Consider the following 144179-nt stretch of genomic DNA (forward strand, 5'->3'; position numbering starts at 1 on the left):
ACTGTAGATGAAGTGAATGGGTTTTAAGTAGAAAGTTCCAGTGCACTGCGCTGCTCCAGAGCGTTGAGAGGACGGTGACAAAACACTGTAACATGAGTATCAGGCTGTTTCCTGGAGAAGGGAACACCAAGGGAGGCAAGAACACCAAGGCTTTCTCCCTGTTTCTCACCCTTGAAGGCCATCCCAAAGCTGGGTGGTTCACCACCGGAAACTGCTCTATCTCAAAAGTCTCAAAATATGACATTCACTTTTCAAAAACGGCCCCACTGGTCGTCCCACCTCTCACACTTGTTAAAATCCACTACACCTCCCCTGGGGCCCAGGCTTTCGGCTCCCTCCTGTGCCTCTTGCCTCTGTACCGGGTCTATTTCAGTTTGCTTGCTCACAGCTCCCCAATCCCGGTTCCAGGACCCTGGGGCGCGGCCGCCCCACTGGCTCCGGGCGCCTCTCCACCGGTGCGCCGGCTCTTTAACCATCTCTGGCGAACCCCACTGTCCCAATTCAAGCCCGTCTGCCACATATCTCTGCAAATCACAAACTTGACCCTGGCCCCAGCCTACTCGAGAAAGCCCTTTGGGTCCCGCCCAACTTCCTCCGTCTCAGATGGCCCCGTCTCTTCTTCCCTCCTGGGCCCCGCACGGCCCGGGCCCTCATCCCGCCCTGGCTCGGCTCTACCGCCCCGGCGCGGGAACTCGCCGCGCCACGTCGCACCTGAGCAGACGCGCTGCACCTTAAGCCGCGCGTTGTAGACCCGGGCCACCTGCACCGTGAGCTCCTCCAGCTCTGTGCTCCCCGGCGCCTGCAGGAGGAACTGGCTCTCGTCGCCCCGCTTCACGTGCAGCAGAACCATGGCCCCGCCGAGGCGGCGAGAAGGCCCGGGATGCGCGGCCCCCGGTCACTCGCCGGGCGAACAGCGAAGGCCGGACTAACCGCTGCAGGGAGGCCGGAACCCGGGGCTCGGACGCCGGCGGGGCTGGGGGAACTGCACCCGCTCCCGGAAGTGGCTGTCGCCAGGAGCAACAAAGAAACGCAGTCTGAGGGGCCACCGCTAAAAGTCAGAACCCGAGGCTGGGGAAGCTACGGTGCGCGGAGACCCGGCCCTCCACTCCCAGAAACGGTCCACACAGCCCGAGAGAGCCGCCGGGCCGGCCTGCGGGGCCAGATTAGCCGAGTCCTGTCCCGGAAGTGGCTGTTGTCCGGGCAACCATCAAACAGACCAAGTCGTCGGAGGGGATCGCAGGCCCCCAGTCGTCTAGCTCGTGGCCTGAGATTCCACCCAGGGAGATGGGTGGGTGGGTGGGTGGGAGGGAGGTTGCTAGGTCGGGAAAGAGTGGGGTGGTGGGCACCCACAGGTGCCGAACCGTGCGGCAGCCTCCCCACGGCCGCTCCTAGTCTTAGCAGTACTTCCGCCTGCCGCAGTTTCACTTCCGGAAACGAATCTTGCTGTTTCCGGTGTGGAGAGTCTTGGAGAGGTTCTCTCGGTTCGCTGAGCACTGGTATCTGTCACCTCTGCTTTGGTTTTTAGCACTCAGGGGTCAAGGAAAGTGCCCGTACTCCTTCGTGCGAGCCGATTCGGATTCGCATATCTAGAGTGGCTCAAGCAGTTGCGTTCAGAGCGACCCTCCCTTAACTAGCCAGCCAGTCACAGCCCAGCAAATGCTAATGGAAGGGCTTCGGCGGCGCTGTTTTTTCCAGGCGCCGGTGACACGGAGGCAGATCCAGAGTCACTGCTTTCATGGAGCTTATATTTAGTGAAAATGACAAAGAGAAAACAGAAACAGACTGGCAAATTCAAATAGAAGTATAAAGGAAACAAAACAGTAATTGGCTTTTTAGATTGGATACTCAAGGAACGTCTTGAGGGATGGATAACATTTGCACTGAGCCTTTGATAATAAGGCGCTGGCAAAGCTGAGATAGTGCCAGGCTCCTACCCCTGGTTATTTCCTTCTACGGGCCATTGCTGAATGCGAGGTTCGAATATTAAAAGCACCTGCTACTTTGTATACCCGAAATTTTGGCTCCCTGCATTAAAACTGTATACCTGGAGTTCTGGGGCAGGGTAGAGAAAGTGTGTGACTGTAGGCCTGGAAATGCCCAATCTACGGCTTCATAGGAGGACTGTTAGACTGATACTGGATGGAAGAGGGGATGGCGCCCAAGGAGAGGAGATGTGTTTTCATCTCTAGTACTGTTAGGGCAGGAATCACCCAGACCCTGGAACATGCAGTACTGGTCAGACTGGCAAATGTCTCTCTTCCCCAGAGGGAGAAAGGGGCATACTGTGTTCTCTTAGCTCCTGACTTTTGGGGTTAATAATAAGATCATCCCCCTATTTCTCCTGAATCCAATTCCACATCCATCAGGCCAACTCCTGCTTAAAACTTGTTTTACAGTTTACAGTATAGCCTTCTAGGTATTGAAAACCATTTATCCACAAACTCATGTATTACAAGGTTTCTGGGTGTAATTTTTAATAATAAAATGAATGAAAAGTATTAGGAAACCCATGTTTGTACTGAGCATCCAGTTTTGTTTAAATATGTAGTTTATTAACTACATATCTGATGGAAAGTCTGCCAGATTGTCACAAATTAAGCCCTTGCACCAACTTTAATCTGTGCCAGCACTGACACTTGCCTTTGTAGTCCTCTTAACTTTATTCTTTTTTTGCATTCCCTTCAGTGTTCTCTTAAGGACTTTTTCTTCTCATATAGGCCTTGTCTTACAGACTTGTGTGTAGGTTTTTCTCAGTGTGGTTTAAGTGATCATAAATCATGCCAAAGCCCGTTGTCTTGCCACCACCCAAGTGGGTTCTGAATCCAAAAACAAAGATGACATCTGTGTGATCTTATGTACTTTGGCTTATTGTCTCTAAATATTTTAGGTACTGTTGCCTTTCTAGGGGGAAAGGCATCTTATGATCATTTGCATCTGTTGAAGCAATCCATTAATGACAAACACTCTGGTCCAGATAATTAATGGTCCACTCATGATGGCTGTCAGAAACCAGGCAGCCAGGGAGGAAAAGAGCACATTTTTTCTCTATTGAAAAATTTGTCTTTTTAATCTCATTAACACATGTATGTATCCCTAAAGAGTAGAGCCTATTGTTTTGAATGTTTTAAATTTTATACAACTGGTGTCATACTGTATTATTTTGTAACTTGCTTTATGGCTTCATAATGAAATTTACTAACATTTCACTTACTTTCACTGCTGAATTGTATTCCACTGTATGAATATGTCACACCATCCCCTTCTTGATGGTTAGTTTATTTCTAGTTTTCACCATTACAGACAATGCATGTCCCGTTCCACGTGTCCTAGAGTTTCTCTACAAGTCAGATCTCTTGTGATAGAATATATGCACTTTACTGGACATTGTTAAATTGCTGTCTAGAACTGATGTGCCAGGCTGCCCTCTCACCAACAGCAGATGAATTCCCATTTTTTTGCACGTTCGCTAAATCCTGATGTGGTCAGACTTATTTTTCTAATATCAATAAATTGGCATTTTGATTTGTATATCCATTTTTTATGAGTTTGGTTTTCCTGTGTCAGTCACTTATGCTGCAGTTGTGGACCTGCAGGGCTCACGATCTGGCCAGTGGAGCATGTGAAGAGGCTTAAGAGATAAGCTAAGACAGGGAGAAATATCTGCAAAAAACACCATAGTAAAAAAAAATATCTATTTAGAAAATGGACAAAAGACATAAATAGATACTTCCCTAAAGAAAATATCAGATGGCAAACAAGCACATGAAAATATGTTCACTATCATTAGTTACTAGGGAAACACAAATTTAAAGCCACAATGAAATATTCACTACTAAAATGGCTAAAATAAAAAATACCAACAATAGCAAATGCAGGCAAGGATGCAGAAAAACTGGCTCTCTCAAAAACTGCTGATGGGAATGTAAAATGGTAGTCATTCTAGAACACAATTTGGCAGTTTTCAAAAAATCCAAGCATGCAACTACCTTGTGACTCAGCAGTTGTACTCCTGGGGATTTATCCCAGAGAAATGAAAATTTATGTTCACATAAAAACCTGAGATGTATGTTCATAGCCGCTTCATTCATACTAACCTCAAACTGGGAACAACCCAGATGTCCTTCAATGGGTGGGTGAATGGTTATACCAACTGCGGTACATCCATACCGTGGAATGATTCATAGCAGTAAGTAGGATCAAACTACTGATACACGCAATCTAGATGAATCTCCGAAGAATTATGCTGAGTCAAAAAAGACAATCCCGAAAGGTTACATATGATTCCATTTATATAACATCCTTGAAGAGGCACAATTACAGAAATGGAGAACAGATTAGTGGCGGCCAGATGTTAAGGACACAGGAGAGGGGCACAGGATGGGAGGGAAGTGGGAGAAGGGTAACATGTGGGATCTTTGTGGCAATGGAACGTTTTCTATTGATGTTAGTGTCTGGGTGTGGAACTGTGCTAGTTTTGCAAGTCGTTACCACTGAAGGAAACCAAGTAACAGGTACATGGGATCTCTCTGTATTATTTCTTAAACAACCATGTACAAATCTACAATTATCTTTGAAAAGTTTTTACAAAGCCTATTATTCTGTATCTGTAACTTCTTCATCAGAGGTTAATGAATACAATTGAACTATTTGAGAATCAAGGTTTTTGTCTTGAAAGCAATCTGAAAAAAGGCAATGCTGATGGAACTACCAAACTGGACCTCTTACTTTGGGTCTTTTAAGGTGGTCTCTTCTTGTGTCTGGCTGTTCGTGTGCCTGTTTCCCCTCCGGCCCCCAGGTGTTTCTTTTGCAGTGGGTTAGAAAGTCGTCATTCATGCTTCATGTGTTATTTTCAAGCCAACAGGATTTTGAATGGGGGCCTCTTACAGACTAAGTGCATGGCTTCTAAATGATGATCAGTATCGCAGAATAGCTTTCTTCTTACTTTTAGCCGAAGTATTATATAGAGAAGTGAAAGGGATGAAAATAAGATCTTGAATGTAAAATACCTGATTTGACAATAAGAGTTAGTCCTCAAATGTCACTAAACTTGTTAAAGGAAAATGGCCGAGAAAAATTCTTCTCTTCTGAGCAAAGTAGTCAATATGGTAAAGACAGGTATATTTATTTCATATGAGAGCACATTTCACAGGATATATATATATATACACATAATGTTTATATACCACTGACTGTAATACTGTACTTCTATAAAGTACATAGTTATAAATATTGTATGCCACATAAGCAATAAAATTCTTACATATAAACAGCAATCTACTATAGAGAACAAAGAATTCACAAAGAGATCCTTAGTGTCTAATTTCTGCTCTGCTTTTAACAGAGCTCATAAATATTTTAAGGATACACAGAATGATGGCTAGTTATTTGCAGCATACCTTTAACTTTCGTAACTGAGCACTTTTTCAGCAACTTGCCAAATAGAATTTCCTGATAAAGGCTGAGCTGCGGTATGATATGTATACTTTAGACAGTAGTTTATATTCAATAGGAACCATTGCTCACAGAACTGCAGTCTGCACTAGTGAAGTTCATAATGAATAATTTTGCTAATAAAGAGCAAATACCATATATACTAATCACATAGATGTTAAAGCCACAGTTTCAACAAGTTAATTCACATTTTGAAGCACACTGCTTATAGTAATACTGCTGTTTAAAATACACTACTGCTGAAATGATCAAGACCTCCAAAAAAAGCACAATATAAAACTCACAAGAGTTATTTCTAACAGCAAATCCTGGCTGTTAATAGAGAGAGGATTAGTTTTATAAATATAGTATTCTGATAACATTGGAGCATTTAGAAAAGTGCTTTTTCCTAACAGATTTGCTTTACGTGTTAAGTGCAATGCAGTTTGCTGTGCTTTTACATTTTACCTATCCTTAGCCATGAACTCTATTTTCTGATGTTGCCCCAATGCACATCTTTGAAGGTGAAATGTAGACAATGGGATTTAGGTGGACATATACAACTCTTTGTATAAAAGGAACGTTAATGTAAGTCTTAACGGGTAGAGGTGATTTTAACTTAAACTGACAACAAACTATTGCTCAAGGAGATTTCTGATTGGGATTACTTAATGATATCAAAATACTACATTCTGTACAAACTCCGTGTACTTCTTCATAAAATTAATCAAAGCAGGATCAGTTGCTTATTGGCAGTGCAGGAGACAAAATCCACAGCTGATTTGAGGTGGAGCCTCTAAAAACGTAAAGCGGCATCACAGATGGGTCGTGTAGCCTCGTGAGGGGAGAGAGCACACACGCAGCACACCCCGGTTCAGCACACCTGCCCGGGGGACGGGTGCCCTGCTCACCGACTTCCAGAGCGGGAGCAGCGGACAGAAGTGTGGGAGGGACGCGGGCAGCGTACGTTTAGCTCTAACAGTTCTCACTGAACTTGGTGGCAGGTGCCTTCCTGACATCTAAGGCCAGCGTGCATTTTTGAAAAGGCTGTAGAGTGTCTGTCCACACGACAGTGACCACAGTATGCTGTTCCCGGCTGCAGAGCCTCCTCCCACAGAACAGCAGGCGGAGGTGCTGGAGTGGAAAGTAATGAGAGTGTGTGATGTGTGGCACAGGGGCGGGTGTGGAATGGTAGCAGATTCTGGTTCTGTTGTGAGATGATTCTCGTTTTGGAAAGAAAATTAATGAAATGTCCAAATTTCATTTTCACCCATCCTTTTGATATTGAAATACTGAAAAAAGAACTCTGTTAGAGCTTTCAGGTAAAAATTTGGTCTGACATGTTTTAGAATTTAAATGAGTTTTACAAATATATGTGTATATATTAGTGTGTGTGTGTGTGTGTGTGTGTGTATACACACTTTTTTTTTTAAAGCAATGTCTTTCTAAATTGTTTCAGTATGACTTTGACAGCTCTTTGGTAAAATACTTGTAAATACCAATTGTCAGCAAGTCCGACGGGCTGGCAGTACTGTCAGCTAGAATTTGGTTGGGCTTTTGGAGATTCTTTAAAGGGGACTGACAAAGAATTTCTGAATAAAGACCATTTTCTAAAGTAGCTTTGAGCACTTTTTATGGCTTCTACTCTCTCTTATTTATCCCAACAGAAACACACCAAAATTCCAGTTAATAACGAGAAAGATTTTTCCTTATTCCCAATATACACATATTCCAACTCTGTACACATTAAATAGTGGTATTTCATGACAACCATCAGTGCACTTAACAATTACTTATTGCACATAATGAAAAACTAATGCCCGACTCTTTTGGCTCTACCCTGCCGAAACTAAAAAACAGCTGCTTTCTACCGCAGAACATCATCTTTCTGTAAAGTCTAGTGTGGGTGATGCCTTAGATGCCAAGGTGGTGAGAGGACCTCCTGGAGGGGTGGTGCCAGGTGGGAGGAGAGGGACAGGAGGTGGAGGTGGTCTTCTTGCCGGCAACACACAGAAAGAGACACTGGTACCTTGGTTCCAGTCATCATCGAAGGTCGCCTTGGAGCCGGAAGACAAATTCAGCTGACTGCCCAGTAAGTCTGGACAACAAGTGGACCTCGGCTTCCCTGTCACCCCAAAGTCCTCTTCTTCCTCGAAGGTTACCCAGCCTTTGGGGTTGCTGATTTTTATTGTAGGTGGGCCCTGAGGATCAAAACTGTCCTTAAAGCCATCCAGCAAAGATGAAGGCTTGCTGCTGTCATGACCGAGCGGCTTCAGAGAAGGGAAAGGACTGGGAGCAACAGGCTCTTCTTTGGAGAACCATGGAGTTGCCTCTGATTCTTGAGCTTCGGCTCTAAATGGGTTTCTGGGAGCGGCAGTCCTGTCGGTGAAAGGATTTGTGCTGCTGGAGCTTGTGACGAATGGGTTTGGAGAACAGCGCATGTTTTCCTGGGATTTGCTCCGGGTTGGGATTGGAGGCATTGTCGGCATGCAGCTTACAGAACTCAAAGGATTCGTGTTACTTAGGGTTGCAGAAGGCAACGAAATCAACCCCTTTGGGTCTGGGGTTTGAACAGATAACTGAGCCTTTGATACAGTAAGCAGATTCAATGACAGATCTTCAAAAAGGTCATTCTTTAGTGGTGATTCCAGTCTGATGGCCAAGACGCCATTTGTTTTTACCTGGAAGACAGGAAGCACTGAATAATCAAAACAAACAAAAAGTAATACATTTACTTTTACTACCCACTATGCTTCCTGTCTTAATTATTCTTCATTTTAGGGGGCAAGTATACAAATCTAGGGGAAAAAAAAGGCAGCTTTGTACAGTCTGTTACTCTAGTGGTTTAACTAAGAGAAAACAGCTAAAATCTTATTTTTTAAAAACTCCTTACTAAATAAATCCTTTTATTAGAAAGAGCTTATTTTGTCCATGCAAGTATTGATATGGTAAAGTGGAGAACTGTACAGAATTAGCAGATGAGCTCTATTCATGCCCTTTATCAGATTTTAGCACGAACTTAAGAAACCATATTCTAAATCTCTATAAATAAACTTCCAACACCCATCCCCGATGATGATGTGGTTTCATTGTTATTTTAAATATAATTTCATTTAAAGTTAATGTTACTATGGAAATATAACTTTGTGGATGAAAATTAATTTTATTAGTGTATGTATATTCATAAGCTGAAGACAATGCATCTTTTCCTTTTCAGCTTGAAAAAGAAATTTGCAAAGCATTTTTGCCTCTTAAGTTCTTTGCAGAATAAACTCTGTGAATAATGGCACAATATTCCTTAACTGACCTTCTTCATCTTGTAAAAAATGTTCCAAAACAGATATGTTTATTAATAACCAAAGGCAATGATTGTTTAAAACTGGGTTGGGGGGAGATCCCATTTTCTATTTGGTATATTAATTCTGAAGCCAAGATGAAGCTGAAGCTGTGCCCAGAGGGTGCACAGTCCTCTCTACGTGACAGAGCTGGCTGTGAACTGCTGTTGGTAGGAGGAGGGTTCTGAATTACTTCACAGTCATCAGAAATCTGCCCTCTGCGCCTGTTTCACAAAGAAGCCGGCTGGAGTGGAGTATGGCTGTGGGCTGAGCAAAGCCAGCTTTTCTTATGGGAAGTGAAACATGATTCTGGCCTTATAAGATATTCAGCTCATCAGGAACTTCACTTCATTAAAAAAAAAAACAAACTATATAATTATTAAAATTAGGTGGATGACTTGGATATTTATGCCAAATTAAAGGTAAGAAAACAAACCTTTGGGTTAAAAAGGACAGGAACTTTTAGCTTAAGGCTTGCAATGTAACAAAATGGAACATTATGTAAAATGATTTTCTTTTTTTTTCCTTTTTTTTGGGGGGGGAATTAGGTTATTTTTTATTTTTTTTTTTTTTAATGGGAGTACTGGGGATTGAACCCTGGACCTTGTGCATGCTAAGCATGTGCTCTAACCACCGAGCTATACCTACCCCCCCACACACAATGAATTCAGATAGCTGTTAAAGGAAATAACTAAACATTCATAAAACTGTTGGAAAAAAAGAGCAGCAGTACCAATAACACGTAATTGCATCTTATGAAACAATAATCTGGTGCTTAAGAACAGGGAAGGCTGTTCGTCTATGAAAGGAAACGGTGAGGATAACTTCATAAGTGAATTGCCCTCAAGTATCTGTTTTCTTTGACTGATCTAGAACATACTTTATAATTGAGTCAAAAAGTATGTTTTTCTTCAAACTTAATGTGACAATAAATTTGTACAAAGTTAAAGAGCAAACATGTCACAGATTGTCAACTGTATTCTAAGTGTATTAAAGTACTTGAGAGACAAATTTATTATAGACATAAAATTACAATTAACATCTACACTATCACTAATGTCTGGATTATTTATGGTTCATATAACAAAACAGAAATACTTGATTGGGTCTGTGACCCAATTCTCCCATGACAGAAGAGTCCACAGCATAGATATGATAGGTAAGAAGTTTCTGCTTTGTACAGCTTAGAATAGCAGGCCCTTGCCAAATAAATGCTATACATTTAAATGTTTATTTTCATATATTAAAACTTTTTCTTTCCAAATGAAGGTAATTTGATAGCAGATGATTTTGCCCAACTATACTTGAAATTACAGTGAGAGCCACACCACCATTCATTACATTAGAATTCATTTATACATATCTAAGCAGGATTTGTGATGACTCAACATTAATATTAATGACAATGATGTTTTTACAGAGAAGGGTGTTGGAAGGCCCCTTAAATAAACCTGCTATAATGTTAACTTTCATCTTTGTAAATCATCAGTTTTTCCTTACCAAAAAGAATCTTGATACTAAAATTATTGAAAAAAATTTCCCAAGTGAAACAAAACCTGAATTTTGTATTTATGTAAAACTATGCCATTGTTAAAACCAAGAACCAATTTGCTTTTGCCAAATAGACATTCATATTCCTAAAGCTTATCTTCTAGAAGTACCCTTTTTAGTTTTGTTAATTTTTGTAAAAAAACAAAGCAAAAAATGGTAAAGCATTATAGCAAGAACAAATAAAATGGTTCCTAAAAATTCAAAATACTAAAAAGAAGGAAAGTTTTATAGTATGATAATAGAATTTATTAATGTGGACAGGTGGTTTTAAAAATGGGTGAAAATTTAGATGTATGAAGCAAAAGATTCATACATCTAATGTGCTGATAAGACAGATGAAAAGCACATATAAGATTGAGAAATAATCCGATACCTGTTACCCTGATGGCTGCTCCTGCTTTGAGAAAGGGAACACAGACATCAAAGGAGAGAGTTAGGAGGACAATCTGAGACCAACCAGCAACCCTAATTATTCGGTCTTCAAAATACTTTCAGTTCTACATCATACAAGGAATCCAAGAGCAGTGATATCTGCAGGTCACGGCATAAATTCAGGAGACAATTCCGATTTCATTTGTCATTTTGAATGAGAAAAATGTATTGTTGAATTAGGGCTTCAAATTTTGACTTTCTCTGAGGTTGATTACTAATTGGTTCAAAATCAAATAGGTTTTTGGAGCTCTTAAGCAGCCTGTTATGGATAAAATGTTTGTGTCCTCCCCCAAATCCATATGCTGAAGCCCTAACACCCAGTGTGATGGGATTTGGAGGTGGGGCCTTTGGGAGGTAACTGGGGCTGGATGAGGTCATGACGGTGGGGCCCTCTGCAGGGCATTAGCACCTTTAGGAGGAGGCACACCAGAGGGCTGGCTGTCTTTTTCTCCCCCTGCAAGCACCAAGGAAAGGCCATGTGAGGTCACAGTGAGAAGGCAGCTGTCTGCGAGCCAGGAAAAGAGATCTCACCAGAACTCCACCATGCTGGCATCCTGATCTCAGACTTCCCAGCCTCCGGAACTATGAGAAAACAAATGTCTGCTGTCTGAGTCACCCAGTTTATGGCTTGTTATGGCAGCCCAAGAGTAGGACATAGCCTTAAGATAGCCATTAGAGAAAATGTACAAAATGGCATCACTGTGCAAAAAAAGTGAAAATTGATATTTATTTTAACAAATGGTCAGGATTCATGCTTGTTCTGTATTACTCAAATTTTCTGAAGGATGATACTATCATTAATTCACTTCATAATTTATTGGTTGAAAAGTACAAGTTAAGAAACTAGATTCTCTTTTTGTTGTTTAAAAGTGAAATCACAACCTTTCTATAACACAGCAGTACTTTTAAAAACTGCAGTATTCTCAAGAAACAGTTTGAGCAAATCCTCCCCAATATTTAAAGCTTACCTTATTTTAAAATACCAAAACTCACTTTGATAATTTAGAGAGACACCATTCTGAAATACATTATGTATTATTTGTTTCCTGCCTACAAAACATGAGACTCCTGAATTTAAGTTATGGATATATAACATGTTACATAATCATTTGAATTAAAAGGATCTTTTCTATGTAGAATTATAGAGTCAAAGAACATTTCAATAGTAATAAAAAGTAAAGCAGGGTCATGTGTGTTTTTATGTTTTAAATACCTTGCAGATTTTTGGCAGAATTAATAAAGACTTGTAAAAATTACTAAGTGTTCAATTCTAAGACTACTTCATATTATTACCAAAATATCAAATGTCATATTTTGATATCTTATTCTTTAAGTTATAGACACTAGAGAAGGTTTTAAAATTTTTTAATGTTTATAATTTTTTGAATAGGCATTATTCTTATGGTTCAAAATTTGAAGGATACAAAAGGTAAAATTCTTCCCCTTCCGTCTTGCCCCTCAGTGCCGTAGCTCCTAGGAGGAAACTAACCACTTTGTGATTGTTCACAAAGACAGTCCAACATGAACAAGACCCCCACCCCCAACCCATGAGGAAGAAGAGTGTGTCTGTATATAATGTTCACAGGAATTTGACATCAATGACTGAGGCAAAAGAAATGTTTAAAAAAAATCTTTCATAGCTTTGATGAATAGAATACAGGATTTGAGAATACAATCCACTAAGCCACACACAAAGCATGTACTTGCTGTGTGTCACCAAATCACCCATTCCAGTGAAAATCAGAGACCAAAACAAGGGAAATGACCTAAGAAAACGACACACTGCAGTTATTGGAATATTCATCCTGCAGTATTTTTATGTCATAAGATGACTTTCTATTGAAAATTGCAATCTTACTTGACAGTTTATTCTTTCTGAAGTTTTTCAGAGTACTGTATTTACCTACAATACTTAAAACATTTATAGAGTTTTACGAATTGGCATTCACTTTTACCAGGAATAGGAATGATCACTTTCTGTCCTAAAACAGTAGTACAAAGCTCTAAGGTGGCTACTTTGAAAGTTTTTTGCCCTCCAATTATATTAAAGAGAAAACACTATAGTGCATCTTAGAAGAAAACTAGAAGAAAATTCACGATGCACTGAAAGTGGGTTGGCAGAGAAAATTCATTGCCTGAAAGATTTCTACAAGTATTATATATCTTCAGCATGCTCAATTTTCTGAATTAAAATACAAAGAACACTTTTTTGTATTAATTAGCAAAGAGAACATTTTGTCTTTCTTGATTATATAATCCTCAGATTTTACAAATGTGACCAGCTAATGAGTCTAATGAGTAAGTGCTAATTGCTAACAATATTCGTTTTAAGATTCATATTTATTTTAATGTCTAGGTTTCACTATGGAGAAGCATAAGAAACTGTTAACTTCTGCCAACTAACTGGACATGCTCAGATATCTATAAAAATAAATGCAAACTATTATTTATTAATGTGCTTAAGGGACATTCCCAATGTATAACATTTCTGTATTTCAGATCTTTCCAAAGTTTAAAAGCAGACTACAATGTCACACATTTCTTTAGCCTTGGTGGCATTTTCAAGTTAAAACTTTAGGATGAAATAAAATGTAAGGCTGGACAACAAAAATGCACTTATACTAAAGATAAATTTTAACAATTTTACTGAAATGTATATAATACAAACAAAGTAAAATAGCATCCAAATAAAATAACTTGCATGATTATTCCTGTGTTAAAATAACTTTGTACACACACACCAGAAGTCTTTCCAGTGTGAGATCACCCTGGCATAACAAAGTCCCTGTGACCCTAAGACTTCTACCCACTAAGGCAATGGCACTGTTTTCTGTGTGATAATGATGAGATAACTTACTATTTTGATGGTTTTTACTTTGGTGAATAAGCCTACTGCCGCACGCCCCAAACATCTAAACTGACCCAGCAGTGTCTGAAAGTGTTAGAGAGACCGGAGGAACCCAGCGCCAGCTGCACCACAGACAAGAGCTAACTGCTGCCTTAGGTGGAATAAAAGAGTTCTCCTCCATTTACTGGAAATGAACGACATTGCCAATGGTCAAGGATTGATCTATGCCTCTCATTCCAGGAAGTGAAAGGGAAAACGAATTTTTGGCCACAAACAATAAGAAAATAAATTATTATTGTCCATCCTATTCCATTAACTATCCGAAGTAAATTATGCATTAAAAAAACCAAAAAGTCACAAACACGTTAAACATTAACAAGATAAAACAGCCTCAGAGGCACTTGAAAATTCCCTAAAGAGCCTCAATTTAGGGTTCCTCTCTGAGAACCCCTGATCAAAGCAACAGGTTCAAACAAACATAAACCCCAAACCCTCAAACAGCCAAACCATGCATCTGTTGTGTGACTAGTCTGACATGTCAAATGACATTCACTTGTTGAAGTCACATCTCAAGATGCTATTAACTACCAAAAGACAAACATTTAAAAAAAAAAACTGAATCTCATATTTGTTTCTTAAGCTAATAATTAAAATAACTATGCTCAAAAACTATACCAAAGGCATCAAATATATCTCAATAAAAAAATAAAAATTGAAAAAACAAAACAACAAAACAAACACCCTTCTCCCTCACAGAGGTATCACGATGCTCTTTTGTTTGCTGGGAGGACTTACCTGCGGTTGTGATGAGGGCTCTGAAGGCAAGCTGTGGGAAGACCTGCTCCGAGGTGGTGGCTGTGGTGGGGTTTCCAAGTTTGGCTGCGGGGCGGCCTGAGGCATAGGTGCGGCCACTGGGACCAGAGGCTCCTGCATCTTCTGAACAGGTGTGGGCAGAGAGGGCTGCGCAGGAAGGGCAGCCTGGGGCTTCAGTGGTTCAGGAAGAAGAGCTGGCCCTGAAAACATTTCAGAGGTTGGGTGTTTTCTAGAAAACCATGTTTTATCCTTCCTTTAGTGAAATGTTAGGGGATTATGGTATCATCCCTGCCCCCACCCCACCCCCGTCCCCCTTTCTGGCCCCGAGCAGCCTCATTTCTTGCGGCATAAAGAAAGAAAGAAGGGTATTCTTATTCGAGCAAGTTGTGTAAAGTGAGAGACTGCAGAAAGGAAAAGGAAAAGAAGTGAAAGGAAAGAATATAGAAGGAAACTGCCGTTTCTGATACAGTGTCTACCTCTCAGTACTTCTGCTGGTTTGCTTTGGCTTTCGGGGGTCAGTCTCCCCGCAGACGCCCGAGCATGGCTCTGCGGGGCGCTGATCACTCCAGCGCGGGGCGGAATAGTCTAAAAATGGGAAACGTTAACAGTTGAGACATTTACTCATTTTCAACAGTTATGATTCGGTGAAAATACCTGCTTTTGCATCTTGTTTTATTTCCTCAGCCTCTTGTCATTTTAATTGCTATTGACAGCCATACAGTGATAAGTTTTAAAATCTTCCTTTTTATTTTCCACTGTTTACTATGTACCAGGCGCTGTGTTAATTACACACTGTATAGGCATTTCCATTTCATCTTCCAAATAGCCCTCAGAGGTAGGTATTATTTTATCATCTCTATTTTAAATGAAGATGCAGAAGTGTATACAACTTTCCCAGAGCCAGAGAGCTAGAAAATAAAGCCAGGATCCAAACTCAGGTCCGACCAGCAGCAGGGCCCTTGCTCTTCACCCTGTGTGGCGCTGCGTGCGTGGGAGACGGGATGGTATCAAAGGTCACAGGAGACGGTCAGGGATATACGCTTTGCAACCCGGAGGCTTACAAAAAACCACCCTGAGAGTTATTTCTTTAAACATGGAGGTGAAAGCTCTTTAATGATTAAGTCAATATGCTGAAGTAAATAAACTGAAAGACATGCTGGCGAAAAAAACTTTCTACTTTCATACGTTTGCTGAAGGCTTTAAGAAGCCCGATACTTCTTATTTTAAGCAAAAGTTACAAAGGGACTCTCACAAAATCCTGACTTTCCTTCCCTACTCTTAAGAGCATTAAACAGAATAAAGAAGGTACTTTGTGGAAAGTAGTGGAGTCAGTGAACAGCAATTTTCCCTTTCTTGAAAAAAAGGAAGACTGGGTAATGGTTATTTTTAGGTATATTCCACAGACACTTTGCAGTATAGTATTATATACAGTAAAGGACATTTAGGTTGGATGTTATATAGAAAACTGCAAGACAAAAAAACAAAATGTTTCTAACTTAGAAATTTTATGAGAATTTCTTAGAAATTAGAAGCAGAAGTTTCCTAATTTCTGGTTAGAGTCATAGTTCCCAGACCCCCCTTCAGCTAGAGGCCTCCCGCCTGCCCCAGTCCCCACCAGACCAGTCCAGGTCACTGAGCACTGGTTTCCATTTTCTTTCTTTTCTTTTTTCTTTTTCTTTAAATTACTTCTCTATCCCAGAGAAAATTTTCAATTGGGTAAATAACAGAATAATTCTATGTATGAGAGAACACTGGTAAACACCCAGAAAACCAGAGATTCACGGCATAGGGAAAAGCTCTGTAACACCGTCTGCTCTCCTGCTTGTAATTCCTTTAGAACCAGCTTGATTTGACCGACTACCATAAATGGTTTTTCTGAAATCTAATTTTAAAATTCTTCTTATTGAAGAATGATTTTACCTCATTAATTACTCAGACAATATCATAAAAAGTTGCCCCAATACAGTACTTCCTCATATACTTAGAGATTCTAAGATATTTATTTAATGACAGTAATTACTTAACTGCATCACTTTTATTCAAACAATGAAGTATGTTAAGTTATTTATGCAGAGGATGTTAAAATACTGTTATTTGAAAGATGCCTTGGAGATCATCAAGTGCGATTCCCTCATTTTAAGTTGAGGAAACTGGGGCCTTGATGGGCCCCCTGACTTCTCCAAGATAACATATTTGATTAGTAGCAAATTGGGACCTAAAACCTGGACCTCTCGGCTCCCAGGCAGGGGTGCTGCCTACCGGTCTGGTTGCACTGTATCCAGCAGGTCCTGGGCCTGTGAATCCTGCCTGAGGTGAAGGCTGGTTGCGTCCTAGAACAAAGAGATCACACCATGTATTTAAGTTTTTGCGAGAAAGAAAGAAATAAGAAACCGTGTACTTCTATCCCAAGTGTCTAGTCATGATCCAGTTTTAAGGTTAAGTAGCTAAATTCAAGTGTTTTTACCTATATTTTCTTTCCGTGTCGTTCCAGGGCTTTTGGGTGCTTTGAAGCAGGAAGGGAAAAAAATTAGTCATAAGTAGACAATAAAGCAATATTACACAACATTAGTGGGCTGTTCTGTTTCATTATCAGCAGAAATGGGGGTATGAGATGAGAACAAAAGTACTTTGTTTTGGATAATGATGAATGGTATTATCAGCCCTGAAGGGTATATCCCCAAACAGAGAAAAATTACAACACTTATGGTGATATTTCTGGCAGACGGGTTAGCACTCAGTCTGATACCTCATCCATAAGGTCACTTTTAAGGTGACTTTCCCAGTAGAGCTGTCTCCTGTGAACCTAGGACACATATGGTCAGCCTGTGGGAATGGTCACAAGATGTGGTACTACTAATTCCCAGAACTTGGCAGACAAATTACTCCGGAGCAAACAGACAAAAATGCATTTTCCGAGTCACGTAAGAGGCACCTGAAGGTGCCTCAAGCTGAAGATGTCATTATGGATAAAGTAATCTTACGATGAGATCTTCTGGATTTCTACAGAAAAATCCCAGGATTAAGGCAGAAGACAGGCACATCTTGCTATTAACTATCTGCCTTATGCAAGACAATGTTAAAATATGGTTCAGTCTCAGTAGAAAGGTAATAAAAGGATGAAATGAGATTAAACTACTTTGGGGCCAAAAGGAGTAGGGGACACTATTAAGGGCAGCATCTAAGGTTTCTTCTTTTTGAAAGGAAATTCAAGTGTAATTGTTATATGAAATATATCAGTCTTTTAGTAACTATAATCTTAACGGCCTCTAGTCTTAACAATCTTTTAAGCGAACTTAATTCAACATCATTTATATAGAAACATTTATGTTACCTGAAATCATCCAAAAAACACTATATTCTTGGACCTGAATTAATAAGGTTTAATCGGTCAAGTACAGTACATTTCTAAAATCTGACTTATTCCCCCTCAAATTTTGAAGGCATTCTTCTTAAAAAAAAATTGTACAGTAATTTCACATCCTGATTATATATGAAATATATAAAAAACAGAGTGCAAAACAGCATAATAAGAACTGCAGGGAAATTAAGTGGACATCCATTAGAAACTACACACAACATAGAATGAAAAGAGAAAAAATACAAGGTAACAAGGACTACATAAGGAGTGGGAAGAGGAGTTTACAGCTGGACTAAGAAAAGACTTATTATGCCTTTAAACACTGGAGGGGCTGACATTTAGGAACCAAATGAGAGATCCGTTTCCATGATGCAAAAGTCTTGTTACCTTCCATCTCTCGCCTAGCTACCCCAGGACTGGGAGGGGCTCCAATACCTTTTTAGAGAAAAACAAGAAGCTGTATATGTTCAGAGCCCACAGCACAGAATGAAAAGCAGGTACACAAAACAATTTCTGAGTTAAACTTACTTTTGCAAAGAAAGTTCACCACTTTAAATTTCTTCAAAGATTATCAGTACAAACCAAAGTGACTTTAGATGCCTGGCCCAAACCTGAGTTGGGCCCTTTCCTCAGTTATGAGTAGAAAGGGGATGCTAGTTTTCTTTTTATATCTGAAATTACTAGCAGTGGGGAATTTAAAAATCTGTGTAATGAAAGACTTCGCTTCATGATCATATCATTCTTTATATTCACAGTTAAATCATTAATAAAAGCTCCAATATTTGACAGTCAAAAAGGGAAAAAAATCTTAAAGTTCCAATTTCATTTTAAATTTCTATGAGACTATTTTAGTCTCTTAGAAGTTAGTTTTTGATGTATTATTTTAAAAAACTCTAAAAGTTCTATAATTACTTTCTCTGAGCTTACTACCTTCAAACAGTTATTGGTTTACAGGGTTAAAAAAATATGCTGCAAACACTGCCTACAAAAGAACTGTGAAGAGGAGCAATTTTTAAAATTAAATCAGATTTCTAAGTAAGCCACTGAGTTGCTAACAGGTATAACTTTTCACAAATTTATTTAAAAATTTATTTTTATATAGATAGATTTGTTAATTAAAGGAGAAGAAATAGAATCTATCATGAAACTATAAATAGAATATGAGTTTGAAATGGGAAAAAAAATGTCTGTAAGTCAATCGGAAAATTATCACCCAGCAGTATTTTGCAGAAGCTGTAGTGCTGAAATAATTTTGCTGTCCTTATTATACAAAGTCTTTCACATCTACACACAGTGAAGTCAATCTGTAATAACACATGAATCGGTCAGCAGTGTCGTTAGGCAGCCAGAGCAGAAAGAGACCAACTACACGTGAGCCTTAATGATGTTAAAACTGGATTTGTAAAAGCTCTCTGTGGGACTGTGATAACCTGCCTCAGCCCTTCTAGAGAATTAAATTAAATTAGATTAAATAAGCTTGTCAAATGTATACCTCCGACTGAGCTTTGTGCGAGTTTTCATGTGAACCAAATAAACAAAAAGCGACCCATGTGTTAGTAAGAAGTTCTTTATTGAAGTATATCAAAGAAAACTGTTCTTCTATTTTTAAAAATGAGGCATGAATTTTATGACACGGCATGAAAATGCCATGTAAAATGAAAGATGTATTTCAGATAATTATTATAATTGTAAACTGCATTCCTGGAACATGTTGCTAATCCACAGGCTACTAGAAAGGGAATGCACTAGAGCTGATACAATCTAATAGAATCAGATACTTGGGAAATATTCTATATTCACTGTACCTGAATCATTCTTGAAATTAGTGTGATTTGGGGGAATTAAATCTTTGTAGCCAAACTGACTATATTTATTAAGAAAAAGCATATCAGGCCTTGATGAGTAACTCAACTGTGCTTATCTGGGAAACGGACGCTCTCATTAATTCTATTCACTAATAAAACCGAGCTCTGATCTTTCACTCAGCAGGAATATAATGGAAGTTTGCACTTATTTTTAACTTGGAATATAAATGTCATTCATTTTGACTTTTATCAAACAAACCTAAAATGTCTTTCAGTTATAGGGACCAAACACCAAAAAATTAATGAACCAAGATCCATACATTATAACAAATATAAATGGTTACCTCCAAATTCTTTTCTAGCAGGTGCAGGACTCCTAGCCCCTTATAGTTCACAAGAGAATGTGCAGCAGAAAGGAAATGACATTAAATAAAGAATGGAAACAAAGATTTACCATAGTATTCATGATGTCAAACAGCATGTAGAAACTACACATTCATATACTGGCACCATAAAAAAGCTATGATGTAAACACTTCTAATAACTAAAGAAACAACACTATACTTACTTACAAGGAACATAATACTTAAAAAGAACAAATACATAAAACTTTGTAGTAAATAAGTACATGCATGTTCTTCAGTTCTAGTTATGCATTGTACAGAAATTAGTATGACCACATGAAATCAGCAGAAACAAAACAAACGCCTCTCGCACGCTTGTAAGAAGTCAGCTCTGAAAACATGCTGCAGGAGTCTAGCTGGGCGACAGTCTTTCCACCTGTCCTGTCAGGCCTGCCATGTTTTTTAGTAAAGCTGAGGAAGGAGCACCAACCAAAGAAAAGCAATAAAATCTAGAAGCTAGAGGTTCGAAAACATGCAACATGTTTTAAAATAGAGTGGCGGAGGATTTTCAACCTAGCGAAACTGGAAATAAAATGGTTTGTTACCTGAAGGTGGAGGCGGTCTCTGTGGGGGAGCTGGGCGTGCAGGAGGGGCAACGGGGCGGGGGGGAGGAGGCCGCTTGGGTTCTAAGGTCTGGGAAGACTCTTTCTGCTGCGGTTGTGTTGCTGGCAGAGTGTCAACAGGAGAACCTACAAAAGTGCCTCAGGTAAGAGGGTCAGGTTCCAGGTGGGTATGAGCACAAAGCGCAATTTCTACGCGCATCTCATCAATTCTCTCTTGTGCTATTTTCTAACTTTATACTACAGCATAATGACGCACAGTTTTACTATCAACAACTTAAGCAGTTCTGCTATTCAATTATGCTTTGGTACCATGGAAGCATAAGGCTAGCTCTACCGGACCCCTTCCCCAGGCCCCAGGTGCTGAAGGGGATTTACTGAGTGGCCCCATCGAGACCGCACAAAGTACTGTAGACATAAGTCACTGTGGTCTGCTGGCCAGTGGAAAAGAAAAAGAAAAAGGGAGTCTCTTCTCTCTCTACCTTAGCTTATCTCGAATTTATTGAACGAAGCCAGACCTATAAGAGTCGCATGGGGGAACTAGGGAAATGTGTAAGGTGGAAGACATTTTCTGAAGATGCTGGTTAACATGGAACATGCAACTTAACCACGTCATGTAACAACTTCCAGAGACAAGTCTTCCCACTTTGAAGGAGTCATGACCATAAAGTTGAATTTGAAAAATTTGCTTTGTCTCTTTTGTTCCATATTATAATTTAGGTAATGTACAGACATACAGTTAAGCCCAAACAGCTAGGGGTTCTTACAAAACAATAGAAAATCATCAATGATAAGTTACGGACAAACCTGACCACGTAGAAAAAGGATGAAGAAAAATTCTCATCCAGTGACAGTGATGAGTATCCTGTTCATTTACTACTTACAAAGTTTCCTCTTTCATATGCAGAGAAAACATGGTACACATTAGCCTATGGATATGAAAGTTAAACAAACACGGCTCTCCAAAGGAGATCCAAGGGCATCAGAGATGTAACCTTCCAAAATCAAATGTATCAGCCAGGGAAAGTCATACAACACTTTAAATAAAATACACACTTTGTGAAGCTGGGTGCCCAGGCGTTCTCGATGGTGCTCGACTTGGTCTTACGGGAAGGGCAGGTACAGGGCCCTCCGATATTGTGGGTGACTGGCAGGGACTGGTTCGGGGTGAAGAACCCGGGGAAGTGCCAAGGCCAGAACTCGAAGATGGCTGGAGATGCTGAGGAAGAATTTCCTCCACCTCAGCACTGTAGTCATCGACATCGCCTAGGAAAACACAAGGTTCTTAACGTTACCACCGTAACTTTCTCAGAGATTTTTTTCCACCAATCTAGGTTTTAAGGGGTTTATGACACTGTAAATACATAAAGATTAAACATGCAGGCATATATAAAAATGTATATGCATAAAACTAGGAGCACAAATGCTCTGATGGAAAATGTAACTAAAGACCGTCTCTTGTCTCAGAGCAGAGGATGCAGGTGGTGACTCACGCCCAGAGCTGGGCTGATTCAATGGTGTTCAGTGTTCCCGTGCGCAGCTGTCTCCGTGCTGGCTGACTCAGACGCTTACCGCTCTGCCTCCAAACCTCCCATCTTACTCTAGGGCACTGCCTCCTACCCACTGCCCTCAGTTCAGGTCTGGTCCTTACAGCAGACAAGCTCTCACAGAGTCACACACCCTGCCCCAAAAATCTCCTCACTACTCTGTCCCCTGTGCTCCTCCTACCCAATATACAGCCTCTTTGCTTGAACTGAACAGGAGGAAATGGTTCTCCCCTGAGGTCTCCTCATCTCCGCTTTCCTTAGGGTTGGCAAGTGCGGTCAGGGTGCCCCTTGCAACTTAATTCCAATTCCAGAACTATAATCCTCCAACCTGGAACAAAAAGGCCTATTTCTTGGAGCTGTGCCATCAAGAAATGTATATCACACCCTCAACCACCGCTTGCCGCCATAATCTCCAACCTCCCTCCTTCTGGTCACTTGAACCCATTCGTCTAGGACTAAGGACAGAGCAAGATGGCAAGTGGGTCCTATCATCTTTCTGAGTGACACTGAAGTCCATGTGGACAACCCATCAATGGGCTAATGTCTTATCCCTGCTGCCGGTCTCCTCCACTTCAAACACATGTGTGCCCGGAACCGCAGGACCTCCGAAACAACACGCTCAAAACGCTTCACTCTGACCACCAGCTTCCAGCCTTTCAGTCTTGCCCTTGGTTACTCTTTCCTCTTTTGACTTCAGCAGGATCCAGGCCTTCCATCCCTCCTCTTTTGGCCCCTATTCAATTCTGCGTCTCTGCATCTGTCTTCACATCCTCTGGTTCTTCACCTCGGCTGTCCCCCTCCTGCACATTCCTCCATTGCACCTGCATCGATCCCGCTGTCTGATCTCTCTATAACCGCACCAAGGCTGCCGAGGGCTGCAGCCAGAGGAAACAACACAGTCCTGATGACTGCAGTCATGTTAACTCCGTGGGTTTCAGCCTCCTCTGGGCTCCCACAGCTGCCTGGCAATCCCACAAGTTCCTGGCTGGCTCTCTCTCCCCCTTACCCCTTCTCAGGAGTGCTATCTTGAACCTGCTCAACTCTCCGAAAACTGTGGGTTGCCTCACTCCTTAAACTTCACAGAGAAGAAGGGCAGTCTTAAGATGGAAACCCCTCTCTTCAGTAACCTGCCCCCCAGCTGGCATTGAATCACATGGTTGGCACTCATATTTGTAGATGAAAAGAATGGGGTTCTGACCACCCCTGTTTTCTCTGCCACCATGCTCTCCAGCTCATTCTCCCCTGCCCCTCCCCAATGTCGCCAGCCCTTTCCATCAGCACTAAGCCTTCTCAAGCCTCTCGATTTCAAAACTATACTCCCTGGGGCAACTGCCTTCCTATTCCCGCTCCCCCTCAACTCCGCCTTAGCCAAATTTCTTAAAAAGTTGTCTACAGACACTCTCTGCACTTCTTCACCTTCCCTCCTCACCTCGATTTACCACCATCTGGCTTCATCACTCCACTGAAATCACTCCCCTGAACATCACCAACAGCCTCCTCCCCGGTGCTAAACCCAAAGGGCAAGCTGCACTGCTCACTTCTCTCTCTGCAACACAGGACACCTCGGACCACGCTCCCGTTACCCTTTCTTTCCTTGATGTTTAAGCTGCTGTATTCTCCTGGCTCAATGACATTTCTAGTTGTTTCTTCTCATTTTCCTTTCATGCACAGCCTTGTTCTGCCTATCCTTAAAGTCTGAGTTTCTGTTCAATCCCAGGACCAGTCCTCTCCCATCTCTGTATAATCCCCCTGGCCATGCTAATAAACACGCAGGACTCTAACTCTCACTGGGGCTGCCTCGCGGGTCCAGAGCTCTCTGCTGAGCAACAGTCCACACACCCACAGCCTGGGCCCGACAGACCTCACAGACCCCTCAGATCCAACATGCTCAAAACCAGTATCTCCTGCCATCCACCCTGCTCCTCCTCCCGCACTTCACCTCACTTACTCCCACACAAGCGTACCTGCAGTGTCTGCTTAGATCCTTTTTCCCCCTTAGGCCTCTGAACACTCCTCCTTTCTGATTCACCCTGCTCTATTCTCTTTAATCTAATTCTCACCCAGTCCTCAGATTCTCAATTTCAATTTCTCTGGGAACTTTCCCAACTTCCCAACTCTAGGTTAGACAAGTGTCCCATAACTCCTGTACCATCGTCCCCTTGTGCACTGATGTCACATGATTATAACTGCCTGCTTACTTGTATGTAGCACCCACTGAGCTGTGAGTCTGGGGAGTGCAAGGATGACATCTGTTGAATTTCTAGCACCTAGCATGTACCTGGCATATAAAAGGTACTGCATAAATGTGGGGACTAAGCAAACAAATGAACAGAGACTGAAAATGAGACAATCTAAGGTGTTCAACTCTGAAATGCATTATCTAGCTATACAGGGTATCACAATATGATGTATGTCATTTTATAAACTAAGGTATGCATTTTAATGGAAACTATGCTAAAATAAAATAGCAGATAGTATGAGAAAGCAAATGCATTTCTTAATCACATTTAAGCAAATTATTATCTTGAAATAACCTGTCCCAAATTCTAAAGTTGAAATGATTACATTTATATAGGTGTGAAGGGTTCAGTTTCAAATGCATGTGTTCCTAGCCACTTGGAAAATCTTTTAAAGTTAATTTTGAAATATATCCCCTTTTGTAGCAACTATTTTGAACTCATTTCTGCACAATGAACTTCTCCTTTTTTACCTTAAGGACAATTAGTGGGACCAAACCATACACCCAAAATACCAATTTGTGCTCTTATCACATAAGGACATCAACATTTGTAAAGGTCTTAACCTATGAATGGCCCAATGGCAAATACATCTGAAGTCTGGGTACGAGTAAAATACACACAATACAATGCAAAACAAAACCTAATTAATATTGCTCTGTGTGTTACAAGAAGGAAGAAAAGGATAAACTCGGAGGCTGAGACTTCACTGATGGGAAGGAAACTTATCTAGAAGCACAGAAGTAAATGCGCCCAGTAAGCAGACCTTCCATGTCGAAGTCGGCCGTGACCTCCGCGTCCTCCCCCAGCAGTGTGGAGCTTGTTGACGATGGCAGCGGGACACTGATTTTCTCTAAACTCATTTCTTCTTCCAAATTTTTGATCCAGTCTGGACTTTTTAAAGTAATAGTTATAGTCCGACCCAATAACTAGGTAAGTAACAGAGATATAAAATAAAAATTCATTGGCATGAAAATTAACTCTCTGGGAATAAAGTGACTGCCTTAGTTATACTACGCAACAGTATAGGCTCAATTCGGCTACACTCAATTCAAAATAAACTGTTTTACATATACTGCATTTTTAACTAGTTAAAAATGTTCCCAATTCTCCCTTCAAAAGCCTATGTTGCTAAATCTAAGGTCTTCTTTTCCAGAATGCACACAGATTTAAGTTTCCTTTGCTGACAGTATCTTCCGAAGGTGAGATATAAATTCACTGACAATTCTGCTTCATCATTTTATACTTCCTAGGGTTTTGAGATACAGATTAAATCACTGTTCTTATGTGAAACAACTTCAGAAAGGACGGTGGACAATCCTTAAAATACTTTCCCTGTTCATTCGGTATAAGGGTAACTTTCTAACTTGGTATAATGGTCTTGAAAGTTACTTATACTGCCAAAGTAGTTTCAGCATTTCAAATGTCAGAAGAATAATGAGAGAATTTAAGACCATTTTTAATCTTCAACAAAAGTTAATCATTCTAAAAACAGAAAGGCTGGTATCTATGACACTGGCACCCTGCCTTTCCCATAAATATGAGCAGCTTTTAGATAAAAGTATAATCTAAACCAACCAGTACATTATAATCAAGGTATACTGTCCTGTCGATGTATTAAAAAAATACTCTCCTTGGCTCAAAGTGCTATTGACAGTAGAATTCTTTGAAGGCATAGGATGGAGAGATTGAAAGCTGCTGGCATGAATAGCACAGCTATGTATGAGAGTAATTAGTGTCTACATTGAGCTTTGAAGTCAAAGTCCTAAGGACTAATTCTTTACTCACTTATTAGACCACATCAGTTAAACTTCAGAACTTGGCAACAGGCTTCATAGGTCATTTGTTACTTTTTAAAGTCAACCACATTCTTTATGTATTTGCCAAAGAATACCAACAAGTATTCTTAAGCCCCAGTCACTATCATGGCCATTTAAGATGAACTTCCTTAAGAATATCCACTTGGCAGAAATTGGAGCCCAGAGAAAAGAAAAAAAAATTACGTGACAGAAAAGGAAATGCTCAAGAAGGTCATCCTTTAGGTTTGCCCTGCTGAAGCTGTATACTTTTTCCAGATTCTCCCCTGAAATGGAAGAGTTCCTATTGATCTATTTGCAGCTAGAAGATTTTGGGCTGAAATAACAGTACTAACAAAGATAGACCAGAGGCGTAGAAATGTCTAACTTTCAAAAGGATAAATCAAACATTATGTATTTTCCAAAAACATTATTTTCTCAGAATTTTGAAAATCTTTTAAGGGAGCTAAGGCGGCTACTTTCTAAGAGCATAACATAGATGACCAGACTTGAGGGTGAGGAACAGAGCTGAAAAGAAGGAAGGAAAAACAAAACTAGGAAAATTATCAGGGAAAGGTAAAAGAAATATTCAGGAAGGGAATAAGGCTGACAAAGTACCAAAATGAGAGTTGCTCTTAAATGTGTCTTCATGGGATGAGGAAGGGCTTTTAAGAGGTCAAAGGTAGAATTAAATTTTAAAATCAATACTTTCCATATGGTGAAGACACAGCAAAGTCACAAGACAAGCTGGGAAGAGTATCTTCAGCACATTATAAAAAGGGATTAACATCAAGGGAGCTTCAAAAGATGAATACCCCAATGGGGAATGGGCTAGGTCATAAACAGCTTGTCAGAGAAGTACAAATGACCAATAAATTAAAAAAACTAGTAATCAAAGTATTAACACAGAAATGACATAGTACTTCTAGTTCTACAGATTGTCGAAGTTAAAAAATACCCCATTTTGATTAGGATGTTGGATATTAGGTAATCCGAGTCACAATGCAACTAGATACATTCTTTCTAAAGAGCAATTAGCCAATAAACATCAAATTTTCATATGCCTATATTCTTTGACATTCCAAATGTACATTTAAGAATTTATCTTAAGGAATAACAGGATAAGCATGCACAATTATAGTGTATACAGGGGTTCCCTGGAATGTTGTTTTTAATTATTAAAAGTTGGGAACAATCCAGATGTCTACTAATAAGAGTCTGGTTAAGTAAATTTATATTTATATTTATATATTTATCTACATAATGAAACTAATTCAGCCATTAAAAATGACATGTTTGTTCATGTAGATGTCCATGATTCATATAGCTCATTTGTGTTAATATATATATGCATATATGAAGCTTAAGAAAAATTATTTTGTAATGGTCAGATTACAAACAGTCTTTATTATTTTTCTTTATACTTTTCTGTATTTCTTGATTTATTTTTGCATGAGTATATTACTAGCGCATTCAGGAAAAACAAATAAAATCTTACAAAATCTATTTCAAAAACAATAAATGGATGAAAATCTTTTTCTCCAAGTGGAAGTTCTGAAACAGAAGAGGAAGCTCAGGAAAATCTTTATGGAATTACCTACCATTGGAGAAATTAGGCCTTGATTTTAGTCCAGTCTATTGATCATATACTTAGATATTTAGGATTTGTCTGAAACCATTCACGAAACACTAGTGGACATAGACAGCATCTTACAGAAGTAAAATTATTCTAGGCCATTGATGTAAATTTCTCCCATCAATGACACTTCAAATCACAGGCTAGGAACATCTCCACTAATTAAAAATTTCTAAAATGCCTCAATGGGATGGACTTGTTACCTATGGGAATTATTCTACCTTTGCTTGAAAAAAGGTACCTGGGTACCATGATCCAAGCCAATAAAACAAGTTCCTTAGACTAATGAGCACCTTCCTCCCTTGTTTTCTTGTAAATAAAGCATTTTCTTCATTTGCTAGAAATCTGTTCTACTATATAGATGAGCCATAGTAACTATTCCAATTAAAAATTTTAGTTTTATATAAAAAAATAATAAAAATAAAATTGGGTAATAATACTTTTTTTTCTTAGTCTATAGCCATGATTAATATCTCTAGGGAGGGACCAAAATAATCTTAAATTAATCTGAAACCTAGTCTAAATAATAAATGTTAAAGTACACCATAAGGTCTTTTATCCTCTTGAACTAGAAATATATTTAGATAATTTGCTGTATGCCTATAAAAATACAATCTTCAGATACTTAGTTGCAGAATGGTTTAGAATCAACAAACTTACCTCTTTACCATTCAGGCTCAGAACACTCAAGGCAGAGCTTCCCTCCAAAAATGTAACCCACATTTTATCTTCTACAAATCTTTAAGGAAGAGAAAAACAAACAATAAACAACTATAATTAATATTCAGTTTATAACTAGCTCAGTGACTAGTCCAATGATTACTGATTCACGAAGGCTTACAGAGGCCAGAAAGTAAAAACACAAGAGCGAGAGCAGTGGGGCCAGTGGTGACCTGCAGAGGGCACTCTTCCCCTAAAAGCGTTCAAATACAAATTTCTTTCAAGTACTATGTTAGTTAATAGAACAGTCTGCCAGAAGAAATGGGCCTGTGGACCTCCAGTTATGATCCCTGCTAATCTAATCTTTCATTTCATTGACAAGAGAAAAAGGGCCAGAGGTTAAGGGGCTTGTTCAAAGTGACCCTACGAGGAGAGTAAGTTACAGGGCTAGGATCCCAGTCTCCCAAGCCTGGAATCCAGTACTCTGTATTGCCACTGTCTCAGTGACTTTCCTGAAGCAAATTTCCTGAAGCAAATTTCTTTTGACCAAGAAAGAAGGCAGGGAGTTGTCACAACAACAACAACAACAACAACAACAAAGTCTGTCAGTCAGTCACTCAATCAGACTGGCCCGAGGGAGTCTTAGGTTATGGTCCTGTCTTTATTTATTCAATGACAGCCAGTTACTCTCTTGAGACTTCAAAGCCTTACTGTGATTCTAAGTTTATAGTTTTGAGATAAGAAACCCACAAAAGGAAAAATAGAAAGGCCATTAGAACAAGTTCTGAAGAAGACGGTCACTGATATGAAATAATGTTATCATGAAAAAAGAATAAAACAAATTATAACATTATGAGTCTTATTTATAGAAACAATTTTAACAGTTGAACTAAATCCAAACTGTATTTATAAATTCAGAAATCCTTGCAGATCTTTCAGATGAGAAATGGCAAAACACACAGACGTGTGCACGCACACACACACACACACACACACACACACACACTCAACTTAGGTAAGAGACTCAATTTCTTGGCATGAAGTTATTACTAAGTTGCAGGATGCTATTGTTTGAACAACATAGGGACACCATTCCTACCTAAAGATTATGAAGGGATCTTAGTCAAATTGTTGACAACGGACAATAACCTTCCTCCAAAGGTTATAATCACTACTATACAGCTGCACTCAGGCTGCACCAGTCTCCCCGACCCCAAGCAGCATTTGTTCTTTGATGGTGGAACCAAAGCATTTGTGATCATAAGGCAGGGCTAATTTCTTGGTCCTATTCTTAACTGCCAGTGTGTCCCTTACACGTTTTTTAACTTTAACAAGTTAACTGTTAACTGGATTCTGATTCTGATAACCCACAGATTTATGTAGGACATTTCAGAAGCTGTGTTTTCTTCCTATTTTCACTCACTAGGATAAAAACTACACTTTTCCCCCAATAAGTATCTAAATTTGCCCAGTCTACATTTCCAGAAAATCTCTTAATTACATGTAAAGGGGTGTACAGACTTGAGCCACTCCTTAATGGTTACCTTATTCTAGACCAAAAGGTGATAATCAGTTTAGCCTTACCTGTGACAGCAGTCCTGTCCTTGTTTACTTTCAGCGTCTGCTTTTTCTAGTCTAACTTGGATATCTTAAGGTGTAACAACTGGAATATTCCGTGTGAGGAGGCACCCCATGGTTTTATAATGTTAGAGTAATGCCTTGTTCTGTTACCAATACTTCTTCCAATGACAACAAGCATTTGGGGGGGAAGCTTTTGGCTCTAATTTAATACCAAGTTCTTTGAGACTAGGATACAGACAAGACAGTCCTCTTCAGAGTCTTTCATCCCTGAAGTGCACTTCAGGTTCTGTCTAGCCCAGTGCAATATTTCACACTTGCTCAAAGGACGTTTATCTGCTACTTGGCCGCCCACTCACACAGTCCACATGATGGTCCCGGTGGTTTGGCATTTCTGTACTTGGCAAAGCTTACTGTCATCTGTAAACTTGCAGATTTCACTATGGACTTGCTAGAGCCTTACAATTTTCAGGTATTTCATGTCTCATTTTAAATCCTTGGGGTAGATCTTTGTCAAACGGTTTGAGGGAAGTCTAAACACAATTTCCTCTCTATTTGCCCATTTACTCTCTAAAAGGACTCTAGGGTTCTCAGTCATGTTCCTCACTCAACAAGAAATCATACCAACTTCATTCTGTGGACAATTGTGTTTAGGAGCTAGGGAGGCCATTATACATATGCTGATCACCCCTAGATTCCAGACAGGAATTGAGTCTTCAGTTTCTCCTCTGCTCTTCCACAGCACCTAGTATAGAGATGTGCCCACCAACTGTCTATAAAACACACCTAAATAAGCAGATGGACAGCACAGAAAGGAACTTAATAGTACCTCTTCTGTATGGAAGTCAGACACATATGTTTTTCAATGTCTCAAAACTGCTGCACATTCAGAAGAGAACTTTTTTTTTAACAACAAAAGAGGCATCTGGTTCTGCAAAAGGCACATGGTTAAGTCGCTGACGGGAACCAAGACAGGAACGGGTGACTCCTGACTGTTCCCCTAGCAGTACTGCTTCTCCATTAGCTGGAAATTAAATGACTTAAAATTATTAAAATATTAAATTTCTTAAACCTAGGGCAAAACAGTCACTCCACTTTACTCTTACCTCTCCTTGAAAAAAAACAGCAATCACATCTTCATTTTGCCACAGGTTTACATGTTATATAGCATATTAATCTTGAGAGAACACATTTAAATGTGCACATATTTTTGTTTATCAATTGTTCATATACAGTTTCACGACTCAAGAATTCAGTTTCAAAACCTATGAGCCCTTTGAATAATACTTCTATAGTGTGATTTTCTTTTAGTTTGAAAATACAAATACTCACACACTAGTCAAACATAAAGTAAGTGATTTCTAATACAGAAAATATTACTTATGAGTCATGAGTTGCTTTTGGACAATACATACTTTACTCACCTTATGAGTATAACTTCACCAAAGTGTGTAAACTGCTGCAGAAGCTCATCAATCAAAGCATCGTCGAAAAAATTACTTTCTGGTAAGGAACTCTTGATTGAGACTAACACCGTACCATCTGGTGGACCCTGAACGGCAATCACTTCTTTATAAATGTTCTGCCTCTCTTCAGCTTCAACTTCAAATATATCGATATCAATCAGGGCAACGACAGGCCTTAGGCATAAAGGAAGAGAGATGTGTTAGAAACATTTAAGAAAGGATGTATTTCAAGTAAACTGCAAGCACGGTTATAGAAATACGGAGACTTTAAACCTATGGTCCGAAGTCTTCAGCTCAGCCCTTCCGTAGTGCAGCAAAGTGCCAGGAGTCCACGTGTAGAGGATTTTGCTTCCATCTTGAAAACTAGCATTTAGAAGATCTAAATCTTCAGCTGCAGTCAGAATAAAACAAAACACAGAAGCCACATGAGCATGACAGGTCACGTGGAGAAAGGAGCTGCCGCCTTTGTTTCACCAGCTTCAGTTTTCTGAGGCTGGGACGCCAGACACACTTGCTAAGAGGCAGGAAGCATACACACCATTAGGTTAGAAAGGTTCTTTGGTGAGGTTATCATGCTATGCTTTACTTAGTTAAAATTAAAATGAGCCTTTACTGAGATTACTTAAAGGCCTGTGACCAAACAGGGTTTCACACATAATTCAACAGACAAGTAGCAGTTCAAAATATTTGCAAACCACTTGACTTATTCAAGTTAAAAACCTTAATTAGCATCCAGCCAACAATTTTATAAAGAGGTTTCCTTGCTTTTCTTTATATGACACTATGTCACTGAAAGAAAATAGACTGAAAAATTAAATAATTATAAGCAGGTCTGAGAATTTTTTTTAAGTTTTACTTTTAAATTGCATTGATTTTATCCTAGATAACCTTTATTGAAAAAAAAAGTAGCCCATCTCTCTCCTTATTTGATATTTATATCATTTCCCTTTTTCTTTGTAAAATTTGCACTAACTCATTTAAATGAACCCCATTTCCCGACCTGATCTGTCGAAAGGCCATTTCCGTCTTCTCCAGAGGACACGGTCTGTCCACGCAGGAGTGCGGCACTTCTCACTGGTGTCATAGTCATCGGAAAACAAATCGTATTTGTATGTTGGAGCAAAGGTTACTTTTCCTTCTAAAAATCCCCTAAAGATCTAAAATGAACATACACAAAGTAAGTTATTCAAAAAGGCAAAAATGTTCTGTTTTCACTCAGGCAGCCATTCATTAAATATCTACTATGTGCTGGAGACGCTCATGTGAAATCTACGTGCCTCTGATGAACACTTCTAACTGAATGGACAGACCTTAAGGAAAATAACTTAAGACTTGGCCTTTTTCATGACACTTGTCTAACATTTGGTTAAACAAAGTACAAAAACATGAACGGTGGAATTCCATGAGACTTTTGCGCTATATGAGGTATTTAGAACTGTATGGAATTTTGGAAATCACAGAGTCTGGTGTCTTACTCTCAAATGAGGAAGTGGGGCCTTAGAAAGTTACACAGTACCCAAAGTGTTAGAATTTAAGGCGGATGACCACAAAGGTACCATATCAAATGGCCTCAATCACTTCTTTTAAAAAAAAAATTTTTTTTAGTAAGTTCTTCCCAAATCTTATGGTCACAAGTTTTAAGAAGTAAGTTTCAAAAAGTCAGATTATATGAGAAACAACAGCAAAAAATAAAGCCAATTACCATAGGTTCTTAAAGGCAAAAAAGCAGTAGCCCTGATGAGTAAGATTCTAAATTTGCTATTACTGAAAAAAAAAAGCATATTCTTCTACTTGAAAGTGAATCTCATAGAGACATAATACCTTTTGCCCCCGGGAATTATTATGAGTTTTTCTTTCCTTTTCTTTTTTTAAAAGAGAAGCTAGTTTTACAGCTGTTAAACTATAAATATATATTTATTAAGTATAGAGAGACTCCAAGAGATTAAAAGAAAAAGCAATAGTTTGATTAAGGAACGTATGTTTTCATAACCGAAGATCCTCTTCTTAATGCAAGTACTTTAAGTATGTATTTACCTGCCCAGCATTTTTCTGATTAATAAGTTGATCTCCTGCTATAAGAGAATCCCAATTTTGCTGTCTTATCAGCTCTTTAACTTCTTCATTAGGGAGATCAATTCGGTAGTTGAAATCACCACACCAAAATACATAGTCATGGGAAAACAGCATCCTTCCCTAGAAGCAGGGAGATAAAATTTTAAATTAAAAACCATCAATTTAAACGATGTTTTACAACTTTTTCTTTGCCTCAGATACGCTTGCCTCCCCCATGCTGTGTCCTGTTTATGTAGCCTGACAGTCATGTCACATGAAGTATCTATTCAGGTGAACACTGCTGACATTTCTAGGAACTGCCTGAAGTTTGCAAAAACTGATATAGAATTTGGGGTAAACTGTAATACATTTCAAAGTTTCCAATTCAAAAACAAGCCGCAAGAGTTTACCATTGGAAAACTCAGCTTCCGTGCTATTTCTACAAAATCTTCATTTCTTTCTTTGACTTGTGACTGTCCTGCAGCAAAGTGGCTGCAGACGAAGCAGAGGCTAGTTGTGTGGAACAGCATGCGTATTGCAACCGCTCCCTTATTTCCAGTGGCGCCTCCCATTCCAGTCTTCACAGTATCAACCGCAACATCCCTTTAAAATGAAGAATTCTAAATCAAAGACCAGAAATTCCAACAGTTCCGTGTGCATGAGCAATTAGGAATGTCTATTACATAATTACAACCCTGCACACCGTGGGGCACTTTGAGGGCAAGTCTGTGAAACAGTACAGTGAAACCACTAGTGACTCTCCAATCAAGAACATATTTAGACACAAGAACCATGAGTAAGTGTTTCTCTGAAGCCACAAATGTGCTTTCCCTGTTACGAGATTCTGGGAAGGAGCCTTGGGGGAGTGATCTGTTTACTGACCTGATGAACGGAGCATGCTGTGGTCTGATAAAAACAAACAGGCAGACGCCCACCAACTGCTCAGAAGCCAGCAGCACATACTTGTTGTCTCTGGAGATGGTCTTCTGAAGTTCCACAGCCCAGAGCTTCTGATTTGTTGTGCTATCAAAATTATTAAAAAGGAAACCTTCAAAAAGATGACTACAGTAATATAGCCTATTTTGTAAGACATTTCACTTTTATATGCCCACATTTATTAAACTACTGACGTCATGAAATCCACACCAGCAGTGGAATGCAGGCCGTTTCTTGGTTTCCTTTAAAAAGGAAAATCCCAAACTTAGCCAAGAACACCACACTTCGAAGTCTAAGTTATTACTCCCTTCCTTACAAAGAAAACTTGAGCTTACTTATTAAACGTGTGTTCGCCATGTGAGTAACCTCAAGCTTGTACACTTTACTTCTTCCTTAGTATTCACTAAGGTAACAGAGAACATGCTTCCAGATAGACTTCTCCCCCTCTTTCATTATTTTTATGGATTGTAATAGCTTAAAAAAAGTTATTATGGAAAATTTTAAACATATACACAAAAAGTGATAATCATAAAATAAACCACCATATGCCCATTACCCAGCTTCAACAATTATTAATATTTTGCAGATTTTTTTCGTCCATACTCCTCCCCCCACCTTTTTATTTTAACTTGGAATATTTTAAACCAAATCTAAGATACAGGCCATTTCACCCAGAAACACCTTAGTATGTACCTTTCACATAAGCACAGTGCCATTATCACAATCAAATGTTAACAATTCCATAATATCATCTGATACTCAGTTCATATTTAAATTTCCCTGATTATCTAAAAAAATGTCTTCTTACAACTGGTTTATTTAAAACAGGGTCCAAATAAGGCCCATACATTGCATTTGCTTGTTGTCTCTTGAATCTCTCTTAATCTTTAATAGTCCCTCAGCCCTCCCTAGCACCTCTATTTTTTTTTTTTTACACTCCACCCCCTTTTTAAGGCATTTACTTTTTTAGAAGCTAGGCTATCCGTCTGTAAAATGTTTAACAGTCTGGATTTGTCTAATGTGTCTTCATGGTACCTTAACTTGATCCTCTAATTGTCAGATTTGTTTTAAACTGGTTAATATAGAAGCTTGATTAATAAATAGTCCATTTTATTTATTTGTTTTGGCAAAAAAATAATCTCATAGGTGGTATAGTCACCCTTGCATCACAGCAGAAGTACATACTCTCTGATATTACACCCGATCAGCTGTTCAGACTGTGACAATCAACTTTTTTTTTTAAATTGACGTACAGTTGATTTACAATGTTTTGTTAGTTTCTGGTGTACAGTGAAGTGACACAGTTACACGTATATATTCTTTTTCATATTCTTTTTCATTATAGGTTATTACAAGATATTGAATATAGTTCCCTTCTATATAGTAGGACTTTGTTGTTTATCTATTTTATATATAATACTTTATATACAATCACCTCTTTATAATAAAAAGTTCCCCTATTGATCCTTCTTCTAGGGTTTTAACACTTACTGGTGATCACTGCCTAGACCCATTATGTCATTAGGGGTTACAAAATGTTGACTTTATAATTTCAGCATTCCATGGGCATTTGTAATAAGCTGGAATTCAACTATAAAGAACTTTTCTCTAATCAATGATTCAGTTATTTTGAAACACAGTTAGCATAAACGCTTGAGCCATTCTATCTAGGCATTTTCAGAGTAATAAGTTTGTGCCCAAGAACCTCCAATGGTGAGCAAGAGTTTTTCTCATAGTTCCAGGTCATACAAAGGATAAATGGTAAGCCAGACTATGATCTCACACCCATCCATCTAATCTACCTCACACTACGCCATGCTACCACCAAAATACAAATTCAGCGCATGGATTCTCTACCCACCATGACTCCACCCACCACGACCTGGATTCTGAAAAGAAAATGACAGCTTTCGCCCTTTCTTCAGCTCACTTCCCAAGTCATCTTCTCCATGAATCCTAATCATCCCACTCAAAACTGCACACATCTCCCCACCTCCACATGCTATGTAATATACTTACTAGAGTTGTTTATTGTCTGTCTCTTCTATCAGAAAAGAAGGTCCATGCAGGTCAGGGTTTTTGTGTTTTATTTAGTGATGTATCTTTAGCACCTAATATAGGTGCTCAATAGATATCGGTTAAATACATGAATGAGTAATTACTACTTTTATTAAAGGATAATTTGATTAATCTCTACTTAAACAAACAACTGAACAATTTGTTTGGTACTGGGAAACCTAAGAGTATGTTCTATTTTAAGATCTGAATATGCATTTTCAGGAAAGATATTCAAACAGCAAAATGAATGAAGATGGATTTCTTTTCTACTTCCCTATATAAATTGTTCACTTTTGCTAAGAAAAAGTTTTCATTCACAAGATTGATGGTTATATACCATATGATTTCTGCCCATAATTTAATTTTGAAAACTTTTTTAAAAAAATCACAAAAATGTCAATGGACATTTAGGCTGTTTCCATGTCTTGGCTATTGTAAATAGTGCTGCTATGAACATTGGGGTGCAGGTGTCTTTTTGAAGGGTTAAAGAAGATGTGGTATATTTATACAATGGAATACTATTTAGCCATAAAAATGACAACATAACGCCATTTGCAGCAACATGGATGCTCCTGGAGAATGTCATTCTAAGTGAAGTAAGCCAGAAAGAGAAAGAGAAAGAAAAATACCATATGAGATTGCTCATATATGTGGAATCTAAAAAAAAGGAACATAAATACAAAACAGAAACAGACTCATAGACATAGAATACAAACTTGTGGTTGCCAGGGGAGCGGGGGGAGGGAAGGGACAGAATGGGAGTTCAAAATTGTAGAATAGATAAACAAGATTAATACTGTATAGGACATGGAAATATATACAAGATCTTGTGGTAGCTCACAGTGAAAAAAAATGTGACAGTGAATATATGTATGTTCATGTATAACTTAAAAATTGTGCTCTACACTGGAATTTGACACAGCATTGTAAAATGACTATAACTCAACAAAAAAATGTTAAAAAAAAAAGATCATACCCCCCGCAAAAAAAATAAAAAAATAAAAGACCCCTGAATATAAAAAAAAATCACAAAAATGGGCAACTACTAAACTTTCAAGGCAAGTATCCTTTCTTAAAATAAAACTTAAGCTTTAAATTTCACTAAAATAATTTGTATTTGTAATAAGGCTTCAGAACAGCAGTTCTCAAAGTGTGGTCTAGGAACTGGTGATCCCCAAAACCTACAAGGACAGAACTCCACTAACACATTGTTTTGCCGCTTTCACTGTGTTGCCTGACATTTGCATGATGGTGCAAAAACGAGTAAAAGTGCTGACGCCTTACCATGAAACCAGGCACCAAACTGTACTAATATTCCTTAACCTTTACTGCCACACACTCGCAGTTTAAAAAAATGCCATTTCATCTCAGAATATCCTGATGAAGCAGTAAACATCATTAATTTTATCAAAGCTCAATCAAAGTCCCATCTTTTTATATTCTGTGTGATGAACGGGAAAAACACACCAAGCACTTCTGCTGCATACTGAATGCACACACGATGGTTGTTTCAGAGGAAAACACTCGACAGTCTGAGTTCAGAGCTAAAATGCCACTTTTTTTTCGTGGAATACAATTTTTACTTGAAGGAATTAATGACAGACAGGCTATAGTTATTCAGATTTAGGTTATTTGGCAAACTTTTTTTTAACCAACACTGTCTTTTCGAGGGAAACAACCAATAGTATTTATTTCCAATGATAAAATTCATGTTTTCAAGCAAAAATGAGAATTTTGAAAAATCTGCTTCTGCTACTATGATCTTGAAAGCTTCCAAATACTTGAAGAATCTGCTGATGAGATCAGTGAGGAAATTAACCAGTATGATGTTTTGATACTATATAATGAAATGTGTCAAAATTTGAAAGACCTACATAATTCAGTGAACTAATATGTTCCAAATGACCAATACACGATGTTTCAAAATCATCCAAGGGTAAAAGATGGACCAGTGTTTTAGTACAATAGTGCAGAAAAAGTTCATTGCTATGGTTTCAGACTCCCCAGTGCAACTAAGCTTTCAGAAACTGCTCTTTGTTAAGCAGTATCAGAGAAAAAATGATCTGAAAAGGCGATTAAAATATTTCGGCTTCCAACTACATATTTATGTGATCTTCTTCATATACTTCAAAGAAAACAACATCTTGTCACACAGCAACGCAAAAGCAGATGTGAGAATCCAGCTGTCTTAAGCCAGATACCAAAGAGATTTTGCAAAACTGAATGAGTGCCATCCTTCTCAGTAAATTTTGTTTTGGAAAATAGTTACTTTTCAGGAAAAAAAAAATGTGTTAGTTATGTTAACATGTTATGAGTTTATTATTGTTATTTTTCAATGAATTAAGTGTCAAAATTTTGACTTTTAATTTCTAATGTGGCTCTTCCAGATTTTCAATATTTTTTAGTGTGTAGAAAGACCTGAAACCAAAAGGTCTGAGAACTGCTATTTTACAGTTTAAATAGCACCATTCTGTAAATTATCTCAATCTATCCTTGTAACAAGTACTTAGTTACCTGCCCTCTGTGTCTCTCAACTAGAAAAATTGCCTGTGTGTTACCCAGCTGGCTTACCTTGCATTCACAATGTTTCCAGCATTCAACTCTACCATCTCTTCAAAACCAATTGCAAATATATCAGTTGGTTTACTTCTTTTATCTACAATTAAGCATCCAAGAAAGACTTTTAAAATATGGCCTTAGTTAAATGGCAACTCCCCTATCCCCAACACAACTAAGATCAACATCAGATCTCATAAAAGTCCATTTTTGTGTTTCAAGTTTAACCAAATTCAAATCAAAGGCAAAAATCCATGAAGGGGACAAAATTACTTTAAATATACTTTCTATTTAGGTGTCCTAAGTTTGCTTCTTTAAGTTTGTTATTCTTAAAGATCCTTAAGTCCTTTCAGAAAGCATTTTGCAAGAACTCTTGCTGAAGTTTCTACCATGGACAGCAGAGAAACAAGCCACTTCTCAAAGGTTAAAGTGAATCAAACTGGCGAGGTAAAGACATTTTTCAGGAAAGGCACAAACAATAAAGTGGTTGGGTAACCATCTCAAACTAGAGAAAACAGTTGAGAGATTTTTTACACTTAAATTTGGAAATTCCTAGGGGGAAGAAATCTAGGAAAATGAGAAGAGTCAGGGGTTTAGGCTGATTGGTCTGTTCTAGCCATTAGCTGTCTCAGAGCTGACAAGACCAAAAAGAACAGAAGCTGCTTTAGATAAGCAAGCCTGGGGGACTTTGGTGGCCCAAGGATTCAGAAATGAGAAAAAATAGCTAGAGAGAGAGCCTATAAGTACTATGAGTGAATTCTGAAAAATACGAAGATAAAAATATTTATTGACTGCTATTATGTGCAAGGCTTATATATGAATCTTCTCATTTACCACACAAACATCCTGTGAGACTGATTTTATCTGCCTTTTATTTACAGACAGGAAACTAAGGCTTTGAAGAAGCCAAGCAACTAGCCAAAGTTCAGACATAAAATGCAGCATGGCACAACTCTGGAACCAAACTGCCTGAGTTCAAATCCTAGCTCTGCCACTAGGATGTGAACCTTGGGCAGGTCACATCTCTTACTGTGCCTCAGTTTCTTCATCTGTGAAACTGGAATAATAACAGTGACTGTAACTGTGTATTAGGTCTGTGATAAGGATTACATAAATAGATGTAAAGTACTTAGAACTGTAGTGTTAGCTGTTATTTTATTATTGCTATTATTACTACTACAACTACAATTTCAAGTTAGGTTCAATGTAAAAGAAAAGGGGCATTTTTTAAAAAGTTTAGGGAAAAGTCCCAGGGTTTAGGGTGTGACTGGTTAAAGATAACTCAAAAGGGAAAATGTGTCTCTCGTGATATTTCCTAGGCACATCACCTTTATAAACAAAACTTGGCAAATATGTACCATTTTAAAAAGGAATTAAAGCTGACTTCAAAAAAGGAAGGCCTCAAATTCATGATTCTAATCAAAATCTTAATAAAAGCATCCTTAGCTTAATCCTTGTTTCTGGCTACTAAGAGCTTGGTGGTGGAGTCCCCAAACTGAATGACAAGCAAGTTTTTACAAGGATAAATCAGCACTGTTAAGTATAAAGGGCCAACAAATGTCAAAACAAGTTCTGTAAAACTGCTTGTGATCCACCCTGACTACTCTTATCTTAGTAAGCACAGGACTGTATTTGAAAAGTGGAACATACTGGATTTGAAAAATTATCAATTACAAAATAAGCTTGCTTTGTATCAATTTAAAAGAATAAAAACAGAACTAGCATTTCTCATCCATGTGGTTATCTTAAAGATACCTATTTATATATGGATCCCAATTCCTGACAATCAAACATCAAAGAGAAAGTTTTTTTTAATTTTCCCATGATGTCTTCTTATGAAGTAGCAGATAAAGGTCTAGGAATACAAAAGAGCTAAGATTTTAAGAGATCTGATCTGTAAAAACACTGGTCTTCAAATGTATAAATCCCAGTTTCTTCTGTAAAGTAATGCATGTTGTGAAGTGCCACATTTGCTTTATAGGTTAATAATTCATAGTCAGAATTGAGTAATTAAATCCGTTTTCTAGAAAGCCAACCTTGAAACTCCTGGATGCCAGCTAACTTGGGTGCATCAAGAAGCCAATCGGTGAGGGTCTGATTCTTAAAAGCTATGCTGCGAAACTGCTTCCCGCCGTTCACGTTCCACGTGCCCACACACACTCGAATTTTCTTGGGCTTTGAATACTTGTAGAAATTTTCACACATGCTCTTTAGTACTTTAGAAGATGCTAATCAAAAACAAAATACAACAGCATTTTGGCTGCATTAAACCACCGATAGCAACTGATTTTCATTAACTCAGAAATGATGGCTGTAAAGTACAATCATCACTGTCAGCACAAACGAGCCTTGGATACATGCACAGGCACACAAAAAAGGATTAACCTTGAACACAGAGCCCAGCACGATGCCATTAACCAACACAATTGAAAAAAAAAAATCAACTCATTAAATACAACAGGCAAAGGAAAAAAACAATTACAAAATTATTGCAGGAACATAAAACGTGCAGAACAAACAGTCCTGTTTCAATGAAACAGTACATTATTTTATGCTATACAGAATTAGACACTGCACATTTTTAGGAATATAGCAACTGACTTTCATACAACTTTCATTCAAGGGCTGGTAAAACAAATTTTATTCCTCCCCAAACAAAAACACTCAAGAACTATTACATTTAGGATTTTAGCTAAGCTAGTGACAGGTGGTTTGATGAATTACAGCTCCCTGACAAAAATACAAATTATGGACAATAATGAGATGACAGAGAATGAAGTCACTACTAAATGCTTCCCATCACAGAGGAGACACCAAGTCCTTGAGGACGTTCTACAAGGTCCTAGAAAACCTGCCCTGCCTTTCTGCCCTCATCTGTCACTCCATCCCTGTTCACTCACTGCTCAGCCTTTGGACCCTCCTTCACACTGCCTGCAACATTCTTCCCTCACCCACTTCAGGTCCTGACTTTCCTGACCACCTGATTCAAATCCGCATTCTGTCTCTTATCTTCCATAGCCCCTCCTTGTGCTATTTTTCTCTACAGCATTTATCGCCTTGTACAAATTATGTATTTTATTTATTTATCCTGTGACTGATCTGTCTTCCCTCCTCACAAGAACAGAACCTACCTAAGGGCAGAAGTGTTGGTCTATTTTATTTGCTGCCATATCCCTAGGGACTAGAAGAGTGCCTGGTACACAGTAAATGCTCAATAAATGATGGTTACATGAAAAAATGCTCAACACATTTTGAATCCTCAATCTCTTCCCTGCCTATTTTTTGACTTCCACCTATCTTTTTTCTTGGCACTTAAAGTAAACAGAACCTTAACAAGACCTCAACCTAAAGACAGAAAATAAGCCTTTAATTGGCAGTTAATTGGTCAGAGGAAAAGGAAGTATAAATGATTCTCATCTTTCACCAAATGATCTTATTTTATTATGATATTATTTTTGGATACCAAGGCACAGCAAGCAGTCTTGAGAGAGAACGAGTCAAAAACGCAAATAACATTGCAGGATTAGAATGAAAATCGTATGACCTGTGAATCCCATGAAAGAACTGCTGATTTAGATGACAAGCACATCCCCCTACTGCTCCCAGGGGCAGACATGCAGATTTCTAGCCCTCTTGCTATTTGATTAGATTACTTGTGTAGAGGTGTCCAGTGGGAATGGAAGTAGATTATTTGTTCCGGTCTATTGAAATCGTTAACTGAAGGCTGGCTGTACCTCAATAAAGAATCATTCCCTATTACTACGACTTATCACTGGTCTTTATAACTGAAGTCATTGCCATTGTTACTGCTACAAAAACAGCTTCTATGATCCTTTCTACATCAAAACATAAGTTCTATGAGTTAACAGCTTAAAATAAGTCAGCAAGACAAATAATGAGTTGTGTGAACAAAAATACATTGCCACACTGTGTGAACTACTAAAGTCAGTTTACAAATGGGATAAAAATTTTTTTAAATTCCTAGTTCATTCTTAATCGGTTGGCACCTAAACGTGCAGAACGAAATGAGTCTGTGTTCAAACAGATGTCCATCCCTAAATACCGAATCATTTTAGAAAATGTATTTTATGTGTAACTTAAAAATATATCCAAGTGCTCTCTTTTACAACCTTCTCAAAAAAAAAAAAATCACCAATAGTTTCTCGAAACATTCAGAACAACAACTAAGTGAAATAAATCTTAAGTGATACCAAATCTTAACTGAAGGGAAGATAAGATGACTTTTTGGTTAAATTTCAGACAAGAGTTTAGCTTTGGCCCCTTTTGCCACAGATTCAAGTTTAAAGACAAGCTCATAAATCTTGTCCAGAGAATGAAGGCGTGAGATCCCTAAGAACAGGAAAGGAAAGAAAAATAATGACCCTTAGGTCTTATACACTTAACTCTTCTAACTTTGTCAGCAATCTTAATGCTTTTTAAAAGAGTTCAGATCTTATTTTCGTGCTGGTCTTATAGTTACAGAAAATATCTCATCCACAATATGAGAAAATGAATCAATACCTTTTAAAATATTACATGTGAAAGAGACTGCTGAGTCATAAATCTCACAAAGAGTACTCGGACATTAATCCAAAAGAGTCACATATGGGTTTTTTCCATTATCCTATTAGGAATAAGATATAACACTACTAATGTTTGTTCAATGAAATATAAAGTGAAATTAAAACTCCATGAGCTATATTTAACTGGAATGAAGCATTTGCTACAGGAAGACAAAGAGCACTGCATATTTCCTTCTAAATGAGCTACTCAGTTTTCTCAAACAAATTTTTTTTCTCAGATTAAAACATGGTATCAATTTATCCTGTTAGGATCTGAAGGCAAAATAAGAGAAAGTTTCCATTTATTTACAGCTTTATTTATATACAACATCAACTTAAAAAAATAAAGTTGCTTTTATTTATAGATTGATTTTTCTATACTGTACCTGACTGTAATGTCTGTTCAGAAACTACGGATGCGTCAGGAAGAAAACAAAGAATCATTAGTAAAACAGCAAGTTACAGTTGAAGTCTAGAGTGTTAATGACAAAACAGTCTCAGACGGTCTCACTTTTTTCCTTTTGATTTAGTTCAATGACTTTCTTTTCTTCTGATGGCAATAGGACATCAAAGATAAAAATAAATGACAATAACTGATGCAAACCCTCTGCATCTAAGAAAAAGCCGACAGTGACTCAGGGATGTCCAGAGTTTCACAATCAGAAGGTGCTAGGCCTGCTGCCCAGGCTTCTCTGTGTGTATGTATGTGTGTGCATGTGCACATACTTGTAAGGGAGAATATGAATCTGAAACCCTAAGAGGCTGGAGGACATTGAAATATGGAGATACTGCCGTAACATATACCTTTCAGTAGTCTTTCTGGGATTCACCAGTTGGTAAGCACAATCAGTTATAACAAAACATATGCATTCCAGCAAAATCACTGTGCTCTGCAAAATGGTGCAAATTCACACAGCCACAGGGCTTATGGCAAAAATAGGGTTTGGGAACAACACTCAAAACACTTCGGCAATGACGTGCCAAAAAAGATAGGCACCGAATATAAAAACTGTAGCAGAATTTTGCATGTTACATGGTTAAGAAATATTGAATATGTAGAAAATATGGTACTTTATCTTAAAAAAGTCATGAAGTTTTCTTATAGAAATGGGCATCAGGAGGCCTGTGCTTGTAATTGTGAATCCTGGAAGAAAAGGTCTCTGAAGTTGGACGGTAAGCTGTAACACCAGATATGGATGAATATGGCTCATCACACATCTGGTGGACTGAGGGAGAGGGGTGTCTGAGGTGTACGTACATGTGTACATGTGTCTTGTATATGTCTACCCAACTCAGTTCTGCTGGGTGCACTTTTCTGCATTTACCTAGCATTATTGCCAGTGAAATCATGCATAAACTGATGCAGAATTGGCATTATGCTCAGAATGTTCCCTGATATGGCATCCATGTGGGAACAAACTCCCATTCTCAGAAAAAGCGTTATAGTAGAACTGTGCTTTTTTTAAAGGTGTATTTTTCATAGAGTAAAATGTGCAGGAAACTAAAAAACTGATGATCAAGTCTGAGAATTACTCAGGGCCCTCACTTCTTTTCTTTCCTTCAACGGCTTACTTTCAGTTGTTGCTGATTAATGCCTCCACATCAAAGTAGCACAGGTGGAAAGAGGTGAGAAGATGCAAATCAGTGAGTGTCTACTGCCGGAAGCCAGGAGGAAGCCTGAAGTTAAAAGCGGTTGCTAAGATCGGATTCTGGTCTTCAGAGCTTTAGCAGGTTTCAGTCCCCCAGCCTACCCACAGATCCCTGAGGAGGTGACTATAATTAACTACCTCCAGCCCCAAGTGGAATTCTGAAAGAATCCATGATAACCTATTTGACCAAGGAATCACCCAAGAGTACATTATTTGATGAGAAACAATTTCTCCTGCTTGAACAGGGGTAATTGAAAAGTTTGGTTTGGGGGATAACAGAAGAAATGAAAATGTTCAGAGTGCTGAAAAGTTAAAATAGAAAAAAACATAAAACCAAGGAAGTCTAATTTATTAAGTTCTACAATGCATAATACTGAGTTTTCCCATGATACCACTTAATATATGCTCACTGATCTGAGCTCAAATTCCTTTGATTTTAATGAAAGACACAGTGAAAAATCAACAGCCATCCTAAAAGCCATATACTTATGTCAAATATTAAAACTAGGAGTGGTAGTGTCCAATAATAAGCAACATTTTAAATTATTAATATGATTTAATGCTTATTTAAACAATAGCATTTAAAAAGTAATACCAAGTTACAGAAGCCTTTGGTGTGGTGATTAGCAAAATAACCAACATAGGGATGTTTTTCTATATAACTGGGTCATTGAAATACTAAAAGTACTAGCTGAATATTTTAGGAGATCCTGTCTTATATTAAGCTAGCAATACCTAAACCATTTACCCCCTCAATCATAATCTATGAAAGATTATGCATAGGCCTTGGTTTATGGCTTAAAAATTCTAATGATACAAGCATCTTAGAAGAGATAAACTTCCTCTGAAGAATACAATTTTAGAAAATTACATTGATAGAAATCCCTTCCAAAACTATTTTAATCAACTCAATCTAAAAAGTATTTATGTAAATAAGTTTACATTTATCTCTTGGACTTTTGGAAGGAATATAAACAAAATAAAGTAAGTAAAATATAAAGCATGCATACCACGCAAACTTCCAGTAGTTAAAAGGGCTCGAGCTTTGTCAGCTAAATCACTATTTAGAGTATTTCCCAGTAGCAAAACATCGATGGCCTCTTGTTTGGAGCTGTCAAAGAAGTTATTCTGAATTGTTCTGGTAACAGAACGAGCACCATCTTTTAACTTTCCAGCCTGTTGGGGAAAAAAAGCACGGACTTTCATTCTAAATACTGATGTTTTTCCTCAATAGGTACTTTGAACCTAGTTTTATATGACTTTATTGTAATAAAAAAAGACCTAATCATTCTATTTTGAATATCAAATCATCACATTAAAATTCCTCAAGATGTCACTGTTTCTTTTCCTCTTTTGGATAACGGCTCTGCACAGAGATGGAAGAAGCTCTGCGCCACACTGCATCCACTAATGATATCTACAGAGCAGTAAAGTTTAAAATTGTTTACTATAAAGGAAATAAACTGATATGTACTTATTTAAAACAAGGAAATGACTTCTTGCACTATCTTTTAGACTTGGGGATGGATGGGTTGGGTGGGGAGAAGAAGGGGACATAAAGGAGGCTACACCACACTTATGTGTTCTTAGAAAAAATTCAAAGTACTCTAATAGAAGAAAAATAAAATTGAAATTGCCCCCAAATAGCTCGTATTAGTTAAAACTAAAACTGAATATGAAAATGAAGGTCTAGCCTATAACATATAAACTACATTTAGTAACTTTAGGTCATTTTGTTGCCTATGTAAATAATAAAAATCATAAACTTATGCCAGTTCCTAAAGTGAGAGAGTTGATTATTACTTTTAATGAACATATATTTTACTCAGGCATGTTAGTTACTATGAAGATATTCTGATCTTATGGATTTTGATAATTATTAAAAAAAAACTTAGTTTGCAATATGTAATTCTTATTCTTTAAAGAAATAATAGTAATTTGAAGTTTAAAATGTTACTTCCTTCCATAAAACATATGCAAATGACATTTGAAAAGACACTCACCATTCACATTATCAGGCAATTAATCAAAAGGAACACAGAGAAAGGAAAAGAAAGAGCAGTTCAGATGTTAGATTTTAGTTCAATTCAGGTTGGTATATTTAATACATAAAATTTCCTATCTTTTGTTAGAGATGAAAGACCATTGAAAATATATGTAACCTCTGTACATACACAGTCTTAGTCAACTGCAGAGACAAAAAGGCAGAGCACAGAAGAGTATTTTAGGCAACTGCAGAGAACCAGGTTTGAAAGCAAGAATTATGTTCTCTATTCAGAAGGAACACTTGAAAGTTTAACTATTTCAGCTTTTCAAACAAAGGGCCCATTTAAGAAGTAAATATTTGTAAATGTCAATAAAAATTTCTATGAGTTGAACAAAAGGAACTTTGCAGGCAAGGCCAATACCTCTGAACAGAGGCATAGCATTTTATGAGACAGAAGAGGAGGAAGATCTGAAAGTTAAAAGAAGACTTGGAGATAATAAATGGTCCTTAAGAATTCCAACTGCTACACTGAAGAGGCTGAATAAGAAACTATAAAAGTGGTAAATGTCCTTGTTTCTATTCCTGGGGTAATTTGAGAAATTGTAAAGATTTAGAATATTAATAAATTCAACTGAGGCCGGGAGCTTTAAAAATTCAATAATTAAGTATAAAAAATAATGAAAAATAACTTAAGTATGTATCCAAAGTCCTTCAATAAGGGCCAAACAGTAGAGTAGAAAGTAGTTTGCAGGTAATACCAGCAATAAAAAAGTAATGATAAGGCACAGAATTATAATTAAGTCCAGATCTCACACTTCGTTTGCAATTTTGACAGCCTCCTTTTCAAAATAAGATTAAAAAAAAAAATAACTTAAGCCCTAATAGCATTGGGTTCATAGTGGACCCACAGTGGATAAATTGCCCATTGGTTTATTGTCCATCCAGCATCTGTCACACATCTATTCAACAGTATGAACTATCTAAAGTGCTGGGGACACAAACACAAGTGAGAAAAAACCTTTTATTAGAAGGACTAATGGATAGGATTTTTTAAAAAATCATATTTTTAATCAAAATAAACATTATGAAAAGTAAAACAGACATGCAAGTGAAAATCATTTTAAAAATGTAAGCAGTACATATGTAGGTCTAGTGGATTATCACTAAACAACCAAAGGTCATACATATACACCCTCCAAACCTAGGGAAATAGCTACCTTCACTCAGTCATTAGTAACCAATATAGAAGGAAGTGTCAGAGGACATAAAAGCATGATAAAACAGAATTCTAAAACAGATACCTAAAAAACAAACAAAAATCCTATCAATTTAAAAAAGAATCCATTTAAAGCTTTATTAAAAAAGGAAAAAGAGGATCTTTTACAACATTACAATAGATCTAGATCTACCTTCGCCTTTCCTTCTAGAGCTCCAGTTCCTGCATAAATTTTACTGATTGAATCACCATTCACAGACCACATAGATCGAAAAACTTCTTGAAAGCGAGTCACCAACTGGGGCTTTTCAGCTAAGCCGAGATCTTCCAACTGTTTGGCTAGCATCTAAAATAACAAAGGAAATCTTATATGTATGTTAATACATTAATTATTATGTGACATTTTAAGAACTGCCAGAATCAAACCAAAAATATACAGTTATAGGACTATGGGGGATTGGATTCTGAAAACACAACAGTTTACTAAGCTGTGTTATTTCCCACCATTTCAGTTTCTAAAGTAAGTGCCACATCAGTGAAATCTACAAGCAACTCAGCACCCCCTTATCGTAATAAGAATTTCTTTCTGGCTAAATGATATTATTTTATTAAAATGTCCCTATAAATCAAACAAGTTTACCTTGTTCACCTAAAAGAACTAATTATGCAACAGCATGCATTGGAGCAAAGAAATATTTACCTAGTTTATTTAAATATATATAACTAAATTTCTTTAGTTTGGATTTGGTTCTGTAAGTTTGGCTAATTAAGGTCAGAAGACTATGAGAAAAGTAGAGCTGCTCTTGAACTGTTACTAAAATTTAAAAAACAAGTCATCTCTCTGAATAAAGTCACATCAGCTTTTATAGAATAAAATTCATACTGATAATGCATAGAAGGGAGAACCAGTGTAAACACAGCATGCAAAGACTGCAAGGATTCCTAGGCCAGCACAGTTCCTTCATCACAGATCACGGTAGAAGTGTTGAGAAAAGTTACTGGTCTTTACTCTGAATGAATTTTAGCCTTGAAGTCTGGCAGAGTCAGTCTGGCAATGTATAATCCTTATCCAGTCTATTTCTCTTATTTGGAATATAGTCGTAACTTGTGCCTTGCATTTTTCTTAACTCCCCACCACTTGTGTTTTCTTTTATTTTGTCTATCAGTGGAGATACTTATAGAGGGATCAAAAACTAAAATAATATAAAAGAAAACCTAAACTGAGTCTATCTGATTGCCAAGGGACTTACACGAAAGCTATTCTTTGCTAGCATGGAGAATTAAAAAAAAAAAAAATTCCAGAGTCTCCTTTATAATTATACCCTTTTTTTTAAGGAACTGGGCAAAATAGTCTTCACCACTAGTAGTCCAGTTTTGCCTACTTTAGCAGTAACTTTTGTAACCAGTTAACCACTTGCTATACCACGGAATATTCTCACACCTAAAAATGAACAGTGGGTACTTAGTCAAGTCAGATTCTGAAAACACCTGTTTAACTTTTAATGAAGATGTTTAAGTATTTCACTAAGTTTACTCTCAGAATCTAACTACATGTATTCAGCCACTTAAGAACAGAACTCAAAACAACCCTGGGCCATGTGACAAACTCCATCCCAATGACCAAATGCCTGCTTTCACTTTTCTTGTCTCTGTCAGATTTTCCAAATAAATTAAAATGATAAAATTCAATGACAGACTTCAAAAAAGGCAGGGTAGTAACAGTTTTTTTAATTGTTAATATTTAATTTTTATTTTGAATACTTTTTTGCTCAGGGTCAATGACTGTATATTGCGAGTAAATGAAGTAGATGTTCATGATAGTAACATTTATTTAGTTGCATGAAAAATATATTTCTGTAGCAGAGAATTCTACACAGCATATTTTCATTTTTGAGATAGAAAGAACCTCAGCTGCAGAGAAATTAACCAATATTCTGGCCAAATCTAAGATGATTTACTAGAGAAAACAAGAACATGTTACTTTCTATTCCTGTTTTTTACAGTATTTGAGAACTATGTTAAGTTCCTATGGAACTAAATGAAGACCCAGGATAGCCCTAGGACCCTAACTATTGCATAATAGGTAAGACTTAGGAATCTCAGCATTGCTTCACAGTTTGTCAAATAGTTGAGACTATGCCTAAATTAGACTGAATCTGATAGATTTAGTAATAAAGAAAAACACTTTGAAAGACTTTGTTGGAGAAGTTGGCTCTCATTTACTTTCATTCTGACAATGACATTTTTCATCTGATCCTGTTTTTTGTAGCAACTGATTTGAAAATGCCATGTAAACTGCTCTGCATAAGACTCTGTCAAGTATATAATACTATTGAGCTGTACGTGTGAAAACAAATCCTCCCCAATTCTGAAAAGACTTTTAAAAGAGAATGAAGGCCAAATATATACATATATATACATATTTTTTCTTTATCCAAAAGACAGGCAAAAGAAGCAATTACTGGAATAGTATAAATAGCACTTTTTTTTTAAGAGAAAGTTAAACGATAGAGGGAAATAGAAGCTATTTAAAGGAAGTAATTAGAACAGATAAAGGAAACATTTAAATGAAAAGGGATGTTGGCAAAAAAAAAAAACTAGAAGGATGCCTTTAGCATAACTTCATTTTATGAAAATTAATGAGAAACATAAAATGTTAAAAAAGCAGTGAAAAAGTCATTTGATACAAATTGCATACACATATTTTAATTTTTTTTTTTACCTCTAAGCCAAGGAACGCCTGTACACTATTTGTTCTATCAAGACAATCCAAGCAGTTTGTTCGAACTGTACCACTCTGGCATCTGTAAAAATGTGGTGAAGTTAAACAGCTAGTTTGAAACAAAAATAGGAAAGCTAAAACAAACTGAGAAAAATTAAGCAGATTAAAATGTAGAATCCACTTTCCACACCCCCAACCTTTTTGGTATAATTCTCAAACATACAAAAAAAGTGAAACAATTTTACATTGAACATCCGTTAACCAACCATCCAGATTCTGTAACTGTTAACACTTTGCCATATATTCTTTACTACACATCTCTCTTTTCAGCCACATCCACTTATTTTTAATTAGGCCAGCAGTTAGGAGCTGAACACACATTCAGATTTATAACCCTACAGTTCTATGCTAAAGCAGACGATAATAGTGTTTTTTTATTTTTATTTGCATTTAATAAGCCTTACTAAGGTCACAAAATATTAAGACATTAATTTTAAGAGAGAAATAGAATAGAGCATTAAGTCTGGAGCCAGATGAATCCTAGCTCTAATGCCTCCCAGTTATGGGACTTGGGGCGGATGATGGCTTTATGCCTCCATGTCCTCAGATGCGAATGGTGACAGTAATAGAACCTATCCCTACAGTTGTTATTAATACTTGTAAAGACTAAGTACACTGCCCAACCCCTAGTATGTGCCCAGTAATGTAATCTGTTATCACCACTTGCTGAATTCTAAAGAAAGAAAAAAAGCTTAAAATCAAATATAATAAAGGAAGATATTTTACTTAATTAAATAAAATTACAGCAAAGTGCCAATTTAAAGAAAAGCGAAACAAAGCAGTCAGACCTTTGAACTTCACTTCCATTGAAATAAAAAAATCCATAATCTAGGAACTTTTGGACTTGAGGTTTAAGGACACTATGTAATTTTTCTGCCTTTCCTCCTTTAACCATTTGATGATAGTCAAAATTCACCATCTGGATATCAGCAGCATGCTCAGAAGCTTTCAAATGACTCTGAAAATAAAAGGCAAATAATCATTTAAATGTTAACCAAATCTGATCTTATCAATACAGTGTTATAAATGGAAACTTACAGTTTAAATTAAAATCTCAGCATGGTCCTTGAAATCTTACTAATCTCACAAAGCTTTCATTACCACTGGCAGTAAAATGGAAAATTACTTGCTGATATCTTATGGCATCTTTTCCCTAAAACCTCATTCACAATCCCAGAGAGATTAGGTATGACGTAATTAATATAAGGGAATTTAAATAACATTCTCATCTGGTTTAGAAAATGAAAAGCGATTTTCAACTACCAGCATTTCATTTACTATGCGAACATAATGACTGTTTATATCTATTACAGAATCTCAAAATAAAGAAAATTATTTTTAAGACAAAGCCTATCAAAGACTGAAAAATTCATTTTTTGTAACTTCATTCAACACATACAGATATTTTAAAAGTTTAGCATAAAAAGGTCATTCGCTAAAGTATAAATTGTTTACTAATAATATTAAAACAAAATAGCCAAATAATAAATTATTATAATAATAAATAATTCTGGACTTCATTAACTTGAACTTTAGAAAATGTTTTCTAACCATGTTGTTTAATTTAAGCTTATAACCTTATGTAACACCATAATTTATATCAATTCTTTTTTTTTAATTTGGGGGGAGGAGGTAATTCAGTTTGTTTGTTTGTTTGCTTGTTTGTTTGTTTGTTTTAATGGAGGAACTGGGGATTGAACCCAGGACCTCATGGATGATAGGCACGCACTCTACCACTGAGCTATACCCTCCCCCTATTAATTCATTATTGAATCAATAAACATCTGTAAAAAATATTTTTTCTTTAGAAGTCATACATTTCTTTAGGTTCTTATTTACTTGAAATTCCCAAATCCAAATTTTCTTTCTCAATACAAGGTATAGTCTTGCATGTACACAAATGCATTATTCACCACTTCATAGGTTTAAAACAATGACTTTGGTTTCCAGGAAATAGACAAGACAATGAACAGATAAAGGAGGAGACTGCCTGGTATCTTTCTACCAGTGACAAATGAATATTTTTTGGGGGAAGGTATTCTTCTGCTTCTCTACAACATAAATAAGGAGATTAGAAAACAGAGTCAGTTGCCTTGAAAGCTTTCCATAATCCCAATTTCAGCAACATTACTCTAAGCTGTTGCTTAACTGCCTCAAAGAGTTAATGGTTCCAAGAAGTACCCAACCTTTCACTTGGAAGTAATTTATTTCCTGGAAGAATTTGATTATTATATTATATTATTTTAAAAGTACCATTTTAGGCATCCATGGGCCAGAACAGAAGAAAAAAAATGATTATATTTACCTGGAAAGCCTTACTTAGCATATGTTCACCTTCCTTAGAGCCAAGCAAATTTACTATTATTTGTTTACCATATAAATTCTTAAGTGTTCTAAAATGCCTATTAAAGAAAGGAAATAAGCATACATCAATGATAAGCCAAAATTTTTTTTCAATTAATAGGAAACCATTATTAAACAGGACCTACATGGCAGTATTTTAAACTCACAGAACTGACACAACTGGATACAAATTCATTTCACACAGTCTCAAAACTCTAAATTTATGAAAACTCAGTTAATGCAGTTTCCTCTCTGACTTATCAATGCTAAAATTCCCACCTATGCTGGAGCTGTTAGAGTCATCCAGCTCCCTCTCCACTCAGGCTGATGCTAGACAGGCATGGAAAACACAGGTCACCCAGCTTGCTGGGAAGGCAGCTGGGGCAGAGGGCGCAGGGCTGCACTTCACACGTGAGGACATCACATACTCCGTCAATCTTCAGAGGCCTCCTTAGAGCTCCAGCCTTAAGGAAAATAGGCCCCAAATATGAGCCCCTTTTCCCTCCAGCTTCTAACCATGCAAGAGGGTGAAGAGCAATGCCATGCAAAGGAAATATAACATAAGCCACAGATACAATTTTTAATTTTCTAGATGGTACATTTAAGAAAGCAAAAATAAACAAATGAATTAATTTACATATATTTTATGTAACCCAATACAGCTAAGCTATCATTTCTACAGGTAATTAACATGTAAAAGAAATATTAATAAGGTATTCTGCTTTTCTTTTTTTGCACTAAGTCTGAAATCCAGTGTGTACTTCACACCTACAGCACATCTCAACTTGGACTAGTCAATTTGAAATGCTCAAGAGCTCCACGTGGCTAGTGGCTACCGAATCCAGGAGCACACCCATCAGAGGTAGTTTTAAGGCCAAGACATCAAGACCCACACACCTAGTGCCATCATCCCTAGAATGTATAATGGTTAAGTGTCACTGTCTTCCAGTGAAATTAGGAGTCAGGAAGAAATATTACTTAGAGCCAAAAGCTGAAATGAATCAATAAATGTAATTACAAGAGTCTTACCACTTAACTATGTCAAAACTTAACGGCGCTATGTAAAAATAATCAGTCTCACCTGTCAAAAGCAGGTGCATTGGCTTCAAATCCCCTTGACATACGGACACGGTGAGATCCCACCTAGGACAAGAAAATTATATTTAATCATACCAAAAGGCAGCATGTGGACAAAAGAAATACCATTGTTTACAACAGGTAATAATTCACTTGCTAAAAATTGTAGTAAGTTGAAGGACTGTCATTCATAGTATTCTTTTAAAAAAACAAGTTCTAGAGGTTTCTTCTTTTTATTTTGTAAAACACAACCTCATGAAAAAGAACAAGTTAGTTCATTATCAAACACTTGTAAAGTAAACTAACAGGAATTTTTATTTATGAAATATATTTAAGACTGCTCTCATATACACTACTTTGTTTTAAGCTCAAACAACATAAGCCAACAGATATTGCCACTTGGGCAATAAAAAAAAAAACAAATACAGCCAAGGGAAGTGTCCTCCTAGGGACACTAATTCCAAAAAAGATTCGAATGACAATTTAGGCCATCTGACTAAAATTCCTCCTCTTCTAGGCTGCCTACAAGTGCAATGTTTACATATTTTTTTCCTCTGTTATGCTGAATACTCTACTTACCATTCCCTTATCCAAAGATGCAACACATTAAAAATATTGTTCCTGGAAAAAGACTTTCCAAGTCAATCTCTCAGTCACACAACTATAGTAACAGCACATCTTGCAAAATAAGAAAATGAGGGTTAAGAAAATTAAACCAGATGGAAAATAACCACCTATTGTGTTTTGTTACAGTTTTTCTTTTCTCATGTAGAAAAGTAGCAGAGAGATGAGACCGAATTGAGAAAGATGTAACAGACGCCAAGAAGAAATACAAAGGTGAGATCAGATTATTTCCCTGAATTTCCCTTTTAAACATCTCCCTCTGAGACTTTGGGATCAAAGTTTCCCAGAAGTCATTCCCGCTAATCTGTAAACAAAGTGACTTTAAAGGGGGCATGGGAGAAGGGTTGCCAAATCAGTCAAGCAGTTGGACAAATAAAGCTAGAAAAAATAAGCTTTCATGTGCTCATGTAATTCAAAAGTTGAATTTACAGTATTATCATTCATTCCGCATTCTCCCTCCTGTTCTGATAAGTGAGACAATTGAATGGCTGTCCTGAGAAATTAGTGGATTCTCTCTTTAGTGTTTTTCTTCTTAATAAGAAATTGATCAGCCAAATGTCACATGTATATTCAATTTCATTTTCTAGTGCTTAATAGTCTGCATAAAATTTTAAAACTTGAAAGGTGTGCTCCAGGACTTGAAGCATTTTTAGACTCCAGAAAACTCAGCGGAAGGCAATACTTCTTTGAAGTAATCTCAGGTAATTGCCTATAACTCTATAAAAGTTTGAGATTCAGCATTCTGTTTACTCATTCATCTTCCACAGTACTCTTAACTGTCAAGATGGTAAAAAATATAAGTTCTCATATTTTTCAGGTATAATGGCTGTGGTTGATCCCTACCACCCTGCTCCCCAACACATACACACAACTAGCTACGTATTGTAACTCTCACAGCAATATACTGGTTAGATTAGACTAGGCTTTGTTACTCAATGTTAAAAAAAAAATTTTATAATAAAAGAGTTATATCAATGGCACTAAAAGTAGCACTCTGGAAACTTTTAAGGCTTTAAAAAACCATAAATTTACCCATTATTTTTAACAAGTCGTATCAAACATATTTTTAGAAAACCATTTAAATGGGTGGTATGGAACATCATTTTCTGACAATGTTATGGCTTCATGTTCACATATTTCTGAAACTTCAATTCAGCCAAAAATTCAGTATGCAACACTATGCCAGGAGCAAAATCTCATGATGTTTACATCTTTTAAGACTAATATAGACTATAATATAATATCAGAGTGATACTACAAACTATAAATGCTAAATAACTTCAGAGAAAGGAAATCGTAAGTAAAATGGGTGAGTTGCCAGCATGTAAAATATCATTCTTAACTGTGCAGCATCTTATGACAACTCTTCTGATGCCTCAGACTAATTGATACTGACATTTGCCTTTTCTGTAAAAGGCCTGACTCCCTGAACAGATTGTGAGTTCTTTCTGGAAGCATAACTAGAACATCGCTTTGAATTTCTCATAGGACACAAGACTACAGACACCTAATGTATATGGAATAATACCTATTGGAAGAATTCAAGGATTTAATAAAGAGAGGAGTGACTGGAGTCCATTCCACGAGATCTGAGTCGGCTGCTGGAAAACAACAAACCTTAATCTGGGGAGCAGAGGAGCCCTGTCAGAGAACAGCCAGGTGTGAACAGGCACAGGGTGATGGAGCCACAAGAAGAAGAAATGCGGGCCTAGTAGATCTGATGAGCATTAACAGATTAAAAGTGGAAAGGACTGCCTGAAAGCCAGGAGACCAGTTAGAACACTGTGACAATCTTCCAGGTGAGAAGAAATTATGAAGACCTTAACTGAGATGACAGGAGAGGGAATGAAAAGAGAGAGAGAGTCCCTGGACCCAGGAGAATGATGGGGCTGGGCGTCAGCGCCGCTTTGCTGACTCAGGAGCCGCGGCCGGCGGGAGCAGACGGGGCTGGATGTGCTGCAAGGTCAGCAGAGGAGGACCCCGCCCAACAGGAGTGCTCAAATTTGAGCGGCAGGGAATCTGTTAAAAATGCAGATTCCTGGCCCCATTCTAAGAGATTCTATTTCAGCTGATATGAGGCTGAGGCTGTGAATCTGCATTTTAAAATCACTCCCAAAGATTCCTTTAAAATATTTTAATTTAAGAACCTGAGAGGAATTAATCATGGAGAAAGAGAGGCAGAACAAGGGGCAATTGCCTAAGGATTGTCGGTCCGTGACTTCGAGGTGGGACATCTCACTAGGCAACATTAACTTCAAGGATCCTCTAAAATAAATTCCAGTCCTGAGAACACACAGGACGACTAACCACCATTTACAACCAGGCTAAGTCAAAAGTCCTTGTTTATCTTCTATGAGGAAATGAATTTGGGGCCTTGGTATTCTGATTTTTTTTAATCAATATCCATTATTTTCATTCCTCTATTACCTACTCTTTTAGAATGGTGGGGGAAATGATAAAAGATACTCATGATCCCTGTTAAAGACAGGCTGGCTTTAAAAACTACTGAGCTAAATAATAGGGAACCACTGACCTAATCCTCAACCCAACCCAAGAAAAGAGGCCAGCTCGGTGACAATCTGGCAGGATTGCTCGACTGTCTTGATGTCTCAAAAATTACTGTATCTATCAAAAAAAGCACAATTAAAAAATCTGTAGTTTTCAGCCCATAATCACATGACATTATCCAGCCAGACTATCTGTGTGGACGAACACAGAAGGAAGGAGAAGGAAGTTCTGCACAAGGAGGATCCCTCAGTATAACTACTCAGGATCTAACCTTACTGAATAATTACACATTGTGATTCTGAACTTAACAAAATAACACAGAAACTAGTAAAACACAGGGCCTATAAATAGGTTATAACAATCTCTTACACTAGCCTATTTCTAAAGCAAAACCATAAACTTGATTCAAAGCTGGGTTTTAGAAATTTCTTAAAGCAAATATTCCAAACACCCTTCTCTGCTTACAAAAGCTTAGGAGAAGTCGGGTAGGGTTGGTATTCTTTCCCAAGGGAGATCTGGGGAGAAATATATCTACTTAAGTTATGTCTATATGCCAAAGATAAAATCCACATGGGTCAAAATGGTCTTGACAAGAACTCAAGAATTTTAGCAAAGCAGTACAAGTGTTAATCCGTGTTAATTCTTAGCCTGTCTTGAGTAAACTGCTTTACTGAAAAGAGTCAAGTGGTCTGCAATTTTTCTCTGCAACAACCATCCTAGAATGTCAGAGAGATCCACCTGTGAACTAAATGGAGGCAGGATTTTTCTCCGTCCATTTTCTCAATACTATAGACTGAGGCACAAAATTTACTAGACAGTATATACCAGAAGCCTAAAATGAATATAATTTATACTTTAAAGACTAATGATACTTGAATAAAAATAAAATGCAAAATCACACTACTATGGGCAATCCAATATTATGATCCTACATGAAAAAAAAACTTACATTTTAAAGATCAGACATTTAATCAACAAAGGAAATTTTTTAAAAAATCAGAAAGCAAGACAGAGAATATATTCAAGATGACAAGTCACTACAAATTACAAAGTAAAATTTCAGTAGCAGATATACTCTTTTTTTAGCAGATATATTCTTAACAGCAATAACACTATCTAACCCTTATATAGCACTGTGTGTGCCAATTACTATTCTAAGCGCTTTCCATTTCATCTTTCTAAGAGCCCGAAGAAGTAGGTACTACTAATGTTATTCTCATGTTACAGATAAGAAAGCTGAGACACAAAGGGGTTAAATCACTTGTCAAAGATCACACAGCTAGTAGTGGTAAAGGATTCAAATTGAGAAGTCTGTTTTCAGAAGCTTTGTTTTGACTACTACATTTTTCTGCCTACAGAGACTAAATTGTTATGTACCAAGATACTGAGATAGTAAATACAGAAATAGAAACACTTTGAAAATCAATGTGCAACGAAAACATCAAAATTGTAATATTAAATACAAGAGCTGAATTTCTATGGATATTTGAAAGAACATTAAAGGAAAAAACAGATCTAAAACAATTTTAGGAACTCTGTACATAGGTCCTCATATATGAATCTAGCTAATATTATTAGATTGATAGAACTGGGGGAGGGTATAGCTCAGTGGTAGAGCAGGTGCTTAGCATGCATGAGGTCCTGGGTTCAATCCCCAGTACCTCCACTGAAAAATATATATATATAAATAGATAAATAAACTTAATTACCTCCTCCCCCCTCAAAAAAGCAAAAAAAAAAAAAAATTGATAGCACTCTTAAATGAACTAATAAATTATCCTGAAAGTTTAGAAAATATGGAAAGTTCACCAAGAGGGAAAAAAACTGAATGTCAAAACACATACCTGCAACCCTGGTTGCTCCCAGAACAACGGGACAGATCCCCGGATTTGTATGAAGGAAGAAACAGAGTCATCTAAATACACAACCTACAGAGAAAAATAATGTATAAAATACTCCCACAGGCAACGCTGTTACCTCTACATTGGAAGACAAATTTACTAACATCTATTGCACACTAATTATATCTTATGGCCAATCTCTCATTTACAAATTGTCCTAACAACATATCCAAAATAGGACACTATATAAGTTGGATAAGTTGAATTTTTTTTTCAACTAGTGATAGTTCTTCTATATACACTCACCAAGAAAATAGTGAAAATATAAGCATAAGAAACACAATTTTTGAAGAAGAATTCCTTTTGAATCTCAATACTTTTATACATGTACCTTTACAGTTCATTTAACTTTTTTCTTCAGTTTTTTATATTTTTCGAAAACTTATTTGAAGATCTTAGTTGCACTAGGTGCACGGCCTAAATTTACAATTACATAGTTTCACAGCTGAAAATATTATATAACTTTTAATTTTAGATGGTACATATATCTATTTTTAAGAGTTGGGTTTGGCTTAATTTCACACACACACACACAGAAAACCCCACTTTTCTTAAGTTGTCTAGCTCTATAATTGAGGATTTTAAATTCAATACTAAAACATATGGCACTGACAATCCCATGCTGATCAGTAAAAAATTTTGTTACTTACTTGAAGAGCCACACCCAAGTAAGTTTGTTTTAGGGAAGCCTTTCTTAAGGCTTAGTAAGGAGCCAAGAACAACCATAAAATGAGATTACTTATGTCAAAATGAGTTCTAACTCAATCAAAAATCTGTTACTCTATTATTTTCGGTGCCTCTCATCTAATACATGAATTAAGTAATATAAACATTATATACCTGTTCTGTTTCTACAAAATTAGCGACGTGACCATCATCATTTGTTCCCCGGACATTAAATCTGGTCCCAGCACGTTCACAGCTTAGTCTGGAAATGAGGCAAGCCTTTGCCTGTTTATGAGCAGCATAAATTGTTCTGATTTCTACTCCCCCACACATGAGGCGTAATAACCAGTCATCACAATTCACACCATAGTGCTTGAGATGTAAGTGTAAAGACTGATTCCTAACAGAAAAAGAAATAACTGCATTAGCGTAATGAGCACTGGGTAACATAGCGTTAAGTTTCAAACGGTGCTCCTCCAACATTAACATTAAAAGGCACCAAAAATAAATCAATTCATTTACATTTACTATGCTAGGGATTGGAAGATAAGCAATAAAATGAGGTCCTTGGACATGTGATCTATGGTCCATATAAAAGCAACATACATTTTATGTTTTTAGAATCTGTAACCCGTTTCTATTATATGTTCATTTATAATGCATTTATAACTCCTTTCAAAAAGGGTTTCATACACACATCCCTATCTCACTTTAGAAGGCTCTACTTTTAAGGCTTAACCTTTATAAGGCTCGATTTTAATTAATTTAAATTTAAATATCCAGATGGGCTAGTGGCTACCATATTAACGCATGCCTAGAGTTTTCCATTGCTGCAAATACTTTTACCTTCTACATAACAGATGGGGTCTGGTTTCCAAACTTTTTCAGGGCAAAGGGTTTTGTTCAGACAAGCATGCGGAAGCCTGATGAGTGGGAAACAGATAAAAGCAGAGTGGCTATGGCTAAAGCAGGAATGGGGGCTATGGCCTGCAGCACTGGCCATCTTCTCACCCTCGTGACTGCCTCAGGGTCTGTGCTGGAACCTGAGTCCTCCAAAGCACAGATGTGAAGCTCCTAACCAACCTAACACCAAGGAAAATACACTGTCGTACAGAAAAACTTTCTGTCCGGTACTTTCAGATAACAAGGTGCTTCACAAAAGTAAAGTTTCTCTAATACTGAAGCGTGGGTCTCTAAGTTTTAAAACTCTACCAATTTAAGTGGAAATCTTTCATAAGACCTTTGCACTATCTTGCTGTCTTAAAGGTATAAAAACAATGCAATAGCATTTTCTTGAAGCCTTAGGGTCATTAATATCAAGCATATACAGAAACACTGCTGGAGCAGTCATCCCCAATGCCACCTCCCGTCCTACCCCCGCTCCCCACCCTCCCTCGCCACTGGCTGCAGGAGCGAGAAAGCAGGCGGGGTAGCCGTGTGCAGTTCTGGTAACCAGCTATAACCCCGTCCCCTCTCATCCACTCAAGAAAGCACAGTGGAATGCAAAGGAGCAGTAGGATTACTACTGGGATAATATTAAATCCGATGAGCATGATTAATTTAGAAATAGGACTTATGCTTCCATACTTGACTATTCTCTACATTGACTTAAGGCAAAGCCCAACTGACTGCGACCCAGTTTGTCCAGACACCACAGCTGAGGCTCTTGTCCTAGCAGAGTTAGTATAAGAGACTTATTGTCCTCCTTTAAAAAGAAGTGAGAGATCCTGTGTATTTGTTCAGGTAGAGTTTCTCCCTCTGCTGTCACTCTTCATTTTGCTTTGCTGACAATACATTACTGTTTTAATTCTATTTAAATTGATATACCACTCAAGACTGGCCTCAAATCTCCGATGGAGTAAAACTACCTGGGTTTCTGCGATAGGTATTTGCTACTCTCTGGCTACAGAACTTATCTGGCTGTATCCTGGGAACTATTTCTATTAAGGTGCTAGGGTATGCATAATGAATTCTATAAGCTTTCATTTTTCTATGCAAAGTAAAGCTCCAGAATCTAAAATCCGATCCTTAGCAAAACTGTAGAAACCGGGGGAGTTTCAGCCTATCTGTTCAGCCTGTCTCCTGCTGCGTAAACCTCCTCAATTTGCCGTCTAAATGTTCCCCACCTCCGCCCATCACTAAATGAAAAGATAAGTGAATTATTCCCTCTGGTTAAACTCAGTGACGTGCTTGACTGCTGACCGTTTAGCCAGTGCATCTGCACCTGCTTGAACTTCTAATTATGGCAGGAAAACTCTTCTCTCTCAAGCTAAGAAATCTGGGGCAAGAATGAGCAGGGGGAGAAAAAGGTAAGGACAGCTGCCCTAAGCCCAACTGCAATAGTGTTACCTTCTTCAGAAACTTCCACATCACTTCCAACGGAAAAGTGAAGGGCTGACATGAGCAGACAGGACTGTCCACTCATCCATCCCACTGACTTCCCTTCCCGCCCCCTCATCACCTCCTCCTCTGCTAGGCTCCAAGTCTCCTACTACAGTCCTCACTCTGTAGAAAGCCCTTTCTCACTCTGAGAAAGCCCTTTCTCACTCTGCTCTCTCTGCACCCCTGTGCCACTCCTCTGGGCCAAGACACTTGGGAGCTACAAGGTAACCCAGATGCTGTTCTAGAGTTAGTTTCCTTTCCTAACATCGTTGACTTGAAGGCCTCTGACACCCAGGGCCTACCCAGGATCACACAGGCAGACAGTGAAACTGGGAGGGAGAGAAGTATACAGAACACCCTGAATCTGAACTATTGAGGGAGGCCGGGAGCAGAGTCCTGGACTTTGGCTTTATAACCTATGTAAACAAATGAAATATAATCTGTCCATTGTGTTAAGGAAAAAAAGTCAACAGTGATGCTGACCGTGAACAAGAGAACCACTATGCTAGAAATCTGGTCTGCTCCAATAAAGCAGTATTAATTACAGTCACATAGGTCCTCTGTTCCATTCGTGTGTACTTAAAATGGAGCACATTTACGCATAATCAAGAAGTATGTCACAGTTATCTACTTAAGTCTTATCTTATTACAGGACTCAACTTCATCGCAGTGTACTACCTCCTCACAGTCTGCTGCTCTTGAATTAAGTTCATCTACTTAACAACCTTAAAATTAAAATAATAAGGGAATGTTGGCTTAGAAAGGCAATACTGCCAGAGACAAGATCTCAAAACTAGGAATAGTAGAACAGAATTCTATTACAATTAATTCACCCCTAAGAGAAATAGTTTAAATAGATGCCTGAAATGGAAAGTCAGTCTAGATCAGGAGGGACAAATAGGCTTCACATCACATGACAACTTTAATAAAGTGATGGTGGATGCCTGCTATGCTTTGCTGAGGATCTGAAGCAGTGAAGAGTGGTGAGCTCAACCAGCAACGCCCACTGCTGTTATCTCTGGAAATAACTGTAAAATCTGCTAAACCCCAAATCACAAAGCTGCTGTATAGCGCATGATTAGGAAGGGAAAAACATAATACAAACTCACCAGAAAAATCTGTTATCGGTTGTTTGTTCTTGCATGCTACGATGGGCATTAAGACTCAGATCCAAACTGACTCCAGATGCAGACCATGCAAAATAAAAGTTTCCTGAATTCAAAACTTTTCGCACTTCTGAAATGCGATCCTCATCTGAAGAATCAATTCGTAGCGATATAAATTCAGTAGAAGTAACTCGGAAAACTTCAGATTCTTGAATTTTCCCAACAGACATGCATCCAGTGACTAGGACCAGATAATGTAACATAGCATCACCTGCAAAAACCGAAGACTTAATTGGATGAAAAGTTCCAATATTTCTCAAGCTAGTCAAAGTTTTTTCCAACTTTATTCTGGTGTCTCCATCTTTTAAAATATGACATCGTGGTTATATTTAAGTTCACAACCAGACTTAGGTAAAAATTGAAAAATATCCTGGTTTAGATTGTTAGGAAGTTCAGATAAGACAATCAATGTGAGAGTTTTTTGTACAGTAAAGTTGAAAAAATGGCAAATAAAAATGACATGCTGCTGATACATGTATGGAAAAAAGTCCCTGATAACAATTTATAAAGCAATTTAGCTTACAAAAACTTTCATAGAGATTTTTTTCATCTAATTTTGACAAAAAACCTAGGAAATGAGTATGCAGGTGGAATTCAGCTGGGGTGTACTGTGAGTGTGGGCTTTGATGTAGGCAGAAGTGCCCCAAATCCTGGCTCCTCCACAACTTACTATCTAGACCAACTTCACTGTTCTGACCTAACCAACCTGAGACATCCTCCCTTATAAAATAAGATTAAGACAGATCTCATGGGACTGTAAGGGATGACCCAAGACGGTATTAGCTAAATGCTAGGCACAGTGCTTTACATGTGATAGATGAATAATAAATGGCAAATCTCCATCGTATAGACCAGCGCTCCTCAGAGTATGGTCATGAACCAGTTCACAATTACCTGTTCACAGTGAGAAAAGGTGCTTGTTCCAGAACAGAAATTAGCTACATCACTAAGTTTACCATGTGGTTTAGCTGACTTCCTTCTTTCTCAGTAAGTAAGACTTTATCAGTGAAGGAAGCCATGTGTTGATCTGCATGATGGTGCAAGCTTTTTACCTCATCCAGACCAATAACAAAACAGTTCACGGACCGGTAGCCAGTCCTTGGGCCACACTCCAGGTCACACCATTACAGAATCAAACTGGTAACCACAAAGGTTACTCTGTAGCCATGGTGACACTATGTGGAAGAGACAGGCTCAAGCTGAGATCTTTTGAATACAAAACATATGTATTTCTTTTCCACTGTAAACCAGGGAAATCAGTGGTGTAGTTCCTAGGAAGGCATCTTTTCCTAAATGCACTGAAGCAAAGAAAAAGGGAAATGTCCCGATCTTCTCTCCTGACAGGTAATACCAATCTCTTCAAGTGTTCAAATAGGCTGCTATTTCTGGAACTTAAACTCACAAGGGCATAAGCACATAGCATACCTTTTTGGGCAACAAACATTATCCCAAGATTAGCTTAATTAAGGTTTAAAAGATGTTATGTACTTACAGCTCAAATATGGTATCTGAAATAGGTAATCTCTCTCAAATCCTTAGAATTACAAAAATAGAAATGAAAATATAAATTAATTATATTGTATACTTACCAAGATTTAATCGTAAAACACCTAAAAGTCCATATGCATCTAGTACTTTGGAGTATGTACCCTTGATTGCCTCTTTTTCTGCTGATGCTACAAAAAAAAAACCAAAAAACAAAAAAACAAAAAGCAGTTTTAGGCTGAGAAAAAGGACCTGAAACATCAGATTCTATTTAGCGATAAAGCCAGAGTTTCAACCCAAAATGCCTAAATCTAAATGAGATATTCTTAACCTAAATGTACTGCATAAAATATTTTTTCAAACTAGTTAACTTAATAGTTTTTCCCAAAGAATTAACAAGTTATTCTAGCACCATCTATTCATTAATCCATCCTACCCCAGTGATCTGAAGTACAAACTTTAATAATATTCATATATTTTGGAGGTTGCTTTTGAATTTTCTTCCCTGTCTCACTGATCTGTTTGCCTACTCTTAATACCAGGAACACACTATGTTATGATATCCCCTGTAAGACAACATCCAACTCCTTAACAAGGAATCTTCTAAAATCTGGCCTCCACATATCTTGTCTGCTTCGCTTTTTTATTACTGCCCTCTCCCTCCCCCCGCCCCATGCATCCTACACACCAATCACATTAAACTCTCACTATAACCCAAACATGCTCTTTTCACATTTCTGTACCTTTGCACAGCAATTTGGCTTTCTGCCTGCAAGACTCTACACAACCTTTGCCTCTCGGCAAAATTCTATTCACCTTATAAAAACCTAGGCATACAGTTACTTCCTGGAAACCTTTCTTTATTCCTCCAGGCATAGTTCTTTCACAGAGCTCCCTCTTCAAAACATTTTAAAGACACTCATCACTTGTCTTTCTCCTTAGCCGGCTTGCTGCTTGTAGGCAGGAACTCTGTCCTATTCATCGTTTCAACCCTGGCACTTAGAACAGTGCTTGACACACAGAAGACTGCAAACGTTTAAATAATGAAAGCTAATGGTAACACCTGACCGCAGAGTCTAGCACAGGAACAGGGAAATCATGAGTCTGACCTTTGTCTGGATTTATTTCTTCTGCTATAAAGTTAATGTTATCTGCTAATGAATAACCCACGGAGTAATTTCCTTAGGACAGGCTGTTGTAGTTGTTAAACAAAAACAAATCCTGAAGCTTTAAAGGTAAATCTTCCGAGTTCTTAGCAAATACACTTATTAAAAATTGGACACAGGACCAAAGAAACATAAATCATAGCTAGTATCTCCATGAACAATTACAAACAGTACATTCTACGGTCTGCAGATCTGGAAAGATATGATCCTCTTCCTCATTCAGTCCTTTCCCTTCCAATTCTTTCCTCTCTACTGCCCTCCCTCATCCACTCCCCACCCCACACCCAACTCACCTCCTGGCGGACTGCTCCACTCCTTATTTACCTCTTATCTCTTGCACTGGCCCCTTTTCCCTTTCCTCATTCCTCTATGATCTGTACATGACATTATCAATTCTAATATTCTAATAAATTAGATTCTGATACAGAACTAGAGTATCTTGTGACAATACTCATGTGTTCCACATTAGAAAAGCATGTAAGCAGATCCTCATGGCTTTCTTCTCAATCTCTATTGTCAAGAAAAGGGCTATCTTCTACTGCTAGTGAAGTCTATTGGCTTTGCCTAATATCCCACAGTGCTCTACATTAGAGCTCTTCCCCTGTGTCTCAGAGCTCTTCTCCAGGGTTCTACAGACCACCTCACGTTCCCTGCCTACTGCACCTCTTTTCAGACCATCTACTTTTACACTTCTTCCTGGTTATCCCACTTCTGCCTCTGAATGAGCTGTGCTCTGCTAGCTGGCAGCACAGGCTAAGACTAAACGATCAATCACGCCATTAACTGAAACTGTCACAATGTTACAGTTCTTTAGTATGTTCATTATTAGGGGTGGGCCTTTATTTTTATCAAACCACCCAGTATGAAATTAGGGAGTAGGATTTCACCAAGTCATTAAAATGATGGGGATTTGAATTTCTTTCTGCATTCCTAAAATGATAATTCCTATTATTTTTATTATACTATATATAATAGAGAACAGATACTCCCAACGTTCCATGACAAGGAACACAAATATAAAACATCATAACATAAATTTTAATTATATTTTATAAAGTAAAACAGAAACCCTTTCCCCCAAATACGGCCTCATTAAGAGGACCATATGTACACAAAAGCAAACCTTAGAGAGACTTAACATCTCTAAGACAGAAAGCATGGCTTCCAGGGTAAATGTTATTCTAGTTTTACACTTTATATGCTACATGCACTTCAAATACCATCACTAATAGAGTAATACAGGAATTACTAGACGTATCTATAGGTTTTAGCAGTAAATAGGGGTTTGAAATAAAATATATTTTTAATTTTAAGTCATCACTTTCCCTTAGAAAACAAAAAGCCATTTTATAACAAATTACCATGCAAAATCTTCTCTCTTCTAATTATGCAATATAATTACCTTTTTGTTAGTTGTGCTCCAAATATATGGGTATATCATGTCTCTCAGGCCCAATGAAGACCCATGTATTAGACTGTCACCCGATTCACACATGCAAACAAACGTCATGCTGCTTAGTTAGTTATGCTTTTGTATTACATTCTGAGACTCAGGAAACAGGACATACACACACAATTTAAACTAAAGTGCTTATTCTTAGATAAAAGTGTGCTTAAGGAAAGAGAAATGATTCGAAGACTAGATTAGATGTCATTTTTCCTGCTAGGAATTTTTTGGTTTCCCCTCAAAACACTACATGAAATTTTAAAATGATTTTTTAGAGTGACAAGTGTTGTTTCAGCTGAGGTACCTGTATACTGTTTCTGTGATAATTTTATATATATATATATATATATATATATATATATATATATATATATATATATTTTTTTTTTTTTTTTTAATGGAGGTACTGGGGATTGAACCCAGGGCCTCATGCATGCTGAGCACATGCTCTACCACTGAGCCGTACCTTACCCACCTGTTTCTGTGATGACTGTGACAGCAGCTAACTACTTCATGGGCTAGGTATTTTCTATGCATTATTCAATTTTCACAACCACCCCATGAGCAGAATTACTACTATTTTCATTTGACATGAGGAAAACAGGCTTAGAGAGGTTATTAATTTGTTACTAACTCGTCTAAGCGTAAACAGCCAGAGACAGAGAGCGCAGCTTCACGAGGGAAGGGGCTCTGCCCAGGTCACTGCCCTACCCCCGGGGCCTAGCTCAGTGCCTGGCATCCAGGAGTTTAGTAATTGTATGTTCAGTGAACTGCTGAACGAGATTTCAGAGCCATATGAACCTTTACCTCTAGTCATTTCCAACTTCATAAAAGAAAACAATCTTTTCTTCTTAAATATTTTTAATCTAAAGGCCTGTGGATGTTTACCTGTTTTTCCACTTATGCTTTAAAGGTTTGGGGCAGAATGGAAGGAGGTGCTTTGCAGGCTATCAGAGCCCAGGCTATCATGGCCCTGTTCATGGAGCTGAAGCCAGAGGTGGGGAAAGAAAGCAACCACTTGGGAGGAGGGGCAGCCTGGCATGAGATATTGACAGTTGAGTGAAATGAGGAGGGTGGTGTCCACCCAAGGATGGTGGGAGCGGCCTGGCATGGTATATTGGAGCTTGAGGGGCGGGGGGAGAGCAGGGGTCACTGGAAGGAGCCCAGGACAGGGTGCTGGAGCCCCAGTGGGGTGAGGAAGGCACCTATGTGGTGGAGGAAGCGGCAGTGACAGCATACATACATACTTACATACTTTCCTTAGCTCTATCCATTGACGGGACCTGTAATAAGCAATACTCTGACAGCAACGAGCATACCTAGCACCCAGACCTTGCCTTCTAATACCATCCGCTACTAACAGGAACAAGGACTCCTTGGAGAAATGGCTGATTCCAGGGCAAGGGCAGGGACAAGATGAGCCTAGAATATATTTTAGTGCCAGAAAATAAGAAAGCGTTCAAATAATAATGGAGACATACCACAAAAACACAGAAGCCAGCTCACAGGGGCTTCTACTGGCGGAATCTTGGACAATTTGAGCATCAAAATAAATTACAAAGTAACAGATTACAATGCACTGAATAAACCCATAAATTGAAAGTTTGAAGAGGAATGGGATCATACGTGGTCTCAAAGTACCTCACCTCCAAACATTTATTAATTATAAAAGAAAAAGGAGTTGTCCAGAGATGCCACCTTAACCCAAGTAATCAAAGTGCAGGCCAACAGTAATGAGACAAGTCAAAACTGTGTCAACTGACAGGATACAATGAAAAGAACACAGCAGCACTTGTGTAATATTCCTGCCAAGGTATATAACCCGAGTCTGAACATGAGGAACCATCACACAAACCCAGAGTGGGGGACGTTCTACAAAACAACTGACCTTCATCTTCAAAAGTTTTAAGGTTACAAATGTCAAAGACTGAGAAACTTTTCCAAATTTAAGGAGACCAAAGAGACATGACAACTAAGTAAAATGTACAAAATCAACTGGATCTTTTTGCTGTGAGAGACATTGTTGGGACAGCTGATGAACTTAAATGGAGTCTGAGATTTAGCAGTAAGGTGTTAATGTTAATTTTTTAATGGTTATATTGTAGTTACGCAGGAGACTAGTTTTCTAGGAAATATGTAATAAAGTATTTGGGGGCAACAGTATCATGTCAGCAACTTGGTAGTTTCAAAGAGTTCAAAAAAAAATTCTTCGTACTGAACTCCAACTTTTCTATGTTAGAAATTGTTTTAAAAAATTTTAATGTAACCAGCAAAGACAACTTTAAAAAATGCAGGTGCATATTCCTAAATTAAGAAGCTTTTATCTCTAAATGACATTAAGATAAACTCTCTCATAATGCCATGTTGTACCCTCTGCATACATATATTTTTTTTTTAATTGGTGGAAAAAGATTCCCTTGTTTTATGAAACTGCATGAGATACAGAGAAATAGATGGACCTAATTAAATTATTCGTTCCATTTCTCTGGTAATTTAATTCTAGAAAGCAATTTGAGAATCTTCCACTATAATGAGATTATTTAAAATAAGGAAGCTATAATACTTTACAACAATGTGTATAACCTTTAGATAAAACAAAGCATTTGTAACGACTCTTCTCAGCCCACCCTTATCATTCTTTTCCCCTGAACACTCTCCCCTTGCATCCCAGGCTTCAGCCAAAATGAATCACGTGTTGCCCCTTCTACAAGCTCCAAGATCTTTCCTCTCCCTTCCCTCTTTTGTTGTTCAGTGTTCTTTTCATCCCAAAGACCCTTTAGCCATCTTTGTGCTTCCAAATATTACCCACCTTTCAATACCTAACAAAACATGCTACTTTCTTCCTGAAGCTTTCTCTGATTACTCTGGCTGGAAGGAACTCTCTTTCTGCTCTTTATTTGCTACTACAGACACCTGTATAATAATAGCAATAGAAACTAGGTCTTATTTCTTTATAGCTCAACACAATACCCACCTAACACAGAGTCTCTGAACACTGCAGCTGTTGATTAAGTATTCATCTAATAGACAAAAAATAAATTGAGAGGTTTGGGCACAAAAGGGAATGTTTTGCTAGTTTTAAAATAGCACGTAAAAGGATAAACATTTTATCTTACCATTCACAGTATCTGAATGCCCCATTATTGACTGAAGTTTAACAATTCCTCCTAGTGATGTCTGGAAATTTTCAAACGTGATGTCCACAGTGGGGCGTGAAGGTGGGGTGGGGAAGACGGGCATTGTTAGGGGACCACTAACCAGGGTCTAAGCTGGTAGAGTGTATAAAATGGCAAGGGGTGTGGAGGGCTCAGGGGCAACAAAGTGGAAGAACAAGTAGAAATGAAAGTTCAGGAAACATGGTCACAGGGCGAGGTCAGGCCACTCACTCTCCTGCTAGTGCAGTCTTTCAAGGCATCTACTGTGCTTTCCACGAGGACAGATTGCTTTTTGTTAAGAGGGCTTTGTTTTTCCTCCTTTTCATGTTGCTGTTATTAAACAAACAAAATGCAATGAAAAACAAACCTTTCTTTTTGCAAGTTACTTATTTCTAATCACAAGTAGGTATGAATGTCCAAGAAGACCATTGTTATAGGAGTAATTCTGAGCCAATCAAGATCTCGAGCAGCCAGTTCAGCGGAGGTAAGGAGAATGCACCTCTTCAGCGCACCTGCGAGGTACAGCAGAGCCAGGCTTCTCAAGTTACTGCTCTGACACCTCAGGCATCAATAGTACCTAACTCCCTCCATAGCTTATTTTAAAAGGAAAAACGTTTCTTCTGGTGTCACAATAACAACACTATTTTTCATTCATGCTTTAAAACTTAAGTCTTCAGTCTAATGCCAATATGCATTTCCTGAGAACACAAAGCTATCTTAAGCGTAAATCAATTTAAGTATAGTTATATTTTTAAATATATCCTCACATCATTAGAACTGATCATCTGAAGGCCTTCTGATTCTACCTAGTGAATATACGAATATGAGTAAGGTCACAGAAAAAAATTTAAAGCAAAATAAAATATGTGCCATAAACATTTATTCTCATAAAAACACTTATGGATGAAATTAAATGATGTTCAGGGTTTACTTCAAAATAAACGGGGAGGGGGAGACAGTAGATAAGGGATACAGATAAACACTAGTGTCCATGCTAATCGCTGAGGCTGACAGACACATGGGAATCAATAATACTGTCCTTTCTTCTTTGATGTATGTTTGATATTCCCCCAAATAAAATTTATTCTGACAGCATTCTTTGGTATCCTGCATAAATTCAGAGAGGAGAGAAAACAAGATAACTTTGGCCAGTCAGTGAGAGAGAAGAGGCTACTGGAATTCTAAGAGATCCGACAGGTTATTTTCCTCCAATTAGTCAAAAGCTCAATGTGCACTAGGACTTTTATCAACTTAAAAAGGAGCAGTAAGGTTCGACAACCTTGAGATCAGCCCGTGGCCAGCCCTTCCCAGTCCTTCCCAAGGCCACCACATTATTCATCAAATAATAAATATGTAATAAATTGGGAAAGGAGAAGACTAGGTAGTTAGAGAATGGAGACCCCAGGAATAGTAACTTCTGCTATACTCTGTCATAGAAGTTTTCCTTACAATTGTCCTAAATAACTTAGCCTTAATACCCTCCTCTGTTGAAGAAGGTATAGTTGGAAAATAATAAACTTGCCTTTACTTATCATCACAGAGGTAGTTAAGAAATAATTTAAACTACATAAAGCCCTGAGCTAGTGATACCCTACAACTTCATACAGATAGCTTAACTCATGCATTATTCTAACTCTATGCATGTTTTCAAAGTTCTTTTAACTGAACAAATTCATGACTGAAGGCAGGTCTAATCTACAGTTCCTATTTAAGTTACAGGAAAAGTAGTGAAAATAGGAGCTATCAAGATGATCTATTTTAACAGACTGCAGAAACCACTCAGAGCATAAATATATCAATTGTTCTCTATCAAAATTTAACATACCGATTGTTCTCTGTCACATTAGTCGACACTTTTTTCTGCTGGAGTGGCTTGCTTTTACAGCACTGTGTCATATGACATAGCTGGCATTACTCAGCACTACAGCCTCTCTTCACAAATCAGAACTGAAGGCAAATTATGAAACATAAGATCAGGCTATAGAAATTCAGATAAAAACATAATCATATATCCATTTCTTGATTTTCATGAGTTGTGATTCTAAAACAGAGGCTTATTAAACATAGAATAACTGTCACATAGTGGTCATACCTGCCCTGCCAATGCCACCGTCTGAACAGAAAGAAACAAAACTAACTCATTACCTAACATCATCAGATAATTTAAAAGTCACTTTTCTTAAACTTAAATGGTGTTCTGAGGATTAAATTTATATGTAAATTTCTCTAAATTCTGATGAATTACAGTATTCTAAACTAAATAATCAAGCTACCGAATGAAGATCCGGCCATCCAATGTCAACATTCTGCTGTGGCTCAAACCTTCTAGGTGGGAACAGACTGTCTTTCCTCAGCTGATACAGAAGACCAGGCTAAAGAAAACCAGGAGGAATGTGAAAGTAAGATTACAAATTAGCATGATCTTCCTAGAATCACAGTTTGCCTATGGTTGCACGCTCCGCAGTTTGTGGCTGGCTTATTTGCATGCGGGCACTATTCTAGAACCAGAGAGCCTCTAGTCAGAGGATCCCACAGATAATGCAGTTCAAGCTACTCATTTTCAAAAGAAAAAGACTAAAGGTTAAGTGATTCATCCAAGATCACATAACTAGCTGGTGGTAACGTCTCTTTCCATTTCATCATACATAAAAAGAAAACGATTTTAAAAGGAAAAGGTTTTCTTCGTATTATTAAGTAATCAGAATTCTAGCTGAAAGATACAAAACTATTCAAATTAGTGTTCATATAAGTTATACGTTCCAATCTTGGCAACATTTTAAATAAAAACAACCTTTCACTCACTCACATAACAAGTATTTACTGAATGCCTACCATGTACCAGGACCCTGACAAGGTACTAGGAATAAAAGAGCCAGTGCCCTAATACCTTCTATTAGGAGGACAGGCTTTCTATATTCATATAAATGCAAAGTTATAAACTATACTAAGTACAATGATGGAGCCCCAACAGACTGCAATTGGAGGACCTAATTTAAAATTATTTGTTGGGGAGGGTGTTGATTAGAACAGGCCTGCCTGCCTGCAGAAGTGACCATAAATTGAAACCTGAAGAATAAACAGGAAGTTAGCCAAATGAAGAGTGGAGGTAAAAATGTTCCAGGCAACATACACATAACCTATGACCAGAAATTCCATTCCTAAGAAAATATCCAACAGAAATGTGCACATATGTGCACCTAAAGACATGTACAAGGATGTTCATACTAGTGTATTCATAATAGGGAAAAATGGAAATAAAGCAAACGTCAACAGAATATTGGACTATTCATACAACGGATTACTACAGAGCAATGAAAATGAATGAACTACTGCTATATGCTACAACACGAACGATCTCTCATACAAAACACTGAATGAAAGAAGCTGGACACAATAAAATACATATTGAATGATTTCATTTATGTTAAGCTGAGAACCAGTTAAAACTAATCTATGATGCAAGAAGTCAGGACAGTGATTATCTTTGCAGATCATGATGGAGATAATAATTGGAAAGGAACTGAGAGAATCTTCTGGAGAGCCAGCAATAATGTTCTACTTCTCAACCTAGTATGGTAACATGAATATGTTCACTCTGTAATAATTCATCAAGTTGTACATTTATGGTTTATGTACTTTTCTACATGTGCGAATAAGTTTATTTTCAAAAATAAAATTTTGAGCAGAAAAAAAAAATTTTTTTTGAGCAGAAGGAAGAGCATATGTGAAGACCCTGAGACCAGAAAGAATTTGGCACATTCAGAACTATAAAGAGGTCAACGTGGCTGGAACACAGAAACCAAAAGACAAGATAGTAGGGAGGGAGGCAGGAACTCAATTTTATCGCAGGTCATTTCAGAGTTTAGATTTTAAGTTGAGTGGTCAACCACTAAAGGGTATTAAACAGGGGAATAATAAGATCTAAACTGTGTTTTTAAAAACACTCGAGAGTGAGTAGGGGGAGTGGAAGCAGGGAGACCAGTTAAGAAGGCTTTTATATTGGTCCATGAAAGAGACTACAGTGGCCTGACTGTAGAACCAGTGTAGAACTAGTGAAAACGGTGAACTGCACAGGTTCTCTATGAAATTAGGAAGCTGAGTGGACTGGACTTGGTACCAGAGTGAATGTGCTAAGAGGAGATGTAGAGGGTGATTCTTAAGTTCTGGTTTAAACAGCTCAGTGGATGGAGAGCCATCCACCGAGAAAAGGAGGACCAAGGGAAGAGCAGGTTTGAAGGAATGCAGTGGTCAGTACGACCACCAACCCAGCATCCATGCCAACCTTCCCTTGCTGTGTAGCCATCATACACCACACAGGCGGGGTATCACAGGAATCCAGACAATCACAGTAATTTCTACCTTCTTTTGCCCACCATCTGCCTGATCTAAGTAGCACCTGACATCACTATAGCCACAGCAGTTCGTTCGGGAATGGACCCAAACCTCAAACTGGTCCATTGTAACAGGGAGTGCATTTTCATTTTGTGGGCTGTAACCCACAATCTCGGTTTGAAAAAGCTGGATCTCAGTTGTGTCATCCAAAATAATTAATTATTCTACCCAGCTCTGTATCAATCCCACACAGCTTTGCAACATCTACAAATCTGACAACTACACTTTCCACCCCATTCTCCAAGAGAATGATGAAACTATTAAACAAGGTAGGCCAGAGACATATCCCCAATGTTGACCAAGACAGACCATTAATAAGCACTAATTTACTTAATAACAAGATTCCAGCTAGAAATTTACTTAATAAGATTCATCCTGCCCATACTTTGCACATGATCCACAGGATATTAAAAGACTTTACCTACATTTTAATAAGGTATTAGACAGACTACAGCAATCTTATGGTCTTCTAGTGGATAAAATGAAACACAACCCATAATAAATATTTACTGCTAAGACTCAGTTTATGTAAGTAAATATACTTCATACTTATTTAAGGAGACTACAAAAAAAATGGTAGAGTATCTTAATGACTCAACATATAGGAATATTTAATGTTTAAGCCAATAATTTAATAAGTAGTATCTTTTTGTTTATTTGTTTTTTGGGGGAAGGTAATTAGGTTTGTTTGTTTGTTTTTGACAGAAATACTGGGGATTGAATCCAGGACCTCATGCTTGCTAAGTACACCCTCTACCACTGAGCTATACCCTCCCCTCTTTTATTTTTTTCTTTTAACTAACTTAGTTATCTCAAAATCATCCCGGAATGTAAAGAGCACATAAATTCTTTCAACTTGAACTGAGGGAGTAATTAAATAGTGTCCAATTGACCAAGAAGAGTTAATGCACATTTCTAAATGCCGTATTTACTCAGTTATTTGAATAGTTCGGTAGCTATGAAATGCACTCCAATTTGAATGCATTGCTTATATTACATAACATCACATAGAAGCACCAATGGCTTATATTCACAAAATCTATTTTAGTGGAAAAAGATAAATTCTTACTAACAACCATTATAAAAACTCTAGCGAATTTAAACCATCACCAGTAACAATGTGTGCAATTTTTAAAGTTGTATCTCCTTTTAGCACTCTTCTCACAAGGATAACGCCAATTGCACTAATCCATTCCACTCTTTCTGATCTTTCAAATTTACAGTTTAAACATAACTAAGTAATAAAATGTCACTGATTCAGACTTGACAATCTCAGAATTTCTGAAAATGTTGGCACTAGATGCAAAGAAAAACAATACTATTTAAATTGCTCTCAACAAAACTGGCTCATTTTTTTTAAGCTTTGGATTGCCTGAAAAAGTCTGTATCATCTTTGTTTGTGATTGGGTACAGAATCCTAGTGGGCAGGTTTGGTTTTGTTTTTTCCATTTCAGTACATTAAAGACCTCGCTCTGTGTTCTCTGGCTTGGATTGTTTCTAAAGAAAAGTGTACCACGATTCATATCTTGATTCTTCTACACATACGTCTTTCTTTTTCTTGGGCTGTTTTTAGGATTTTCCTCTGTGCCATTAGTTTTAAGCAACTTGATCATGTATTTGGGTGTAGTTCTCTTCATGTTTCTTCTGCTTGGGTTCATTTAGCTTCTTGGACCTGTGGATTTATAGTTTTCAACAAATTTGGAAAATTATCTGCCATTATTTCTTCAAATATTTTCCTGCTCCATTCCCTTCCTTCTAGGATTCTAACCACACATATATACTGGGCCATCTGAAGTTGTCCCATAGCCCTCTGATGCTCTGTTTTATCTACTTTAGTCTTTTCCTGTGTTTCATTTTGGGTTGTTTCTATTATTCTGTCTTCAAATTCACCAATCATTTATTCTGCAATGTCTAATCTATTAATCCCTATTACTGCATTTTTTTTCATTCCAGATATTGTTGTTTTCATATCTAGAAGTTTGATTTGGGTCTTCCACATTTTTCATGTCTCTCCTTAACATGCTCATTAACTGCATGTTCCTGAACATATGGAGTATCTTTGTAATAGCTGTTTTAATGTTAATGTCCTTGTTTATTGATTTTAACATCTGTTTCTACAGATTGACTTTTCCCCTCACTACAGGGTATATTCTCCTGCTTCTTTGCAGGCATGATAATTTTTAATTGAAGGCCAGACACTGAAATTTACCAGGTTGAATGCTGGATATATGTATATACATTTTGTCTTCCTATAAACATTCTTAAACTTTGTTGTGGGATAGAGTTAAATTATTTGGAAATTAAGTTATTTGGAAACAGTTTGATCCCTTTGGGTCCTGCTTATAAGCTGTTTGTCGGGCAGGACCAGAACGGCATTTGGCCTAGGGCTATTTAGCCCGGCTACTGAAGCAACAGCCCCTTCTCTGAGCGTTCAACCCAGTTCCCCGAGTATTACCAGATTTCTCCATTTGGGCTGTTTGGAGCATGAACTATTCCCAGGCCTGGGTGAGCCCCAGGAATTTTCCCTCTTGCTCCTTTTTGGTGGTTCTTTCTCTGCCTTGGTAGCTGCCTCACACACTGGTACCAATCAGAACTCCTCTGACGTCTCAAGTGGAACCCACTACACATCTCAGGAGCTCAGTGCCGTTATCCCTTTTCTGGTACTTAGTCCTGAGAATTCTAGCTCTGGTTTCCCCAAAGTCCAACTGTCTCCTCCACTCAGGGAGATGGCCAGGCTCTGTCTGGGTTCACCCTGCCGCAGCTGTAGCCTGGAAGCTCCCAGGGCAGTCGGCTGGAGCTACTGTGAGACTCACCTCATTTGTTCCCCTTCTATGTTTTGTGTTGCCTATTGTTTAATGTCTGAAAATTGTTTCACATATTTTGTTTGTAGTGTTATTGTTGCTGTCTACGGCGGAAGGTAAATCCAGATCCTGTCACAGCATCACGCTCAGAAGTGAATATCCCTAAGTCACTGTCCTGCTATTATACAATTTTGAACCATTTAATCCTGTCTACAATTTAGAACATCTGATAGACCTGAAATCATGCTTTAAGAAGTCACATAACAAAGTTTTACTGTTCAGTGAGAGAGAAATTTTGCCTTCGCCTTTTATCTCCTCACAGCAAAGTTAAAGAAACGAAAACATTTAGAACTATCAGTTTGGCCCTACATTAGTAGGCTAATCATGCTGCCCAGGATGGAGGAGAAAGGTTGATTTTTTTTTTTTTTTAAGCAGTGGTATTTAAGTTGCTATTTACTTTCTGTTCTATTAAAGATGAACATTCCAAAAATTATTTACAAAAAGAAGATGAATTTTTGCAACCCTAACATAAAGTGATACATTAAGAAGTCTAAATTTCATTATTTTTGTGCAGAAAAAGTCAACTATAAAAAGTCATTTCTTCCCTCAACTTGAAATTTTTTCTGAAAAAGAGATAAGATACTGCAACTATCTAAAGGGCAATCATGCTGACTGGCAGCATTTGGCAATTAAAAAAAAACAAAACTATGCACACTGCTTGTCATCGCCACCTACTATGCTTATCATCCAAAATTCAAAAACCTGACATTTAACTTGGCCCAGAGAAAAAACTTTGTTTTTAATGACCTAATGCTAAACCAAACCATGCTTCCCTCTTATGTATTAATAGTTTATAGGCAAAAATACACAGCAAATTTAACACATTAGAAACTCATTAGAAAATGCTGCCCATTTTGTTAGAGCAGGCAGGCAGCTAGATACGAGCAGAGAAATGGGGACACAGGCCAAATGGCAGAAAAATATACATCTTGTGAACAATGAGGGTCCTTGGACAGACCAAGAAAAGCAGGATCCTCCAGGCTGATAAGAAACCATACATTCTGGGTTGACAAGTGTCCTGGAGGCAAAGAAAGGTGGGACAAGACAGGAATCTCCACCATCCCCCACTCATTATGACCTCCATCCAAATGTAACCTTTCACTTATGATACCCCATTCAAATGCAACATTTTGTTCATTATGACCTCATCTGACTTCCCAATCAAGGCTAAGGAGAAAAAAAAAAAAAAAATCCCTCCTCCCCCACTAGGAAGGTGGAGTTGGGATGAAGATCAGAAAAGATGACCCCAGACCCCTTCTTGCCAAAGAATATTCTGTCCATTCATTTTCACACCCATATAAACAACTTGCTAAAGAAACTCGGGGCAACTACCCACCTGCGTCTGCCCACTCTTTTCTTGAGAGCGTACTATCTATCCCTTAATAAATCCTTGCTTTGCTTTCATGACCTCTGTGTCTCATTTCTGAATTCTTTCTGAGATGAGACAAGAACCTCACCAACCATAATTTCACTCAACTGTAAAGTCTTTTTTATCAGCATTTCTTTCTTTTTGCTCTTCGTTCCCCAACCCTAAAAATGATAACCACCACCCTAACAACAGCACAAATAATAATTACAATGAAAAAAAAACAAATAGTAAGACATGTCACTGGAGCAGTTATTTAATCTCTCCAAGCCTCAGTTTCCATATCTGCAAAATGGGGATAAAAGTACAACCCACAGAATTAAATAAAATAAAGCATGTCTAATGCCACCATCTAAACTATATGCTGAGATGCTCCAGGACACTTCAGCAAACTCCCAGGAGAGACAAGGGATATTTTAAAAGGAAGGAAACCTGGAGATGCTCAACATGACCTGGACACTGCCTGAACTATTATTAGCAGAAGGTAGTTCAAAGTTTTAACATTCGATTGCAGTACATTCCTTCATGACATCATATCTTTGTGAAGCTGGATTTCCAGTGGTTGCTGTGATAAAAAGCAAATACCACTCCAAAATCAACCTGCAACAGGAAATGAGGGTGGTGCTGTCCAATCTGATGCCAAGGTTTGAAAAGCTGTTCAGTGCTCAACAGGCATATCATGCCATAAGTTAAGTAACTGGTTATTTATAAAGGAAATTAATTATTTTCAATTTACTTGCATTATTTTTTCCAAACATCTACTGAAGTTGTTAGGACATAAATATTTATTGTTTGTACCTAACTATTTAATGAACAGAACTGTGCCTTAGGGGTGCTGTTAAAAACTTAATGAGACATGAAGGACACCATGAAGCAATAAAGTTTAGGAACCTCTGGCTTAATGTTGTGACTAGCAGAGTAGTGTCCAAAAAATGGCAAGTATTACTCCTTTATGGCATGCAATTTCAAAGAAATGGCAGGACACTTCACATTCTGTGATAGAGTTCCAGAATATCGTCCTACAGTTCTGTGGCTCAAGTTTCCATGCTAAAGGAAAAAAAGTAGGTAGACAAAGAAACTTAGACGATCTGGGGTAAAACCAGGTCCAGAGTTAAAGCCTGAAAATAATCTCACCACTAGGCAGATAAAAGCAATGAACACCTACTACCGCACCAGCAAGTGATACCAGGAAGGACAAAAGCTCAAATTTTTTAAGTTAGGAATTTACATCAACATCTTACATCCCCATCTTTTAATGAGGCAATCCCTAATTCCTGTTTTTAGACTCATCCTCCATTTCCCACGTGCTGATCTTCTCTTTTCTTCATCTTTTAACTAGGATGTAATTATGAAGTAAATTATTTATCTTTACTGAAGTATGACATAGACTATAAAATAATGAGATAGCTTGTGAACTGAGTGCATGTATCTATCTGACTGGCTACTTGTCCCCCCTGCCCCATGATGGTCTTTTCATGTGCGTAACTGTAGAATGAGGAGGAAAACTGAACTCGACACAAAACTGATAGATGTCTTCTAGTATGTCTTGATAAATTAGTTTCCAAGAAAAAATGTGTAGTGTTATGACTTGCTGACCATCACACTTGCTGCTTATGCTGGTTTAGACACAGCATACTAGTCACAGAGAGTCCATGTGCTACACTCTACCACTGCTCCATCAAATTTTCAGGTTAACTGAACATTTTTTTCTGGACCAACATTTTCAAAAATAAGTAATACTAAAAATGGACATACTACTGAAAAAACATATTAACTTATATAAGGAAAAGAATGTTTCAGAAGATTTTTTTAAATAAATATATGCAATGAAAGAAAAATCAATAATGAAAATGTTTTCCATCTAAAGAAAAGTAATTTTAAAACAAATTGTTAATAGTACTTACGGAAGTTATAAATAACATTCATCACACACAGTTTAACTGGTATTTCTAAAAAGCCTTAATAATGTAGCTAATAGCTATTTCCAATAGAATTTTTCTATAACAAATTCTAATAATGTGTAACGTATGTGTTGTATATCAGCAGTTCAGTCAAACAGCAATTCTTTAAAAGACAGAAGATAAATTTCATAGGAAAAGGTACCCTACTTTCAAACAGAAGATCGCACCTTTGCCAACTTTGTAATCTAGTTTAGGTTAGTCTTTCCCCCTATGCCGCATATTTAATAATCATTTATTCTGCAATGTAAGTAAGACACTGAACTAAATACTAGGGATACAAAGATTACTAAGACCTTTTCCTCAAGGAGTGCAGCATCCTGACACAGAGACCCGAACAGTTTCACATTCTGCGAAAGCACTAGACTAAAAGTGCTACGGGAATGGTAGCATGTGGTTCAGGCTGCGGGTTTCAAGCAAACTCATTCCTGATCCCATAAGAGATAATAATAGCATTAAAATTCTGGAAACATGGCTATTTTGGATAAAATTTGCAAGCCAAAATAGTTATGCTATAATCTATCACAGAAAGGCGTATATAAACAATGCTCAGAAATGGTCATCCCAATCTAATTATACCAGAATCTCTGGGGAGCTGGAGCCCAGGCACCAGGATTTGTTTAGAGGAAAAAAAAAAAAAAAAAAAAAAAAAAAAAAAAAACTCCCAAGGTAAATAGAATGTGTGTCTAGGGCTGAAAATCATTGGATCGTTGACTGATTAAGTCATGGCATCATGACTGATTTAACATCTTTATCGACATAAAGACAGATTTCTAAGGCTGGACTGATTAGTGGATCCCCTAAGAGGATCCATGATCTGAGATTACTACTGTTATTTGCGCTCTGTTTTTTAATACAGCTAATAATATGAAAGATGTTCATGTTGGGTATCTCATGGCACATCTGGCCTAAGCCAAGAAAATTAAGTGATTGCCAATCCTCCATGGTATGTATTGCCTAAGATGTCTAACTGTTTAAACTTTAAAGCCAGGCAACTGCAGCCTAGAGCAATCAGAAACTTTGGGTTCCTGCTTGGGTCATCTTCACCATCTACATTCAAGAAAACTACCTGTATACAGGATTGAAGACAACAACAAAATCAGCATATAAAAAGGTGGTCATCTCCAACACAGACTAAGTTCTACAAAAAATGAAGGGAAGGAAGGGAGGAGAGTGAGCTGGGGGTGGAGGGTGGGGGGAGAAGATGGAGGCAGATTCTCAAGAAGGAAGATTTGAGCTGGAACTGACAGGCTTCAACTGGAAAAGTACAGAAAAGCATTCTAACAGTCTTGGAGGGAAGAGGGACAGCATGATGATGGTTGGAGAAAGCATGGTACTTTGGAAAAGCGCTGAGGAAACATCAGAGGCGTCCTTAAAGGAGATCAACAGTGAACCAACAAGATGGGGCCAAACTGTGGAAGGCCTTGATTGACAGGTCGAGGAGACTGAACTTGAATCTTACTGAAAAATGGGGTTACATTTTGGTTTTATATCAAAAATGATTCTGGAAAATCCTTCTGGTAGATTAATACGCAGAATGCATTGAAATTCAAAGGACTGGGACTGTTAAAGATAAACAGAACACCTCAGTATTGTCCAAGCTCAGTCCCCTAAGTACAACAGGCACTGGAAAAATGTGAAGGTTTTAAAGATGAACATTCTGTAGCACAATACACATCTCGGTATTACTCCAAATTGAAGGTCAAATTAATTTTACAAGTCAAATTATTTATTTAAAAAAATCTGTTAGCTCTTAGATGTTAATATTTAAGTATTAAAGCTTATAATAGAAACGTTAATGACATACCCAAGAAAGTATATATCCATTTATGCTAGCTTTACAAACTTTACATTTAAAGGTTTTTTTCCCCCTGAATTACTTATATAGTCTAAAGCTAATGAAAATAAATAGAATTAATAAATAGTTAAGACAATTTTTTAATATTTTTTTTCTCAAAATGAATGTTAATGCCAAATGGATGGTTTGGGGAGTGGTTTTTTTTTTGTGTTTTTTTTTAACCATGATTTGGCATAAAAGAGGACTGCTGCAGGTTTGGAAGTAGGATTATCCTGAGGCTTCCTGATCTTGGAGTAAAATAGAGCAGTAACCTTAATAACTAATAGCTAATCTGTACTTTGTAGCCAAAAATTGGACTTCCCATTATTATCAGTAACCACAATTAAAGGAACATTTAGAATTTAGACAAATTAGGAAATCAGATGTCACCAAAAAAACACAAGCAGCTGAAAAATGTTTCACATATTAAAACAAATCTTTTTTTCCTACAGATGGTTTTCATTAAGAATTCAACAATCTAAGAGTTATATTTGTAGTATGAAGAAATATGCTATGCAAATTAATACTGTAGCAAGTTATATTTTGGTTAAGTATAAATAACAGTTTAAATGAATTAAGTCCATACTGACTGAAAATAACTAATATTACTAATATTTGTTTCTTAGAACATACAGATCCTCTTCCTGCTCCCTCAAACCACGTTACTATATGTACCAAAAAACACGTATTTCTTATGCGCTGTTCTTTGCTTAAGACTTTTCATTATGTCACCATCCTTTTCCCCAATCCGGATAAAATGTTTCCACTTTAGAGTATTAAGATTAGGTTTAACTGATATTAATTTAATATTCTGTATGCAAAGATTATAGACTTATGCTCTTCACTATTGAAACTTGAGAAAGTTTAGTGTTTAAAATATTTCGGGGCTTGTATCTGTAAGTATACCCTTTAAACGCTATTTTTAATTGATAAAAATATGACCAATAAATAAACTGATCCTACATAGCAAAAAACATGATATAGAACAAGTAGTTGTCACTAGAAAGCCTCTAACAATACAATCACATATGAAATAATCCCAAGCTGAAGTTATCTGCCAAAATCTTATATTAAGAAATGTAATATTCAAATTAAACTTATTTTAATTTTATCCATCTGCCCACAAAATAACCCAAATCTTACTAATCTACTATTTTTCTTGTGGCGCAGTAGTCCTTTTCTTTAAAATGAACTGTCAAAATAATTTCTTAATAATACGAAATCAATCGTCTACCTAACATGAAAGTTTAAAGGCTGTTTACAGTTCTCTTAATGAAAATATAACAGCCTTACCATACGGTACTCCAATAACATTAAATACTCTTATAATCCATGTCTAAAACTGACAAATAAGAAATTCTGTTCATCACAGGAAAAATGTCAAGCAAGCCATTCTATGGGTTTATGTGCTATGCTATAAATTGCAACCATATTTCTTTGGAAAGAAAGATTTACTTTTTGAAGTAGCATTAGAACCCAAGAAAGCAAAACCTGTACCAAAACCTGCATCTCCCCCTAACCCCAACAAAAACCTGCAGAAGGGGAAGGAAAAGAAAATAAAAAGATTAAAAGAAAATAAGGTCTAGTTAAAAGGAAATAAAAGCATGACCTGCTAGATGAAATACAATGAGGGGGTTATCAGGGTCTTCTTTGAAAAAATGGTTGAATCTGAATTATTTCAAATCAAAACAGACCACGATCAGCTGGGTTGTAAGATATGACTTACAGAGCACGGCTACAGCCCCGGACTCGAACATAAGACATTCTTCCTTATGCCTAGTTTCCACTATGAGGCTGAAAGGTGGGGGATCCAATTTGTGATAGATCCGAAATCCTTTGCTGAACGCCATTCTCCTTTCTTCGGAGGCAGCCCTGTGAAAACCAAGCAAAGGAAAGCTGTTTCCTTCTGCAGCAAGGACTGCAAGGCATCCAGAAGTCCCTCCCTGCCAGGTTTTGATGGGGGGGGGGGGTGGAAAAAAAAAAGGAAGAGAATGGTTTATTCCAAAAGATAAGTCGTCACTTAATTTTAGTAAAATGCAAGAGGAAAAGCTACCAATTCTCACAGCAAGGCAAGACAAGGTTTTATCACTCCAAGTCCAAAAGCGGTTTGGTTAAGTTGAGTTTCCCCTTTACTTTATGTTTACCAAAAGGGAAAATTTTGAGCGTATTTCGTTCGGAGTTGTTTATCAGCTTCCTGCTTCAGGATTTGCCACTACGTTGAAAGGGAAACGATTCGGAAACTTCGAGCCATTCCTTTGCGGGGAAAGGAGAGAGGTAGGTGGGAAGGAAGGTTAACAAGGCTGGTTCAAAGCTCCTTAGGGGGCGAGATAAGGGAAAGGATTATCCGACACCACAGGCTCTCCCGGGGGCGGCGGTGAAAGGCAAGGAAGCGGCACAGGTTACTGCTGCCTCCAGCCCAGCCCCAGGGCACCTCGGGCTGAGGGGTCCGCAGGCTAGAGCCAGTAAATATGAACGGCCACCGGGAAGAGTCACGACTTGGGACACGGGCCCGACCCGGGCTCCTCGGCGGTCCCGGGCAGTCGACCGCCCGGAAAGCGGCTCCTTCCCAGAGGGATGGAAGCGCCGAGCAGCCTGACCCCTCCATTACACGCCAGAAGAGATGACCCGGCGCCCAAACCGACTCGGTGCCTTCTCCGCGGGCAGGCTGACAGCTGCTGTCACCACAGACCCCGCCGACGAGGCGCCCGGCAGAGCCGGTGGTCTCCCAACCACCCCGCCGGCCCTCTCGTACCCGGCTCTCACCGCTCCCGCCCAAGCTGCGGAGGCGGAGACTGCTTCAGGAAGCGCTGGCCCGCGCGCCCCGCAGCCGGTGGGTCTGGCCGCGGCCGCTCCCCGCTACCCGCCCCCCCGCCGGCTGGCTCACCTCTTTCTCCGGCTCCTCCTCCTCCTTCTCCTGCAGCCGCCGCCGCCACAGCCGCCGGAAGCGTCACTTCCGCTCCAGCAGGCCCATCTCTTCCGCATTGCGCCTCAGCCGGGGGCGGAAGGCCCGCCCCCCGCGGGGAAGGGGCGGGGCGTCGGAGCGGTCACGCCCACTCCGGGCTGCCCTGCAGGCCGGGTACTCGTGGGTTGCCCGCCGCCTCCACACGCAGCGACCTTCGCCTCGGACGGCGTGTTCCCCAGCCTGCAGCTGCAGGTCCCACCGCTGAGGACGCCGGGAGAGGGAAAACCCGGCCTCCCCGGCCTCCTCGCGTGGGCTCTTCAGAGCTTACCAACCCTCCCCGTGGGCGCTAGGGAGGGACTCTGGGGAAAAGCTTTGGGGGCTGGGTATTGATACGTGCCCAAGATGGGTGTCAGGACCACCCCCTGCCGCCTCCACCGGCCTAACGGGTTCTGGGGAGGGCTCGGGACGGTCTGCCCTGCTGGCCAACCCGCGGCGCCTGAAGAGCTGTCCATGGTGTCCCCTTGCTAACTGCGCCGAGTTCTTACTATGACTGAGCGTCTGGGTAGGTAGCAGGAAGAAAAACTAATGCCTGCTTTGGAACAGCTCTGTTCGCTGCCTTTTCTTCTGGTGTGTTCTGGAGCTCTCAGGAGTACTATTATAAAAAAAAAAAAAAATGAGGGCTCAGCTGTGGAGAGTGGGAAGTCACAAGCCAGGATCTCAAGACTCAAACATGGCGGTACTGAGGCCCAGGCAGCTGTGGTCGTCACTGAATGGCGACTAGCTTTTGCCAACCGTGTAATTTCTTAAAGACATCTTGCCCTTTCACCCTATCCTCACTTTTCAACAAATCATGCTTCCTGGCTAATATCCGTGTGCCCCCACGGGCTTCTCATTCCGTTTCCACCTAATAGATCTAAATATGGGAATGAAGTCAAACCTGCAGGGTCAAGAGGAATTGAAAACCCAAAGAATTCAGCACTCTGGGAAACCGTTTCCACTTGCCTTTGCTTTTTCTTTACCTCTTCCCCTTCTTGCTTTTATTAACAGCAAAAGCAGAATTTAAATTTAGTGTATTGCACAAGATCATTTCCCCCTCTGAGCCCTGTCATGTGGCTTGATTTAACACTTCTTCATCTATTTCAGAGAAGCTAGACCCACCCTGGTTTCAGGATACTAAAGTAGCTATAATTCATTAGAAAAGAAGCCACTTCTTTTCTAAAAGGAGACTTGCAAAGACACTTAGATTTAGTTCTGAGAACTGGAGATTTCTCTCATTTAGTACCATCTCCTTAGAGAAACTTTTGCTCTTTGTAGTGGTTACGGACAGCAGCCTCAGAATTAAATTCATTAAAATATTCTACTTACTCTACATTAAAATACTCTGCTTTTTATGTTTATTTTTCCCTCTTGGAGAATCCATTTCAATTGGAGATTGCATTGGACAGAGAAAACAAAATGCGAGTGGGTGAGAATGGAATTTTTCTTATTTGCCTTTTCAGGTATACATCTATAGCCCCAGAAGAAAAACATGTGGAAGGTACAGCTCCAGGTGAGAGGTTGATGTTATTGAATATATTGCTTGGAAGTTGACAGCTGAGACCCAGAAAAGTTAACTGGTTAAAAATTACTGTTTGAGGTGGAGTTGAGACCTCCATCCAAATTTGCCCACCCCAAACCTTCCAGTGCACCTGTGTCTGTGTGGCTACACTAGGTACCCCTTCTTTTTCAGAGTGGGAAATATCGGTGCTAGGCTCTTTTAGAAGCAAATGCTTGGCCTATTTCTGGCTTCTTTTGATCTTGAACTGAAGAAACCGAGGTCAATGTTTCTTGGTTCTGTGTTTGAATTTCTGCTTCTTTCTTCAAATTAATCTGCGGGTAAGTGGGACTCTTAGTCCTCAAGTTGTCAGTAGAAGGCCACAGCTTTTCCAAGTCGTTGCAAAATAGATCGTTTTAGTCATGAAATGAGCACATGCCCAGGGTTTAAAAATATAAGGGCCATTTTACTAGTGATTTTAAAAGCTGTTACTCCTTTCTGTTTTTGTCACTCTTTTCTGTTTATACTTCTTTGTTCATCACAGCACTTGAAAATAGCTGGACAAATTTTCACCAAATCTGGAGTATCCTTGGCGTGGCCTGACTTAAAATACAGGCTAAGTGGCATATGCATACTTCTTAGTGAGGTCCTAAGGGCCTACAGAGATGTGCTGACACTATCTTGACCCTTGAAAATGAGCAATGATGCCAGTGGTAGGGTAAGAAATACCACCTTCAAAAGATACCCATACGCGAATCCCTGGAACATGTGAATATTAACTTATGGGAAGAATAAGTCTTTGTGGATATGATTAAGGATTTTGAACTCTGGATTATCTGGGTAGGGCCTAAATGCAATCACAAATGTCTTTATAAGGAGACAGCAGAGGGAGATTTTACACACACACACACACACACTGTGAAGACAGAGGTAGAGACTGTAGCAATGTGGCCATTAGCCAAGGGATGTCAGCAGCCACCAGAAGCTGGAAGAAGGCAGGAAATTCTTCCCTAGAGCCTTTGCAGGGAGCATGTCTCTGCCAATACTTTCATTTCAAACCTCTGGACTCAGAATTGTGAGAGAATGAATTTCTGTTGTTTTAAACTACCCTGTTTGTGGTAATTTGTTACAGCAGCCACAGACAACTCCATACAAGGCTTATGTGACTCCGTCAGAAGAGAAACTGAGATCAGTAAACAGCCTGATGGATGTTTCAGACGTCAGCTCTAATAGTGTCAATGAAATGAAGGTAAACACCATGATTTTTAAATGTTGCTTTTTGACTGAGTCATTTCTCCTATGGGCAGTTCCCTGTATCAGGCTGAAACATGCAATCACCATTTCCATAGGTCAAAAATATTCACATAGTGACTATATATGGCCCAGTCTAATAGTATGTCCCCAGTACATGACAGGATTTATTAATTTAGAAATTATTGAACATTGCAAACCAACTATAACTCAATTAAAAAAAAAGACTGATTATGCCAGTGACATAAAAATATACCATATGTTACAAGGCTATGAATTTTGACAAATTAACCATGTAAATTAGTAGTAGGGCCTACTTTTTCTTATCAAAGGACTTCCCTATCAAAAATGATAGAAAGCATTTGGCAAATTTGGAGAATATTAACAACCCTGATTCAGTTATCTTTAAAAGCTTCTTTTCAGATTACATAAACTAGAGCTAACTTTCATGTCAGGATCTGCAGAGATATATATAGGAAGGGATGTCTCCTTATTAAAGAGAAAACAGTGGTCTTGAGAGGCAACACAACAGTAGGTGACAAAAAGCATTTGCTATTTGCTTAGAATATGTCCACAGTAATCAGTGAAGGATAAGATTTTAAATTGGAAAAATGAAAATCCTATAACTAGCAAAATATAGGAGCTTGAGAGCAGAATCATCGTGAGAGTAAAATCAAACAAAAACTTCAAAGTTTTTGAAAGACTGAAAAATTGCTCACATGTATCAGAGATAAGAAAATTGCAATGGGAGCAAACAGGGAACTTGCATGTGACAAAAAATTTTCATTTGGAACAAGAGACCAAGTCAAGAGAGCTCAAATAAAAAGGTTTGTTTTAATGACACGTAAGGATTCTCATGGAAATCAAAGGACCAGAGCTCTAACAGGGTTTGGGCCTTATTGAGATCAGAGCTGTAGGATGCTCACTCTTCAACCTGGCTCTTGGTCCCTAAGCAGCAGGCATCTCTGAAATTTCAACATCTAAGTTACATGTAAAAGGTAAGATTTCATGGTCAAAGTGCTTTTGTAAAGTAGCTTAAAATGGTTTCTACAGGATTTGTCTAACCTTTTATCATTTACCATGTATTCTCAATTATCAAGCATTGGATGTAAGGTACATTTTCCTAAAGATCTTTTAAAGTAAGAGCCCAGGAACTAGTGGACCACAGCATACATTGAGAAATGCTGTGCTAGGCATTCTCATGGTACTGGATGATTCTCCTCTAAGCCTCTGCTACAGTTAGGGCTGACAGGGCTGGGACAAAGCTAGTACAAATTACTGGGGCCCAGAGGTCCAGAACTCAACACTACATATCAATATCAACTCCATATGACAATTGTTAGCCTGTCTGCCTTTGCTGGGCAATCTGAAGTCACTCTCAGCAGCTGTGAACCTAACATCCATAGACTGTTCTGGGGGGGGAAATCTCCAAAAACGTATTGGACAATGACAGCCTTATCGAAGTATAAGGCCTCCCAAACATTTCAGACATATTTCATTGTTTTCTCACTACATGTAGGAGTTCTAGTGCTTAACTGTCCTCATTTTCATTTACTTGAAACTAGAGACCAAAGTGTTGTCATAATCAGAATGGCAACACTCCCTTTACTATATGGGTATTACCATGTTACAGATCAGAAGAGTAACTGTAACCATAAAGAACCACTACAACATAGCAACTGACATTTTGACAGGATATTTTGAAGCTATACATCTGACCATTTTTAGGTTTTCATGATTTCAAGGGAAATTAGCCATTTAAAACAAAATTAGGCATTTGTCTTAACCCACTGAACTATACATGCTTATAGAGGGTAAACTTTACAGTTTATAAATCATACTTCAATAAACCCATCTTTAAAGAAAATTAGGGAACGCTACATTTTAGTATATTCTCATGAGGCAGGTACTTGCTTTAAGACTTGTGCAATTCTTGGCCAATTCTGGGTGATAAGGTTATCACTGCAGGCAACTATGGCTCAAATCAACTGAAGCCCTCTGGGAGATAATGTGGAACATACCTCTTCCTATCTGAGATTAGGAAGCTGTTGTAGACATGAAATTGTGCCTCTCAGGTCTCCTACAAGGAGAATCTGGTTGTACCGGCCATGGTCCCCAAGAACTGCTCTCTACCAATTACTGAGTGTGGTGGGAATACAAAGGAAGGTAAGAAACTGGTGACATGAGCCATAAAAACCGACAACATAACGCCATTTGCAGCAACATGGATGTCCCTGCAGAATGTCATTCTAAGTGAAGTAAGCCAGAAAGAGAAAGAAAAATACCATATGAGATCACTCATATGTGGAATCTAAAAACAAAACAAAACAAAACAAAAACGAAACAGAAATACAAAACAGAAACAGACTGATAGAGATAGAATACAAACTTGTGGTTGCCAAGGGGGTAGGGGGTGGGAAAGGACAGACTGGGATTTCAAAATGTAGAACAGATAAACAAGATTATACTGTACAGCACAGGGAAATAGATACAAGATCTTATGGTAGCACAGTGAAAAACAATGTGACAATGAATATATATATGTTCAGGTATAACTGAAAAATTGTGCTCTACACTGGAATTTGACACATTGTAAAATGACTATAACTCAATATAAAATTGTTTTTTAAAAAAAAACTGGTGACATGAAATTCCTCAGAATCGTGACTTTGGATTGAGGGCTCCATCAGCCTTGCCCAAACTTTTAGAACTGCACTGATGTCTGACACCTTCCTTAATTCCTTCCCTCTCTCCTTCAGAGATCACACCTGCCTCGTGAGCTCTTGGCTCTAAGGCTAGCTCAGCCCCTTCCACTTCCTCTCCTTTGCCCGTCAATGTCATTTCCCTCAACAAGTCGCTTGTACATCTAATGCCATGACAGTGACTGCTCCCCAGAGGACCTGAACCAACGCACTGGGGTATTTATCCTCCTGCTGCTTTCTTTGGCTGAGGGTTGCTCCCAGTGACATTAGGTGACAGACACTCTAGCCTGTAGCACAGGCCAAGGGAAAGCCCTCAGGTAGAGCTGCAGGTGTTTGCAAGTCACCATGGCATCAATAAGGTCACCAACATCATCTGGTACAATAGTAGTTATCAGTCTTCATGACTATGGTTAATACAGTCTCAATAAAACAACTTTCCTTTTCAAAAACATTCCTCACCTATTTTGGAAGTATTTCAGAAGACCGCTCCAAAAGACAAAACTGAAAGGACAAAACCTCCACTTCATTAAAATGTCACTCTCTGGATTTATCTTTTGACAATTTACTTCATAAGAAAGGATGTCCTTTAGCTATTTCAGGAATAAAAAACTTCTGGCTGCAGTGTGAGAACCACTTGCTTTCTATGATAAATCCACCTTACATTAAGGTCCTACTGTGGGTTCAAACTCATTTCTGAGAGTAAAACAGCCTGATGGATTTCACAGGATGAAAAAGCTGAGTTTACTTCAAATGTCCTTAAAAGAAGATACCTGAAAAGTAATCAGTCCAATGGGTTTGGAAACACAAATTAAGGCACAAATTACGTGTGTCATACACACACACACATTTATATGTTTTAGCCCACTGAAGGTGAGAATAAGCGTTCTCATTTTAATTCTATTTAGTATGCCACTAAGGGTAACGAACAATTCATCCAGAATGAATTTGTAGGGATAAGCAATGTTCCTACAAGAAAGATAAAATTGACAGCAATTAGAGTGCATGGCACTGTTCTAAATATTACTTGACCAAGGGTACGTGCTAAGGTCTCATTATATTAGTCACATGAAACACTCTAACTAAAATTAGTTGTCAGCAAAATACAACAAAGGGTCTATTTAAAAATTAATTTAATGTTTGGCTAAAGCTTAATTACATATATAATTATCAAACAATAGTCCTTAATTTCCAAAAAGTTCCTCTTTTGAAAATCACAGAATCAGAAAGCATAAACTTTAAAACAAGTTCTCTGAATATTTACAGCATGGTATAAACATTATAGAAGACCATGGATATTAAACTGCCTGGGTGTAGCTAATCAGCAAGGCGTGTTCTTTATTGCATATATAACTCACATATGTGGGATTTTAAATATAATGACAGACTACTAAAATTCAAATGCATGTATTTTTTTAAGCTGGTCAGGGAGTAAAATCATGAATGAGACAGGACAGTCAGCCCAAAACCATGCAGTTAGGTTGTGGGTCTATCATTCCCCAAAATTAAGCTGCCATGTTCTTTTCAAAAACCTATGTTGCATGTACTACTTAGAGTTCACGTTAAACCTACATTTGACTGTAATGCTATTCAAGGAAGAAAAGTTCCCCATTCACCCAATAACCAAGTCCACACTCACGTCTCAACTTTAAGGCAGCGTAGCTACAGTGACAGCAACTGCTAACCAAAAGGTGATGAATACTTAGTCACCTGCCAGCCCTTTTTTTGTAACAGTGTAGGAATTTCCCTAAGACAATATGCTACTGAATAGTTTTCTGCTGTTAAAAGGCTTACTCTGTAGAAAAACACCACAAATTTCCAGTGTGAAAGTTAACTCCATGATGGTATAATATATATATATATATATATATATATATATATATATATATATATATATATGCATAATTACACAATATACACTGCACACATCGTTTACAGAAAACAATTAACTGAAAGGGTTCATTTGAATGAACATATAAAATACTTCTGTAAACAAAGTATGACAGGCAGTAAGGAAACCATTCATAGACTTCCTAGAAATAACCCGAATTCCTTTCATTCCAAAGAAATTGCATTTAAGGACACGTATTGAATATTAATAATGTTCTTTGTATTAAAACAAGAATCAGTATTTTACAGTTTAAGAAACTTTACATATATACAAAATTTGTACATTGGGAATGGTATTAGAGCAAACAGGCTTTTTTTCAGTCTCACAGATCTACTTTCCTTCAATCAAAGACTTAAATTCTTTCACATTGTGGTCACTTGCAACAGACATAGCATGATCCAGAGCTCGAACACTTGCAAGGAGTTTTACTATCTGCTTTATGTTTTCCCTAAAAAGGAAAAAATATATAGCAGCATCTCATTAATTAGCACAAAAGCCTTCAAGGAAAATATCTGTTACTGACTTTATGATCCTTTCTGCACTTGGTAATCAATTTTTCCAAGCACATACTTTCAAAAAAGGGAAACAGAGACAAGCAAGTCACAACGTGTGAAAAAAACTATCCACATTAAACAAAACTTGCCTATGTTCAAATGACCAACCCAGAAACAGAGGACCCATTTTCAAAAATAAAACCCTAAATTTTCATTCAGATACATGATTTTCAATATCTAGAAAGGATAAGAAAATCTATTGCCTAACTGCTTCAGAGCCCTGCCTCCCATTCCTTCCCAGAGTCCTGCCTCCCATTCCTTCCCAGAGTCCTAGCTCTTCTAGAATATACCTGGAACACAAATTATATTTGTCTGTATTCATCAAAATCCATTAAGATCCAGTATAATTCCCACTCCTCCAAAATTCACTAGTAAAGTATAAACTGGCTTCCTTTATCACCCCAGCTAGGAGTCATTCTCAGTAATCCTCAAACTTCACCGCACTTCTGAATTACCTAGAGGGGTGTTGAAACACAGACCACCAGGTCCCACCCTCAGAATTCTGTTCGGTAGGTCTGGAGTGGGGCCTGAGAATCTGCATTTCTAACAAAGCTCCCAGGTGATGCTGATGCTGCCTGCCCAGAAACTACTTTCAGCATTTAGTTTGAACCACTGTGAGAAACCACACACAACGTGACATTATTAGTTGTCTCTTCTCTACAAAATTGTAGGAAGCACCTTTTAGGGAAGGATTGTAATTTGTAAGACTTTGTAATCCATGTGGAACCTACTTTATGTGCACTGCACAGAGAAGGTGCTTAACAGCTGCTGAAATTGTTTTCTATAGAAAAGAATTTACTGTTTGTTGATATTTAACTCCCAAACAAAAACACTGTTAAACATATAAACTAAACTTTAAAAAGTAAATAGGATCTATCTAGTAAGTAAATGGGATCTATCTAGTAAACACCAATATTGAGAATATTAGTGCCGATAAGTAACAACCAGCACCAAAATGACACATTAAGGATGAAATAAACATATAACCCAAAATCACCTGCCAAACAATTTTACCACTGAAGGATTTACTATCTACTTGGCTTTTAATTTTATTGTAAAAGTTAGCAAATTTTCTCTCAAGAAAATAAGGTCCTTTTTTTGTGGAAGGGGAACAAGGAAAAAGAGAGATTTTGTTATAGGGGCATGACTAATGGTGTGATCTAAGTGAAAATAAAACTGACATAGGAAGAATATATGAAATAAAACTTTCAAAAATAAAATTCTTCTGAATGATACTAGTTGTTATTATTACTATTTACTTACTTTTTATGCTAGAGATTTATCCCCAAATTACATGAACATCCAAGACAATGTCCCGAGAAAGGGATAATGGTTTGTTTATTCATTCCTTCCTCAAAACACTTGATTAAAAAATATGCATGAGCTGCTCCCCAAAAATCATGAGTGATGACCTTTTTAGTCCACAATATGGATACAGAAAACCTCAATGTAGAGCACAAATGTCCCCAAACTGGGATAGAACCTTCAGTACACTTTAGGTTTCAGTTGCCATCTTTCCTGGGGTTTACATCTGTATAATGAATCTCCAAAGACCAAGATCCATGACATTCTTCTTCTTCTTTTTTTTTTTTTTTTTTTGAATTTAAATTTTATTCTTTTTTGGAGGGGGGGTAATTAGGTTTTTATGTATTTATTTTAGTGAAGGTACTGGGGATTGAATCCAGGACCCTGTGCAAACTAGGCATGCACTCTACCACTAAGCTGTACCCTCCCCTTTCCATGACATTCTAAGAGCCTAAGATCTTCTCAATTCCTCAAGGGAGGAGACAGAGAAAACAATGATTCATTCATTCCCCTTATGGCTGGTGCTTACCAGAAGTCCTCCCTTAAGACCTTCATATATAACACATTGAAAAAAGATTAGGTAAAAGCTGCAAAAATGAAGAAATGCATAACTTCGGTAGGTTTATCAATACTAAGTCCTTGTACAGTTTAAAGTAAAATAGAAACATCTCTACTGAAAACATTTTACTAATACTAAATCTGACAACTAAAGACTCTCGATCACTGTTTCATTCAATAATTATAAATAATTACCTTGCATTTCTTTTTTCCACATCAGAGCACCCGATACTGTTTCTGTAAATTGTATCTGCTAAGTGTACAAGGTATCGACAGAAGTTTTCTAACTGAGAAATAGTTCTTTCTCCTTTCAAATTCATGAACCACTGCTTGGGGAAACAATTGATTACCTATGAAGAAGAAAGATATAAAAGTTAAAAATAAATGAGTGTCTAAAAGCTGAGTCTAGATAATGGGTATAATCTATTTAACTAAAAGACTTCCTGTTGAGCTATATGTAACTCATTACTTAGAAAGGATTGTCTTTTAAACCTGATTTTCTACATAAATTATGCAAATATACCTGAATTTTTAACTTCAACAGATAGGTACTAAAAGCAAAGTATATTTCTCCAATATTTAAGTAAATTAGGAACAAAAAGTTAATAACCAATTGTTTCATTTTGCAGTCTTCCAAGAAGCCTTAAATGAACTGAACTGTCCTTCATCAGTAGCTTTTGATGTAAAAACATGTATAGTATAAATACCAAAGTGCAGCCCCTCCCCATGCTGAACGGTTCAGTCAGTAGGCATCCGTGCTGGCAGTGGGAGCCATGCTAGCCCAGAATGGGGTAAAGAGAGCATCACACCAGAGGCAGCCTAGGGCAAGAGCCTACGCAGGGGAAACAGAGCATGGTGGCAGCCTGGCATGGGGTACCACAACCCAAGCAAGGGCAGGCTGGTTCCCACAGGGGAGAAAGCAGTCAGTGGGTAGAGAAGGCTCCTCATCAAAGAACCCAGGGATGTTCGAAGAAATGACTGTTTCCAGAACTCGGCCGAGCAAGTACAAAATGGACCTGGAACACTGTGTGCCAGTAAGCAAGAAAGTGCTTCCTCCAAATTAGAGGACATGTCACGAGGTCACAGAAGTCAACCTGGAGGGATTCCCACTAATGAAGTCTAGGACAATTCCTGCCAGAGATGCAAAATCTGAATCTAATCATGAGATACTATCAGACAAACCCAAATTGAGGGACATTCTATCAAATAACTGAACCATGATCTTCAAAAGTGTCAGAGTTATGAAGGTCAAGGAATGAAGAAGTCTTCCAGATTAAAGCAGACTAACAAGACACGACAATTAATTGCAAAGGACAATCCTTCCTCTTGCCAATTTCTTTTGGATATTATTGAGACAGCTGATAAAACCTGAAGAGAGGCCTAGGATTAGGTGTGAGTAATATATAAATGTTTATTTACTGATGTTGATAGTTATATTGTAATCGTGTACAAGAATATCCATGTTTATAGGAAACAGACACAAAAATATTTAAGGGTAGAGAAGTATCACATCAGACAATTACTCTGACATAGTTTAGGTCAAAAAACTGCACTAGCAAATTTTCTTTAATCATATGACTGCTTAAAAAAATTTTTTAAAAAGATCAAACTCATGTATATAAAGTAAAAAAAAATTAACTAAAATTATTTCTTTAATGAGGAGAGACCATTTCTTTAGTAACACTCAAAACAGCATTCACTCAACTGAAAAAAAAAAATCCCCAAATTAAAACTATTATTAATACCTACAAAAATAAATACTGATATAGATAGATGGATAGAAGAATAAATATACACATAAATAACAATATAAATCTTTATTTAAAAAGTGCTAAGGGGGTTTGGAACTACTTGGGAAGCAAGGTGATTGTCAACATTACACCAAGTTCAATAATCAAAGGAGTTTTCATAAAATTCTCAAATCTCTTCAAACAAAACTTAATTCATTTTAACTTACATGCTTTAAAAACTACCATAAATCATTTAACTCACATTCTGGGCTTTTTTGATGCTGTCATCTCCATATTCTGAATTCTGAAAAGCCATGAGAATGTATCTATTTAACAAACCGTCTATTGATAACTCCTGAAGAGTTTTGTTTGAGAAAATGCCATACCATTGGAGAAAATTCCCTAAGAGCTAGAAAGAAAAAAAATTATTTTCCCCAGTTTCACTGACATATAATTGACATGTTACATTGCATACATTTAAGGTATAAAACATAATGATTTGATACAAGTATATATTGCAAAATGATCACCATAAGTTAACATACCTCACCTTATTTCAGTTATAAATCTTTTTTCTATTCTCTTAGCAACTTTCAAATATACAAATATACAATACAGTATTGTTAATTACAGTCATCATGTTGTACATTACATCCGCAGAACTTATTTTATCTTAAAACTGGAAGTTTGTACCTTTTGATCCCCTTTACTCAATCTCCCCACCCCTACCGACAACTCCCTACCTGTGGCAACTACAAATCTGACTCTGTTACTAAAAGTTTGGTTATTGGAGAAGGAAAAAAAAATTAGTGAGAGGCAACGTTAAGCAATTAAATTAAGTACAAAGTAAGTTAGTTACACAGTAAAACACCTTATGAAATACAGTGGACCATGTCTTGCCCAAGTACTAATAAGCACTTTTAAAAGGTCTGAGTATTTCCCAGAATGACTGAGATCAACTAAAATTTAAATAGCCATGTGGAACAAGTGGTTACCGTAATAAACAATGCAAATACAGAACATTTTCCATCATAACAGAAAATACTAGTGGTCAAGTGCTGATTCTTAGGTAAATGCCCTCCTTGAAAATCATGCCTAAACCAGTCCTATGTGCCCCCGCCCCCAAGAGATGGAAATTCTCTTTGTGACTATCATACTGCATGTTTACCAAACCTCTTGATCCTGGGCACTGGAAGCTACTTAAGCTCAAAACATGTAAAATGGAAGCCCCCAGCCCATTCCACCGTAAACATTTTTCAGCTTCCAGTATTTCTCATCTTAGGAAATGGCAACCCTATCCAACCAATCAGGCTGGAAGCCTGCGTGTCATTTTTAACCTCTTCCACAAGTTCTTGGACCCCACCTCCATCCATTCTGTACATTCCTCTCAGTTCCCACTGCCACCCCCTAATCTAAGCTGACATCATCTCTTTATGGACCCTACAGTTACTCAAGTGGTTACGAACATGAGCTCTGGTATAGTCTTTCTCAAACAGCATTCTGTGAGAGAACTAAAACCTACAGAAAATGATTTGAGTGACGTCTTAATTTTCCCAAGGGTGGTACAAGCCAGTACCATTCTAGATGCATACACAATGGAGGCCTTAGGGCATCAGCTATCAAAGAACCCTAGCTGAGAAGAGCTGCTCAAGAGTCAGAGTGCCCTGAGTTAGACTCCCATCTTTAACACTTAACAAAGGAATGAGCCTGGGCAGGTTATTCTGTGCCTCGCTGTCCCATCAGGAGCTTGAGAAAAACAGTGTCAAGCTCACAGGGCTGTTGTGAGGATTCAAAAAAGATGATCTATGTAAGAATGTGGTGCGAGGCTTGGCACATAATAAATATGTAAGAAATACTAATTCCCATTTTCACTATTATTATCTTCACCTATTTCAATCCATTATCTCTACACAGCAGTCAGAATTATCTTTAAAATGGCAATTTTTTCAAGTCACTTTCCTACTAAAAACCCTTCCATAACCCATACAGGATCAACTGATTTTCAACAAAAGTACAAAAAACAACTTAATAAAAAAAGGGTAGCCTTTTCAACAAACCATGCTGGGACAAACAAACTTCAATCCAAGCCTCATGCACTATACAAAATTTAACTCAAAATGTATCATAGACTCACATGTAAAACCTAAAACCATGAAATGTCCAGAAGAAACAATAAGAGAAAAATTTTGTGGCCTTGTTTTAGGCAAAGATTTCTTAGATATGACAACTAAAGGACAATTCATAACAGGAAAAACTGTTAAGTTGGACTTCATCAAAATGAAGAACTTCAACACTTTGAAAGACTATTAAGAGAATGAAGACAAGCCACAGATTGGGGGGGTGGAGGAATGGGGGGCCACAACCCTGCAAATCATGTATCTGATCAAGTACTTGTATCAAGAACACAGATTTTGGGGGAGATGATGGAAGCATTATCCAACTTGATCTGGGCAGTGATTACATGTCTATATGTAAATTACAGCTCCTGTATCATTTGGACCACTTATCTCTTCCCTAACTCTAGCCATCCTGGACTTTTCTCAGTTCTAGTATGCCCTGCTCTCCCTCACCCCAGGGTCAACTCTTATTTATTCTTCTAGTCTAATAACCGAAATATCACTTCCTCAGGGTGGACCCACCCATCAAGGTCTCTGTGCCCCTTGTCATATGCTCCCATACTACTTTGAATTTCTTTATTAAAATTCATCACACCTGAAGATTACTTATTTTCTACCTGTCGATTGTGCTGGATTATAAGCATCATGAAGGCTCTACTTCTATCTTATTCAGTGCTACATTTCCCAGCTTAGAAGAGTGCGCAGTACTCTGTTTGCTAAATAAATTAACAATGGTATAGTAGGGCATTTTGCTGGCCAGGTGGACCTTACTGGAACTCAGGATTCATTTTCTCCTCTGGAAACATCAAACCTGAATAAACTTTCGGAATAAAATCAGTTTATAAAATGGAGACTTTGTATTTAGATACAGACCTAAGCCTATGAAGTTACTGAACCAAATATTAAAATACTTTTTAAGGTATAATGTATGAAGTCAAACAAAATCTGAGGTCTTTTAGTTTAGATAGCCTACAGACACGTACCTTAACTGAAGACCAAAACTGTCGTTGAAAAAACAAATAAGGCCCAGAATTTTTATTTTCCAAGACACTAAGGAAAAAAGACAAACACATCACAATCAAAAATATTTTATATGTGAAGTGCCATCTGATTGCTAGAACATTTGTACAAGTAAAAAAGGTGAACAAAAGAAGTAACTAATTTTTCAAATTTTCAAACAACTATATTCCAGAAGACAATAATTTTATTTTTTGGTTGGGGGAGATAGTTAGGTTTACTTTTCTATTTTTGGAGGAGGTACTGGGGATTGAACCCAGGACCTCGTATATGCTAAGCATGTGCTCTACCACTTGGGCTATACCTCCCCACTCCAGAAAATAAATGTAACGGCAATTTATTCTGAGATACTGAAGGAGAATAAAGGGCATTATTTGCTTTATTCCGCTTGAGGGAACAATTTACCCACTGAACTAGTCTCTTTGGACTACAGGTTTACAATACATAAATCAAGTTTGTGTTTCAAGCTATGTTTAGTTGTTTCCGGATTTAAGAAGCCTTTTCTGAAAGATAATGGAAAACGTTACCATATTTCATGTTCTCAGGAGTTACTTACTTTTTGGGATATAAGGGCATGAATACATCATCATCTAAAGTTCTCCTCATCCTCAATAAAAGTGCTTTCAGGTACACCTAAAGGGTTAAAAGTTGAGCATGCATTTTAATAAGGGTTATGACAAAATTTTAAGAAATAAAAATAAGCTATATTCCAAATCATATAATAAACTGAGTACTCAATTTTGAGTGTACAGTTTCTCAAATTTTTTACTTTCCCCACTGAAGGGTCTAAGGTCTTTAATATTTACTACTCTTAGCTTACCCTTCTTCAATTACCAAGCAATGAACCCATTTAAAAAGCTTCCAACCCCTTAATCTACTACTATATAAAGACTTAAGATCAAACCTATAATCCTGTTCTTCTCAAAACGAGGTCAGTGAAAATAAAACAATGATAAAGAGTACTTGTCCAAGTCTAAATAGCTCATAAGAATGTCCAGTGGGGGATAGTAGCCATTTGAAGCTTGGAAACTAGTTATAAAACAATACTTAGTTGTTTTATATGCTATTTAAACGTTTCAGTATTTAAATCATCGTTACCTTTTCTACTAGTTTCACGTTTTCGTTTTTCCTAAAAAATACAGTTCTTCAAGAGATGTCTGATTACTCTGGTTGAGAATGGGGGTGGGGTGGTGAGGAGGGTGACAACAGTACAAACCAGAGTCTATCAAGACTAATAGTATCATCCTTACATATAGATATTTTAAAACTAAAAACCATTATCTTAAATTTTATATATTTCACGCTATAAAGGACCAAATGGTCCAAATGGGAGAATCAGATTTTCTGGCTGGCTCCGGCATAAGGACATAACCACTCAAATTCTCTCAACTCTTACTCATTTTCAAAAGGAAAGAAGATAAAATAATAAATGTTTAAAAAATTTTTAAATGTTTCATAGATAATAATTAAATTACCTGTGTATTTTTGTTTTCTGCATTCACTACTGAAGGATATCCATTTATTAATTTTAGTGTAATTCCAACCATTCTTGAAGTCTGTGTTGTAGAAAAGGGGTCCCACATATTTTCAGCTATCACTATTAAGGAAAAAAAGTAGCACATAGTGAGATGCAGAAGAAATCTGCAGCTGACTATATCTAATGTCAAGCAGTCCTCAACTTAGAAATGCCAATCGACGTTTATTTTTTCTTTCTCTAGAGTATAAGCTTCAGTCTTCTTTGTCCTGCTAACTGTGGGAATGTTGAAGATTAGGCAAATGATGAGAGGGGACAGCCTCCCATTGTTTTCTGGTGCTTGGCGAAAATAAGACTGGGGAAAGCAGGATTTCTATATCCTAGGAGGCGATGCCTCCTCCATGAAGAATTTTTAACTGAACTTGAGCTCTGTTTTTAATATTTTAAATAGGTTCCTATGTCAAAGATTCCTAATCTTTTGTGAGAAATTGATGAAAGTAATAAAACTGCTCCACAGAAAAATGCATATGCTCCCCTGTCCCAAAACTATGTATTCAATTTTGCTTCAGGCAGTCCTTAAATGTCTAAAACTTGCCTATGGATCAATTACTGTCCCCAGCTGCAGACCCTCCTGAAGGTGGTCTTCAAATCCCAGGTTGAGAAACGTGTACCCTTTAGGTAACTCTGGGCCCGGTGGCAACTTTATTATTTATAATGTAGTTTCTATGAGAAAATACGCTTTGATTAAAAACTCCTAAAAATAGATTTAAAAACCCAATGTGTTTGAAGATTCAATTCAGTAATCTCTACCTGTTAGTTTAGGAAGAATCACCTTTTCCACAATGGTAGGTAATAGTGCAACATCTACATCATCTTTTTCTTGCTCTCGCTCTTCACAGCCATAAAACAGCAAAGATTCAAACCACAGCATATTCTCAAAGTCACGACATTTAGCCTGGAAAATATTTAAAAGGTTACCCAAACATTTAAAATGGTGGATGTTTCTGCGTCTAGCCATGCAGAGTTAACAGGAACTAGATTTAGCCTTCAGTCGTAAACTAAAAATGGGATAAAATATTATGAAACATCTATTTTCAAACAATGGACCACTGGCAGTACAGGACTGTGACCCCTGAAAGAAGGGAATGAAATGAGGTGAGCTCCTGGTCAGGACTGCAGAGCAGGGAAAGGAATTGCAAGCAGGGGGCAGTCTTGCTGACTTGAGAAGAAACTGGAGTTCAGGGAGGCTGAGGCAGCTGGAAGCTCTGGGGCAGAGGAGGGAGCCACATGCACAAGGTGGAACGGCACAAGGCCTAGCAAAGAGCAATCACCAGGAGCTGTGAGTTGAATGGTTCCAGACCTTACTTTTTTTTTCCCCCTGTTGCTTCCAGGGTTTCAACCTCAGCCTTCTTTTCATAATAGTTTACATACTGAGCCCAGCCCATCTCATTCATGCCCACAGCTCCATCCATATGTTGGTAACTTTCAAAACTGTATCTTAAACATGACCACTAACATGTATATAGACAATTCTAGTTTCCTCCCTTATGTAACAGGCAACAGGTCCTACTGATGCTACCTTTTAAATCCATCAGTTTATCTCATTCTCCTGATTTCCATCTCCAGTGACTTAGTTCAGGGCCCCATTTCACATGGGCCTCATTGAGCTTTCCCATGAGGCTCTTACAGTTTCTGGGACCAAAGAACCAAATTCTTATTCACTCACATTCATATCTTAGTGTCATTACGTGTACTTTTAGTTGATTGAGAAAGACACTGCATATAAATCAGAAAGCAACAGACAGCTCTCCTGAAGAGGGACAGAGCATAAATGTGAATATCATAAGATTATACCCAGATATAATCTCTATCAATTATAGCTCCGTGACCTATCTCCCCTGAAAAATACTTTGCTCAAGCTTACATCTCTAGCTTTGAGATTAAAATTACCCAGGCATCATGGTCTATTGCTTTCTAACAGTGACAGAAGCCACTCACCTCAAGAGGAGTCCAAGTGAGAAGCTGTAGCCTTATGAGGGGATTGAACAACTTTGGCAAACAAAGACCGATGTAAGCATCCTTGTAGGACATGTAGTATTTTGAACGCCATGCCTCAAACTGGGATTTAATACAATCGATTGAATAGAAACTCTCAAGGACATCCTCAAAAACCTTGCTGGACTCTTTTGAAATGCGATCTAAAAACAACAACAAAAACCCCCACAGAAAACCGTAACTTAATATGCAGTAGAAAAAACAGTTTTTTTTCAGTGCTTTCTTTGCAGCTTGCCTAACAATAAAATAGGCTTATTAACAAAGGAATAATTGTTAACTGAAACTGAAAGGATAACCAGAGGTAAGTTTAGGTTCCAAATGTCTGTCATGAAAACCACAATGCAGGCAGTCTTCGTTTTGTACAGTTTCAATATGTACCATCTTCTGTCAGCACAATTTAAATAATATCTGTCCCCAACATCTTGGTTCAAATTTCAGTTACCATGGTATAGTAACTGTGAGTAACTGCTTAAAGTACAAACTCTGTATCTAGCTCTTCAGCTCACAAATCACTGTGTAAATAACAGATGTGTACCATGATCAGTGACCAATCATATCGCTTCTTTCAAAGTATGCTGGTGACTGCAGTAACTGACTTAGACAAGTATCAGCAATGGATGTTAGCATCTCTAAATGAAAGGTTATCTAATGCCTCATATGACTTCAGAAAGAGAACTCTTTACAATGGAGAGCTTTAGTCATGACAGCCTACTTCTCAAGATCCATCTTAATATCACCAATAGTGGGACGATCTAACATTTGCTCTCTGTATTATGCAATAAGAAACAGCATCTTTTATGAAGTATTCTCACCTAAAAAAGTTTAATCTGAATCTTATCAAGACTTCAGACCTAAATCCCAGTTTACAAGAAGTACAGTGAATGGAAGAACAAGTTAATACCATGAGGAAACAGACAAATCTAGAATGTAGGATTTTCTTCAAGACAAATGACCTGGTCTCTTCAGAAAGTTAATGTCTTAAACAAATACATACTAGGGGTGTATGTATGTGTAAGTATGTGTGATATTCATTAATTTTAGATAAAAAGATGTAACAACCAAATGCAAGGCAGGAATCTTGTATGGGTCCAGGTTTGGAAAAAACAGAATAACCACAAGAACAGTCCCAAGAGTTTTTGTGGGGCTGCTACTGAGGAAAATTAAATACAGACATGGTATTAAGAAATTTTAGTTAATTTTCTCAGGTGTGATAGTGGTGTTGCAATTAGGTAGAAAAGCATCCTTATTTTTAGGAGACACATGCTAAAGTGTTTAGAGGGAAGTGCTATGATGTTTTTAAGTCACTCTCAAATGGTTCAGCAAAACACACATATCCCTACATAGAGAGTTAAAGCAAACTTGGTTAAATGATGGTAAGAACTGTTGAATTTGGATGACAGGTATACAAGTTATCAGTGTGTCATTCTTTCCAATTTCCTATGTTTGGAAATACATGTAGAAATATACTATAAAAAAGGGGGGGGGGGGGATAAGCTTCTCCAACTAAGTTCCAAAGGGCCTGCACGTAATATAACTCCAAATAATTATAGCCATTGGTGGGAAATGAAGACTTTTCTTTGGAGATCCTTCTGAAAATGCCTGACATGTAGCAGCACTAACTATTCCTCTTGGTTGAATTATTCAGGACTCTCTAAACCAGGAATCTCCTTTAGGGCTGAGTGCCCTAACTTTCTAGACCATACAGGCTGCATGGGGCTGCCCCTGGGATCTGAAACATATTCTTGTCACTTTCAGAATTCTATGATGCTGAAGGCTAATACCATTTATGATGCAAGTACTAAAGAAACCCCACGACAAAGTGTTACCACTGATCTTGAGAACTCATCATGATATTCAATAATAAAAAAAATGGGTGCAAGTTTTTACAATTAAGCAAAAAGTGCCTGATTCTAAAGCAGAGGCCACAAAATTTCAAACTATTTCATGGTAAAAACCACAGCCAAGGAGAAACCCTACTCACAACGAATCTCATTTCCAAGTAAATGTCTAACCTTTTTCCAGATTGAAGTTTGTAATATCTGTAGAAGTTTCTTCATCATCACTGGACAGGCCTTCAAGGTGATCTGCCGTCTTACCAGTTTGCTCTCTGGCTTGTCTACGACGAGTCCTAAACAACAAATAACAAGCTCCCACACCAGACAAAAGGGGCTCCACCCTTCACAAGCAAACCAAAGGAAAGCATTGGTAGAACTACCTCCTGGCCTCCCGTTCTGCAATCCGACGCTTTGCGTGCTCCTGATACAGTGCCCGATCTCGTCCAAAGGAATCAAGATTTGGTGCCATCAGAGCCTTATCTGTAAAACAGTAACGGTTAAAATTAAAAGCCTTCCTTCAACAATCTTGAGGAAAGAGTTTGCACAGAATAAGCCATAATGACAGACTGCTTACGAATCTCAACAGCAGGGTTCTGCAGTATCTAGTAAACCAGACAGTTTTCTAGTTCAGAGCAAATCTCAGTATTATTGTGTTCCCACAAAAAGGAGTAGAAAAATAAACAGAGAGCTCAACAACACTACACAAATGCAACTGGGCTTAATCACTGTTCTTATGTCTACTAAGAACAGAACTAGTTTATGCTATCATGATGACCAAATAAATTAAAAATCTGAATTACTTGTGCAAAGGGAAAAATAGTTAAGATTTTTTTTTAAGGATGAACTTAAGCACCACATGTTGAATGATATGAAATGACAGCAAAGAAACAAAGGTAGGAAGGATGAAAAAGCAGCTTTGTTGCAGGAGTTTAATAATTTATTCTAATTTTTCTTTGTAGAAATTAATTCTCTATTACTATTTTTAGAACAAGAGCAGAGTCAACATGTAGACTGAAAATCGTACCTAAATAGGAACAAATCGTGCTTTCTCAAACACTACTTTCAAAGCACAATGCTCTTATTTCTTTTTTTCCACATTTTCCATCTCTATTTTTTAATTTCCAGGGCAATTCTCTAGCTTTAGCTTTCAACCTTTCTATTTAAATTTCTATTTCAGTTACCACATTTTTTTAGTTTCCAAGAGATGGTTCTTAGTCTTAGAATATCTCTCTTCTACAGCACCCTCTATTTGCACTATGCACAGGATACCTTCTAGCATCTCCCTGAGGATATCAATTATGTTTTAAATTTTCTCCTGCCACCTGCAGTCTTTTTCCTCAGTCCTTTGGTTCTATTGCTTGTGTTGCTCTCTGATGATCATTAACTACCTCCTATGTAAGAATGAGATTGGAAATTCCATGGAATAGGTGGGAGTTGTCTAACTGAGGCATATCCATCACATCACTGGGTAGAAAGTCAACTTTTTGTTGGGGCCCCCAGATGTTAGTGTCTCAGGGTTTTTTCTCTGGACCCATTCTCTTTCTTCAGAGAAGAGTTCTCGAATCTCTCGCCTAGGGTAGAGGAGGAGTGGGGGAAACAACTGTCTGTGATACTTCCTCACTTCCTATATGGAGATATTCTTATATATGGGATAGTAACAGGAAGCAAAAAAATCCAATGATGGGGGAATCACATGCAAAATGAAAGACAACAATTAAGGGCTTTGGCCTATTTTTTCCCTGATATCAAAGATGTGTCACCAATAGCAGCAACAGGAAAAATAAAAACAAAAATTAGCTCTTATCTACTTCAGTGTATCCTAACTAACCTAGATGCTACTACTTTTAAAAGTTGTCTTTTTCACTGAGTCTTTCATTCATATTTCAGAACAGCTTAAGATATTAGGAAGTGTGTTCCAGAGCTTACATTACACAAAAGATTAGTAAACGAGAAAGATGCCCCAGCTCTACCTCAACTGTGACTCCACTACACGCTACAGATGAATTAGCTAAGACATCCCAAACTACAGAAGTGATTCCTGCCTCTTTAAGCAGTAGCCTTCACTAAAGAAATATTTTAAAGAAAATTCACTATAGTAAATGCTTAAAATGTTACTATATTTTTTGTAAAACATATATTGAGGGAGATAAAAGAGTAGATGACTCAAGTGATAGCCTACTTCATTTTTGTAAGAACTGTATGCAATAACTGTGATAAGTTTACAAATCTAAACAGATGAATTTCAGGCTATGTTTTGTTTCTTCAAAAAAAGATCAGAAAAGGAATTGATACTTTAATATCCCCCACAATTTTCCTCAACTCTTTGGCAATTAATGAATACTCCCTCTAGGATAGTATTTTTCACTTTCTCATTACCTTTCATTTCTTTCCAACTCTCAATCTAATTAACATCCATCATTCAACTCTTACTTCAAATTCCATGTAAGTAAATAGCTCCAAATTATAAAGAACAGAATATAGGCAGGAAAAGGTATCTGATAAAATGCACAGCTCACACAACCTTAACTTAAAAGGAAATTACCTCCCGTCGTAGGTATAAAGATTACCTGAAATCTGCCCCAGAAATCTGGTTCTGTCTGGATCAAAGGTGATTTGGGAGGGATGCATTAGTCACTTAGATGCCCAACATGGCAACAATCCAATTCAAACATGTGTGGCAAAAACAAAAGGTCAAAGCCACTCATATGGCTTATATCTGAGCCTGACTCATCTCTGATTATCGTATTTCCACCTCTGTATGCTGTTCCAAAACCCATCGGCACAAAGAATGTTTTCTTAGGGATCCAATGTCTCTCTAATCTAGAGGACATGCTATATGGCAAAGTATTCTTTTCAGAAAGAATAGTAACTTAGGGCCCTTTGCACCTGAAACACCTAGGGTGGCTGTTTAACATGCAGATTACTGGACACTACCCAAGACCTGGGGACAGCACCAAGAAATCTGCATTTTAAACCAATATCATGGGTAATTTCAATGCATACTTCCATTTAATAACTGTTGACATAGGGACCAAAGAGATGACAAAAGAAGCCACAAGAAATTCAATGAAGGAAAATTCCCAAGCATCCAAGAATACAGAGGGCAATGAAAAAATAGAATTAAAAGGTTTAAAATGTCTGATGTTTAAAGAATTTCAGCTAAACTATTTAATAAGAGGTTTCTAATTAATTTTGGTTTTCAATTAACACATGTAATGAAAGGAATATAAATTCAATTTCCAAATTTTTACATTAAAATTTTAAGAAGTGTAGGAATCAACTGATCTACTAAAAAAACCAGTATATAAGGCAAATTGGAAAATATTAAAAAAAATGTAAATACAAAAAATTTTGCTTTATCCAAGGGGTGAAACTCAAAACTCCCCTAATCTTGGAGTTATATCGTTTGTTATATAAAACTCCCCCCTCCTATCCAAAAATTCTCAATTCCTAATTAAAAAATCTTTGCTATGATCAACAATAGCATTTGTATCAGTGTTATAAACAAGATAAAAATGGGGCAAAAATCAATCAAGAGTCAAATAAACAGTGGTTTTAAGATAAAATACTGACAATGTCTTTTCTATACTCAAAAGAATGAAAAAATATACCCAAAGAAGAGTAAGACTGATAGAATACTAGTGCATGATTTGAGCTCCTTTGCGAGCTATTTTTCTCAAACACAATCTAAGCACATGCTATTATAATTTTTAGATCTACCTGACACAAGAACAAGGAAATTCATTTCCTTAAAAAAAAAAAATGCTCTGAGATGTCTAATTTTCAATTAGGATGCACTAAGTAAACAAGGTTGTTTAATGAATAATAAAAACCTTCAAGATGGACTGACTTGAATGGCTTGAAAACTCCGAAGATTCATCTTTAATATCATCTTGTCGTCTTTGGACAAGGCGGGAAGCTCGCTGTTTGTACAGCTGATGTATTGCTGATTCAAGTTCATTAATCAGTGGCACCTGTAAAAATACAACACACTCCGTAACACCAAACTCCTCAGCTGCTTATTTATCTGAGGGTTCCATATTATTTCCGGATTTCTGAAAAAGTACCCTCTGGACAGAATAACCATGAATCCCTAATGGGACACAAATAGCAATTCAGTTTTAGGATGTTTGGGAAACACCACTTCTTCTTTTAATCCATATATAGAGCTATAATGTCCAGTGCCTAGTTATTGGAGCAAAAGTTTGGTTAGGAAACTTAACACTTTAACAGTAGTAAAGAGAGCAAGTAAAGAAATGTCAGAAATTTTAGTGCTTTTCTTCTAAAATAAAGTATTTGGAAGAACTTTTTGAAAGTCTATTTTTAATTTTCTAGCAACATGATCTGCCTTGCAATTTTTATAGTTTAAAATGAACCATTATTGCAGTGTGACACCAAAAAACATGAAATGGCTCTGAGTAGACAAGAACAGGAGTGTGCTAAATGCCCAATTTTGAACACTTAAATTGCTCTGCCATTCATGTGTACCAAGTACCTTACAGCAATGTTACACTATTTTGCAGCTGTATTGTACATTTTAAATGTGAACTGCATTCATTTACATTAATAAGGTAAATAAAATTTCTAACTATCACTAACCTATCTAAAATCAATCTATTTCAAACTCAGAAAGTTCTTCTCTTCTTATCAAATGTTTAAATTTTTCCATATTCGTAATAAAATCCTTTGCATGAATTGTCAGTTTACAAAGTCAACAAATTTTTCCAGGTTATTATCCACAGCTAAGCATTCACTTGGTTCATATGGAATACATAAGCTTATAGAATGAAACCTAACTTAAAAAGAAGAAACCAGAAAACTTTCTCTTTATAAATACCTCATGTTATAACCAAATGCTATGAAACTTTCACAAAACACTAACAACCACTACACATACCTGAGGAAACCAGAAATTCTAGTTTCCTGATGGTTAGTACAAATGGAAAACACATTATTTAGAGTTTGGGAAACACTGGCACCAAGTGTTATAGCAGCTTCCTGAACTGAACAGACTGCAAATGGAAATAAAAAAAGGCAGGTGGAGTATAAAGATGTCTGTAATAAAAGCAATTTCATACACTTGCATAATTCCATTGCAAAAGCAGCAAATGTTCAGAGAGGTCAAACTGATGGAGTTGTTTTATTCTTTAATATGCCACACCATGAGGAACAATGTCCCCAAATTTGCATTGATTATCTTGATATTAGCTGAGCCCAGAGACTCTAAAATTTACTATCATTGATTTTTAAAGTAATTACTTCCACATTATTGTGACTTACACTTTCCCACCCCCTCATTTTTTCAAACCACGCAGTACTAAAGACAAGTGTACCCATGGACCTACGATGCATTCTTTTAGTCCTGGAGATTGTTAACACTCCTCTACTGTAAGAACTACATGCCTGAGACTGCATCAGACAGAACTTCATTATTCAATTTATAGTTACAATTCTGATACTGTAATTTTTTTTGTTTATGTACTTGAAATACTTTTTAACAAAGCCCAGAGGAAATTTTACTGAGAATAAGAGCCCTAAAATACATTTCCAGCTCTCATTCATGTCTCTTAACAATACAATTTATCCCAATTGCACCATGACAATTTCTTTACCCTCTCCAAACTCAAAACTGTTATTAACTATTATTATTTCAGGAACAAATTTAAGGCAAAGAACACAAGGAAGATGACTACAGGAAAATAAAACAACAGAAAGTTAAAATGACCTGCAACATAATTAAAAATCTAAGTTCAAAACCACTTAAATTTTTGTAAGTGGAAAAGGCAAAAAGAATATTTATCTTTCTATGGCCTTACCCTGAAACAACACTTTTTATTGTATAACTGAAATGAATATTCAAATCTATCCAATTATTCCTAAATATTTCCAAAATGACAATTTATGACAACAGTACCTCAGGAGTGGTCTCTAATAAAACCAAATACAGAAGAAAATGTCAAAACGAATTAACACATCTTTAAAAGAGGGGTTTATCTACCTCTTTTATTAATAGAGTAGTCACTATATAATAGATAAGGTTTAAGAACTGCTCCAAACATTTATCTAAATAACTCTAAGCAAACATATGAACACAATCTAAGGAACAGGGTAATCAAGGAGAGAGAAAGTGTACTACTGTTTTTAAAATAATAAGCAGTTGAAAACTATAGGAACTAGATGGACCTAGTACCTAGACTAGTACCTAGTCTCTTTCACTGAAACATGGTATACTCTGTGATCATATTATTGCCAGTATTTTTTAAGAGTTCAGTTTGCAATTACAAGTGTATGAGTTTACTCAAGTAAGTTCCAAAGCAAAGACCAAGGTACTTCAAGAAAAAGCTCCACAGAGACAAACTTCACTTACAAAGTATGGTTTAAAACGAAGATCCTTTCTCTGGTCACAGAAGATTTTTAGACCAGCCCCCACCACCATGCCCGCTGGGCTCAAAGGGCTTTATCCAAAGAACACCAACCACCAGCTCTGATCCTTCTGTCCGCTTCCCATTTTGACTCTAGCCCCTCTGTAAAGAGTCTAACCCATGTTTCTTTCTCACCCCTGTACTTGTCACCCTAAGCCGCAGATCTGCCACAAGGGATACTGTAGCTCAGAATGTAGCTGCTTTTCCAGAAATTAAGTGTTAAGCACAAAACCATGAACCCTTCAGAGAAGACTTGGTGAATGCCGTCTCAGCCTGGATCTGACTACAGACAGGTTGGAACCATTAAGACCCATTAGGAAGATAGTCTGCCATTGTTCTTTAGCCAGCCTTTGCCCTTAGGGTATACTGAATTAACCCAACAGAGATAGTAAGAGTTAAAATACTCATTTAAACATACTATATGCTTACAGATTCTATGCTAATTCACATAGCCAAGAATAAGAGAAAATGTGCCTCCGAAACCTGTTATCTCTTGCAAGTATAGAGATGGGATATTCAAAAGCACCATATTTTAATTTTTTTTTTAAAGAAAAGGCTAGAAAGTTCACAAGTGCCTACAAACCAATGCATCAAACAATACATTTATCTTAAAAGAAAAATCAATTAAAAGGTTGTCTGAGAAAAGGATTCTGTGTGCAGCTAATTTTTAAAATGCAAACAAATGGTACAACAGAATGCAAATAATTGTGCCAACTATCATACTAAAAAAAAATGAACTTAGGAGAAATAAGACCTTAAAAGAAATTATGGCCAGTGAATGGTTTCTGAAATGGATAAAGCAGAGGCTTATTCAGATGAAAACTATCAGCAGCAATGGCAATCAATTTTATCTAGGATAAAAAATAAAAACTAACAAAATTTTGCAACTTTATGCACATTTGGAATTACTTGTAGAAAAAGTTTAAAGATAAGTTTGGATCTGACCACAAAAAAGAAAATTCTACCAGATGAGTCTCTTATAGTCTAATATTCAAGGCCAGACCAATTATCTGCCATTACATTAAGACAGGACTTGCCAAAATCTTATTTAAATATGCTTTGAATTATCTTTTTGTTTTCAACAAAGGTACTAGATTAGCCCCTAGGATAGAATGTCGCTAATGAAGTGAAGAAAATGAGGCATGACTTTTCATCTCTTTTAAAGCTGAATTCAGTGGGTATTTTCTGAGAAATATAGAAATGATCTCTACAAGGCTGTCTAGACTTCCCTAATTTTGCCTTATTCAAAGAGATTAATATTTTTGCATTCTTACCTTTTCACTGAAACACTCAAGCAAGTCTTGGACATACCCTCGCATTTCTTGCAAAAATTTATACCGTTCACCAATACCCCCAGAAGACCCTTCTAATCTTTCAATAGCCCTGGTGGAGTCCACTCGGCTTTGCAGATGTTTCTCATGCTGCTGTCGATTTGTTTTGTGCAGCTCTTTCATGGAGTCCAACCTTAAGAACAGAAAAGGATAAATATAACACATTTACATCCAAAAGTCTATGCTGTCAGGACTCTTGCAAAATTACAATAATGCACTTAGATCCACTATTAGAATACAAAAATGCATGGAGTGGATCTTTTCATTTGTACTGCTTTTTTCTCCAAAAGTGGCAGTTTATACACTTCATATAAAGTTATTTGGTGGGCTAACCAAAAATCTCACTGTTTTGCTTTTCCCCCCATATCTTGACTACACTTTTTCAGAGTCCAAGAGGTGCAAACTCAGAACTGTCTTCAACAAGACCATGGAGTGGCATTTTTAAAAACTTTTCGAGGCTTCCACAGAAGTAATCCAAGAAGGTAGCAGAACCAAGTATGAAGTCATCTTCTGTTTAGCTTTTGAAGGTGGGCCAGTGAATCTTCTTTGCCGATATTCTGCATCTGCTGCTACCCCAGACTACATGTTGCCTGAGGGAACAGAAAGCTAGGACAGGTCTTTAAGAAGTTGATCTGCCCTACCTGTCTTTAAGCTGTTTCTTTACCAAATCAATAGTAACGGGAGTCATCTCATTACTGGGAGTTTTGAAAGGGACTGTATTATCTGTTTTTTGAGATTTGGCATCCGATGATCCATAGGCCGTATAACTATAAGGAATGCCATAGGATGAACCATAAGGCATTGTCTGGTAAGTGTTCTGGTAGTACATATTCACTTCAGTGGGCTGACTTGCTTGAACCTAGAAAAGAAATGGGATAGAAATGAAAACTAGTAGTAAAACTATGAAAAGAATAATCTCATGCTTTTGGGGTTAAAAAAAAAGCAAAAATTACACCTATTTTCTAAACAGTATAAAATAAATAATCACAGAGCTCCTTAAAATCAAATAAAAGTAGGGATAGATGAAAGTTCTAAGTCTTATGGGATTACTGGATTCATTTCTAATAATTTTCAGAAAAACAGTATCAAAGAAGTTTAGAGTTAGAAGGGACATTAAATTATGTCAAAACACTAGTAATAAAAATAGCTTACATTTATACAACATTTCCATTGCACTATTTACTTCTATAAAACAAATTGTTGTAACTATTTAGGAAGATATTTTTCATCTACAGTGAGTTATTGCATTACTGAGAAATACATCTTCTACAAAATAATTTTTAAAGTCAGAAAATAAACAAGCTATATGAGAAAGAAACATTCAATACAGTGGTCCTCATACTTGAGTGAGCATCAGAATCACCCAGAGGGCTTATTAAACAGATGGTGGGGCCCACCCCCAGAGCTTCTCATTCAGTAGATCTCACTCAGGAGGGTGAGAGAATTTCCATTTCTAACAAGCTTCCAGATGATGCTGATGCTGTGGTTGAAAGACCACTTTGATAAATATTTAACTAAGAATCTAGAAATTCTTTCACCATTTTGACTGTAAAAATCAAAATATAATAGTTTCTTCTAATAGCTTAGTCAATTCAATATACAATGTTTTTACTTCAACAAAATACAACAAAAAATTTTAAAACTAATTTCTTAATTTTTGAAGTTTAATTCTTTCATCTTACCTGAGGGATATTAATTCCTTTTCTTATCTGCTCCTGTTCCCATCGGCTGAGCTCTTCATCTTGTTCTCCAGTTACTAAAGCATCATCATCACTCCCCTCAATACCTACAGCCATAAGCAGCAAAGAAACGTAAATTACACCAGAAAAGCAGTGACGGAAGGGATACTATTTTACATTTATTAATATAAAAACTAAGCAAAACTGTTGGTATTAACTCAATCTTACGAAAATTAAATGTCTATTATGATCTCCATCTCATCTGATACTGACTTTGCTTGTCTTATACACAGTATCCCTTAAGCAGAAGGCAGCATCAATGTAACAGTTAAAACCTTAGATAGGTTTCCTTACCTCTGTGAGCTTGACATGAATTCAACAAAGGGAAGAACGAAACCTAACGCCTCCTAAGAATGTTGAGCCAGTTATATCTCTACGTATCTCAGGTGCTTAGCATAATACTGGTCACACTGTACTCAATAAACAATAGCTATCAAAACCATGCTCTACTTTTCAAAAAATCCCAGTGAGACACTTGTACCCAAGCAAGAACAGTTCTATAACATTAAATGTAGTTAAATAAATATGGGTACTTTTTATTTGACTTTAATATCAAATCATATTTAGTAGCATTGTAACAGGCTTATTGTCCCATTAAATCAAGTTACCTATTTCCTCTGCAATTTTTTGTCTTTGTGACTTTTCCTTCACAGAAAAAACTATACGGCGTTTCTCATCATCATCTTCATCATCGCTGGCATCATTCTCATCTTCTCTAACAAGGCGGCCTTTCCCAGGCTCACTATCATGAGGAGTGAAATCCCCCAACTCCCGGGCCATCTGACGCTTTTTCCTTGCAGCATGTATAAAAGCTGCATCTGGAATTTCTCCTGGAAATAGTTGGTAAGGATTATAAACTATAAAGTATTAGGGCACATGTTTCTATTTTCTTAAAAATATAAAAGATAAAAGAATTTCACCAAGATAGCCTTGCATAGTGATGTTCTAATGTTAGTTGCTGGCACCCCCTTCCCAAATTGTGCTGTGCAATCCAACTGATTTATTTTTAATTTAGTTTAAATGGAAACTAAAAGTCACTAAGGAGACTAAAAAGTACACATAATGGCAATATGTATGGGAAGGGAGAGAAGGGAAAATATACTAAAGCAGTTTATTTTAATAGTAATTTTTTTTCATTTTTTTAAAAATAAGCAAAAGTAATAAAATCATTACTAAACTAGGAAACAGATAAAAACAAGGTACCCACAATTTTTTACAACGCTAAAATACACCATTAGATTTCAAATATATTTCTCTTGCAAATAGTTTTCCGTTCACCTGTAAGCACACTGAATATATAATTTTCATCAATTTTTCTTCATATTAAAATAAGCTTTTTTCCAAGTTGCTAAGTACAAATTTTAATTGCTTAACAACACTCACTCCGTAGACAAAGTATAATCTACCACATAACCAAACTGACATTTTTACCTACAGTAAAAATTAATGTCTTGCTACTTTTCTAATTGTTATTTAAATAGCTATGTAGTATCCCATCATGTAAATGCACCTTAACTGACTAATCCATTCCTCTTCTGCTAGACATTTTATCTAAATGTTGCTCATTGCAAATAATGTTGCAATAAAAACATTATTTCCTTGGGATAAATTTCTAGCTATGGAATTACAGTACAGGGTCAAAGCGTAAGAGTATCTGAAATCTACTTATTCGTATTGTCAAACGGTTTCCCATAAGGACTGTACCGATTAAAATGCTGCTAGATGTATGTACAGTATTTTCTCAACTTTACCAACACAGGGGGAGCGCTTTTAAATTTTATAAACATTAATGAGTTAAATGGAAATTCTTCATAATTTAAATTTGGCTACCAAGCACTTATTCAAAAGCTGATCAGCCAGTGAATAGGTCTGCAAACTATTTCCATAAAATAGTTTAAAAAAAAAAAGTGTGAACATAAAATAGCTAGTTTTGCCTTTAGCGACAGTTCTAAAAAAGTTAAAAATCTTCATCTGAAATTCATAAAAAAAGACTTTAATACCATTTATCTATTTACTTGAAGACTGATATTTGCTTTGATAACTGCTTGTCTCAGGATGAACTGGAAAGTTGGGAAGTTTCTAGTTCTCTTACTTTCTGTATTTGCAAAAGGAAACAAACATCTTGGCTTCTAACAGGGATGTCATAAGAAATACCACTTAGCTAACCCCTTCCTTAACAACCATCTTTACAGATGGCTCATTCCTGAGGGCTTACTTCAGTTGTGAGAAGTATTTGCGAGCACACACCTGGACGGAGAACGTTCAAAGAAGATAAAGCATTTGAAAAGGCTCCGCCAGCTTTTGGCTTTTCTTCCTCCTTCTCGCTTTCCATATCCATTTCATCTTCCCCATGTTCACTGATGATAATTCCATCTTCTTGATTGGTGTCCTTAACATGACCTGTTTTGTCCAAAGGTGGTTCGTCTACATTTTTGAAAAAAGTAATTAAAATATATTTAAAACAAAATCCACAGATTAAGGAGATACTCTTTCTCCTATTATGGGCTTGATTCATTAAAGCCTGAATTACTTTAATTGTTTATAAAAAAATTCAAATTACTGATGTGTGAAAATGAAATACCATAATAGACACAATTGAGAGGTAAAAATAACAGGGGAAACGGATGCATGAGGCCCTGCTCAACCCCTAGCTCTAGTTAATTTTATCAAAATGTTACTAGTTTATCAAAACTAACCGTTCCTTCCTCTAAATTCCCATAGGTAACTGTCTGTACCTCTTGGAAGCATTATTTCACTTTATGTCATTAATTCATTAAACTCTTAAGCCCATTCAAGGCAGCTTTCTATCAAGAATGAAGATTAAAGACCAGATAAACCTCTCTGTAGTGAACACTTACAGGTTATCTTCTAAGTTCACAACCATTTGTCACCTATCACCTTAAGGGGTGAGACCCAAACATCACAGTTACACTGTACAAAACTCTGACTCCACTGCATGACCAAAGAGCGGATTGTGTTATGTTTTAAGAGTGAATTTGTGACTGAACCTAATCTTTCTGGGAATCTGGAACTGGGACACAGAAACAAGTCAGAGACACCAGGTGGTACTAAAAATCACATGCAAACTAGGAAGGGAGCTGTGGAGTAGCCCTACGGACAGAGAAGAGAACTAATTCTCAGGACGTTCCTGAAACCAGTTTCAAGACTGCTTTCCTGCCACAGGGTTCCGGGAGGCACCACTTGGTTTTACTTTACACCAAGTGGTTTACTTTATTTGTAATTAAACAGTCCTATTACTACCTTCCAACCCAGGCAAAAGTCAGAAAGTGTTTTCCACCTTGAAGCACTGAACCTAACAATGTACACAACAGGCAGAGTGAATATAATGAAACAGTAAAACAAAAGTTCATTCTAAATATGAAAGGTGTACTTCTGTTGTGTCCCTAGAATGTTTCCTTCCCAAAAACTGCTTCAAAAATTCTCAATTCTTCTCAAACCATATTCTACTTCCCTAAAGAATTCCAGGGATAATTACCACCACCACCACCCCTCCTTAACTTTGCTGATAAGATTTAGATCACTGTTTTAGGCTCTCTCACTTTATCAGACATATAAAGACAGATGGTGTCAAGAACCACCCATTTCCTTCTGCTCTAAATCTAACTAAATCAATGGCTTTTAATAGACAAAACAGAACTTCGAAAGTTTTACAAGATCAGATATTCCCGGATAATGATTTCTGCAGTCTTAAAAGACTCACTATCTCAACAAGTTCCCAAGTATTTGCTTATGATTGAGCATACACAAGTCTAAAATACGGTGACAGCTGAAATTTTTGTTAGTTGTCAGGCATTTTCCTTCCAGACATCTTTATATGAAAGAGATGCTAAATAACCTTTTTCTAGGCTACTCTTGTGCCTCAATTTCTTTGACTACTATTTTAGCAAACTTGCTCTCACAAATATTCTCTTTACTTTGAATTTGGTCAGGCCCTCCCTCTCCACTCTTCTGTCTACAGACACAGGCTTCTCTTTACCAACAGAACTTCTACTTGATTCCAGTTGTCTCTCTAGCTATTATCCTCTACTTCTCTCTCTGCCCAGCTTCCCAAAGCAGCAGTGTGGACCTGCTCCCTACGACTTTCTCACCAATCTGCACACCTGAACACTGGCAAATGGCCTTTGATTTCTCCCATTCCACGCTCACCAGTTAACTCAAAAGCTGCACCCACAGCTAATTCACACAGTATCACTGAGCAATTTAGCAAAGATGTTCCTTCCTCCCAACAGGCGCACAGCCTGGCTAGTAAACTAGCCTCTTTTGCCAGATGCCCTCCTTCAGAAAAAAACGTAGCAACCCTGGCAATAGCCCTTCCTCAGCCTTAACTTGTCCTGACCTTTCCGGTACTATTTCATATAACTGACAATCATCACCCTGAAACTTTCCTATCTTTTCTCCTTTGGACTTTATGATTCTTTCCTCTCTTCAGCAAATCCTCTTCTCTATGTAACACTTATTATAGGCAGAAGTCTTTGGTTCAAAGGAATTTTTCTTTTATGCTATTCCTTTATCAATTTCATTTACTTTTGGTTTTAATTATCACCTCAATGTACCTAAATCTACATCTCCAACTATTCACTGGCTCAAATCAAGCCAGTGATTCAACTTGAACTCAAATTCAAGTTTAAAAGTGAACTCACCACTGTAGGAATATCACAAAATAGGTTTTCCAAGTTGATACTCCCCTAGTTTTCAAATCAATGCACCTCTGCCTATCTCAGGAAGGTTGGGGTAGGAAGAGTTCAGGACTGTGAGTTGATTAATGAAAGAGCTCCAGAGAACCAACGCTTCAGGGATGACAACTTATAATACAGAGGCTCTACCTTTGGGGAGGACATTAACTGAGTTATCTGGTGAGTGGAAAATCGGTTTTATGAAAGCAGAAGACAGAGAAGGTCACAGAAGGTGGCCTCATAAACCTCTTATTTGCTTTAATTTCTAAACTCAACACTGAATGATCCTTTCTCGATTCTCACTTTTCCTGATCTTTCTTATATGATTTCATCATACACAGCTGCTTCTCAAATGGTTTGGAAAAACTGAAGCAGCTTCCCAGACTCCAAAATAATCAGTTCCCCTAAAAATACTCCTCCTCCCACCTGCATTCCCTATTTCTGTATGTAATATATAATTATTCACTCAGTCACCTGGCACAAAAGCTCAAATTTGACTATTTCTTTTCAACCCAATAGCTAAAGCACTCAAGTCGACCAATCCTTCCCTTGGAATACTTCTCAAATAATCCCTTTTTTTTCCATTTCTCTTCCCACACCCATAATAAACATTTTTAACTCATCCACGATTTCCAACTGAGTCAGGAAAAGCCTCAGTCTTGCTCAACTGAGACCTTTTTAAACCCACTATTAATGGATCAAAGCTGGCCCTTGCATTTAACCTGCTTTACGCCTCCAGTCTCTCCTTGTGCCAATCCATGCTGCATGCTAATACCAGGTTAAGGTTTCAAAAGGCATTTGTCATGTCACCATCTCAGCAGGTCACTGAATACAGCCAACTCTAAACCCCTTACTACATACTAAACATCCTTCACAATCTGTCAACAACGTACCTTTCACCCTAAACCTCTGCTTCCTCCACAAATCATCTATTTTGGCCACCAGGTGTACTTACTCCTTTCCAAAGCAGCCTAAGTCACTTTAATCTTAGGTAATATCCCCATACACCCCCTAGTTTTTGGAATTCAAATTATCAAAGATCCAGCTTCAAATTCTACTTTATCTATAAGACATTCCTTGACCCACCTCTTTAAAAAGAAAGTGGTTAACCTTTAAGTCACTCATTGGACATTTTGCCAAACACTGGGGTCCAGTTATACATTTAAGTGATGCTGTCTCCAAAATTAGATTGTAAATTTGAGATATAATGATACACTTTTTCACATTAAGCCTGTAGTGGAAAACCTAGGAAACAATAATTTTACCTTGAATTACATTAAAGAAAGATTTCCCTAAAGCATTTGCATGAGAGTAACTAAGACCACAGCATATTATAATGAAACGACTTTCCTAAGGACAAATAACTGCTTAAAAATTTTAACTGAGGTTGTGAGAGGAAGCAAGAGATATCTATACAATGTAGGCAAGCACCATCCACTGAGGAGTCTTCATCTGCGTATCTGACAAGGCTGCTGAATGGGAGTATTATCAACATTAGACCTAGGACATTCCTAAAAATTCCCTAAGAATTAAACCAACTGTGTAAGTAACACCAAAGAAACTGAAAACTTGTCTCAGCAAAGTACTTTTACAGGAATTTGCACAGTACTACTTCAAATAGGAATAAACCTGAGTCTCAGGTTTAAGTGGGAAACCTCCTTTCTCTGTCCAACAGGAATCTGAACACAAGTGAAAAAAAAAAAAAAAACCAGGAGAAGATTTAGTCATTGTAGCAGAAACATTCCAGTGGCAATGGTTCAATCTTTTGAAAAAAACGCACTTACAATGCAATTGTGTTAAATAAAAGAACTCAATCATCACTCAACTTTGAGTCTTGACAAAGACAAAGTCAAATGAACAAGTTCACTATATATACCAAACCCATTCAATTTCTATGAGAGAGTTTCATTTTGTCATTTCAAAAGAATTTTATTAGTTTGACTTACTGTCAGCTGATGAGTTGAGTTCTGTCTTAATCTTCGATTTTTCAAGATCTTCTTTATATTCTTTCTTAAGCAATTTTACTATCTTTTTGCTATAACTTGATTTCTTCACTTTGAAAACTTCTTCATTTTCTTAAAAAAAGAAATTAAATGAAGTCTGTAGCAACCATTTTCAGACACTATCTTCCATTTTAACTTTAAAATTTAAAAAGTGTACATACTCATAGTCCAAATCACTACATAATATGAAGTTATTTCAAATCTGTCATAGGCTCTCAAAAACTGAGTCAACTTCTTAATTTGCAATAATGTCAAGTTGAGACTTTTAAAAAGGTGTAACACATGTAACTGAACAAAATTTTCCTGTCTCTTACTGTCTCCTTAAATCATATATTTCAGGAGGAAAAAAAATTATTGAAAAAGCACCTAGTCATCAAATTCTTAAGGAATATGAAACAAAATATCCAAAATCAAAAGGTGCCAGTTAACAGAGCTGTCAAGTCTGAGTAACTCTCTTTGATTATAAAGTGACATGTTGTTATTTCAAAGACTAAATGAGGACTAATCACTTTTCAAAAGTAAATTTTAATGACGTATCCATCAACTTCGATTCAAAAAATTTTAAATCAAACACACTTTACCAAACTGCCCCTATATCCTCAAAAACAAAAATGTGGCTGTACTCCTCTCAAACTTGAAATAAAAAATAACAGAAAGGCCAAAGAGAAACTCCCTATTACTGGAAACAAGAAAGTATCATGCATCAAGACGCAAGAGTGGTTTCCAAAAAATTTTAATTTCTTTTTGCGTAAAGTGGACTTAATTGAATTATATAAAAACACACTGAGCACTTCTAGAAATAAAATGGTTTAAGGCTCATTTATGATCAGAAACCTAAATCCACTGCAGCCTGGCCCCTCACACCGGATTGGACAAATTGCTTTCAATTACCATTACACCTCTTCATTGTCCAAATGTCAATGCAAGGAAAGCCACATATTTGCAGCTCTATTCACTTTTCGGGGAAACTGAGGCTCAGCCATCGCAGGGGACTGGCCCAAGGTCAACCAGAACCAGAACTTCAACTCCAGGCTTCTGTTCCCAGACTTAGTACTACTCTTCACAAACCCGGCCTTCTTGATCAAGAATGTCTGACCAAGACCAGGATGCCAAGAGGCGTGGGCACTGTGACCTGCACAGGGCTCAAGGAACGTGCCAAGAGCAGTCAGGACACTCAAGTTCTCCCTAAAACACACCCGCCAGGAAAGAGATAGGGCAGGGGACACTGAATTTCCACTTGAAAAACCCAGAATGACTGATCTGAGACCGGGCCCCTCAGAATAAGAAATGCACGGGAGGACGGTGAAGAGGAGGCGGTAGTTAAGAAAAGGCTGGTGGCGGCGCGGGAACGCGTTCCCTGCCGGAGCAGAAGGCCGGAGGCGGGGAAAACTATGCAGCAAGTCGGGCGGGAAGGGGATCGGTTCCCGGGGGCTGACGCTGGGAGTGCAGGGAATGTGGGCACCCGAGGTGGGTCCAAGCGCCGCAGTTACCTTCGTCCTCGTCCTGGAAGCTGAGCAGGCTGGCCCGGGGCACCTCTTTGTTCTCTCGCTGTCTCTTGCGCGGCTTCAGCCCGTTGCCAGGCTCTGCGCCGCCCGGGAAACAGCCCCCAGCCTCAATCCCGGGGCCCGGGGTCAGCGCGGAAGGCGGTGGCAGCCCCGGGCCCAGCAGCGACTCCCCCCCGGGGGCCCTGTCGCCGCCGCCGGGGCCCGGCTCTTCGCCAGTGCCCGGTGGCGGCAACAACGGCGGCGGCTCCTGCTCCTCGTCACGCTCTCGCTCCTCCTCCTCCGAGTCATTCCGCTTGCGCACGTTCACTCGCCGGGCCTTTCGGAACATTCCTGTGGCCCGAACGGAGGTCTCACACCCGATCCTACACCGCGGCTCCGGCAACACCGAGCTCGCGACGGCGCACGCGCGCTCTCCGGAGCTCCAGCCGGGTCCGGTCTTCCCTCCAGCTACCGCGCTCCACTGAGTGCGCATGCGCTCCCGCTCTCACTACTTGGAGAGATCTCCGCGCCTCTCGCGAGAGTGTCAGCTTTTTGCACCGTCCTCTGCCGGCGTGGAAGACTATTGGCACGAAACTCTGTGACTCCAATGCTATCTGACAGGTCACAAAGAGGATCATAGAGATGAGAGGAAAGAGTAAACCCTGCCGTTCCTCAGCCCAGGGTGCTGCAGTGCGTCTTCCGCGCTTACGCAGAGTGTTCACGCGAGGAAACCTCCCGCCAAGCGCTGGGAGGGGCAGGTAGGGGAGGAGAGGAGGGGAAGGGGGAGGAGCGGGAGAAGGGGGAGGAGCTAGAAGGTGCAGCCAGGTTTGATGAGCGAAAGTGCTGCCCCGACGGTGAGGTGGTCTTCTTGAGACTCTAAACTGAGGTGTGAAATGATAGTTATTATTAACTCTATTTGAGTAACACTTAGTATTTCTACAGCTTTATGGCTACAGAGCACTTCCAAAAATACTGAATTTTATTTATGAGAAAATGTTACCTGGCCTGATATTTTAGCCCCCTTCCCTTTATTACACTGAAAGCAAAAGTGTTTTTGAAAGAATGCCAAGTTTGCTAGGCAGTTCCGAAACATGGCTGATTTCAGAAACAAACGGAAGGAGAAATCAGCTCGAGGGGTGGGGATGGTTGTGACACTTTTCAGACTCGTGTCACAGAGATAACAATCTTAACGGGCAAGGGCGAGGAACCGCTTATCTGAAGTTGAACTCACAGGCTTTCTCGTTGTATAACCAAATCTAGGGCCTTTTCCTTCACCTGTGTGCGTATATGCAAATTACTTTTCATGTCTCAAAATTCAGAAGGTAACAAAGCGCATTCATATAGTGAAAAAAACCCACAGGCCTCTAGAAGCCTTCCAGTTCAGTGGCAATGTTAAAAGTTTCTCATGATCCTCCAGAGATATTCTACGAACATAAAAGCAAATATGTATATTTTTATGAGTTACCTTTTTTACACAGTATGTAAATGCTGTATTTTTAATCTAACATAAATTGAAGGTCAGTTCATATCTGTACATAGTGTGGTTTCTTTTATCCAGCTGCATAGTGATCCATTGGTAGACTGTACTGTAATTTAACCAAGCCCAAAATATTGGTATTAAGGTTTTTTCCTGTCTTGCTGTAATAATCAATGCCGCAATGAAAAGCTTCAAAAAATGGTCACTAGTGAAGAACCTAGGTTTGAAATTGCTGAATCCAAACTGTTCATTTGTAATTGTGCTCATTCTGAATTGCTCTTTGTAGAAGCTGCAACAATTTGTACTCTCCATCCTGTCAAAATTTCACTTGATCTTTAAGTTCCAAGTTGAAGCAACAGATCCTAAACCCAAGAATCTCTGTGTCATACACATCTGCCTCTTTTCTTTGGTTTCCTTTGATTGGATTTGAGATCTGCCCACCCATGACTCACTTTTGGAAACTAGAAAGATGGTGTAGGCTGAGAGCATCCTCTGTAACATTTTCTTTCCAGTTAGTAGGGAAAGTTAATAACATCTGGCTTCCATTCTACTCTCATCACTCTTAAGTTCTTATATTCTGACAGTTCAGCATTGATTTAAGTTCTGATTCAAACAGAGTGTTTCATTGGTGAAATTAAACTCCAGTTCCCATCACAGAAGATTCGAATTGTGTCTGATCAGCCTCTTGACACCAACTCCAGAGCCAAGACACAAATCTGCAGTAACATGATTAGGGCAGAGGTAACAAAGATAAGGTCCCAAGCAGAATACATTAATATCTTGGCCTAAAACTTCAAAAAGATCCTCCACTGTAAAATTGGTGGTTGGCTATGAATAGAGAGGAGGACACTGTTCATTTTAAAGCAAGCCAACAAATTAAAAGACAACATGTATTTATAACTTTGACAGTCTACCTCTTCAGATAATTGAAGGGCAAAGTTAAACACTGAAAAGTTATCTTGCTGCCAAAGGTCCTTCTAGAGGTTATAGACCTTGCAGAAATTAAATTCCTGAAACTGAATGGCTGCTTCAGTCGCCTGTCAGCCAGTATATTATCCAAAACTAATTATTTTATAGTGCTTTGAGCATTAAATGAATTTGTTTATTGAATATGCTATGTCATCACTATGTAATATTGGAGTGTTTTTAATATTCTGGGAAGACAAAGGTGCTTCCATAGAACTGTTACATCTTATCATGTTGTTTGAATCAATCAGTTAGTTCAGTTTTTTTTTTAAATCATCCTTCCAAGCAGTAAGTCTGATTAGTTTTTTTCACCGAAAAATTATGACTTTACATTAATTGACTCATATATTCAGACACAATAGGCAAACCAGTGTGTTTGTTTTCTTTGCCGACTCAGTACTAGACTCTGTAGTCTGGAACAGTGCAGGTCTATGAATCTGTGAAAAGTTTTCCCTAGTCAGCTGCCAAATGAGAAGAGGAAGAACAGTCTGTTCGTATAGAATAGCCAGATGTCCTTTCTTGGGGGGAAAAAGGTCCTTTATTCTGAGATTATCTTTCCCTTTCCATGTCACTATACTAAAATCTCTTTCTTTATATGAAAGAATGATGATAATATCTGGTAGAGTGTTAGTTTGTTGTTACACCTTTATTTGGCAAACTAAAAAGTGGTGAAAACTTTGAGTCCTCCCAAATGGTTTATTTTAGCTAAAATTTTTATTTGGCAGGCAAAATCTAGTAGTCTAGGAAGCCCTTATCTATGAATTTTTTTCTTTCTAAAACTATAACTCAATAATTCTATTCTAGGGGGCGAAAAAGCTGAAATCATTTAATTATTTAAGTAAGTTTCTTTAGACCTTGCCTTGGTGAAGGCAGCTCTACATTAACTTAAAGTGTAAGCTTCATGGGGGAGGACATTTTATGTTCTGTTCACTGCTAGCTTCACAGTACCGACCTGGCACACAGTAGGCAATACATATCTCTCAACTGAATGGTCCTGGACATTATCTGTTTGTTTAGTTAGTGGTAAATGTTTTGCCCTATGTTGCTATAAATCAACATTTTCTACAGCTTGTATCCTTTTATTCTCAAAACAAGATGGGAAGACATTTGTTATAAATTACTGGATAGATTAGTTCTTAAAATAGTCATAGATACTGCCCTCTCTGCCTTTGGGAACTACGTCCTTTGGGAGAAAGGCACCCAGCCCAGCGAGGCTGGAAGCCTGGTTATACAGTGTACTAACTAGGCAGAGGATGGGCATCTGATCCAAAGGAGGCCAATCAGGTTCTACCAAGATTTTGTACTTGGAACAGAGACAGTGAGTCCCTGCTTGTGGCTGGAATTGCAATGAACTCAGAAGCCAAAGGAAAGGCATAAATTACCATGTCAATTTAGGAGCTGAGAAAGCTAGTCTGTGCAGCAGGAGAGAAGGATTAAGCAGATGTGCTAGAAAGCAGAAGAGGACAGGAAGAATAGCATATGGGATTCTCATATCTTTACTGGTTCATGTTCTCAATTCTTCTTAAAAGCTGGACTGCACTCCTGCCTGTGGGTTCCCTTCGATACCCCAAAATCCTTAGAATAAATTTCTTTTTTGTTTTGCTGTTGATGATGTTTTATTGTTTGTGTGTGTGTTTGCTTAAAGTAGTTCAAGTTTATTTCCATTAATTAGGAGCTAAGAACACTAGGACCAATGAGTTCTAACAAAATAAACAAGAGTTACTTAAATTCGTAGTAATGGTAATTTTAGCCAGTTTAATAACTCTTCAGCTATAGCTTTTGTTCAGAGAGGAGCTTTTCTTTCTTCCTTTTTTTCTTTTTTTAAAGATATTCATACAGATATACTCAGTGGTATTTAAGCAGTGGGTTAAACTGAGTAAAGCTCTTTACCGTGCAAGCATGTAGCTTTTGCAATTAAAGAGAGCCAAGCACCTCTTTCCAGAGCATGTGAATGGCCCTCTTAAAAATGTTAGAAAATTTCTAAATTCTTTACCTCAAACTGCATTTAGCCATTGTATCTAATTCAGTAAGATTATCTTTTCTAGCAAACTACTATTATTGGTGTAATTCACATTTGAAAGCTTCAGACTTTTAGAAGTTAAAAAATAAATTTTTTTTGCCACATTAGTATGCCCACTGGAGAACACTCAACTTTTATGAATGGATTGGCAATTGAACTGTAATGGCTATTCCTTCATCTTCTGAAATGATAGTTTCTTCAACAAAAAGAAAGTTAGTGAAATTTCTTTCCATCCAAATTTAGAGTATCTTAAAAGTAAACAATGTTTTATTTACTTCCATGGAAATATTGAGCTTATTCAGTATTTTAAAAATACATCTGCTATTTAGACCAGGTAGTTCTATCATCATCCAATCATCCATTCATTCAACAAAATTTATTTAGCATCTGCTATGATCTGCTATGATGCTAGGTAATAGGAATATAAACAAGACAGATGTGTTTTTTCTCCTTTTAGGTCTTTAATCAGGTACTGGAGATAGATAATAAAACAAGTAAAAAAACAAAAATTAATTACTGATTGCAGTTAATATTATGAAGAAATCAATAGGATATTATAACTTAAAACCCACAGATACAATAAAATGATATAAATTTCAGCTTGATTCATTTTTTCCCTATGTGCCAATGGCCATTTAAATCTCTTTATCATTAGTACATGTGGAAAGATTTCTGGGATTGAGCAGAACATTTTCCTTCAAGATGATTACAATTAATAGCTCCAGGATGTCTCCTTTTGTAAACTTTTCTTTGAGTATTTCATGCAAAATAGGGAGCAGCTGAAAATTATTTTATCTGGTTTAGTATTTTATGTCTTCTAGTGTTACTGTGTGAAAGTATAATTCATTACCGTGGTATGATATTTATATTACATTCACAATGCACACTTTATGAATACATCTAAGAACTACACAACCGTTACAGAAGCAAAAATAGCAGTGCATCCTGTCTAAAAGAACATACTTATCTCTGTTAGCTCAATACCATGCATGCAGTATTGTCTTTCCTTCTTGGGGGAAAAATCAAAAGCAGATACATTATTAAAGACAACAGAGTTGTAAGTATCTCTTCTGGGTATAAAAGAAGTTAATGTTTCTTTTTTCTGTTATTTAGTTTTACTCAAGGGCAGCAAATTGTACACTAAATACACTGTAGTATGGTTATAGAAGGAAGTATCAAATCAAGCTTTGAATTTTTAAAAAACTAAGTGGACTTTTAAAAATAATCTTTTTCTAATTATAAAAGTACTACCTGCACATTTTAGAAATTTAGGAAATGCAGAACAATACAAAGAAGAAAATAAGAAGCACTGATAATCTTAACACTTCATTTTTGGTACATTTCTTTCCAGAATTGTTTTATGAATATTTGCTCATTCATTCTTAGTGGTTTCAACGTTCCAGTGCAACACCTACTTGGAGTTTGTTCTCTATCCTCCTGATCTCCTCCGTCAGCCTTCTATCATAATCATAATGATTGCACCCTGGACCTTCTCAAATTACTAGGGAGTTACTGGGAGTCTTCTCTAGTTCACTTTCGTCCTTTCAGTCTACTGACTCTACCTCCAGTCCAATGAGCCCTTCACTTTTCACCTCCCATCCTCTTCCTCCTGCCTTTCCCCCCTCCTTATCCAGATTGGATTTTTTGGGACAAGATTACAGTCACTTCCTTGCAACAACTTCAACTCCCTTCCCCCTCTTCCTTTGTTGTTCTCACCCAGAAAAACCCTAGCCATAGTTGAGCCAGACTGTGGCCTTCTCTGTATCTGTCTCTAATTAGTTAACCTTCCTGATTTTCCCTTAAATTGACTACAAACTTCAAATGGACACTAAATACGTAATTTTTTTGTAATGCATTATTTTACTATGCTTCTTAGTCTGAATTAGACAGATAAAGTAGTCAAATAACATGCACGGTAATATGGGATTTTAATAATATAATCAGTGAGCTCAAATGTACAGATAGAATTTTGTACTCTGCACAGACTACTTAATCACCTATTTGTTAATATCAATCATTAACCTGGCTACAAAAACAAACAAACAAACAAACAATAACCTGAACAAATTCTTCAAAGTAGAGATTTTATAGGGCACATTCTCCAACCAGAGAAAAAATTAGATGACAAACCAAATTCAAGAAAGTGAGAGATCCTTCCTAATTAAAAAAAAAAAAAAGGCCTTAACTACTTGGGAATTAATGAATAGTCATCTAAATCTCTGAATCAAAGAAGACAAAATACATGTACATTATCTGAAAACTCCAGAAACTAATAAAAATCTTATTTCCATATAAAAATATATGGTACGTAGCTGAAGGGGCACTCAGAGAATAATGTGTAACTTTAAACTAAGTTTATAATTATAAAAGTAATAACAAAAATAAAGTATTCAGCCTCAGAAATGACCCAAAAAAATAAAACTAGCAAAACAATTCAAAGAATTTGAGGAGTAGGACTATTCAAAGATAAAATAGTAATTAATAAATAAGCAAATAATAAAATAAAAACCAAAAACATAGGAATTACAAAGAAAAATGAAGCCTAATAATACAGAACACACACACATATCACCCACAACTTCAGATATAACCAGATATGAGGACGAGCCAAATTAATTATGAGAAAATGTTATATGGAACCCAAAATATATTTGAAATTCTGCAGGAAATGTGTATTCTAGCAAAACACAAATTTCACAAAACTGTCCTACGAAGAGCCTTATAGCTCCTAACAAAATGGTAGACTAAGAAGAAGCTGGGAAGATTTTTTAGTAAGAAGTAAAGAGACTTTGAGTAAAGATGTGAGAATGACTGTGTTTTTATCAGTTCCTTTCCCCATCATTCCAGTAAAACAATGACAGAGACTTTAAAATGTATGAACATATGGCAATGAAGAGCTCATGGGAGAGCCATCTGCAGAGATTTCTATGCAGTATTTTTAATGTCTCCTTGGTAAGTTTGCTTTCCCACACCATGAGCTTATTACTATATACCTCTTCCCTAACCTTTCATGCCTCCCCAGCTGATAACTACATAATTCTTTACTGAAAAGATAGAACCATCAGAGAGAGCCACATGGACAAACCTGCTTGTGTCTGGACTCGTCTCCCTTGCCTCCACTTAAATGAAAATGTGAAAAAAAGTGAAAATGTGAAAATGAAAAAAGTAGCCTTCTTCCTATCAAAGATGAATTCAGCAACTTGCTCTCAAGATTCTGTTTCCTCAAGGACTTCTCTCTTTTGTCCACCCTGTCTTCTTCTTTTTTTTTTTTAACATTTTTTATTGATTTACAATCATTTTACAATGTTGTGTCAAATTCCAGTGTTCAGCACAATTTTTCAGTCATTCATGGACATATACACACTCATTGTCACATTTTTTTCTCTGTGAGTTATCATAACATTTTGTGTATATTTCCCTGTGCTATACAGTGTAATATTGTTTATCTATTCTACAGTTTTGAAATCTGTCCACCCTGTCTTCTGCCTCATCAACACTTTCCACTGTGTCGTTCCCAGCAGCATGTATACCTATTTTAGTATGTTCCGTCCTAAAACTTCTTTTAACATCTCTTTTCAGCCACTGCTCCTTTTCTCTGGTCTCCTTCATAGCCAGGCTTCACACATTTGTCTCCACTCCCTGCCAGCCCTTCCTCCTGTCCCATTCATTCCTCAAACCTCTCCAATCTGACTTCTGTCCTCACTACTTCACCAACACTCCTGTTATGGAAGTCATCAATGACCTACCTCTTGCACATTCAGTGGACTCTTCTGTGTTCATCTTATTTGACCCATATACAGCCCTCAGCCCAACTGACTCCAGTCTCCTACTTGAAACACTCTCCTCTGAAGGGTGTGCTGGAGCTGGCCCTTTTGGCTTACAAGAGCTAATTGTCCACTCTCCTCTCAACTTCAGGTTCAGTGATGCCACCTTGTAGCTTGAAATTGGCCATGGTGGGAGTATTTACATCATGGAAATCAGCAAAAGCCTCAGATTAGATCTCTTTTTCCTGGAGATTAAGTATTTACCAGTTATTAAATATTTACCAGAACACCATTGCTTCAAAAACACCCTAAGCTTATGTTATTTCCTTCTTCACAAATCTTGTCAACCCCCTTATTGGATCTCCTCTAAGTGATCCCTAAGTATTCAGGTGCTTTGTTGTTTGACCCTGGGTCCTCTTTTTCACTCTCTTTTTAGGGACCAAATTAAGCCCTATGGCTTTAAATACTCTTATAATAAGGATGCTCTTAGGTCCGTGGCCAATATGGATCAAGTAGTAAGGTGAAGTGGAATTCAATTAAATGACAAATGAGTTGTTTCCTTTTGAGAAATTGCTCCTGGCTTGATGTAAGTCCTAACAGAGACTGAATGCCTAACCATGGGACACCAAGGGACCATGTGATCTTAGCTGCCCCAAATAAATGGAAGTTATCTGATCTACTAAAAATATAATGTTGGGCAAGCAAAACAGAGTGGACATAGTATATAGGTGACTGGATGCTAGCAGTCTCCGAGACACGAGCAAGTTGGGAGAACACCTACTTGCTCCCTGTGCTTTTCTGCTCTCGCTCTTTATGCATTGCTGTCTGTCCCTGGAACTATACTTGTGACCTCTTGAGAAATTCCCTATGACCAACTGATTAAGGAAGAAAAAAATTCAAGTCTAGGACACGTATATTTCCACATGTTGTGCTGGCATCATCTAAAGTGGGCTCTGTAGCATTATAGCCCCAGTCAGAAGTGGACATGAGGGAGGTGGTGAAGGGGAATCCTCCCAGTATCAGAATACCGAGCAGTTCATCTGGTTGTCTGCTTTACCTGGAAAGAACATGGTGAGAAGTGCAAGTCTATCCTGACTCATTAATAGTAACTGATGGCTTGGCTTGATCACCACTTCTCAACTGGGATTCCTAGAGAGAATTAGCCATAATGCCTAAAGGCATCCATTTGATGTACTAAATTAACTTATCTTGTATGCATCTAAGTATGTTCCATCTTGGGAGAATTGAGAAAATAGTCATTCAGATAATTTTCTATATGGTTTACTTCTCTCATAGAACCCAGAATGAGAAAGGCTGGGGTGGATGACTGGGGACTTGGAATAAGGGGGTATTTGTGTCTATGTGAATACTCCGAAGTGCTCCCACCAAAAAGGATGCTCTCAATAAGCAGATGGGTGAGATGACTCATTCTATAGATACCAGTCTACCTCTTTCCCTGCCTATGCCAGTGCTTACACAATGGGCTTGTAAACAAAGTAACCATGGTATCAGGGATGAAGGATAGATTCAACATGGACTTCTGATCTGGTTAGTGCTCAGCCTGTCAGCAGCAGAGGCAGTGTTGATCCCCCAATATGGAACACTCCCTGGGAGGACCAGCTAGTTTCATTGTACTAGACCCTTTCCATCATGAAGGGGGCGCAATTTGTTCTCACTAGATAAAGTGATTACTTATTCTATGGATTTGCCTTTTTTTGTCTGTGATAGTTAATTTCATGTGTCAACTTGACTGGGCTAAGGGATGGCCAGATAGCTGGCAAAACATTATTTCTGGGTGTATCTGTGAGAGTGTCTCCAGTAGAAGTAAGATCACCCTCACCAATGCAAATGGGCATCATCCAATCCTTTGAAGGCCTGAATAGAAGAAAAAGGCAAAGAAGGCGAAAGTTTACTCTCTTTGCTTGAGCTGGGACATCTGTCTTCTCCTGCCTTTTATAGCTGTTGGTTTTTCCCCTAACTAGGGTCCAACGATGATCGCACGTTACATTTAGTTGTCATGGCTATTTAGTGTCCTTCATTCTAGAACAGCCCATTCCTTTTTTAAAACTTCCATGACATTTTTTAAGAGTCCAGGCCAGGTCTTTTTTTTTTTTTTTTTTTTTTTTTTTTTGCAGTGGGGGAATGTTTGTTGTTTTTGTTTTTGCAGAGTGTCCCTCAATTTGGGTTTGGATTAGATTCAGTCTTAACATTTTTGGGAAAAATACTACACAAGGAATGAGTGCCTTCTCATCAGGCAGCCTGCGATGCCAATTTGTTCCCTTAAGTTGAGTCACTCACTTACGGACCTTTCTCCATCATAAAGGTACAATTTTTAATGAATAAGTAATCTGAAGGATCATGATACTTTTAGACAATATTTCATCCAATCATTTTAGCATCTACTAATGATTCTTTTCAAAATTCATCATTACTGTGGTGTTTGCAAAATGCTGATTTTGGTTTCTAATATTCCTTCTATATGTATTAGTTGCCATTCTTCTGAAAAGCAGTACTTTCCCTTCCCATTCCCACTTCATTCCTTTTTCTCTCTTCCTCCCTCCCTCTTCCTTTCCTTCCTCCCTCCCTCTTTCTTTTCACCTTCCTCCCTTCCTTCCTCCCTTCCTTCCTTCCTTGTGACAGTACTGACTCATGGAATCTTTTCCAAATCAGTATGCTATGATCACTCCTGTAATTGATCGCACTGATGTTCAGGTGGTCCTTCTGTAGCTAATGGAATCCTCTAAGCTGACTCCTGTATTTTTTAAAATGTCCCCATCAATTTATTGACCTTTTCTTACTTTCTGTCACATTAAGATGTTTCATACTCACCTTAAATTTTTTGCTGCCTTCGCCCCCTGGAATCAGTCCTTTCTTTAAGGCTCTATTTTCTTTGTTGTGGTGGTGTTTGTTTTAATGGGAAATGGTTTTGAGAAGCTAAAATGTAGATATTGGTGTGCTCTTTGCTACAGGGGTGTCATTGCTTCTTGGCTGTCTCAGTGGATAAAGCTAAGAAATACATGTCTTAAAAATGTCTCAAAAAACGCTACATGTCAGGGTTTGATTTATTGTTTTGTTCAGTGTGATAGAAAAGAAAGGTTAACAATGCAACTGAACTTAAAATATATATCATGTCTGTAGCCCTTACATTGTGAGTAGTCCCCAAAAGTGAGGAAGATTTCCTTCAGTATTTGAAAACTATTATTTGATTCAGCTAAGTAGTTGTTTACAGCACTGACTAGCAAGTGACATTCCCACACACATCTTTATTGTTTAAATTTCCTCTTACTCCTCACGTAAATGAAAATATCCACCAACATTTATGCCAGAATTATACTTGCTCATTAATTGTAACCCTAGGTTGTCTTTGGATACAAGCATTTGGCAAAAATCAACTAATGCATTATTTGAGAATTAATTGTATACAGAGTTTATAAAAAAAAGATCATTATATATTTTATTATCATTTGTAAATTATGTGCTACACATCCTTTATATCAGTAAAATTTATAATAAACTCATGGACATTTATATACACACATACTTTCTGGGGGAGAGCTGGTGGTTAAACTTTCACCAGCACATCACTGATCAAACGGCTAGCCCCAGATTAGCTGCAGACCACTGACATAGTTTGACCCACACAGTGCTATTTAAAGCAATGAATAAAAAAGTGAGAGAGTGTGCTGACATTTACAAATTACCTGGAATTCCTTCTTCTCCTAAAGGATCAGATCTGGCCCCACTGTGTTCTCCCCTTGCAACACTCAGCTGGCCTGAGCTGCTGTGGCCCCTTCAGGGGGGATGTACACTCTCAGTTTGCCACCATCCCCACTACTCCCTGCTGTCCTCCCAACCCTGTGGCTGAGCACCACATGCCTTTTTCCGCCATGTATAGGCTGTAGATTTTCTCTGCTCCTTGTTTATCCTCTGCCACCACAACCTGAAATGCATTTCAGCCCAGAAATCTGGCAACCTCACGCTTGATTTATAACTTAATTAGCTTTCTTCTTCTATTGATTTAAATCCCAGTGACCCACAATTATTTCTTAGAAGAAGCACTTAAAACATGTGATAGGGCTTTGAAACTCTGAAAAGCCACCAAATGGAAGATACACACGTTAAGATGCTCATAATTTCTAAAGTCATTTAATTTTATACTCTATTTATAAAAATCCATTAAAATTCAATTTGTTACATTTTAAGTAACTAATGGCAGTATATTTATTATTAATCTTTTCACTTATATCCTTCTTACTATTTTTTTCTTTCCCTCTTTTTTTCCTTCTTTGTCTTTTTCTATTATTTTAATCTTACCTCTCAAATACAATGTCAGTAATGAGGTCACTATATTTTTCTATTAAAATTCATACTTTGGTCTTAGTTTTGGCCTAATTTAAACACTGACATTATAGACTCATACTAATTAGCCTGAATGATCAAATCCCCCACCAATTAAGCAAATGTAGACATTTCAGGTTGTTTCAGTTACCCTATGTTAAGAATTAAAAGAAAAATGTGATAAATGTGATTTGGAGTCATCAATCCCAAGACATCCTGTTATTTCATAATAAAACTATTTCTTATCATTATGGTATCATAAATTCAATAATGTTTCAACTTCTTTGCACTCTGAATTTAGACATTTATACCACAACTACCACAGATTCTTTACATTCCACTTTAATGGTGAGCTGTGTCTCTGTGAGGGAAAATTTTCTTTGTACCATGATGAGCCAGTTTATTTGAAAAAAAATGTTGGCTTGGTTCCTTGTATCAACACGCATAAAATTATTTTGTTAACTTGGTTGTACAAAGTGTCTTAACTTTTCAGTCTTAAACTTCCATGTGGACTGAGCCCTAAAAGCTCTCTTGTTAATTATCTATTAGTAATCGAAAAAAAAAAGTTGCTTCTGTGTAGCACAAGGAAATATGTTCAATATCTTGTAATAACCTTTAAAGAAAAAGAATATGAAAATGAATGTATGTATGTATATGCATGACTGGGACATTGTGCTGTACACCAGGAATTGACACATTGTAACTGACAGTACTTCAGTTAAAAAAAAAGTATCTATTAGTAATCGGAGTATATTTACTCATGGGAATAATGCTATCAGTGGCTATTATATTTGCAGGCTAGCCCTTAATGTAGCTCTAATGGTATTAATCTAAGTTCTGAGTTCTAGAGCAGAAGGACAGGATGAGAATGATGAGAGGAGAAATAGGGAGGTGGTACAGCAGGGCCAATGACAGAAGGAGGCCAGGAAAGAGAAGCAAACTGAGAGGAGGACCACAAGAGGAAAACTTCCTCTGGGTTTAAGCAAAACACCCTATGCAATTGGGTTTTGTGGCTTTCAATTTTCATTTCTGTTTCCCCCTCCTCAGGACCCCAGTGCCCTCATGTGGTCCTAAGTCCCACCCTATCCAGGCCTGTTCTTCCTCCAAGCTTCAAACCACCCCCACCAAACACACACAAGACTCCCTCTCTCAGTGAGAATGTTCTTAGCAAGATGTTCGGAAAATACCAGTCTCAGAGAGCCTAATCATTTTGTGGGGCTCACAGTCCTTAAAACCTCGGAAATCAATCATTCTCTACTTAGGGGAATTCCAGCCCGTGTGACAAAATGGAGCAAAAAAAAAAAAAAAATCTGATGCAGTGTTTCACAGGAAGATAACTTTCTTGAGGGTCATCCTCTATGCTGGGCACCTCCAAGCAGTCCCTGGTGGGCTTTGCTATCTCCATTCTGATCTAACATTTCTCTACCCATCCCTAGCAGCAAGGGCCTACCTTCTAGCTGGCCCTCGAGACATGTTTCCAGACTGAATCAAGTAGGTTTTTTGGTTCTTTTTATTTTGTCTTTCAGAACAGCAACCATGGATGAGCATGGATGGGGCAGAGGGGGCTGGCTGTGTGTGAATGGGGGCTGGGGGAGGAGTGAAGTTGCCCAGAGGAATACCCATGACCTTGTTCAGATTCCTTATTGAAATGATCCATGGTGTGCCAGAGTTCCCGGGGGTCGGACACAGCTACGATGTTAGTAAATGAATGTGACAATATAGCTTTTGTTGCTTAGAATTGGGAAGGTTTTAAAGTAGGAAAAGTAGGGGAAGTTGTTGGCCGTGCTGGCAAAGTTTTCAATACTATATGATTTTAAGGATGAGTTCCTGTTGAAAAGTGCCATATCTAAGAAGGAAATATACATACAGTTTTGCCAGCCTTCATGTGGCAACACGGGCTTCTCACTGGATTCGCTCTCCCCACCATCGTGGATGAGTAAACTCTGCTCTGGGGAGGGACGCTTGGCCTCCGTGTTGATGCGAAGCCTCTTCAGACCGCAAATGGCCAGGTACTCAGTGGGGAGAGTGGTCGCACTGCACAGAGAAAGCTTCAGGTCCCTGACCTGCGTGAAGTTCAACAGGAGGCCCAGTGCAGTTGTGTCTGTGAACCAGATGGTCAGATGATCATCGTAGCTAGTTTGCTCAACCGCAAAAGGTAACACGGTTTTACAGCTGCACATCAGGTTGGCCAAACTGTAGTCACAGTCCCGGATGTCCGCAGAGCAGCTGCAGTTCCGGATGGTGTTTTCCTTCGTGAAAATTAGCGTGCTGTTCCTCCGAGCTCTTGGGAAGCATTCGAGTGCAAAGATGCCGAGTGCCCCGATCAGAAGGAGGCTGCGACCGGAAGGCAGTGCCATTATTGTCTCAGCGTGGGCCGGCGTGCTTGTGTTTCCCCTTCATGAGCCAGTTCATTGGAACTCTCCTGCAAGCAAAAATGCAGCTTTGTTATCACAGCCTCTCATTAGAAATGTGCAGCTTATGGAAAGGGAGCCCCCCAAGTAACCCGTCATAAGCTTTTCTCTCTTGCGGTCCTAGCAAAGGCAGGCAAGACTGGGAGCCCAAGTGCAGGCAGTGCTCGTTTCTCAGAGTCTCCTGAGAGGCAGCAGCCGGCTCCCTGGTCTCTGCTCACCTGAGCTATGAGACTCCCCACGATGTCTGCTGGTGGGAAGGCTAACACACCAACAAGCAAGCAAGAGCAGATGCCAGAGACGAGACCTACCGCATTCCTGTCTGTGGGCAGGAATTCGGAGTGATTTGAATGTGTACATCCTCCCTCCAAACATCCCATTACCAGCGCTGAGTACCTGTCTACCCCTTAAACATGCACGTTCCCTCCTCCTCCTCGATATCTGACTTCCTGGAATTCAGCAGACAAACAGTTCCTTGTTGGATTCAGTTACCCACGTGCTACCTGTTAATTCAGCATGAATACCAGTGAAACATTTAGTTAATGGTAAACTTCAGTTTCTAACTAGACAAACATACTCTCCTCAATCATATTAATCCAGTCATACTTTTCCTGGTCTCCTAGACCAGTATTAGAGTTGATTTTAACTGTGTTACTGGACAGTGAGAAGACTAATCACACACCAGTTAGTCACAATGATTCTGATTTATCTACTCCTTTCCCAGAACAACTTTTATGAACTGATTTTAATCAAAGAACATACTGTAGTAAGCAATATATAAGCACTGTTAAATGATCTAAATAAGGTAGGAATGCATGCATGATTTAAAAAGCAACACCAATGTCCAGTTCGGGGGGAAATTGCCCTACAATGCCTGGCATATAATAGATGTGCAGTCTTCTTTTATGGAGTGTTGGAATAAGGCACATATTATGAAATAAGGCACCAGATTTCAGCTTTGCAAAAATAATTGAATTTCCCCTGAGTTAGCTGATGACTGAAGAGACCAAACAATACAGTTCAGTGCATCTATATGTCTAGTAGTGGGCAAGACAAGATACTTGGAATGAGGTGTCCAACTAGGACAGTACAGAGCTAGTGATGGGGCCCTGGCAGTAAGAGTGGTAGGGAGGGATTGATGGAAAGTGGAAAGGTCAGTCCAAGGAATTAAACACATGTCCAAAGAAGACGGTGACAGCAGGAAAGGGGCTAGGCAGACTTGTAGCACTTGGAGAGCAAGATGAGGCTACAAGGTGGCAAAGCAAGGTGATGTAAAATCCAAGGCGGGCAGAGGGGTGGGTATAGCTCAGTGGTAGAGTGTGTGCTCAGCATGCACGAGGTCCTGGGTTCAATCCCCAGTACCTCCATTAAAATAAGTAAATACATAAACCTAATTACCCCCTCAAAACAAACAAACAAAATAAATAAAATAAAATATTTTTTAAAAAAAAGAAATCCAAGGCAAGCAGGGCTGAAAATGCTGGGGTCAGGCAGACAGGCAGGCAGCCTGAGTTCATCAGCTGATGGCTGGAGCACAGGGAGATTAAAACCCAGCTCTGCCAAGTAAACTTGAATAGAAGCTGAGACATTGGTTCAGGGTAATCATAGTGTCATTTATTCATTCATTCAACAAACGCTCATTGGGAGTTTACTGGGAGGCAGACACTTTGCTGGCCCTGGGGATATATCCTAGAGTAAGACCATGAGCTTACGGAGCTTCTGTTCTTAGGGACTTGATTCTGCTTCCAGAGTCCAAGGCAGGCCAGGCCTGCATGTGAGGATCAAGGGGCTGCAACAGTAGGGAGGGAGAGGGAGGCAAAGACAGGAGTCAGATAGCACTTGGCATGTGCTGTATGCCAAGGCCAAGTGGAAGAAACAGAAATGAACAAAGCCTGGACCCTGCCCTCCAAGGACTCTTATGCAAAGGGAAAGACAAATAAAGCTGGACTGAGAAAGTCTCTCCTGAAAGTACACCTAGATACAGGATCACAGCAGAGAGATAGGTGAAGTCCATTCAGGGGACCAGATAAGGTGTTTTATAGTGTGTTGTGTTTATTTTGAAGTTGGCACAGGGTTCTCTTAAAGGATTTATTCATTGGTTCATTTTGTGACAAAAAAGGGCTTTGAGAAACACGTAGAGCCAGAGTTCTCCCGGAACAAGAGGCTTGTTTGACATTGTGCTAGAATGTGGTGGTGACTACCCACCTTGGTGAGGAACAGTGCTTAATTATTAATTACAAGATAATTTTAGATGATCAGCTGTCCCAGATTCCACTGGAGGTTTCTAGGACTTCCTGTCCCGGTAACCCCATCATCCCAGAACTAGGAATACTGCCGTTGGCCTGCTCTGATCCCAGCCTTAGAGGGAAAGGAAGGGACAGGCATCTATACATCAGCTGGAACCTGGTGACAGACGTGTCTCCCTCGTTCTTTAGGTGCTGATGCTGTTCAGAGGCATGCATGGAAGAAGAAAAGGGGTAAGAAGGAAAAAGGACATGGATTTCCAGGAATGAGTGCAGCTGGATTTCCTAGAATGAGAGGGATTTGTGAGCAACTTCCCAGATGTCCAGCTGCTGGCTGGACCTCAGGGGGGCCCCTGCCTTCTGGACATCAGGGAGCTCGAAGGCCAGAACAGGGAGGCCAGATATGTGAAGCCTCATGAAGGGGTACAGGGTGGGACAAGTATCCCTGGTAACCAGTTTATGCGGTTTCCATGGAGATGCTAGTTGGACATTTTTTCCTTCAGTTTCACCTTGGATTTCTTTCTTGAGGTTTGTTGAACATGGATTGTGAACACCCTCATTGCACTACGTATCCATTCATTTGTGGGCACATTCCAGCACAGCATAAGCAGAACGGGTGCAGATCCCTCACCTTGTCCCTGACACTTGATCTGCCCTTGCCCATGGTAGTGGGGGCACTACTCGGAAAGAGACTTTTTTCTCTGGGGGTTTCTCAGCTTGTAGAAGGGAAATATGAATCTATTGGTGACTGCCTTGTATGAGCTTATCTGAGAATGAAGCCAATACAGAGGAAAACAGAGACAAGAAATGGAGAGATACTCCTAACACTCTTTTTTTTTGAGCACCCAGATCAAGCCATACCTGACAATCTTCCTTGATTTTTTAAAGTATATGAGCCAAGTTTTTTTTTTTTTTTTCCTACTTAAGCCAATCTGAATTGGGATTTCTGTAACAAACAGTTAACAGAGTCTTGGTACCCTGACATTTGGTAAACTGTGCCTTTTTCATTCATCCAATAAACATTTGTTGAGCGCTTGCTTTGTGCTAGACTCTGTGCCAGAAACAGAGAAAATAAAGCCAATCAGAGCTCCATGAGGGGTTATACCCCAGTCAAAGAGACATTGGAACCAATAATCACAGTGTAATGTGATAATAATTATAATCATAACTTGCATGAGATGTTAAGTCTGCACCTAGGACTGCCTGGCAGTGGCAAAGTTCATAGAGGAACTAATATCTGATTAGAGAAATATTTTCTTCAGTGGGAAAAATAAAAGGAAGATATTGATGTAATTAGTATAGAGTAAGCAGCATTTGAAATATCCAAAATTAGGACTGAAAGATTGACAGGCTATGGGGATGGCAGAGGTGGCAGTGGGACATTGGGAATCCAGGGGTCCTGTTGGGCTGGAATCCTCTGATTTGAAAATGACACATCATTTTCTCAGCATCCCAGCTTTTTGTGAGCTCCATCATTGAGATTTGCCTACTGTTTCCTAATATGCTTCACATCCCCAGGGGCAGGGGCATAGTGAGGGGTAGGGGGAGCGAGATGGCTTTGTTCCTACTCTACTTATGCCGTGCTGGAATCTGCCCACAAATGAATAAATGCGTCGTGAAAGACCGGCCAAGGTTAATTCCTCCCTTACATCACAGTGTGATGCCGTTGGTGGGTGGGGGAGGGTATGCTCTGCTCCACGCAATCATTCAGGGATTCAAGCTTTATTATTTTTTTTTTATACCAACTTCTAAGGCCCTCAGGTCCTCCACAGTATTTTCTACATGCATTTCATGGGCCAGAACTCAGCCAAGTGGCACCACCTCATTACAGGCAGCTTGGAAATAAAGTCCAGCAACTGTGCCAGGAGAGGAGAGGAGAACATGGGTACCGGTGGGCACTAGATGTACCTGACATACTGAGGTTGTGAGATACAATGAATGACTTTCTGCAACCATGACCAAAGCTCAGGGGGTGTCAGTCCACCTAAACTTTTCAGGCAAGATGCTGAAAGCCAGGTATGATCATTAAATCTTTGACCACTAAGTCACTGAGCTTGTTTAGAAACCAGAGCTCCTATTCAGACTCAGTTCAAATATAATTTTTATATTGCAGTTGGAGAAATCTTGATAGCAAGTAATACTAGCATGAAAGCGAAGATTCCTGAATTGAGCAGATACAGACATCAGTGACTTCAAAACAAATTCCACACAGATTCCTTCTCAATCTAGGATTACACCCAAAATTTAGATAATGTTTATACTTGGCTCCAAAAGGAATGTTTCAAACTGAACTAGTTCTGTTTATAAGAAGATATTACTAGTAAGGAGATACTGTGTCAGTGGGAGGATAGCGTTTGGACCATTTGCCCAAAACAGTTTTGAAATACCATGAATAATGATGTTTTGAACTCTATAGTCTTAACACAAAAGACAAGAAATATGATTGTGGGAAAATAGAGGGCCACTCTCCAAATCCTTACAACAATTAAAAATCAAAAGTGATTTCGAATTTTAATTCAGAAGTAAGTTTAATTTGAAATTAGAAAGGAGTTTTTTTTAAGTGGAAAGGCAATTAAGGAAAAGACTCAATTGAAGAAATTAGAGAAATAAGAGGACCTGAAACTGATGAAATGCTCCAGCAAGAAGCAGACGGTCTGCAGTGTAATTCTGAGCTGCTGCCTGGGGAGGAAAGGCAGAGGAAAGTCGGCTTCTGGCATCCCAAGAAACCCACTTTGAAGCCAAGACTGGGGGAGCTCGGCAAGGGAGTGCCTCACAAATGC

At 38.0% G+C, this 144179-nt stretch overlaps 4 protein-coding genes, 1 long non-coding RNA gene and 1 other non-coding gene across 22 annotated transcripts in view; 1 reads left to right on the forward strand and 5 right to left on the reverse strand.

The window, feature by feature from the left end:
• CFAP298 (cilia and flagella associated protein 298) overlaps nt 1-1230 on the reverse strand; it is a 10979-nt gene extending 9749 nt beyond the window's left edge. Inside the window, exon 1 of the mRNA XM_010981045.3 lies at nt 712-1230. Coding sequence (XP_010979347.1) covers nt 712-850 — 139 coding nt within the window. The 5' untranslated portion in view covers nt 851-1230. The remainder of the gene's footprint in view (nt 1-711) is intronic.
• Nucleotides 1231-4266: 3036 nt separating this feature from the next.
• SYNJ1 (synaptojanin 1) lies at nt 4267-86570 on the reverse strand. 15 transcript variants are annotated; one of them, XM_031458994.2, is made up of 33 exons: nt 86473-86531; nt 85315-85460; nt 65511-65597; nt 63865-64132; nt 60548-60773; nt 59651-59734; nt 54679-54740; nt 53560-53656; nt 52043-52212; nt 51195-51276; nt 48666-48818; nt 46280-46436; nt 44007-44030; nt 41095-41286; nt 39074-39158; nt 34391-34531; nt 33919-34111; nt 33491-33649; nt 32457-32613; nt 31730-31847; nt 31415-31630; nt 28413-28491; nt 25087-25249; nt 21593-21802; nt 20522-20665; nt 19917-19955; nt 18155-18202; nt 16874-16912; nt 16669-16739; nt 14886-14994; nt 14392-14609; nt 10690-10713; nt 7992-8111 (listed from the first exon to the last, which is right to left on the reverse strand). In XM_031458994.2, the coding sequence occupies exons 2-32, from the start codon at nt 85436-85438 to the stop codon at nt 10693-10695; spliced, it is 3936 nt and encodes a 1311-aa protein (XP_031314854.2). In that variant the 5' UTR covers nt 85439-85460; nt 86473-86531; the 3' UTR covers nt 7992-8111; nt 10690-10692. The 15 variants fall into 15 exon arrangements, with proteins under 15 accessions (XP_031314788.2, XP_031314778.2, XP_031314799.2 ...); XM_031458982.2 differs by having other exon boundaries at nt 10690-10710; nt 46280-46445; XM_031458966.2 differs by having other exon boundaries at nt 46280-46445.
• TRNAD-AUC (transfer RNA aspartic acid (anticodon AUC)) lies at nt 52934-53006 on the reverse strand. The gene has a single exon. It is a non-coding gene; the product is annotated as a tRNA-Asp (tRNA).
• On the forward strand, nt 85756-89473 carry LOC116154934 (uncharacterized). Of its 2 annotated transcripts, none has more exons than XR_010384993.1 (3): nt 85756-85862; nt 87990-88039; nt 89157-89473. It is a non-coding gene; the product is annotated as an uncharacterized LOC116154934 (long non-coding RNA). The 2 variants fall into 2 exon arrangements; XR_004139014.2 differs by lacking the exon at nt 85756-85862 and adding an exon at nt 86669-87052.
• Nucleotides 89474-94062: 4589 nt separating this feature from the next.
• On the reverse strand, nt 94063-124766 carry PAXBP1 (PAX3 and PAX7 binding protein 1). Of its 2 annotated transcripts, XM_031459023.2 has the most exons (18): nt 124190-124673; nt 122643-122771; nt 118250-118426; nt 116611-116832; nt 115946-116049; nt 114905-115122; nt 114207-114396; nt 110361-110484; nt 106891-106990; nt 106688-106803; nt 104619-104818; nt 103431-103575; nt 102622-102743; nt 101703-101779; nt 101113-101179; nt 98275-98421; nt 96478-96632; nt 94063-94313 (listed from the first exon to the last, which is right to left on the reverse strand). In XM_031459023.2, the coding sequence occupies exons 1-18, from the start codon at nt 124530-124532 to the stop codon at nt 94196-94198; spliced, it is 2754 nt and encodes a 917-aa protein (XP_031314883.2). In that variant the 5' UTR covers nt 124533-124673; the 3' UTR covers nt 94063-94195. The 2 variants fall into 2 exon arrangements, with proteins under 2 accessions (XP_031314883.2, XP_031314893.1); XM_031459033.2 differs by lacking the exons at nt 94063-94313; nt 96478-96632; nt 98275-98421; nt 101113-101179; nt 101703-101779 and having other exon boundaries at nt 102620-102743; nt 103453-103575; nt 124190-124766.
• A 7133-nt stretch (nt 124767-131899) lies between these two features.
• EPCIP (exosomal polycystin 1 interacting protein) lies at nt 131900-139750 on the reverse strand. Its single transcript, XM_064496861.1, has 2 exons — nt 139468-139750; nt 131900-139170 (listed from the first exon to the last, which is right to left on the reverse strand). Exon 2 carries the CDS (start codon nt 139103-139105, stop codon nt 138446-138448), a length of 660 nt encoding a protein of 219 aa, XP_064352931.1. The 5' UTR covers nt 139106-139170; nt 139468-139750; the 3' UTR covers nt 131900-138445.
• Nucleotides 139751-144179: the final 4429 nt, after the last annotated feature.

This window comes from Camelus dromedarius, chromosome 2, assembly GCF_036321535.1.
Source record: "Camelus dromedarius isolate mCamDro1 chromosome 2, mCamDro1.pat, whole genome shotgun sequence".
Taxonomy (NCBI): domain Eukaryota; kingdom Metazoa; phylum Chordata; class Mammalia; order Artiodactyla; family Camelidae; genus Camelus; species Camelus dromedarius.

Bases quoted from the DNA above. Each gene is read 5' to 3' on its own strand.
- SYNJ1 (XM_031458928.2), bottom strand. From the start codon at position 86,570: ATGCGGAAGAGATGGGCCTGCTGGAGCGGAAGTGACGCTTCCGGCGGC. The intron at 65,598-85,314 runs GTAAGTCATATC...TTTTTTTTGTAG, and splicing joins CGGGGCTGTAGCCGTGCTCT to CATCAGCAGAAAAAGAGGCA. The intron at 33,650-33,918 runs GTAAACTCTTGC...CCCTGCTTCTAG, and splicing joins GGAAGCTGAGTTTTCCAATG to GGAAGGATGCTGTTTTCCCA.
- PAXBP1 (XM_031459023.2), bottom strand. From the start codon at position 124,532: ATGTTCCGAAAGGCCCGGCGAGTGAACGTGCGCAAGCGGAATGACTCG. The intron at 104,819-106,687 runs GTTAGACATTTA...TGTTGTTTTTAG, and splicing joins AAACTTCAATCTGGAAAAAG to ATCGCATTTCAAAAGAGTCC. The intron at 101,180-101,702 runs GTAAGTAACTCC...TTTTTTCCTTAG, and splicing joins ATGCCCTTATATCCCAAAAA to TGTCTTGGAAAATAAAAATT.
- EPCIP (XM_064496861.1), bottom strand. From the start codon at position 139,105: ATGGCACTGCCTTCCGGTCGCAGCCTCCTTCTGATCGGGGCACTCGGC.